Source organism: Ornithorhynchus anatinus, chromosome 1, assembly GCF_004115215.2.
Source record: "Ornithorhynchus anatinus isolate Pmale09 chromosome 1, mOrnAna1.pri.v4, whole genome shotgun sequence".
Lineage (NCBI taxonomy): Eukaryota > Metazoa > Chordata > Mammalia > Monotremata > Ornithorhynchidae > Ornithorhynchus > Ornithorhynchus anatinus.
In genome coordinates this window covers 28,436,860-28,545,507 of record NC_041728.1, presented here as the reverse complement: position 1 = coordinate 28,545,507, position 108,648 = coordinate 28,436,860, and the positions used below count along the sequence as shown (strand labels likewise).

Sequence of the window (108,648 nt, the reverse complement as noted above, 5' to 3'; positions counted from 1 at the left end):
AAGCCAGCAGCGGAGACAGACGCTAAAATAAATTCTAAGTTAGGGGGAAGCAACAGAGTTTAAGGGTGCACACGTAAGTGCCGTGGACACAGAGGAGCACGCGGGGCTTAGTTAATGTAGAAGCGATGAGAATAGAGGGGGGAGTTGAGAAGTGAATGCGGGAAGACCTCCTGGAGGAGTCGTGAGCTCAGCAGGTCGTCAAAGTTAGGGAGAGCAGTGGGCTGCCGGATGGGAGGGAGCCAGAGGTCAAGGGGGAGAGAGAGAAGAACGAGGCCCGGTGAGCAGGTTGGCTGGAGAAGGGAGTGTGCGAGTCGGGGGGGAGAGGGAGGCTAGCGAGTGCCTTAAAGCTGACGGTCGATACAGTGCTCTGCACTTCGGAAGCGTTCGGGACGTACTACTAAACGATCCCGCAGAAGGGGTTTGGAGAAGAGCCCGAGAGTCCACTGTAGGTCACCACTGCTGGAAGGGACTCGTCCGCCAACAACCGTGCCCTTGCCCAGAGACCATGACGCGGGAGCGAACGGGCAGACCGGACGGGGGGCCCGGGTCCCTCGGGGTCACTGGCCTCGCCGGTCCAGCGGACTACGGTTGGCCGCCCGCCGTCTCACCCCTGACACCACGTCCCAGCCCCGATCCGGCTCGCTCTCACCTCCGCAGACTCGTGGCTACCGTCAGCGCTTGGCACAGTGCTTGGCCCACGGTGAGCGCTTAAATACCCCATGACTAGTTAGGACCGGGCAACTGCCCATACGGAAGGGTAACCGTCTCCCCGGCGGAAAGCTCTCCCGTGGAAGTCGTCTAATGGGGGATTCCCGGATCCGTCTCTACTTTCCAAGAAGACACACGGGGGCCGTGTCCAACGGCCGGGTGGCGGAGGGCATTACTTAAAAGGGTGCTGCTCCCTGAAGGGCGAACGAACGAAGAACCCAGGCGGAGCCCTTCGCGTGCCCCCAGCTCCAGGCCCTCGGAGGTCGTCCCGGGGGGGCGGCTCTCTCTGTCTCCCTCCTTAATAAAACACTCTCCGTCGCTGTACAGCCCATTGCTTTCCTGACTTTGGGATGAACGTGTGCCCAAGGTGGGGTGTAGCAACAGAAGCCAGCTGGACTCCGTGCAGAACCAGGGCGGGGGGACATTCTGGCTCTGTGCTGAGCGAGCCTGGTATCCCAGCCCGGCTGCCAGGGAGCAAACTCCAGCGGGAGGGCGGAGGAGTCCCGAGTGGGAGGGTGAGAGGGTCGTGGAGAGCGAGCGGGGTCTTGGTCCTGGGTGGGGACCGTCTCAATCTGTTCCAAGCGCTTAGTACAGTGCTCTGCACATAATAAGCGCTCAATAAATACTATTGAATGAATGAAATGGTCGCCCCAGTTTTGCCCCCTGGCCCAGTATGGGTGGGGCATCACAGAGCTGTGAGAACTAGGGGTTTGTTAAGCGCTTACTAGAGAAGCCCGTGAGCCCCACGTGGGACAACCTGATTAGTTTGTATCACCACCGCCCCTCTCCCCCCGTGCTTACAGCACTGCTTGGCACTTAGTAAGCGTTTAACAAATAGCATTATTATTATTATTATTATTATTATTATTATTAGGTGTCAAGCACTGTTCTACACTGGAGGAGATACAAGCTAATCAGGCTGGGCATAGTCCCCGTCCCACATGGGGCTCACAGTCTTCACTCCCATTTTACAGATGAGGGAACCGAGGCGCAGAGAAGTGAAGTGACTTTTCCAAGGTTACACAGCAGATAAGTAGCGGAGCCGGAATTAGAACTCCGGTCCTTCTGACCCCCAAGCCCGTACTCTACCCACTAGGCCACGCTCCTTGTAAAGCAGAGGGGATGATGCTTCCCAACAAAGGAGGATGAACTTATTTCATTCTATCATTATTTCATGCCAGGAGAGAAGGATGGGGGGAGGATAGAGACAGAGACCGAGAGAAAGAAGGAGGGAGAGAGACAGAGATCAAGAAAGAGAGAAGCCTCGGTTCCCTCATCTGCAAAATGGGGATGAAGACTGAGAGGGACAGGGATTGGGTCCAACCTGATGGAGTCAGGGCTCATGAGTTCGAATCCCAGCTCTGCCACTTGTCGGCTGTGTGACTGTGGGCAAGTCACTTAACTTCTCTGTGCCTCAGTTCCCTCATCTGGAAAATGGGGATTAAGACCGTGAGCCCCACGTGGGACAACCTGACTCCCCTGCGTCTACCCCAGCGCTTAGAACAGTGCTCGGCACATAGTAAGCGCTTAACAAATACCAACATTATTATTATCTGGTATCTTCCCGGCACACGATAAGCACTTAAATACCATTTTTTAAAAAAAGGCAGTGCCCTCATGCCACCCGGTGCCTCTTTTTACGCTCCTGTTCCACTCTCATCTCCTGAACCGCTTCCTCAAACCGCTGCTTCCCGGCCTCCAACGCCCGGTTGGGTCGCTCCGGCTCCTGAGGGGGAACCAAGGAGGAAGGAGGTCCGGGCGGCTTCCCGAACCGAGCGGGTCCACGCCTGGTTCAGAGCGGGCCGCAGCCCCTGTGGCCGGCGCGAGCCCGTGACGAGCTTCCCTGCCTCTGTTCCTTGTCAGCCCACCTCCGGGAAGGGCGAGGGGGTGGTCCCCAGCCCCCTTACTTGACCAGAGAACAGGCCACACAGTCATCCAGAGCAGGCCTGCCGATACCCACGGTCCTCTGGGGCAGTGGGGGGAGGCAGCACCGTACGCTCATTGTGAGCACGGAACGTGTCTATTTGAATAATAATAATAATAATGGTATTTATTAAGCACTTACTACAATACAAAGCACTTTTCTAAGCGCTGAGGTAAATACGAGGTCATCAGATTGGACACAGTCCCTGTCCCGCACGAGGCTCGCAGTCTTAATCCCCGTTTTCCAGATGAGGGAACTGAGGCACAGGGAAGAGAAGCGACTTGCCCAAGGCCACACAGCAGACGAGGGGCGGATCCGGGATTAGGACCCACGACCTCCGACTCCCAAGCCCGGGCTCTTCCCGCTTCGCCACACTGCTTCTCACAAGCCTGATGTGTGACCTTGGGCGAGTCACTTCACTCCTCTGGGCCTTAGTTCCCTCGTCCAGAAAACAGGGCTCACAGGCTTAATCCCCATGTGGGACAGGGACCGCATCCAACCCACTTACCTTGTATCCACCAGTGCCTGGTAGAGAAGCAGCGTGGATCGGTGGAAAGAGCCCGGGCTTGGGAGTCGGAAGTCATGGGTTCGAATCTCCACTCCGCCACCTGTCAGCTGTGTGACTGTGGGCAAGTCACTTCACTTCTCTGGGCCTCAGTGACCTCCTCTGTAAAATGGGGATTAACCGTGAGCCTCCCGTGGGACGACCTGATGACCCCGTATCTCCCCCAGCGCTTAGAACAGTGCTCTGCACATAGTAAGCGCTTAACAAATACCAACATTATTATTATTATTGTTATTCCCTGTGCCTCAGTGACCTCATCTGTGAGCCTCACGGGGGACGACCTGATGACCCTGTATCTACCGCAGCGCTTAGAACAGTGCTCAGCGCATAGTAAGCGCTTAACAAATACCAACATTAATATAGCAAGCGCTTAACAAATACCGTAATTAATATTATTAGACCTAATTCCAGCCAGGCCCCTCCTCTCCCTCCTACCCCCTCCCGTTCTTCTCCTCGGCCTTCCGCCTGGGCCTCCCCCAGGGGCCTGGAGGCCTAAAGGGATGGGGGGCTGTGCCTCGGGTCGGGCTCCCAGCTGCCACTTTGACAGCAGACATTTAAGCTGAACAAAGGGTGTGGAGGCCCCCACAGCCCCCTCCCCACAGCCCCTTCCCCAACAACAAAAGGCCCGGCTGTAGCGCACTTGAGAAAGAAAAAAAAGCAACCTGTGCTCCTACCCTCTAACCAGGGAGGCAGACATAAAAACACTTCCAAATTAGAAAACCAAATGTACTCCGGCATTCTCCCCCTCTATTATTTATTAAGCGTATGTACTGAGCGCTTACTGCATGCAAAGCACTGTACTAAGCGACTGGGGGAGTACAAGAGAACATCAGACACATTTGCTGCCCCCTCGAAGGGAACGTTTCTACCGACTTGGTTATGTTGTAGTCTCTAAAACAGTACAGTGCTCTACAGGCAGTAAGTGCTCACTAAATAGGATTGATTGATCGATTGATTGATCGAGGAACGAATGTATACAAGTGTTAAGGATGGATAGAAACGAAGACATCCGAGTTATGGGTGCTGCTGGGTTGATGAGAGGAAATAGTTTGCCGGTCTCCAACCCAGTCCCTCTCTTACCTAGGTGATTTTTCTTAACTTCTCCTTGTCTCAGTTACCTCATCTGTAAAATGGTGAGCCTCACGTAGGACAACCTGATTCCCCTGTATCTCCCCCAGCGCTTAGAACAGTGCTCTGCACATAGTAAGCGCTTAACAAATACCAACATTATTATTATTTTTCTTCGCAAGCCATCTTATTTTAATTCCTTATAGCTCTGTCACTCCTGAAATGATAACAGTAACAAGAACAGCAAGCAGAATAATGGCACTCGAGAAATACGATCGAATGGATTAAAATCTGGGTGTACTTACCTGTAGAATGAGGTAGAAGTCAGGCACCCCGACCTGTCCAGAAGTATAAAGAGAAGTGTTTTTATTTCAGCCCATTCCTGGTTGACTCAACCCTCCCTTTGATCAATGGTTTTACATCGATTCTGATAGGGGAAGGGATGGATGCAGGAAGTGGGGTTGGGGGAGGGAAGGGTGGGAATAGCAGCTGACTTGATTTGATTTGGAAATCCCAGGCGAGGCCTCCCTTTCCCAGCTGCTCCTCATCTCCTAATAATGAGAAGCAGAAGGGCCTGGTGGATAGAGCATGGCCCTGGGGCTGCAGTGTGACCTTGGGCAAGCCACTTCACTTCTCTGTGCCTCAGTTCCCTCATCTGTAAAATGGGGATTAAGACGGTGAGCCCCACTTGAGACAACCTGATGACCTGGTATCTACCCCAGCTCTTAGAACAGTGCTTGGCACGTAGTAAGCGCTTAACAAATACCATCATTATTACTGTTATTATTACAAGATCATGGGTTCTGCCACTTGTCTGCTGCGTGAACATGGGCAAGCCACTTCACTTCTCTGTGCCTCAGTTCCCTCATCTGTAAAATGGGGATTGAGACTGTGAGCCCCATATGGGACAGCCTCCCCCCTTCTAGACTCTAAGCCCGGGGTGGTTAGGGATTGTCTCTCTTCACTGCCGAATCGTACTTTCCAAGCGCTTAGTACAGTGCTCTGCACACAGTAAGCACTCAATCAATACGAATTATATAAATTGAATGCGTGAATGACAGGGACTGTGTCCACCCTGATTTGCTTGCGCTCACCCCAGCGCATAGCACAGTGCCTGGCACATAGTAAGTGCTTAACGAACACCGTAATTATTATTATTATGAGCTTCCACCTATAACCACCAGCCAAGGACCATCATCCCGATGTTAAGTAAGCGCTTACTTCGTGCTAAGCGTCGGGTGAGGGGCAAAATAATCTGATGGGATTCTAGACTCTCAGCTCAGTGGGGCCAGGGAATATGCCCGTTTATGGTTTTATCGTCCTCTCCCAAGCGCTCAGTACAGTGCTCTGCACACCGTGGGCGCCCAATAAGTACGATCGACTGAATGAATGACTCAATCCCTGCCCCGAGGGTCTCAGAGGGGAGGAGAAGGGGAACAGTAGACTCTTCAGGAAATCCAGATTTACCTCTCTTTCTTCCTGCAGGGGATTTCTAGACTGTGACCCCGGGTTGGGCAGGGATTGTCTCTGTTACCGAATTGTACCTTCCAAGCGCTTCGTACCGTGCTCCGCACACAGTAAGCGCCCAAAAAATACGATGGAATGAATGGATTCCTCCCTCTGGGCTGAAGTTAACCGGGGCGGCTTATGGATCAGTTGATTCCCGGCTGGGCCCGAAATCCCCACACTGCCCCGAAGGCCTAAAAAGCCTCAGGAGTTTGGAGTCCCCAAGCTGGCGCCCCGCAGTTTGCTGAATTATTCATCTCCTAACTAACAAGTAGGCAGCAGAGATTTTCCCTCAGGGCTCTGCCTGTCTCCCAGATCAAAGGCAGGACTGGTTCATTATGCTGATATGGCTGGAACAAAGCCCATCTCCCAACCATTGTACCCAGTCCCACCCCCTCCCCTTCCCCCCAAACCCTTCCTGACTCCGACCCACTACCAAGCAGCAGGAGTATATTGATCTATTTTTTCTACTTTTTCCTTTTCCTGCACTTATTTTCTATCAGTTCTATCTGTGTTTTTTCTCCCTTCGGTTCCCATTTTAAGCATATAATAATAACGGTATTTGTTAAGCGCCTACTTTGTGCCAAGCCCTGTTCTAACCACTGGGATAGATACAAAATAATCAATCTGTCCCATAGACACAGACCTCATCCCCATTTTCCAGATGAGGGAACTGAAGCACTCAGAAGTGAAGTGATTTGCCCAAGGCCACCCAGCAGACAAGTGGCAAGCCGGGATTAGAACCCAGATCCTCTGATTTCCAAGCCCACTAGGCCACGCTGCTTCGAGTGGTCTGAGAGTCAGTAGGTCATGGGTTCTAATCTTGCCTCGGCCACTCGTCTGCTGTGTGATCTTGAGCAAGTCACTTTACTTCTCTGGGCCTCAGTTCCCTCAGCTGTAAAATGAGAAACAGCGTGGCTCAGTGGAAAGAGCACGGGCTTTGGAGTCAGAGGTCATGGGTTCGAATCCCGGCTCGGCCACTTGTCAGCTGTGTGACTTTGGGCAAGTCACTTAACTTCTCGGTGCCTCCGTTACCTCATCTGTAAAATGGGGATTAAGACTGTGAGCCTCACGTGGGACAACCTGACTCCCCTGTGTCTACCCCAGCGCTTAGAACAGTGCTCGGCACGTAGTAAGCGCTTAACAAATACCAACATTATTATTATTATTATTAAAATGGGGATTGAGACCATGAGCCTCACGTGGGACAAGAACCGTGTCCGACCCCATTTGCTTATACCCACCCCAGCGCTTAGTACAGTTCCTGGCACAGAGTAAGTGCTTAACAAATGCCACAATTGTTATAGATATTAATAGAAATAAATACAATTACAGCTATGTACATAAGTGCTGTGGGGCTGGGCGGGGGCGATGAAAGAACAGAGCAAATCAGGGTGAAACAGAAGGGAGTGGAAGAAGAGATGAATGGGCAAGTGCTCAGTACAGTGCTTTATACTCAGTGGCTGTTCACTAAATATCATTGATCAGATGGTTGATTAATTGAAAGAGCGTCAGGAGGAAACTATATGCTGTTTCTCCTTGACCGCCTCCGAGGATGGACAAAATATAGATTTGCACAGAAAAAATCCACACATCGGGTCTAATTAGAAAAGGTTGTCCAACTAAGTGGCTATTTTATTTTTCTCTTTCTATTTACAGTTTCCCAGTTTGGTCCCGACCCGGGCCACGTCTAGCTGGAGCCGTCTGTGCTTTTGTGCCTCTGCCGCCGGCTCCGAAGACCCTCGGTTGGCTTCCGCTCTGTCCGGTATTCATCTTCCCAGGAGCTCTGCTCTCGGCAGAACCCCCCAGCTTCCTTTCCCTGGAATCACTTTCCTCTCTCTCCCGCCTTCCAACCCCTGGCAATTCGGGGAGGTGGACCGCCCCTTCCCCCGCCGACTTTCATTTCGATCCGGCCCCTGCCCGGGCTCGGCTTCCAGCACTGAATTCAAAACGCTATTTTTAACCGATAAACTGATCGAAGGCAACGCACTCCTCCAGCGTGGACGGGGTCTCGCTGCCCGGGACGATGGAAAACATCTTCCATTTTTCCTGAACGATTTCCCCCCTTCTCCTACCAAGGGAAGACAAAGAGTGGGAATCGGAAATGAGGATGGAGGTCCAGGGCAGGAAGCCGGCTTCTGGCCTGGATCGCCGTATCTCCAAATGCTTAGAAAACGAGCAGAAGTGTGGGGAGACGTCTAGACCGTAAGCTCATCGTGGGCAGAGAATGTGTCTGCTTACTGTTCTATCGTAGTCTCCCAAGTGCTTAGTGCACACAGTAAGCGCTCAACAAGTACGACTGAATGAATGGATGAATGAGACGTCAGATCAGAGCCGAGGGCCCAGGCCCAGACCCTTACGCTGGCCTCTCCGCGATGGGTCAAGATGAGTCCGAGACCGACCGACCTGTTGTCGAAGACTGCGACGGCTTTTTCCAAAATGTTGATTGTGCTTTTTACGCTCTTGATCGCAGAGATTTCTTAGCAGCAATGGCTCTGCTGGAAAGATTTGACATCTACAGGATTGTGACTGAACATCATTCGATTGTCCTCTAGACCGTTCCCTCACTGTGGGCAGGAAACGTGTCTACCAAGGATCGTAACATCTGCCGAATGGCATCTGATTGTCTCTACACTGTAAGCACATTATGGGCAGGGAACCTGTCTACCAAAGATTGTAACATCTGCTGAATGGTGTTTGATTGTCCTCTAGACTCTTAAACTCGCTGTGGGCAGAGAACGTGCCTGCCAATTCAGTTATATTGTACTCTCCCAAGAGCTCAGTACAGTGCTCTGCACACAGTGAGTGCTCAAAAAATACCACCGATTGGCAGAACACAGAAAAAGCAAGACACAGACGCTCTAGACTTTGTCCTAGCGGAAAAGAGCTCTTCTTTCTGCCCGCTCCATGGGAATCACCTCCCTTCTGCCACCTTTCCACAGCCGCGAGGAAATGGTGGTGCTAAAAATCATGTCGTGCTAAAATTTACAGTTTAAAGATGTCTTGATTCGAAGTTGCCAGAAGCTGCATGGCTTAGTGGAAGACAGCCCTGGGGGGTCAGAAGGACCTGGGTTCTGATTCCAGCTTTGCCACTTATCTGCAGTGAGACCTTGGGCAAGACACTTCACTTCTCTGGGCCTCAGTGACCTCACCTGTAAAATGGGGATTGAGACTGTGAGCCCCACATGGGACAGGGACTGTGTCCAACCCGATTTGCTTGTATCCACCCCAGTGCTTGGTACAGTGCCTGGTATGTAGTATGTGCTTAACAAATACCACTATTATTATTATTATCACTAATATTATTTGTGCTTGCTGGTGCTGCTGTCTTTCTGCTCACCTTCATTACCTGCCCTGTTGTGACTTGGTTTTTTGCTTTTTTTTAAGGAATTGTCCACTCCTCAGAAGAGAGAGAAACTCATCGTCAGGCTCACAATAAAGAAGCTTAGCTTCTCTTAGGGAGGAGAAGCAGTGTGGCCTGGGGGTTAGAGCAAGGACCTGGGAGTCACAAGGACCTGGGTTCTAATCCCAGCTTTGCCATTTGTCTGCTATGTGACTTTGGGCAAGTTACGTCACATCTCTGTGCTTCAGCTACCTCATCTGTAAAATGGGGATTGAGACCGAGCCCCATATGGGACAGGGACTGTATCTAACCCGATTTGCTTGTATCCATCCCAGTGCTTAGTACAGTATCTGGCACATAGTAAGCGCATAATGAATACCATAATTATTATTATTATTGTGAGCCTCATGGGGGACATAGACTGTGTCCAACCTAATTAGCTTGTGTCCACCCCAGCACTTAGTACAGCGCCTGGCACATAGTGAGTGCTTAAACAAATACCATTTTTTTAAAAAGGGAAAGATTTCCATACCTGAAACTTCTGAAAAGCACATATCAAATCCTGCAATTCGACATGAAGAATATCAAGAACTAGTGCAAGGAAATCTGGGAAGTACCTGGGACCAGGAAGAAAGGGGAAGGATTAAAAAAAAAATTCAGGGACTTAAATTCTTGGAACTAAATTGGAAGTAGGCAGCAGAAGTAAGCCCAGTGGAACTAAAATTTGGCTTCTCTGAATCTCACAGGTCGACTGGCTTCTCACACTTCCGTGTTTAAGATGGCATCGTTGGTCCGGCTGCTGGCTGTGGCCTATTCACTCCTCGAGCCTCAAAGCGTCGCACAGTGTCTGACCCTCCCAGGTGCGGGAAACCGGGGTCCCCCTCCCCCGGACCCACCTCAGAGTCACTAATACATCTCCCTGTGACTGGCGGCTCTGGTCATTTGCTCTGCTCTGAGAGGAATATCTGGCCCCGAGGTGACTGCTCTACTCGCTTCCGGGCTGCAATCAGCGGGCCGGGGGAAACGGAAGCCCAACAACCACTGGGATCATGACACGGGGAGGCAGTGTGGTCTGGTGGATAGCGCACAGGCCTGGGAGTCAGAGAACCCGGATTCTAACCCCGGATCGGCCGCTTGCCTGCTGTGTGACCTTGTGCAAGTCGCTTCACTTCTCGGGGCCTCAGTTTCCTCATCTGTAAAATGGGGATTCAATACCCGTTCTCCCTCAGGGACTGTGTCCGATCTGATTACCCTGTATCTACCCTAGTTTTTAGTACACTGCTTGGCAAATTGTAAGTGTGTTACAAATACCATTATGATTATTATCATTAAAGACCCAAACTGGCTACAATAGCAGTCCAGAATGATCACAGCTCCCGCCATCATCGTCTGAAGGATCCAATCAATTAATGGTATTTATTGAGTGCTTACAGTATGCAGAGCCCTGTACTGAACGGTTGGGAGAGTACAATGCAATAAATCTTTAATCACCCCACCCTCAGCCCCATGGCAGTTATATACATATGTGTAACTTTATTTATATCAATGTCTTTCTCCCCCTCTATGCTTTAAGCTCCTTATCAATAATAGGATGGTATTATATGGTATTAATAGGATGGTAATAATAATAATAATGGTACTTAAGTGCTTTCTATGTGTCAAGCACTGTTCTAAGCACTGGGGATGATCCAAGTTAATCAGTTTGGACACAGTCCCCTGTCCCACATGGGGTTCACTCTCTTATCCCCATTTTACAGATGAGCGAACTGAGACATAGAGAAGTTAAGTGACTTGCCCAGGGTCTCAAGGCAGACAAGTGGCGGAGCCAGGATTAGAACCCAGGTCCTTGTGTACAGGGAACATGTCTACCAACTCTGTTATACTGTACTCTCCCAAGCACAGTGTTCTACACCCCATAAATGGTCAATAAATACGACTCATTGAACGATCCCTGCCCACGTGGAATTAACTGATTCCTTCCCCTTTCTGAAAGCAGATTAAAAAAGCTACAAGAACTGACGCTCCAGGCGGTCATGGTTTCTGTGCCTCTTTTAAGGACGGCACTTCTGCCAAAAAACCTCGGATTAAACCTCACCCGGGCCAGATCGCTGGCTATCAGATTGCCATTCCCGCTGCTGCCAGTTCTGAGTTGGGAAAGAGAAAGAGGTCTCTGAACACCAATCAGTGGTAGTCCCCGGCCACTTACCGTATGAGGGGCACCGTACTACGCGCTTTTTAAAAATTAATAACGCCATTAGCACCGCTCCTTCTAGTCGCTGCTTTTGCCCTTTCCGTATCAAGGGACTTGCCCTCAAACTCTAATGCTCATTACCGCAACAAGACGGCAAACCAATTGGGACAGACGACTCCCGGTGGACCCGGCGGTCCAGAGACAATGACTCGGGTTCTGGGGCAGAGCTACAAATTCAAGGCTTTGCTTCGGCGCAATCCTTAGGTGATAAGCTAATACCGATTTGCCCATTCCAAGCGCTTAGTACAGTGCTCTGCACATAGTAAGCGCTCAATAAATACTATTGAATGAATGAATAAGCTCCCTGATCCCTTCTCAGGATGGCACCTGCAGAGTTTCCAGGACTCTACCAAAGTCTCGACTATGGGAAGGAGAGTCAGGCAGAGGCCTGTCCGTTCCATTCCTGGCTTGGCCAGTGGCTAGCGAGGGGAAGGCCATCAGCTACGAGTCAAAACTCACCCATGCTGGGCGGCAGCGGCACGGGAGCGAGTCGAGGGCGGAGACTCAGGTTTACCGCGTGGAAAGAGGCGATGGTAAACCATTTCCATATTTTTACTCAGAAAACTCTCCGGATCCACTACCGGAACGACTGCACATGAAGGTGGGGCGTTCTGGGGGAGACGTGTCCATGGAGTCGCTACGCGTCGCCGACGACTCGACGGCATAAGACAAGACAAACTCCCTGAGAGCAGGGACTCTGTCCTTCCCTCTTGTTGGACTCACCTAAGTATTTAGTATGGGGTTCTGCCAACTGCAAGCGTTCAGCACTGTAACAGTCTGTCTCACCTAAGTATTTAGTATGGCGTTCTGCAAACTGCAAGCGTTCAGCACCGTAAATGTCCGTCTCCTCCTCTAGACAGTAAGCTCGTTGTGGGCTGGGAACGTGTCTATCAACTCTGGTGTATTGTACTCTCCCAAACGCTTAGTACCGTGTCCCGCACACAGGAAGCGCTCACTAAATACCATCGACGGACTGAGTAGAGTTCTCAACTCAGAAGGCCCTCGATACATACTAACGATCGATGGAGAATGTAGAACCGAGGTGCACATCTACCTGGCTCCTCACCACCCTTATGTCCCTCTCTCTACTTGCCGATTTCATTTTGCTACCTCACAGTAAATAAATACAGTTAATGCTGGTGCACGAGCGTTCTGTCCCGCAGTTTTCATCGACAGTGCCCAGCCCTTTAGTACTCAGGTGATTCGAAGGCCATTTTCCCCATTGGAACATTAAAAACAAGGAGATAGATAAGCGCTCGATAAATACGACTGAACCAACACCTTGATCTGAAACTCCAGTCTCGGGAGAAACTGTACATCTTTGCTGTTCTCCCTACCGATCGGTCAATCACATTGAGTGCTTACCATGTGCAGAACACTGTCCTAAACACTTGGGATTGTACGATATAACGACAGACACATTCCATGCCCACGGCGAGCTTACAGCCTACAATTTCTCTTTACCTCTACCTTAATAGTCAAATTCTATAAAACCAATCAATTGTATTTATCTGAGCGCTTACTGTGTGCAGAGCTTACTAAGTGCTTGGGAAAGTAAGATATAATAGACACATTCCCTACCCACAGTGAGATTACCATCTAGAGGAGGAGGTGGACATTAATATAAATAATTAAATTATGGATATGTACGTAAATGCTCTGGGGCTGAGGGAGGGGTGAAGGAGATTAGAATAAGGGGGGAATAACACTAGTCTACAAACTTGCTGTGGGCTGGGAATGTGTCTGCTTATTGCTATATTATTCACTCCTGAGAGAAGCAGCATGGCCTAGTGGATAGAACCCGGGCCTGGGAGCCAGAAGGTCATGGGTTCTAATCCCGGCTCTGCCACTTGTCTGCTCTGTAACCTCAGGCAAGTCATTTCGCTTCTCTGTGCCTCAGTTACCTCATCGGGAAAATGGGCATTGAGACTGCGAGCCCCACGTGGGACAGAGACCGTGTTCAACCCGATTTGCATGTAACCACCCTAGCACTTAGAACAGTGCCTGGCACGTAAGCGCTTACCAAATACCATTATTATTAGTAGTAGAGTGCTCTGCACGCAACGCTCAATAAATACGATTGAATGAATGAATGACTGAAAGGAAGCAAATCCAAGTGCAGGCCCTTCTTTGTCCACTCCTGCTCATTTCCCTTCAATCAGAGGTATTTATTGAGTGCTTACTGTGTGCAGAGCATTGTACTAAGTGCTTGGGAGAGCACCATATGAAAGAGTTGGTGGATATGTTCACAAGGGGCTTATAGCCTAATAACTGTGGTATTTGTTATGCGCTTACTGTGTGCCAAACACTACTAAGCACCGGGGTGGATACAAGCAAATCGGGTTGGACACTGTCCGTCCCCCGTGGGGCTCACAGTCTCAATCCCCATTTGACAGATGAGGTAACGGAGGCCCAGAGAAGCGAAGTGACTTGCCCAAGGTCACGCAGCAGACACGTGGCAGAGCCGGGATTAGAACCCACGACCTTCCGACTCCCAGGCCCGGGGTCTTTCCGCTAGGCCACGCCGCTCTCAGTCTAGCACCCGTTCCTGTTCTCAGTCGGAATCGCATAACCGTAAATATCTACGCTGTTGGGAAACGAACGTGTGGCTTGTTTATATATTTTCTTCGACCCACTGAAAATTCGCACTTTTCCCTCACTCCGCTGCGGCGCAAACCCCCCGCCCCGGGTCGTCAAGAATCATCCGGTCCCTCGGCCTGCCATGCGTCTAGTCGGTTTCCCGGTAGCTCCTCGCTAAGATAACGTCGTCCTTGTACTCTACCCCAGGGAGCTCAGGATTTTTCCATATATTGGCTCCGAGCTGACAGGCTGGCTTCCCTCCGCTGTGTTGTCATGGAGAAGCTTTAGAAAAGTATTGATGGCAGGGAGGTGTTTTGCAGAAGGGGAACAAGAGAGCTTGGAAGACAGCCACGATGGCGGCGATAGAAAAGGTTATTGAAGTTATTGAGGTTCGCGGCCGTTAATGAGGTCTCCGCAGGGCTATTTGATATTCCCCGCAAGCTTGTTTGGGTTCGCGGGACCCTGCAGGAATCGTGGAGGAGGGGAAGGGGGGAGGAGCCCGGGAGTGCGGGGTGCGTGGCACAGTGATCGCACATCCTCTGCAGAGGAGGTTTGCAGATTGCAGGATGCCTGCGCTCAAGTGGCCGCAAACTCGGCTTCGGTTTGGTCGTGCAGGAATCGCTCCGTTAACGGGGCGTCGGCCATCTACTGCAACCCGGCAGGACTCACTGATAATAAACATAAATAATAATAACTGTGGTATCTGTTAAGCACTTACTATGTGCCAGGCACTGTAGTAAGCCCTGGGGCGAATACAAGCTAATCAGGTTGGACACATTCCCTGTCCCACCGGGGGGGCTCAGTCTTGATCCCCATATTACAGATGAAGGAACTGAAGCATAAAAAAGTTAAGTTCCTCGACTAAGCTCATTGTGGGCAGGGACGGTGTCTGTTTGTTGTTTTATGGTCCTTTCCCCAGCGCTTAGAACAGTGCTCTGCACACAGTAAGCGCTCAGTAAGACTGACTCGCCTAAGGTCACACAGCAGACAAGCGGCAGAGCCGGGATTAGAACTCAGGTCCTTCTGACTCCCAGGCCTGTGCTCTACCCACTATGAATCTAAAGAAACCACAGATTCTGCCCAGCTGTTGTAGAACCAGTTCCTTCCTCCCTCCCATGAAGGGCTCCTGCAGAGAGAAAAGGGGTGATAAGGCCCCTGTGATAATAATAATAATAATAATGGTATTTTTTAAGTGCTTATTATGTGCCAGGCACTGTTCTAAGCGCTGGGCAAGATACAAGATAATTGGGTTGGATACAGTCCCTGGCCCACACTGGGCTCACAGTCTTCATCCCCGTTTTACAGTTGAGGGAACTGAGGCCCAGAGAACTTAAGTGACTTGCCTCAGGTCACACAGCAGGTAGGCGGCGGAGGCGGGATTAGAACCCATGACTTTCTGACTCCCAGGGCCGGGCTCTAACCATTAGGCCATGCGGCTTCTAGACTGTAAGATTGTTGTGGGAAGGGAACACATCTACTATCTCCATTATGCCGTACTCTCCCAAGCGCTAAGTCTCGTCGTGGGTAGGGAATGTGTCTGTTTATTGTTCTTTTGTCCTCTCCCAAGCGCTTAGTACAGTGGTCTGCACACGGTAAGCGCTCGACAAATACCCCTGATTGATTGCTAAGGCCAAGGCCCCAAGGGAATCCAACTGAATATAACCTGAATGTGAAAGTGACTGTGGTAGCAGCGTGGCCTAATGGAAAGAGCACAGGCCTGGGAGACGGAGGGCCTTGGGTTCTAATCCCGGCTCCGCCACTCGTCTGCTGTGTGGCCTTGGGCAAGTCACTTCACTTCTCCGGACTTCCGTTCCTTTGTCTGCAAAACGGGGATTCACTACCTGGTCCCCCTCCTACTCAGATTGGGAGCCCCGTATGGGGCTTGACTATGCGGCATCTCGGATAACAATAATGTTGGTATTTGTTAAGCGCTTACCATGTGCAGAGCACTGTTCTAAGCGCTGGGGTAGACACAGGGGAATCAGGTTGTCCCACGTGGGGCTCACAGTCTTAATCCCCATTTTACAGATGAGGTCACCGAGGCCCAGAGAAGTGAAGTGACTTGCCCACAGTCACACGGCTGACAAGTGGCAGATCCGGGATTTGAACCCATGACCTCTGACTCCAAAGCCCGTGCTGTTTCCACTGAGCCACGCTGGATCTATCCCAGCGTGTAGTACAGTGCTTCGCACGGAGTAAACGCTTAGCTAGTACCACAGTTCTTATTATATGAATTTGCAAGTTTGAGAGGAAGGAAGTGAGGCTTCATGGAAAGAGTACCAGAATTCCTAAATTCTACTCCTGGCTCTTAACACTGGGTGAGCTTGAGCAAGTCACTTCGGTTCTCTGGGCCTCAATTCCCTCATCTGTAAAATGGGGATGTAATGCCCATTCTCCCTCCCTCTTAGACTATACGTCCCATAGGGGACAGGGACCGTGTCTGATCTGATAATCTCTGTATTATTATTATCGCTATCATTATTTTCGTTAGGCACTTACTATGTGTCGAGTACCGTTCTAAAGACTGGGGTAGATACAAGTTAATCAAGTTGGATAAAATCTCTGTCTCCCATGGGACTCACAGCCTAAGTAGGAGGGAGAACAGGTAATAATGTTGGTATTTGGTAAGCGCTTACTATGTGCCGAGCACTGTTCTAAGCGCTGGGGTCGATACAGGGTAATCAGATTGTCCCACATGAGGCTCACAGTCTTCATCCCCATTTGACAGATGAGGTAACTGAGGCACAGAGAAGTTCAGTGACTTGCCCACAGTCATACAGCTGACAAGTGGCAGAGCCAGGATTCGAACCCATGATCTCTGACTCCCAAGCCCGGCCTATTTCCACTGAGCCATGCTGCTTCTCCATACTGAATCCCCATTTTACAGTGGTGAAAACTGAGGTACAGGGAAGCGAAGTGACTTGTCCCCGGTCACGCAGCAATCGATCGGCAGAGCTGGGATTAGAACCCAGGTCCTCTGACTCTCAGCCAGATCTACGCCAACCATCTGAGATGGTGCTTGGCCCGTAATACTTAATAAAAACCATCATTTCATCATCAGCAGCAAAAAAGCCCCATGAGAAGCTTGTGCATTACAATTGTCTTCACATTCTGAAGACTAATAGAAGACTTACGTTCACCTGGCACATTTTGAGAGTATTAAAAATGCAGGCAGCAGAAGCAGCATGGCCTAGTAGAAAGAGCCCGGGCTTTAGAGTCAGAGGACCTGGATTCTAATCCTGGCTCCGCCACTTGTCTGCTGTGTGACCCTGGGCAAGCCACTTCACTTCTCTTTGCCTCCGTTACCTCATCTATAACATGGGATTAAGATTGTGAGCCCCATATGGGACACGGAATGTGTCCAACCTATCTCGTCTCTACCCTCGTGCTAGTATAGTGCTTGGCACATAGTAAGCGCTTAACAAATACCATTAAAAAAGTACTCGGCACACAGTAGGTGTTCAATAAATACCACCGATTGATTAAGCCTCAGTTAGCAACTGTAGTAAGATGACAGGGTCACATCTTCTCTCTCTTTCTTGAGAGATAGTTACGGGGTGATAAGGGATAACCAATCCATCAGTCAATCAGTGGTACTTATTCAACACTTACCTTGTACAGAGCACGGTACCGAGTGCGTAGCAGAGTACGACGGGGTTATTAGACACATTCCCTGCCCACGGCGAGCTTACAGGCTAGAAGGACACATACAAGAACTAAGAAACGGCAGGCAAAATGGCTCAGATTATGGAGGCTCCGAATTGCTAGCTGACCTCGGATTGCTAAATCTTGGCTCGGAGGTTGACACTTTGACAGTTTTGCCCTGGAGACTATTTCATTGTTTTCTGAGCTCTGCTAGAGCATCCTCTCCCACACAAGCACTCAATAAATACCCTTGATCGAACCCTAGTGTCCCTTTAGAGTCATGGCCAATATCTGCCCCAATTTCCTAACCTCGCCATCATCCTACCTCCTTAATAGTTAGGGTATTTGTAAAGCGGTTACTATATGCCAGGCACTGTATTAAGCGCTGGGGTGGATGCAAGCAAATCTGGTTGGAGACAGTCCCTGTCCCATGTGGGGGCTCACGGTCTCAATCCCCATTTAACGGATGAGGTGACTGAGGCACAGAGAAGTGAAGTGACTTGCCCAAGGTCACACGGCAGATAAGTGGAAGAGCCGGGAGTAGAACTCGTGACCTTCCGACTTGGGGGCCCGTGCCCTACCCACTACGCCATGCTGCTTCTCTTTGTGGCCAAGAGTGTGTCTACCAATGGTGTTATATGGCACTCTCCCAAGCGCTTAATACAGTGCTCTTCATATAGCAAGCGCTCAATAAATACCACTGATTGACTGATTGGCATTGATACCTTTTCTGAACTGATGTGTCCTCAACAGGATCCTCCCCTTCCTCCGGTCAATCAGGTATCAGAAAGCGCACGGGGGATTGGGGTTCAAAGCTCATAAAAGTCATACTCCAGGCCCTCAAGACACTCCCGACACTCACAATCTTGTAATAATAATAATAATACTAATAATGGTATTTGTTAAGTGCTTATTATGTGTCAAGCACTGTTCTGAGCACTGGGGTAGATACATGTTAATCGGGATGGACAGAGTCACTGTCCCGCTTGGGGCTCACAGTCTTAAAACCCATTTTACAGATATGGGGAACTGAGGCCCAGAGAAGCAAAGTGACCTGCCCGAGGTCATGCAGCAGACAAGTGGCGGAGTCGAGATTAGAACCCAGGTCCTTCTGACTCTCAGGCCCGGGCTGTAGCCACTAGGCCACGTTGATTCTCATCCCCCTAAACTACGCTACTCTTGTCATCCCCCTAAACTGTGCTAATTAAATTCCCTCAACCACCCCGAAGCAGCTACCCTCTAGTCCAAAACCTCTCCCATCTAAATACGATGGCTGTATTGAAGCGCTTACTATGTGCCCGGCGCTGGGGTAGATACCAGATCATCAGATCGGACCCAATCCCTGTCCCCGTCCCAAAGAATTTAAGCAAGAGGGAGAACGTGGATCGAATTCTCATCTTACAGATGAGGAGACTGAGGCCCAGAGAACTTCAGCGATCCGCCCACGGTCATCCAGCGGGCAAGTGGCGGAGCCAGGATTAGAACCCAGGTCCTCGGGCTCCCAGACCTGGGTTCTTGGCACTAGGCCACCCTGCTTCTGCTGTCTTTGGAGAAAGGAGCCCCATCGTGTAGCTAATCTCCATCCCTGGCTCCAGCCATGTGAGACGGAGGAACGGTAAAACCCTCCCCACCCCAACCACGGCCTTAGAGGAACATTTCTTTCCTCTTTAAATGCCCTCACGGAGCCTCGTCTTCCGCTTCTGGGGCCAAATCAGAGATCTCGGCGCACTCATTTCCGGCTCCGGGAGGCAGCTGCCCTTCTGGAACGGGCGGGATAGAACCGAGTTAATGAACGCGGCTCCCCGGCCCCAGTTCTCATCATCATCGGCGGTATTTACTGAGCGCTCACTGCGTGCGGAGCTCCGTACGAAGCGCTTGGGAGAGTACAACGGAGTCGGTCGATACGTCCCCTGCCCACGACGAGCTTACTGCCGGCGTAATGCTTTTTCTTGTCCCCGGTTTCAGGGGAGCCAAAGATCTATTCTGCCAGCAAATCCTTCCTTGGGAATCTACCCTCATAAAACCGGGGAAATCGAAGAGGGCCAATAAGTGCCCTGGGGCTTCGTGTTTCGCACCGAGGCAAATCCGCGTCTGCAGTCGCAGAGCGATAGAGGTTGACATCTCCAGGGGAGGAACTGCTCCCCAGATGTCCGTGGTCCCAACGGCTGTCCTGGTTGCCGTGTTCTGGCGGGAATCCGGAGGAGGATTAGGGGACGAGGGGAGCCGCGGGAGAGGCGAATGGGTGGCATCGATCGTTAAGGCAAGGTTGCTTGTGGGGCCAAGAAACGTGGTCTGGGGTTCATTTCTGTGCTCTGAGGTCGGGAAGGCCGCCGACTGGCCCTCCACAGTTGCTCCTTCCAGGTCCCGCCTGAAGCCTTGAGCAAGACGGAGCGGGGATGGGGGAGGAGAAGTTCCCGCTCCCGGCCCCGCTCTGTCGAAGCTCGAAGGATTCCGCGGTTTAATGCGGTCTGGGGACTGGGGGAGGCGGGTTCCTGCTGCCGCCCTGCTCCGTTGGGCATCTCTGGCTTCCCTTGCAACCTCCGGGGAGGGACCTCCTCAGGGATGCGGCTCGAGGCGCCGACAAAACCGGGCGGACGAGAGGCTCTCGGGCCGGACTTTTGTGCTGTATCACGAAGGAGGGGGCCGATCTTCCCTGCTGACCCCCACTAGGCCGTAAGCTCCGTCGCGGGCACGGAACGCGCCTACCGACTCTGCTCCATCGGACGCTCCCGAGAGCCCAGAATGGCGCTCCCCACACAGTAAGAGCTCGATAAATACGATCCTTTTTCTTTTCAGTGGCATTGGTGGAGCTCTTACTCTGCGCCAGGCACCGTACGAGCGCCGGGGTAGCTACGGGTCCATCGGATCGGAGGCGTTCCCCGTCCCGCACGGGGCTGCCGGTCTTGATCCCCGTTTTCCAACCGAGGGAGCCGAGGCCCAGAGGAGGGAAGGGACCGGCCCGGGGTCACCCGGCGGACAAACGGCGGAGCCGGGACGAGGACCCGGGTCCCCCCTTCTGCCTCCGGGGCCGGCGGCCTTTCCACTAGGTCGCGCCGCTTCTCGACCGAGCGGGCGGCCACTGTCCTCGTTGGCCTCGCGGGGGGGGAGGCCGCCGTAGAAAGGGTGTGAAGAGAGGAGGCGGGGCGGGACGGCGGAGAGGAAGGCCCCTCCCCGGGGAGGGACGGAGAGAAAGCCCCCCGCCCGCGGCCCGTCCACCCCGTCGGGGAGCTAAGGCACCGGCGGTGGGTCCGGCGGCGGGGCGGCCATCACTTCCGGTCCAGCCCGGCTCGCAGCTGGGCCTCCAAGGCCATCTTGTCGAAGGAGCGCGTGTCGGTCTCCTGGCGCACCCTGTCGCGCACGTGGAAGGAGGCGCGGGCGGCCGAGCGGGCGTTCTCCAGGGCGCTGCGCCGCTCCCGCGACAGCCTCTCGCTGCGCTCCAGCTTGCGCTCGATGGCCAGCGCCAGCTCCTGCCGCCGGCGGTCCTCGTCCCGCTCCACCTTCTCCTTGTTGGCCCGCTGCGCCCGCTCCTTCTCCAGCCGGCTCTGGCCGGCCTGCCGCGCCCGGAGCCGGGCGGCCTCCTCCGCCGCCCGGGCGGCCTCCCGGAGGCGCCGCTCCCCGGCCCGGGCCAGGGCCTCCAGCCGCTCCCGCTGCTCGCGGCCCTGGCGCTCGGCCTCCTCCTTGGCCCGGCGGCCCTGCAGCTCCTCCCGGCGGGCCCGCTCCCGCAGGCCCCGGCTCCGGCGCTCCTGCAGCTGCTCGCGGTTGTCCCGCGCCCGGCCCAGGCTGGCGGCCAGCGAGCCGCTCAGGCCCTCGAGCTCCTCGCGCTCGCGCCGGGCCAGGCCCCGCCGCAGGGCCTCGTGGCGCTCGCGCTCGGCCCGGCCCGCCTCCCGCTGCTCCCGCCGCCGCCGCCCCTCCTGCTGCTGGCGGGCCCGCTCGGCCCGCTCGGCCCGCTCCCGCCGGGCCCGCTCCTCCTTCTCGCGGCCCAGGCGCAGGTCCTCCTCCCGCAGCCGCAGGTTGCGCTCCTGGGCCAGCTTGCGCCGCAGGTCCTCCTGGGCCTCGCGCTCGGCCCGCTCCCGCCGCAGCCGCCCCTGCCGCTCGGCCTGCTCCCGCCGGCGCTCCTCCCCGCGGGCGCACTGGCGCTGCCGGCGCCGGGCCGCCTCCACCTCCTCCCGGCCCAGCCGGCCGCGCCGGGCCTCCACCTGCTCCGCCCAGGCCCGGCGGCCCCGCTGCAGCTCCAGCTGCTTCTCGCGCTCCTCGGCCCGGCGCCGCTCCTCGGCCCGGGCGCGCTGCTCTTCCCACTGGCAGTGGGCGGCCTGGCGCTGGGCCAGCAGCAGCCGCTCCTCCTGATGGCGCGCCAGCATCAGGGCCGCGATCTTGCGGTCCCGCTCGGGCACCTCGCGCGGCAGGCCCCGCTCCGCCCGCACCTGCCGCACGATGCGCTCCACCTGCCGCGCCGTGCGCGGCGACTGGCTCAGGTCGCCCAGGCTGACGCTGCGGGCGGCCGGCCGCGGGGGCGGCGGGCACCGGCGGGGGCGGCCGCGCCCGGGGGACCCCGGGGAGGCGGCCCCGGCCTCGTCGTCGTCGTCGTCGGTGGCGGCGACGCCCCCGGCGGGCCAGCGCTCCCGCGGGCTCTCGCCGCCGAAGGACGACGACGAGGCCCCGGACTCGGAGCTGCTGACGCCTTCCCGCCTCCGAGGCAGGGAGTCCAGCGAGTGGCTCTTGCGGCCGGGCCGGGCGCGGGGGGCCGGGGCCGGGGAGGAGCGGGAGGAGGCCGGGGCGGCGCGGGGCCGGCGGGGCCCGGGCGAGGCCGGGAGGCTGGCGCTGCCCCCGGCGGGCGCCGGGGCGGGCGTGAAGAGGCGCCGCTTCTCGTCGCGCACGATGCGCTCGCGCTCGGCCCGGCAGCGCTGCAGCTTGGCGCGGCGCTCGGCCTCGTAGGCCTCGAAGAGCCCGGCGGCCACCCGCATGGAGCGGCCCGGGGCCTCCCGCACCAGCTCGGCCAGCGGGCGCGGCAGCAGCTCCACGGGCTTGACGGCGCAGCGGGCGCAGGCCTCCAGCGAGCGCGGGCTGGTCAGCACGTAGCGGCTGCCCTCCGCCTCGGGCCGGTCGAAGTTGAACAGGTCCAGGTGCAGCAGCGGCGACTGTTCCCGGCGCCGTCGGTCCTCCTCGGGCCCGGGAGGGGCCTCGGCCTTCGGGGCGGCCGGGCGGCGGGCCGGGCCGGGGGCGGGACCGGCGGCGGCCGAGGCGACGGACGAGGCCGAGGGGCCCGGGGGCGAGCGGGCCCCGCCGGGGGACGGAGGGGCGGCCGCCCCATCCTCCCCGGGGCCTCCGGGGCCGGCCCCTGCCTTTCTCTCCTCGGGCACGGGGTCCACCATGGTCCGGCCCCCAGGCTTCCGTGGAGAGACTGCGGGTGACAGGGAAGGACAAGGCATCAACTCCCGACCACACTGCCCTCCTCCCCGAACAGATTGCCCTCCTCGCCGACCGGATTGCCCTCCTCCTCCATCAGATCGCTCTCCTCCCCATCTAGATTGCCCTCCTCCCCGTCCGGATTCCCTGCTCCCCGACAGGGTTCACCTCTTCCCCGTCCAGTTTTGCCTCCGGCCAACAGAATTCCCTTCTCCCTCACCGGATTTCCCTCCTCCCCGTCCAGATTTCTCTTCGCCCCGACAGGACTCTCCTCTTCCCCGTCCAGATTTCCCTCCTCCCTGACAGTATTTCCCATGCAGATTCCCCTCTTCCCGGAACGGGATTTCCCTCCTCCCTAAGCAGATTTTCCTCCTCCCGTCCTGACTTCCCTCCCCTGGACCAGATTTCCCTTCTCCCCGAAGGGGTTCGCTTCCTTCCCTGTCCAGATTTCCCTCCTGGCCTGGCCCCCATCTAATCTGCCAGTGAGGGGATTAGCCTGAGGCTAGCGGAAAGGATGAAATAACGACGACCACGGACAACGAGAGGCTGCCAAGTAAAGCCCAAGTGGAAGGGGCAGTGTCATCCCTCCCTCCCCGGGCCCTTCCCAACCCCTTGGCAGCCCCCCGGATGCCGCAAACTGTGGGGACCAGGGCTTCACTCGGGGGGGCAGACCTGAGAGGATGGGTCCTTCAGGGGCCCGAGGGCCTCTGAAACCCTGAGCCCGGGTGGCGATCGTCAATCAATCCATCGCATTTACAATAATAATAATGGATGGTATTTGTTAAGCGCTTACTATGTCCCAGGCGCTGTTCCAAGAGCTGGGGTATATTCGAGTTAATCAGGTTGGACACAGTCCCTGTCCCACTTGGGGCTCACAGTCTTCATCCCCATTTTACAGATGAGAGAACTGAGGTCCAGAGAAGTGAAGTGACTTGCCTTAGGTCACAAAACAGACAAGTAGTGGAGATGGGCTAATGATAATAATAACAATAATAATAGTTTGGAGGCAGCACTATCCCAGCTAGTCGTGGGCCAGGTAACACGTCTTCCAACTCTGTTGTATTGTACCCTCCCAAGCACTCAGTACAGTTCTCTGCACACAGCAAGCGCTCAATAAATACCATCGGTTGCTTGACTGATTGACGGGAAATCAGTGCGAACATGTAAATCTGGAGAAAAGCAATCCCTCTCTATCCCCCTGGGAGGATGAACTTCAGGGCTTACTGTGGCAAGGTCGGGGGAACCAAAGGGTGGGGAAACCCCAGAGAAAAGGCCTTCGGCAAAGCCCGACCACCAGTGGCAAACGGTGGCCGGCAGGGTCGGGGGGCTTTATCGAGGGGGCGCCCCCGCGGCCCCAGCGTTCCGATCGGTCACTCTATCGATCGTATTTATTGAGCGCGAACTCTGCAGAGCACCGGACTGAGTCCTGGCGAGAGGACAATAGAACAATCAAGCGACACATTCCCTGCCCACAACGAGTTTACAGTCTAGAGGAAGACAGACATAAATATAAATAGATGTATTAAGGATATGGACAGCTTACAGTCTCAGACTTGGGGGGAGACAGACATGAATAGAGACCAATAAATTACAGATATGGATAGCTTAAAGTCCAGAGGGGGAAACTGACACGAATAGGAACAAATAAATTACCCATCTGGACATCTTACAGTCTAAGGGGGAGATGGATTAATGGAAACAAATAAATTATAGATGTGGATGGTTTACAGTCTAGAGGGGAAGACAGACATGAAGAGAAATAAATCAATTACAGATATGGACAGCTTACAGTCTAGAGGTGGAGACATGAATTGAAATAAATGAAAATACATATACGGACGGCTTACAGTTTTGGGGGGGCCGGATGTGAATAAAAACAAGTAAATAAATTAGAGATATGGACAGCTTACAGTCTAGGGGGAAGACAGGCACAAATGGAAATAAATAAATTAGAGAGACGGACGGCTTCCAGTCTAGGGGGGAGACAGGCGTGAATGGAAATAAATAAATTACAGATACGGACAGCTTACGGACAGGCACGAATGGAAATAAATTACAGATATGGACAGTTTACAGTTTAGAGGGGGAGACATATGAATAGAAATAGATAAATGACAGGTATGGGCAGCTTACAGTCTAGAGGGGAGACACATATGATTAAAAATAATAAATGATAGATATGGATAGCTTACAGTCTAGAGGGGGAGACACATATGAATGGAAATAAATTAATAAATTACAGATATGGACGGTTTACAGTTTAAAGGGGGAGACGCATACGAGTGGAAATAAATACATGACAGGTATGGACAGCTTACATTCTAGAGGGGGAGCCACACTTTAATAGAAATCAATGAAATCACGGATGTGGATGGCTTACAGGCTAGAGGGGAAGAAAGACACGAACAGGAATACATACATTGCAGCTATGGACGGTTCACGGTCTAGATGGGGAGACGGACATGAATTGAAATAAATAAATCGCAGATACGGACGGCTTCCAGTCTAGAGGGGGAAGACACATACGAATAGAAGTAAATAAATGATACGGACAGCTTACGGTCTAGGGGGAAGACGCGTATGAATAAAAGTAAATAAATGACAGATACGGACAGCTTACAGTGGGAGACGCATGCGAACAGAAGTAAAAAAAAAGAAAGGCAGATATGGACATCTTACAGTCTAGGGGGGAGACAGAAATGAACAGAGGTAAGTAAACGACAGAGAGGGTCTGCTTCCATTCTAGGGGGGAGACGCATATGAGTAGAAGAAGTAAATAAATGGCAGATAGGGACAGCTTACAGTTTGGGGGGTGACGCATGTGACCAGAAGTAAAAAAATGACAGATAGGGACATCTTAAAATCTGGGGGGGAGACACAAATGAACAGAGGTAAGTAAACGACAGAGAGGCCCACTTTCCAGTCTAGGGGGGAGACGCATATGAATAGAAGAAGTAAATAAATGGCAGGTAGGGACATATTACAGCCTAGGGGGGAGACGCATGTGAACAGAAGTAAAAAAATGACAGATAGGGACATCTTACAGTCTGGGGGGGGGGGGGAACGGACACAAATGAACAGAGGTAAGTAAACGACCGAGAGGGACAGCTTCCAGTCTAGGGGGGAGACGCATATGAATAGAAGAAGTAAATAAATGGCAGGTAGGGACATATTAAAGTCTGGGGGGAGGCGCATGTGAACAGAAGTAAAAAAAATGACAGCTAGGGACATCTTACAGTCTGGGGGGCGGGGGGGAGACACAAATGAACAGAGGTAAGTAAACGACAGAGGGCCGGCTTCCAGTCTGGGGGGAGACGCATATGAATAGAAGTAAATAAATGACAGGTAGGGACATATTACAGTCTAGGGGGGAGATGCATGTGAACAGAAGTAAAAAAATGATAGATAGGGACATCTTACAGTCTGTGGGGAGGAGACACAAATGAACAGAGGTAAGTAAACGACTGATCGGGCCAGCTTCCAGTCCAGGGGGGAGACGCCTACGACTAGAAGTCAATAGATGGCAGATAGAGCTTCCAACCTAGCGGGGGAGCCGGACATTAGTGTAGAAGGAGAAAGGAGGGGTGGGGGGCGGCGTGGCGTGCGGGGCTGGCAGAGGGGGATGAGAAAAGGGGAGCAAGTGAGGGCCAGGGGAAGAGGAGAGGTGGGGCGGTGGGGGGAGAGGCCTGGGCTGACTTACCAGGCTGGCCAGCTCCCGCGGCCGCTGTCGGGGGGCGATGGGGGCGGGGTGAGAAGCCAGTGGCGACGAGGAGGAGGGAGGAGGAGGAGGAGGAGGAGGAGGGAGGGAGGGAGGGAGGGAGGGAGGGAGGGAGGGAGGAGGAGGATGGAGGGAGGGAGGGAGGAAGATTGGCAGGTGGAGGCCGGTCCTTGGCTCGGCCCGGGCTCGCCCGCGCCCCCTGGCGGCCCTTCGCCCACAAGGCGCCCCCGCCTTGGCCCCCTTTTAGCATCATCATCATCATCATCATCATCAGATGCTGATTAGATGATGATCATTAGATCATCATCATTTTCATCAGAGAAGCAGCGGGGCTCAGAGGAAAGAGCCCGGGCTCGGGAGTCAGAGGTCATGGGTTCGCATCCCGACTCTGCCGCTTGTCAGCTGGGTGACTGGGGGGGGGGCAAGTCACTCACTTCTCTGGGCCTCAGTTCCCTCACCTGTAAAATGGGGATGAAGACTGGGAGCCCCACGTGGGACAACCTGATTCCCCGGCGTCTCCCCCAGCGCTTAGAACAGTGGTCTGCACAGAGTAAGCGTTTAACAAATACCGACATCATTATTATCATCAAGGGTTAAGCACGGCCCAGGTGCCAAGCACTGCTCTAAGCGCTGGGGACCTCTCCCTCAGTGCTAAAACCCCCTCCTCCCTCCCCTCTGCTCCTCCTCCCCTCCCCGTTGCCCCCCTCTCCCGCCCTCTGCTCTCCCCCCTTCCCCTCCCCACAGCAACTGTGCCCAGTTCTATATATTGATTATTCTATTTTGTTCATGATGTGTCTCTAGCTACGATGCTATTGATCTTGACGACAGCGACGCCAGACTACTTGTTTTGTTCTGTTTTGCTTCGCCGTCTGCCTTCCCCTTTTTAACCGTTGACCCCCGCGCTGTTGGGCAGGGTTGGTTTCTCACTGTTGCCCAGTTGTACTTTCTGAGCGCTCAGTACCCATAGTAAGCGCTCGGTAGATAGGATTGAATGAATACGTGAGTGAACGAGAGAGAGGAGGGGGCCGCAGAGGCGCCGACAGAAGTCCGGGACCATCGTCTGCCCGCCCACCCCTCGCGGGGACAGCCCCGGAGGCACGAGGACCTGGGTTCTAATCCTCCCGCCGCCACCTGGCCACTGCTGGGTGACCTCGGGCAAGTCGCTTCACTCCTCTGGGCCTCAGTGCCCTGGTCTGTCCAACGGGGATGGAGACTGGGAGCCCCACGTGGGACAGGGGCTGCGTCCCATCCTATTGGCTCGCATCCACCCCGGCGCTTAGTACAGTGTCTTCCCCTTGATTCTATTTATTGCCATCGTTCCTGTCTGTCCGTCTCCCCCGATTAGTCCGTAAGGCCAGTCAAAGGGCAGGGACTGTCTCTGTTACCGATTTGTCCATTCCAAGTGCTTAGTACAGTGCCCTGCACATAGTAAGCGCTCAATAGATACTACTGAATGAATGGCACAGAGTAAGAGCTTAGCAGACACCATCATCATCATCTCACTGTGGGCAGAGAATGTGTCCTTTTGTTATAGCATACTCTTTCCAGTGTTCAGTACAGTGCTTTGCACGCAGTAAGCGCTCAATAAATACATTTGAAGGAATATCAGTAATTTATTTCTATCAATGTCGGCCTTCCCCTCTAGACTGTAAGCTCACCGTGGGCAGGGAATGTGTCTGTTTATGGTGTTACACTCTCCCAAGCGCTTAGTACAGTGCTCTGCACACAGTGAGTGTTCAATAAATACCACTGAATGAATGACGGTAAACTCACTTTAGGCCAGGAACGTGTCTGCCAAATCTGTTGCGTTGTACTCTCCCAAGCGCTTAGCACAGGGCTCTGCACATAGGAAGCGTTTAATAAATACCACTGGTGGTGATGATGATGAAGTGGCAGAGTTAGGGTTAGAACCCAGGCCCTCCGATTCCCAAGTCCGTGCTCTTTCCACTAGGCGCGGCTTAGTGGAAAGAGCACGGGCTTGGGAGTCGGAGGACCTGGGTTCTAATCCCGGGTCTGCCGCTTGTCGGCTGTGTGGTCTCGGGCAAGTCACTTCACTTCTCTGGGCCTCAGTTCCCTCATCTGTAAAATGGGGATGAAGACTGTGAGCCCCACGTGGGACAACCTGATGACCTTGTATCCCTACCCAGCGCTTAGAACAGTGCTTTACACATAGTAAGCGCTTAACAAATATCAGCATTATTATTCTCCGTGCCTCCGTTACCTCATCTGTAAAATGGGGATTAGGACGGTGAGCTCCACGTCCTAATCAGGGTACAACCTGATTACCTTGTATCTACCCCAGCGCTTAGAACATTCATTCATTCAATAGCATTTACTGAGCGCTTACTATGTGCAGAACACTGTACTAAGCGCTTGGAATGTACAATTCGGCAACAGATAGAGACGATCCCTGCCCAATAACGGGCTCACAGTCTAAACGGGGGAAAACAGTGCTTGGCACATGTAAGTGCTTAACAAATACCATAATTATTATTATTATTAGGCCACACTGCTTAATGAGGACCATCATGATTAGTATAAGGAATTTTGCCAGAAAATTAAATGCAAAATGATGGTTTTTCCATTTAAATGGAAAATTGCAGTATGAGGGAAGGGGTGAGGGTCTTGCCAAATCAGATGGGTGTTTATAGAGAGGCAGGGCTGCCCTGTGGCTACAGCACTAGCGGGAGTCAGGAGGAATCTCTGGTCCTGGTTCAGACACCGACTGACTCTGGATCCTTCGATAAATCACTTCACATCTGTAAACGGGGAATCACAATTTCGCCATTCCTTTCACCTCTGAGACGTGGCTGCTTTATCCACTGGGAAAAGAGGGGGGATCCGCTCCAGGCACGCACACACGCAAACCTTCCTTAGACAGGGGCCCCCAGATAAGGAAACTCGGGGGACACCAGCCCATTTTGGACCCAATCAACCTATCAGTGGCATTTTTTGAGCGCCTCCTGTGTCAGAAGCACTGTAAGATCATGGAAATTCAGGCCCAGAGGAGGAGACCAGAAGAGAGGACACGAGCAGAAAATCAGGGAGTGGGAAAGATAAAAATAATAATGGTACGTGTTAAGCGCTACTAAGTGCCAAGCACTGTATTCAGCCCTGGGTTGGATTTAAAATCATTCATTCATTCAATAGTATTTATTGAGCGCTTACTATGTGCAGAGCACTGTACTAAGGGCTTGGAATGGACAAATCGGCAACAGATAGAGACAGTCCCTGCCCTTTGACGGGCTTACGGTCTAATCAAATAATCAGGTCGGACACAGTCCCCGTCCCCTATGGGGCTCACAGTTCAAGTAGGAGGGAGAGACAGGCTTTGAATCCCATTTTACAGATGAGGAAACAGAGGCACAGAGAAGTAAAGTGGCTTGCCCAGGGTCACACGGCAGGCAAGTGGACGAGCTGGGATTAGAACCGGGGTCCTCTGGCTTCCAGGCTCCTGCTCTTTCCACTCTTATCATGTTTTGTTTTTTTTAACCACAACCCTTTTTTCTTGTAACATCATTTCAAGCCACTGGGACAATGAACTGAATACCTCTAGGAATACTTTTTATGACAAGAAGTCCCTTTTCTCCATCTCACACTCGGAAGCATCCAGGTAAACAGAGGCATCTGGCTGTGCTTTTGGAGATGTTGAGAGAGGCTGGTTTTTTTTTTTTTAATGGTATTTGTTAAGCAATTATTCTGTGTTAGGCACTGTAATGAGCGCTGGGGTAGATACGAGCTAATCAGACTGGACACAGTCCCTGTCCTCCTTGGGGCTCAAAGTCTTAAGTCCCATTTTACAGATGAGGGAACGGAGGCTCGGAGAAGTGAAGTGACTTGCCCAAGGTCACACAGCAGACAAGTGGTGGAGCCAGAATTAGAACTCTATCCACTAGACCACACGGCTAAAATTTCCTCACAGACGTGGATTTCTGCCGAGCTCCTCAGTGTCGGCGCAAGCGTAAAACATCATTATTGATATTTTTCAGATGTTTACGTGTTATCACAGCGCGGGAAGTGTCCAAGTATCTTATAATCATGCTGATTAAAAAAACAATAAAAAGCTTGCAACTAGAATCGTTGCCATCTGAATTTCCAAGGGTTCAAAGGGTGGAACAACCCCCAATCAATGTTATCGAGCAAAACACTGTGTGCGCAAAACACTCTACTAAGCACTTGGGAAAATGCAACAGATTTGGTAGACCTGTCCCCTGTCCATAGGGGCTTACAGTTTGGAGGAATCTTTCCAAAACATCCCATGGCACAAGTCACCCTCTCTTCAGAATCTGCCTGGCTCAGTGGAAAGAGCAGGGGCTTGGGAGTCAGAGGTCATGGGTTCGAATCCTGACTCTGCTACTTGTCCGCTGTGTGACTGTGGGCAAGTCACTTAACTTTTCTGTGCCTCAGTTACCTCATCTGTAAAATGGGGATTAAGACTGTGAGCCTCATGTGGGACAACCTGATTACCCTGTATCTCCTCAGCACTTAGAGCAGTGCTCTGCACATAGCGCTTAACAAATACCAACATTATTATTATTATTATTACCTAAGTCCCTCCACATCAGGCGGAAGCTCGAGCGCTCTTAACTAACCCATATTTACCTGCTCGCATCTTGCTGTCTCCCAAAGTGAACTTTTCTTCCTATTCCTCAACCTATGAAACCCAAGGCAGCAGAATGGCCAAGTGGATAGAGCAGGGGCCTGGCAGTCAGAAGGACCTGGGTTCTAATCCTGGCTCTTCCACCTGTCTGCTGTGTGACCTTGGGCAAGTCACCTGACTTCTCCGAGCCCCAGTTACCTCATCTGTAAAATTCTGGGACTCACTTTCCCAGTCTCTTCCCCTTCAGCCTCCAACCAAAGGGAGTTGACAAAGTCTGGGCGCCACAGTAGAGAAGGGGGAGGAAGGAGGCACAGGTAAGCAACAACAATAAATATCATTGTGATATTTAAGCTCTTACTTTGTGCCAAGCACTGCACTAAGGGCCGGGGTTTCAATCAATCAGTGCTATTTACTGAGCGCTTACTGTGTTCAAAGTACTGAACTAAGTGCTTGGGAGAGTACATCCAAACTGCTAACAAGTTAATACAATCACTCATCCTATTCCTCCTGGATTACTATAACAGCCTCCTTGCTGAGTTCCCTGCCTCCCGTCTCTCCCCACTCCGGTCCATACTTCACTCCGCTGCCCGGATCATCCTTCTACAAAAACGCTCAGGACACGTCACCCCACTCCTCAAAACACTCCAGCAGTTGTCCATCCACCTCCGCATCAAACAAAAACTCCTCACCATTGGCTTTAAAGCAGTCTACCAGTTTGCCCCCTCCTCCCTCACCTCACCACTCTCCTACTACCCCTCAGCCCGCACACTTCACTCCTCTAATCTAATGCCAACCTTCTCACTGAGCCTCCACCTCGCCTGTCTCACCGCCAAACCCTAGCCCATGTCCTGTCTCTGGCCTGGAACACCCTCCCTCGCCAAATCCTACAGAAAATTACCCTCTCCCTCTTCAAAGCCTTATAATAATAATAATAATGGTATTGGTTAAGCGTTTACTATGTGCCAAGCACTGTTTGAAGGCCCATCTCCTCCGGGAGGCCTTCCCAGACTGAGCCCCACTTTTCCTCATCTCCCATCCCCTTCTACGTCACCCTGACTCGCTCCCTTTGCTCTTCCCCCTCCCAGCCCCACATCATTTATATCCATATCTGTCATTTTATTTTTCTGTATTGCTGCCTGTCTCCGCCCCTCTAGACTGTAAACTAGTTGTGGGCAGGGAATGTCACTTTTTTTGTTATATTGTTCTTTCCCAAGTGATTAGATTAGTACGGTGCTCTGCATATAGTAAGTGCTCTATAAATACAACTGAGTTGGTAGATATAATCCCTGCCCATTTGCACACCGTAAGTGCTCAATAAATACAATGAGTGAATGAGAAGCTCAGGGTCTAATGGGGAAGATGCAATCTAAGCAGATTAGTTATGGTCCCTGTCCCGTCTGGGGCTTTCAGTCTACAAGCAGGAATTTCCACAGTTCCATTTTCAGGACAGAAGTGGCGGGGAGGCACAGGGCCGAGCTATTATTTTGGCAAATCCTTTCTTTCTCCAACATGACCCTTGGGATGCTTATTCTCTCAGGAGGAGAGGTTCGGTATTCCATTTGGTAGCCTCAGTTACCCTTTGTCTTTCCTCTGTTCCTGTATCCCGGGCCTGGATTCATCTTTTTCACGGTCATTTCAACAGCCTCAATCAGGAAACCTGCCCTTTTTTGAAAGAATCCCTGCCCTGACTCCTGACTGCCAGACTCCGATGCAGGAGACCGTCGAACCCCATACGGCCCGGAGACTTGGAAGAATTCCCAATCTTCAGGTTGGCACCGTTCCCAGTTCCAGACATGAAACGGCAACTGTGTTGGGGTGGTTTATCCAGGAATAGGGCGCCCAGTTTGGGCAGCTTCAGCCTCCTACCAGATGGATGGTGTGGGCAAGGCGGGGCAGGGGGTTGAGAGTGGTGACAGAATGCTAAAACACCAGCATGCCAAGGTCTAGTCCCAATTCAAACTGGAGGGAAGGAGAGTGGCCTAGTGGATAGAGCCTGGGAGTCAGAAGGACCTGGGTTCATTCACTCATTCAAGAGTATCTGAGCGCTTACTATGTGCAGAGCACTGTACTAAGCGCTTGGAATGTACAATTCAAACCCCGCCTCTGCCACATGTCTACTGTGTGACCTTAAGCAAGTCACTTCACTTCTCTATGTCTCAGTTACCTCATTTGTGAAATGGAGATTAAGATTGTGAGCCCTCTGTGAGACAGGGACTGTACCCGACCTCTTGTGTCTACGCCCAGCGCTTAGTATAGTGTCTGGCACATAGTAAGGGTTTAACAGATACCTTAACAAAAACTCAAATCTTTTCTTGAGGCAACGTGAAATTCTGAAATGGAGACCGATTTTATTGGCATTTACATTGGCAAGTTTAATGCCTGATGTTTTTGTGAGGAAAACTGATATACTGTCCTCTAGGGAAGTTTCAGCGTTGTCCAGTCAGTCATATTTATTGAGAGCTTACTGTGTGCAGAGAACTGTACTAAGCGCTTGGGAGAGTACAATCTAACAATATAACAGACACAATCCCTGTCCACAGCATGCTTACAGTCTAGAGGGGGTTGCTGTCGTCTTGTGCCGTCGAGTCGTCGCTGACCCATAGCGACTCCACGGACACATCTCTCCCGGAACGCCTCCATCTGCAATCGTTCCGGTAGTGGATCCAGAGAGTTTCCTTGGTCAAAATCCAGAAGCGGTTGACCATCGCCTCCTTCCGTGCAGTAAACTCGAGTCTCCGCCCTCGACTCTCTCCCGTGCCGCTGCTGTCCGGCACGGGTGAGTTTTGACTTGTAGCAGACGGCCTTCCCCTCGCCAGCCACTGGCCAAGCTAGGAATGGGACGGACAGGCCTCTGATTGACTCTCCCTCCCGTAGCCGAGGCTGGTAGAGGACTGGAAACTCTCCAGGTGCCATCCTGAGAGGGGACTAGAGAGGGTAGACAGGAATAAATAGAAATAACTAAATTACGGATAAGTATACACGTGCCGTGCTGGGATGGGGGTGAATAAAGGGAGCAAGTCAGGGTGATTTAGAAGGGAGTGGGAGAAGAGGAAAGGAGAATTAGTCAGGGAAGGCCTCTTGGAGGAGATGGGCCTGAAATAAGGCTTTGAAGGAGGGGAGAGCGATGGTCTGTCGGATATGAAGAGGGAGGGCGTTCAGGGCCAGAGGCGGGGCGTGGGTGAAATCTGGAGAATATAGGGGGAGCAGGGCACGCCCCAGATCATACACCAAGCAAGATCCAATCAATCAATCCAGGAGTGGCACATCCACCATGGCTAGGGAGAGATGGAGGGAGTGTGTCAAACCCCCATCATTCGGAATTTATTAATTCATATTAATGTCTGTCTCCCCTTCGAGACCAAAAACTCACCGTGGGGAGGGAACGAGTCTACCAACTCTGTTGTATCGCACTCTCCCACACGCGTAGTACCTAGTAAAGTGCCCAATAAATACAATCCATCGATCCGTTTGGAGAACAAATGACCGGGTTCAGATGGCGCCCATCCGAGAACACTCAAGAAATCGAGCAGGAAAGTGTCAGAACGCCCAGCGAGCCTGTGGAAAGATTTATACATGGTCCACGCCACCAGAAAGCAGGGAGATTGCCAAGGTAACGTTCATCTATAAAAAGGATTCCGGAGATGATCTTGGAAATTATAGGCTGGTGAGGCTCACTTCTAAAGATGGATACTGATGGTGGTATCTGCCAAGCGCTTACTCTATGCCAAGCACTGTACTAAGTGCCGGGATAAACACGAGTTAATCAGGACAGTCTTGCCTCACATGGGGCTCACGGTCTTAGCGGGAGAGAGAACCGGCATTTATTCTCCATTTTACAGATGAGGAAATAGAGGCAAAGAGAAATTAAATGACTTGCCCAAGGTCACCCAGCAGGCAAAAGGCAGAGTCAGGATTAGAACCCAGCCCCTCGGACTCTATATACACAAACTGCAGGATGGAAGGCCACCGAGTGAGACGTCGTTCTATAAGGGGAAATCAGGCCTCGGTAATCTATTGGAGTTCAATCGATCGATCAATCAACCAATTGCATTTATTGAGGCTTACTGGGTGTAGAACACCGTATTACGCGTGTATTGGGAGAAAACAATTTAACAGACGTCTTCTCTGCCAACAAAGAGATCATCAAGAGCGTGGAAAGAGGTCCCTCTCCACCTCAAAGTCCCCCAGCAGTTTCCACTTCTTTTAGGACTCGTTCCCCAGTGCTCCCAAGTGCTCAGTACAGTGCTCTGTACACAGTAAGTGCTCAATAAATACGACTGAATGAACCAACTAGCTCTGACCTTCTCTGGTCATGCCAGCCCCTTAGCCACACTCACCATTTCTAGGCCAAACACCCTTAGATTTTCAAACGGCCTGCGACAAGATTCCACACCGACCGGAGGGCTTGGAAGGGTACATTCTGTCCAATTCTAGTTAACGGCACGTGTCTGCTGATTCTGTTGCTTTGTACACTCCCAAGTGCTTAGGAAGGAAGCACATGGTCTAGCGAATAGAGTCTGGGGCTGGGAGTCAAGAGGTCCTGGGTTCTAATCCCAGCTCTGACACTTGTCTGCTGTGTGACCTTGGGCAAATCATTTTACTTCTCTGTCCCTCAGGTACCTTATCTGTAAAATGGGGATTAAGACTGGGAGCTCCATGTGGGACAGGGACTTCATTCATTCAATAGTATTTATTGAGCGCTTACTATGTGCAGAGCGCTGTACTAAGTGCTTGGAATGTACAGTTCGGCAACAGATAGAGACAATCCCTGCCCATTGACGGGTTTACGGTCTAATCGGGGGAGACAGACGGACCAAAACAACTTAATCATCCCACTTGATTAGCTGGTCTCTACCCCAGAGCTTAGTACAGTGCCTGGGACATAGTAAGCGCTCAAATACCATAAAAATAGCCCCCAAACAAGCCAACCACACTGGGCATATGGCTCCGAGGCCTCTGGGCAGAGGCAAAATGGCTGTAGGTAGCCCCTTTTACCTGTTCCTACCCACCGGTTAGGCCAGGTGGCCCTCGAGGGGTTTACCACACCAGTGCAGACCTACTCCCTCCCACCTTGCCCCAAACGCCGGGGTGGCAGCGAGGCCTAGTGGGAAGAGCACAGGTCCGCGAGTACTTAGTACAATGCTCTGCGCACAGTTAGCACTCAATAAATACGATTGAATGAATATCGAGATGACCGGAGTTCTAATCCCAGCTCCGCTGTGTGACTTTGGGCAAATCATTTCACTGGTCTGAGCCTCAGTTTTCTCACCGGTAAAATGGAGATAAAATACCTGTTCATCCCTCTCCCTTAGATTGTAAACTGCGGGTGGAACAGGGACTCTGAACGGCATATCCCGTATCTACCTCAGCGCTTAGTTCGACGCTAGACACATAGTAAGTGCTTAGTCCCTAAATTATCATTATTATTCCCAACAATCCTCACCTCCTGCTTGCAAACTCGTTCCCCGCCCCAGACCCCACCCCTCTCCACCTCAAAGTCCCCACTGGCCCAACTGCTTCCACCTCCTCTAGGACTTGTTCCCCAACTCTCCCAAGCGCCTAGTACAGTGCTCTGCACACAATAAACGCTCAATAAATGATTGAATGAACTGGGACCGATCTTCTCTGGTCATGCCCTTCTAGGCATTTCCGTGTTTTCAGTCTGCCCGTTGCCCTCTCATGGAGAAACCTCACGAAAGGATTAAAAAAACAACTCCCACAGAGAGCTGGCCCCCTGTGAGAGAACCCCTTCCTTCACCTGGATTCTGTCAGAACAGAGAGAAAAGCAGAGAAAGCCCCAGAGAAAACGCCGCCAAAAAGTCAAAGCACTTTTTACACACCGCTCTCGGAGCAGGGCTTTATTTAGAGTTTATCCAGGTGAGTCCAATGTGAAGTGACCCTGGTCTTTAATTCATTTAAGCGATGAGAAGGGTGCTGGAAGAGCTAGAACTGGAAGGAAGGAGGGTGATGATCCATCAGCGAGAGGTTTGATATCTGGGTCCTTTATTGGATTGCCCCCCCCCCCCGCCCCCTTCCGCTCCCTACAAAGTGGGTGTGGAAAAATAGGAATTCCCCCAACGGGTCGGCGGTTTTGAAAGCAGAAGCACCTTCAATTTCCCCTTCTTGGCAGGAGGAAAAAATAATTTGGCTAAAAGCTAGAGATGCTCTGCGCTAGATTTTCCTCTTGGGACCAGAAATCACAACTCTCTCGTGGCGGATAGTCACGCGGCCCTACAGTAACCTCAGTTCAGCCGCACATCACTGTTCTGACGGTAATCGGGGGCTGCTGCCGACTCAGTTTACCCGCTGCTGTGCAGGCCACGGGAATAATAGGAAACGAAATGACTCCCCTCAAAAAGCTCCTTCTCCCAAACATGCCGGGCAAAATTAGCCACTGAACTGCAAGTGCTCAACTCCTAGATGACACTGGCTTCCCAGTCAGGGTCTGTCTCCCTCAAACTTCTAAATTAAGACCCTCTGAAAAACGATCCTCTACGTTTTTCTTCACGTCCAGAGCCGGCGGGCCGATCTCGATTCGGGCGAGTCCGGGGAGTCTCCGGAACTCCCAATTCTATTTTCGGGAGCGCTTGTTTTCCAGAAGCAACACGACCAGCCTCTTGCGGAGGGACTTGATCTTGTTGCCGTAGGATTGCTGTAAAATCACTTTTAGCTTTTCCCGTAAGGCTCCCAACGAAGGAAGGTGATGGCAGTCTGGTATATTCAGCAGAGTGTGAAAAAAGTCATTCCACATTTCAGAATGAGGGAGCCTGGAAGGGCAGAGATACAAAAACGGTCAGCGACATACGTGCTCACGAGGGTAATATCACTGCCTGGCACCAGCAGGCTAATACGCCGGCCTCTTTACTCATCTCCCTCAGTCAATCGTATTTATTGAGTGCTTACTGTTCGCAGAGCACTATACTAACCGCTTGGGAGAGTACAATACAACAATAAAACTGACACATTCCCTGCCCACCACGAGCTTCTTCCTTCCTCGTTTACCTCACCCTTTGCTGTCCAGGTCATCTTTCTCCAATACCATTTTTGACAAACACTATTTGTTCAGCAATTCCTTTGTGCCAAGGGCTGGGGTAGGTAGAAGCTAAGCAGGTTGGACACGGTGCCTGTCCCACATGGGGCTCACCGTCTTAATCCCCATTTCTACTGATGAGGGAACCGAGGCACAGTGAAGTGACTTGCCCAAGATCACACAGCAGGCAAGCGACACAGCTGAGATTAGAACCCAGGTCCTCCGGCTCGGAAGCTGGAGAGTTGGGGTCAGGCAGGATTTTTAGGCCCTGTTACTTGGGCCAGTGGGAGAGTGGAGGGGCTAATACCCGGCCCGGGCCATTGGTTTACGTAGGCTGAGTCTCGGAGGGCTTCGCAGCAGGGCACCAGGAGAACAAGTGCGGGATTGCAGGGAGGACACGTATTAAAATTCAATGCAGAACACCCTACGATGGGATAATATTTAAAAAGCGATTTGGTGATGCATCTCTGCTCGGGATAGCCCTCTTAGTTTTAAAGCCCGGATGAAAAATTCAATGCCAGACTTACTTGAAACACTTCTTTCCCCGTCCCCAACTTCGGAGGCATTCTGACTTGAATTCTTTAGTCCTTGCGCTATTTTACTCCTTTATCCTCAGCATTCGTGCCAACGCGAGGACATTTAGATACTGAGCGGATGTGCTTTATACTCGCTATACCAAGCATTTGGTACGGTGCTCTGCACAGAGGAAGTGTTCAATAAATATCACTGATGGACCGATACTAAGTTCCACTTAATGAGTATTGAGGAAATGAGGATGGTAAAGCGAAGGGACTTGGCTGATGGAAAATGTAGGCTGTTACGGGGAGCCTCTGGAGAATGTTTCCGTGGTGTAAAGAGACTCCAGTCATTTTTATTGAGCGCTTACTGTGTGCAAAGCACTAAACTAAGCGCTTGGGAGAGTACAGTTCAGCAACGGACATATTCCTGCCCACAATGAGATCACAGTCTAGAGGGAGCTCACAGGGAGCTCACTGATTTTCTTTCCCCAAAAGCACACGGTTCACGCCACTAAGACTCCTCCACTTTACCTGCTGTTTGACCCTGGGCAAATCACTTCACTTGCACCAAACCTCATCTGCAAGATGGGGATCCGATACCTGTTCTTCCTCCTACTTAGACTGGGAGCCCCACATGAGACTTAATTATCTTGTATCTACCCCAGCGCTTAGTACATAACGAGCGCGACACAAACGCTACCATTCTTAATAACGGTAAGACTCACCGTTTGAAAATGCCTTCTGCTTTCCAGACTCCTTGTTCGTTTTTCACCTTCATGTAAGTCCCAAAGAGCATGCAGTAGACCGTTGCAGCGACTCCGAAGTAATCGGTCTACAAACGGAGCACATCGTTCCGGGGACCCGAAGGTAAAGTCGCCTAAATTCCCAATTTTCTGAAGCGACAAGCCGCCCGACACCCAGGAACCACGAAGGCCCGAGCTTCCCCGGTTTTCCCTAAATCGTCCCCCCCTCCGGTCCCTCACTTTTGAGCCGGGCGATTACTTTTGGCACCGTCCAACTGAGGGCAGATTTCTCTCCAAAGGGCCGAGAGACCCGGGATGGGGATTGTCGCGTGCTTCCCTACCTGATAGTTCCACGGCTTTCGACTCAGCATTTCGACACACTGGAAACCGGACGTTTCGCACCTCCCCGTGAATGCCGTCCCTTTGGGGAACAGGGTCATATCTATACTCTGCCCCAGGTCGATCACGGTCAGGCCGTGAGGAGGGCTGTCTACCGTCCAGTCGTCATCCTCCAAGAACCTGCATTTTGTAAGGGTGGAGTTTGTTGCCGGGTCAGTCGGTCGATCGTATTCACTGAGTGCTTACGGGTAATTCATTCGATTGTATTTACTGAGCGCTTACAGTGTGCAAAGCCCCGTACTAAGCACGTAGGAGAGTACAACATAACAGACACATTCCTGCCCACAACGAGCTCACAGTCTAGAGGGAGACAGACATTAATATGAATAAAAAATATATATAAATTAGAGCTACAGATGGATACATACATATGTACTGGGGGGGACGGGAGGGAGGACGAATGAAGGAGCAAGTAAGAGCGGCACAGAAGGGAGTGGGAGAAGAGGAAAGGAGGGCTTAGTCAGGGAAGGCTTCTTGGAGGAGATGGGCCTTCAGTAAGGCTTTGAAGTGGAGGAGAGCAATTATTTGTCGGATAGGAGGAGGGAAGGCGTTCCAGCCCAGAGGTAGGATGTGGACGAGAAGTCAGCGGCTAGACAGACGAGCTCGAGGTACAGTGCACGGCACTGTACTAAGCGGTTGGGAGGGTACACTATAACAATATACCAGACACATTCCCTGCCCACAAAGAGCGAGGAGACAGCCCAGCCCGCACATTCCTCTCCTCTAGTGCCAGTTTACACCCTGTGCCCTTATTTTCATTCATTCATTCAATCGTATTTATTCAGCGCTTACTATGCGCAGAGCACTGTAGTAAGCGCTTGGAATGGACAATTTGGCAAAGATAGAGACAATCCCTGCCCAACAACGGGCTCACAGTCTAAACGGGGGAGGCAGACAGCAAAGCAAAAGAGAACACAACAAAACAAGTAGTCTGGCGTAGATATGAAGATAAATAGAATCATAGATATATCCACAAGAATAATAGAATCATAGATATAAATAGAATAGAATAAATAGAATCATAGATATAGCCACAAGAAGCGTCTCTCGCCGCTGACCCGTCCCACGTTCTCTCCCTAGCTTGGAACTCCCACCCCTCCATCTACGCCAGACCACCCCTCTCTCCACCTTCAAAGCATTACTAAGGTCACACCTCCTCCAAGAGGCCTTCTCCGATTAAGCCCTCTTTTCCCCGGCTCGCTCTTCCTTCTGCATCACCTTTGCACTTCAATCTGTGACTTTTGGACTTTTTTCCCCCCTCGTGGTATTTAAGCACTTAGTCTGTGTCATAAGCGCTAGGGGAGATACAAGTCAATGAGGTTGGACACACTCCACGTCCCATATAGGGCTCACAATCTTAATCCGTGATTTACGGTTGAGGAAACTGAGGCACGGAAAAGTTACGTGACTTGACCGAGGTCACACGACGGACAAGGGGCGGAGCGGGGATTAGAATTCAGGTCCTTCTGACTCCCAGGACCGTCTCTATCCACTAGTTGATATTTTGACATTTGATGTGCCCCACCCCCAACCCCACAGCACTTATGGACGTTTAAATTATAAATCATAAACTCCTTATTTATACTAACGTCTGTCTTCCCCTCTAGACTGTAAGCTCGTTACGGGCAGCCAACGTTTCTGCTAATTCTGTTGCATTGTACCCTCCCAAGTGCTCAGTCTCTGCACATAGTTAGCGCTCAATAAATACAATCGATCGATCGAGACAGACACGAAACAGCAGGTGGAGAAAACAACAACCGAGGAAAGAAGAGTGAAGCCTTGCCTTTCTCCGAGGATGAAGTTGTCGGGTTTAATGTCGCCGTGGATGATTTCACAGTCGTGAAGTCGCTCGATCATGAACATAATCTTTAGAGCAAAATACATGACCAGTGCCTGGGGCATCGTTTTCTCAGGGGTGTTTTTGTAGAGATTGATGGCGTTCTGTACGCGAGGAGAGAAGGGCAATCGAGGTGACCAAGCTCCGCGGAACAGTAAACAGTGAGTTCGAGTGAACTGTCCACGCTTGTCCCCTCAAATCCAGACTCCAGACCAGGATGGCCAGGATGCCGTTTTCACACTGTGCTTTGGATGAAACTATGCGGAACTAAGGAATGCAATTCCGTTGTCTGGCTGTGGCAGACCCAGTGTTGGAAGCCCAAGCGGACGTGGGCTGGGGACTAAGGTAATGATAATTGTGGAATCTGTTGAGCACTTACTATGTACTAAGCACTCGTATTCTCCCAAACACTCAGTACAGTGCTTTGCACACAGTAAGCGCTCGATAAATATGATTGAATGAGTGAAGGAATGAATACTAAGCACTGGGTGGGGTTTAAGATAATCAGGTCCCGCACAGGGCTCACGGTTTAAGTCAGCTCCCTGTGGGCAAGGAAGGTATCTGTTATATTGTAATAATACTAATGGTGGCATTTGTTAAGCACTTAATATGTGCCAAGCACTCTTCTAAGCGCTGGTACAAGGGAGTCAGGTGGTCCCAATCTTAATCCCCATTTTACAGACGAGGTAACTGAGGCCCAGAGAAATTAAGTGACTCGCCCATCTGACTCCCAAGCCCGTGCTCTTGCCACTGAGCCGTGTACTCTCCCAAGCACTCAGCCCGGTGCTCTGCACACAGTAAGCACTCAAAAAATACAACCAGGAGGGAGGCCAGGCACTGAATCCCCATTTTGCCAAACTGAGGCCCAGAGAAGTTAAATGAGCGGCCCGAGGGCACCCGGCCGACAAGTGGCGGAGTCGGGATTAGAACCCAGGTCCTTCTGACTCCCAAGCCTGGGCTCTTTCCCCTAGGCCCCGCTGCTTCTAAAAACACATTTCTTCCTTAATTTTGGGAGCTTACAAAAACGCAACCCCTGCTTTAGCGGGAGGGATGACCGGGAGCAAGCATCACACTGTGGCACAGCGGCCCTACCAGTAGCGTTCCGTAGCTGTAGAGCTCTCCGACCAACACGCTGCCGTTGTGAAACAAATGGGCCGAGTAGAACCGGATAAACAGATGGCGGACGTTCGGATGAAGCCGCTCCAGTAACTGAGTTCCTATGTAGAATTCCCAGGGGTTGGCAGGTTTCTGGACCTGAAATGCAAACAGCACGGTGGCATTTCGTCAGTCAGCCAATCGTATTCAGCACTGTACTAAGCGCTCGGGAGAGTACGTTACAGCAATGAACGGACACATTCCTTGCCCGCGACGAGCCGATTGTCTAGAGGGGGAGACGGACGTTAACAGAAACGTTAAGTAGAGACCTCGGGCCCTCCTGCGCTTAGGGAAGCAACGTGGCTGAGTGGAAAGGGGACATGGGCCCTCATCCCGGCTCTGCCACTTGTCTGCTGTGTGACCTTGGACAAGTCACTTTACTTTTCTGTGCTTCAGTTTCCTCATCTGTAAAATGGGGATTAAATCCCATTCCTTCCTACTTGGACTGTGAACCCTGTTGGGACAGAGACTGTCCAGCTGATTATTCTGTATCTACTCCGACACTTAGTACAGAGCATGGCACACAGTGAATGCCATTATTATTAGTGTTATTCACTCAGTTACTTAGGGACCTGTCTTTTCTACTAAGCTATAAGCTCCTTGAAGGCAAGGACTCTGTCTTCTAACTCTTTGGTACTCTTCCAAACAATATGGGGCTCCGAAAACAGTAGATGCTCAAAAAATGATGCTGATTAATCACTAGAATTATTTGGAGAGGCAGCACGGTGTAGTGGATAGCACAAGGGTCTGGGAGTCAGAAAGTCGTGGGTTCTAACTCTGGCACTGCCACTTGTCTGCTGTCTGACCTTGGACAAGTCACTTTACTTCTCTGTGTCTCAGTTACCTCATCTGTAAAATGGGGATTGAGATCGGGAGCCCCATATGGGACAGGGACTATGTCCGCCCTGATTTGCTTCTATCCACCCCAGTGCTTAGCACGGTGCCTAAGCACCTAAAAAATAGTAAGTGCTTAACAAATATTATTACTATTTTTATTTAAGAATTGGGAACCACCAATCTTGGATGGCTTGATCGTGGTTCTGACTGAAGGCAGGAGCACCTTGAGGTCCCATCCAACCCAAGGATTTAATTCATCGTATTTGTATGAATAAAAATAAAATAGAAACTTTAGGGAGATCAAAATCAATCCCCAAAGGATCTTTTCAAAGAAATGAGTTTCTTCAAATGATTTCTGAAACCAAGGGTTGCCTCCTGTTCTGTAAGAACATCATAGATGGAAGGCCTGGGAGTGTCATCTAAAAGGCTTCTGGTTTTTAATACGCCTCAAATTTGCACTTTCAGGAAGAACGATCGAAAACAAAGATTTCCAAATTCAAACAGCAGTGTCTGACTCGCTGCTTGCAGCCACAGTAAGTCTGCCAGCACGCCTTCTCTGAAATATGACATTTGTTCGATTAAGAAGTCTCAGGTGACTGGCAGCCCAATAATCACCCAAATGCCAAGGTCAGCACTGAACGTCTGGTCAGTCAAATCCCCACCCTCCCCACTATATTAACTCACTAAAACTTACCTTTAATATTACTTTCTGATTATTTTTCGGGTCATCCATGTTCAATACTGTTGCTTGATAAACATGGGCAAAGGCTCCTTCTCCAAGAAGGCAATCGATATAGAACGGCGCAGTACCTTTAGAAGAGTCACAGGGGGTAGAATGAAAAAAGAAACACCAAATTAAAAAAACAAAGACAGCCAAAGAAATTACACTGACATACTTTCCTCAAAAAGTTAAGAGTTGTAACTAATCTCAGAGAATCACAGTCCCGTCGGTGGATAGCCCAATAGTTTCACTTTCCAAACCAGTCGCTGCTTTCCCTCCCCACCCCAAATTAGGTATTTTTCTGGATTTTTCCGAGCTTCGGTTCTCTCTACCGGTAAAATAGAGGTATGGCTACGTATGGAAATGTGTAGCCTTTCTGGCCTAGATCAGGTGCCACCGAGGAGGTGGAATACGTCAACCAACAGCAACGGTACCTGTCATCGACTTATCTCACAAGTGGATGGATCATTAGTCTTGCAAGCCCTCCTTGGAGAAAAGTAAGCGTCTGTCTAACTGAGGAAACCACCCAAAAGGTGGAGAGAGAGTTCCGCCTTCAACAGGGTGTCTCCTTATGAGTTGTCTTAGGTGCTTCCCAAATAGGTCTGCTCAGTTTTTTCAAGCTGGTAATTTCAGAGCGGGGCTGGCGTCTTTTATTTATTTGCTATTGTTTTAATGAGATGTTTTTCCCCTTGACTCTATTTATTGCCATTGTTCTTGTCTGTCCGTCTCCCCCGATTAAACTGTAAGCCCGTCAAAGGGCAGGGACTTTATCTGTTGCCGATTTGTACATTCCAAGCGCTTAGTACAGTGCTCTGCACATAGTAAGCGCTCAATAAATACTACTGAATGAATGAATTTTATCTACCCTCCAGAGAGGGCAATGATTAGCATGCCTACCAAATGAAGTTAGAAGTAGAACGGGAAACGGGGGATTGAAATTTGTTGATTTGTCCTTCCCCCTCATTTCCTGGTCTACCCACTTAGCTACCCTACAAGATCGGGTACAAAGATCCTCAAACCAACTCAGGACATATTTGGTCACCCAGAATGGATGATGTCTAGGCATTCTCCTTTTCTATCGTCGACCGACATATGCTGTGCCAACTCCCTCCCGGGGCGAAGCCGATAGGCACGGCTGCCACTTTGGATCGCCAGTCACTGATTTCGATTATTCTTTGCCACCGATTTTCCTTAACTGTCAAAAGAGATTCTCACCCACATGAACTTGAGTCTTCAACTTGATTGCTGGAACATTGGATGCCCACTCAAAAGTATTTGGATAGGAATTTACAGGCTTAGATAAGTTTGATAAAAATCTGTGAATCAACTGATCGTCCCACGGATTCTCAACGATGAAGTCTAAAACGGAGAAGACAAACATTTTTCATCCCGAGAGATGTTGTCGGTGACCTGACTTATCACTCACCACTACTTTCTGGGACCAGTCTGAAAAACGCTGGCCTGAATTCGGAGATGAAAGAGTTCAGTCGGAAGGCCAGTGACCAAATTACAGGAGCCTGACCGAAGAATATGAAATTCCTTTAGCAAACAGGGAATAATTTCTGACTCTTAATCAATCTGCCTTAAATATAACTAGAGAAAAGTCGGAATAATATTTGGAGTTGCGAAAAAGTAACGTAGCCATTGGAAGCCTTTTGTCTTCATGGAAAACTGTGACTGACTATTTGGGAAACTTTACACGTGCTAGGGAGGTCTAATTTCCACCTGAGTATTCTCTCCCAGTGCTTAGTACAGTGCTGTGCCCAAAGTAAGTGCTTCATATAGACTAGCACTAAGCATCATGAATTACTAGGAAAAAAATGACATCTGAAAATTCTGAGACTCTTCTGTCTAGGGTCCAAAGACTCTTTTGGTTCAGGGATGACAACCAACTCGATTTGCTGGTATCCACCCGTGCTTAGTATGGTGCCTGGTACATAGTAAGAGCTTAACGAATACTACATTTTATTTATTATTATTATTCAAGGCAGTGGTGAAATAAAGGCAGACTGGGGAAGATTTTATTGTTTTTTACCCTCCAATTTAAAATAGATGGAGGAAGGAGGAGTGTTTCTGCAGGCCAGCCTCCTCTCTTTCTATCTTTTCCTACCCCTCTCCTGATCCTTCCCACCTCTCTCAAGCTAGGTCCGATCCCCTGGCTTCTTAAGAGCCGCCAAAGGGAATGACTACCATTAGTTTATACCTGGCGATTTCACACTTTCGGCCGGCGGACTCTGCTCAGGCAGTCCCATTTGCTCAGCACTGGCTTCCTCTGGCTCGTCCTCCATGGCGAGGGTGATTTCAGTCACTTTACAAGCAGCCAAGCCCAGTTCCACTTCCTCAGTCAGTAGGCCACCACAAGGACCCTGGGGTTTTAAGATGAGCGAGGTGTTCGACAGCATCTCTTCCGGCAAATCCTGTAGGTCCGGGCTGTGTTCTTGAATTGGGCTGGAGGCAAAGGGGATGAAGGAAGAAGCAAGCAGGAAACCAGTCACAACATTCGATATCAGAACCTGGGAATTCGACAGCAAATCTGCCCGTACCAATTCAGGTCTTGGCTCATCGCTGGGAGAACATTTCAAGAATGTCTGTTAGAAGAACCAAACCGTCACCCAGATGCAAAATGGAGAAATATTTATCCTCGGAGGGTTTAGAGTTCATTTTAATTTTAAGACAGCACAGGGAATGGCAGGAAGGAAAGATTTCACCATACCGATACCTTAGTTTTTTATTTTCCGAGCTCAGCAATGGCTTTTCTTCGCTAGAGTTCAGATGCGTGTCGGCAGCGCGGTTTGCGATCATATTTTCTGAAATGTAAACATACGGGGTAAGCAACTTCCGTAAAAAAAAAAAATACTTTAGGGACTTGGATAAATGTAATGGCTTTTAATGAGAACTGAGAAGAGAGCAAGCAGTAAGGAGAGAGCTGGGAAAGATGCTGAAATCTAATGGTTAGGGAAATGGGAAGTTTCTGAGCAGACAAATGAGTTCTGGACAGGATTTTAGGAAATGAGCCGAGAACAGGACAGATTATGGGGGAGGTGATCTTTCCTCCTGAGTGAAAAGGAACATGTGGAATCTCCTGATTATTCTGTATCTACCTCATTTTCCCCTTTTCCCTCTGCTCCTCCACCTCTCCCTTCCCATCCCCACAGCACTGTACTCATCCGCTCAACTGTATATATTTTCGTTACCCTATTTATTTTGTTAATGAATTGTACATCGCCTCGATTCTATTTAGTTGCCATTGTTTTTACGAGATGTTCTTCCCCTCGACGCTGTTTAGTGCCATTGTTCTCGTCTGTCCGTCTCCCCCGATTAGACCGTAAGCCCGTCAAACGGCAGGGACTGTCTCTATCTGTTGCCGACTTGTTCATCCCAAGCGCTTAGTACAGTGCTCTGCACATAGTAAGCCTCAATAAATACTATTGATTGAATGAATGAATGAATACCTCAACACTTAGCCAAGTGTTAAAGAGGGCCAAGACTAGTTGGAGGAGTAGGGCCATGATCAGGTAGGGGCAGCAGGGCCAGGAACAGGCAGAAGAGAAGCCCCGGGACCAGGTGTCGGCAGAGGGCCAGGATCCAGCAGAGGAGAAGGACCAGGAAAGGGCTCAGGAAGAGTGTCAGGACCAATCCCGGGAGGAGGGATAGGACAAGGAGGAGGAGGAGGGCCAGATCGGTACCCAGAGACTTATTTTCTTAAATGGTATTTGTTACGTGCTTACTATGTACATATTAAGGCCTGTTCTAAGGGCTGGGGTAGAGACACGTTAATCAAATCGGACACAGTCCCCGTCCCACATGGAGCTCCCAGCTTACGTAGGAGGGAGAATAGGTATCGAATCCCCATTTTACAGTTGAGGCAACTCAGGCCCAGAGAAGTGAAACGACTTGCCCAAGGCCACACAGCAGGTCAAGCCGGGGTGAGAACCTAGATCCTCCGACTCCCAGGCCCGTGCTCTTAATTCCCTAATTAAGAACAGTCCAGTTGTAAGGAATTTAAGGTGTCGGCGGGGCACCTAGAGGCAGGAGGGAATTCAAGACCGTGAAGTCGGAGAGATCGAATTGGGGGCCCACTACCTAGAGGGGAATAGTTGGAGCCTCACGAGTAGAGGCCCTGTCAGAGAACGAGTGCACAGAGTCGCTGGCGATGAAGTTCCTTGCTTCATGTTTAGCACAGGGGTTGTCCACCTTTTTGAACGCCAGGGCCCAACAGAATTATGCCACTCCATGCCCGGTGGAATGTGATGCCATCACAGTTCCCCACTGTGCTCTGAAGCCGCAGCGGCGTCAAAGCAACCGCCGTTACGGCCGCCACGGCTTTGCGCTGTCCTGTTGTTTTGCTCCTCCCCGGCTGAGGGAAGGGGCTACAAATTGGGGGGGGCGGCACATCGGAGGTGAATGCGGGGCGGGGCCGAGGTTTTTGATACCCCAGGAAGAATCTCAAGACACCACGTCCTCCCGCTCCAGCCTGGAGGAATGTAGGAGGGGGGGATACAGGGATCCCTTCAATCCCCTACTCCAGTCAGCCCACCGTAGCTTCTCCTGGAGAGGACAACCGGACTCGAGGGAAAAAGAATTATGGTATCTATTTAGTGCTTATTATGTGCTGGGCCCTGTTTTAAATACTGTTCTAGATTCAAGATAATCAGGTGAATACAGTCCCTGTCCCACCTGGGGCTCACAGTCTTCATCCCATTTTCCCGATGAGGTAACTGAGGCCCAGAAGAGAAGTGACTTGCCCAAGGTCACCAAGCAGGAGACAAGTGGCGGAGCCGGGGTCCGAACCCAGGTCCTTCTGTCTCGCAGGCCCGTGCTCTAGCCACTCGGCCACCCCGCTTCTCTAAGGAGGAGCAGGAAGAGAAGGGGAGGTAATAATAATGTTGGTATTTGTTAAGCGCTTACTGTGTGCAGAGCACTGTTCTAAGCGCTGGGGTAGATACAGGGTCATCAGGTTGTCCCACGTGAGGCTCACAGTCTTAATCCCCATTTTACAGATGAGGGAACTGAGGCACAGAGAAGTGAAGTGACTTGCCCGCAGTCACACAGCTGACAAGTGGCAGAGCTGGGATACGAACCCATGACCTCTGGCTCCCAAGCCCGGGCTCTTTCCACTGAGCCACGCTGCTTCCCAGCACAAATTAGCGGTGATTACTCATTTCCCGGGAATAGGGTGGCTTAGGGGGGCTTCGTAGGCACGGGCCAAGGAGGTAGGGGACCCGGGGGCTGCGGCCGCCCGGCCAGCCCACGGTGGCCGACTTCGCCTTCCAAGCTGCGGCACCGGCCGGGAGACGGAGCAGCCGGAGCCGTCCGCCGGCCTGCCTGCTCGCCGGCCGGGGGGGCTCCTCGGGGGCGGGGTGCTCCGTGGCCTCAGTGGGCGGCTCGTCCTTGGGCCAGAGGCCCCCGAGCCCCATTTGGTCCCAAGAAAAGTCAGACAGTGATAATAACTGTGGTCTTCGTTCGGCGCTTATGTGCCAAGCACCATCTCCTAAGCGCAGAGGAAGGTGAGAGCTAATCGGGTCTCACAGTCTAAGTAAGAACAGGGATTTGGATCTCCATTTTGCCGATGAGGGAGATAAGGGCCAGAGAAGCGACTTGCCCAAGGTCCCCCAGCAGGCAAATGGAAGAGCCAGGATTAGAACCCAGGTCCTCCGACTCCAAGACCCCTCAGATATGGCTCATGAGCCCCGAGTGGACGATCACAGGTTCTTTACTGGACACGGACTGTTGCTCACATCTGGCTTTTTCCAAGTACCGGGGGTTTCAGTCGGTTATGCAAGGATTTATTTTCTGAGAAGACTAGTCAAATATTAAGCTACTGGGAACAGCAAATATTAACTTAAACATCTTGACTCTAGAAGGAGACCTCCATTCGAGATTAAGATTTAAAGAGTTATCTGTAAACGTCTGCTTTCTTTCAGTTCCTATCCCGTATTTAATATTGTGATTTCCTTTGCTTTCTTTTCAAGGGTGATGAGAATTCCAAAATACTTCAGGTCCTAGAGTAGGTTCTTTTATTTCCCGGTTACGAATTCTGAATTTAAGTAACAGGGCCAGGAGATTCTGAATTTAGGGGACTTACTTGGGACTTCAAGATTCTCTCGTTTTCACAAACCACTGCTGCTAAAATGAAGACTTGGAAGGAAAGAGGTAAATCACTAGAATAATAATAATAATGTTGGTATTTGTTAAGTACTTACTATGTGCAGAGCACTGTTCTAAGCGCTGCGGTAGATACAGGGTAATCAGGTTGTCCCATGTGAGGCTCACAGTTAATCCCCATTTTACAGATGAGAGAACTGAGGGGCACAGAGAAGTGAAGTGACATGCCCACAGCCACACAGCTGACAAGTGGCAGAGCCTGGATTCGAACCCATGATCTCTGACTTCCAAGCCCAGGCTCTTTCCACTGAGTCACGCTGCTTCTCTAGAACTATGCGGGCTCCTCTCCTCCCGCTTCTCTTTGGAGTCATCACTGATCTCTTAAGATCAGTGAAGCAGCGTGGCTCTGGAAAGAGCACAGGCTTGGGAGTCGGAGGTCATGGGTTCGAATCCCAGCTCTGCCACTTGGCAGCTGTGTGACTGTGGGCAAGTCACTTAACTTTTCTGTGCCTCAGTTACCTCATCTGTAAAATGGGGATTAACTGTGAGCCTCTCATGGGACGACCTGATTACCCTGTATCTACCCCAGCGCTTAGAACAGTGCTCTGTACATAGTAAGCACTTAAAAACCAACATTATTATTTATTATTATTAAGGTGGGTGCTTCCATAAGCATTCTTCAAAGAAAACAACAGGCGGAAGAAAAGGAGGAAGCAGTTTCGCTTCCAGTTCCCTCAGTCCTTTCTTTACTCCAAGTGGCCAAAAAGCGGTGTGGTCCAGTGGATAGTGCACGGCGGGTCGGGGGAACGCGGTCAGGACACCTGGGTTCTAATTCCAGATCAGTCACTTGTCTGCTGAGTGACCTTGGGCAAGTCACACATCTTCTCTGGACCTCGGTTACCTCATCTGAAAAACGGGGATTAAATCCTCTCCCCTCCAATTTAGACTGTGAGCCCGATGTGGGACGGGGACGGTGTACAACCTGATTATCTTGTATCCGCTCGAGTCCTTGGGATAGGGCTTGACATATAGTAAGCGCTTCCAGATACCATAAAACAAACAAAAAAAGCCTGGCGTGGGACCTCACTCGGACAAGAACTCAACTACAGTTACTTCTTGTGCTTTCATGGCAAATGAGCTTCGGCGACTGCTGAGTTTCGACAGTAAGCCTTAAATAATAATAATGATAATAATTGTGGAATTTGTTAAGCGCTTACTATGTGCCCAGGCACTGTACTAAACAGTGGGGTGGATACAAGCAAATCGGATTGGACACAGTCCCTGTTCCCCATGAAGCTCCCAATCTTAATCCCCATTTTACAGATGAGGGAATCGAGGTATGGAGAAGTTAAGTAACTTGCCCAAGGTCACCCAGCAGACAAAAGGCGGCGCTGGGATTAGAACTCAGGTCCTTCTGACTCCCAGGCCTGTGCTCTATCCACTAGACCACACTGCTTCTCTACCATTTACTCATCTTAATGGGATGACAAACACCAAATGGGAAATTCTTAAGAGGAACAAAGATGTTTCCTAGGGAGAATCGGAACTGTACTGAGTTTCTTACAGGTGATTTAATCAATTTTAATCTGGACTTTCATTCCAACTGCAACTGGATGGATCAAAACCAGCATGGCTCAGTGGAAAGAGCCCGGGCTTGGGAGTCAGAGGTCATGAGTTCGATTTCTGCCTCTGCCACTTGTCAGCTGTGTGACTGTGGGCAAGTCACTTCACTTCTCTGGGCCTCAGTTACCTCATCTGTAAAATGGGGATTAAGACTGTGAGCCTCAGGTGGGACAACCTGATGACCCTGTATCTACCCCAGCGCTTAGAACAGTGCTCTGCACATAGTAAGCGCTTAACAAATACCAACATTATTATTATTAAAACCAGTACCCGTTGCAGTGTGGCTTAGTGGAAAGAACATGGGTTGGGAGTCGGAAGATGCGGGTTCTAATTCCACTCTGCCACTTGTCTGCTGTGTGACCTTGGGCAAGCCACTTCACTTCTCTGGGCCTCAGTGACCTCATCTGTAAAATGGGGATTAGGACTGTGAGCCCCACGTGGGACAACCTAATTAACTTGACTCAGTACTTAGAACAGTGCTTGGCACATAGTAAGCACATAACAAATACCATTATTACAGAGAAGAAGCATGGCTTAGTGGAAAGAGCCCAAGCTTGGGAGTCAGAGGATGTGGGTTCGAATCCCGGCTCCACCGTTTGACAGATGTGTGACCTTGGGCAAGTCACTTAACTTCTCTGTGCCTCAGTTACCTGTAAAATGGGGATGGAGACTGTGAGTCCTACGTGGGACAACCTGATTACCTTGGATCTACCCCAGCACTGAGAACATACTAAGCGCTTAACAAATACCATAATTACTATTATTATTCCCCTCGAGACTGTCAACTCCTTGGGGGCAGGGAATGTGTCTATCACCTCTCTTGTACTGTACTCTCCCAAGTGCTTAGTACAGTGCTCCGCCCAGGGTAAGAGCTCAATAAATACCACCGATCGATTGACATAACTAGACCCTTACCTTTATTCTCCAGAGTCGGCCTTGGATATACCGGAAAGCCGTTAAAAGGTGTAGATGCAAATTGTGCAGCCCGTGCGAAATCTCTTGTGCTATTGGGACTGGGGGCCAGGGTTTTATTACAGCGCACGCCCCAGACAGTACAATCATCCAAAGTTTCTGCTACCTGGGCTTCTTCCTAGAATGAAAAGAATGGCAAAAATCAGGGGCCAATTATATCTTCGGGTCGGGGGGCGTTGGGGGGAGAGAAACATAGGTTTCCATTATATTTTAGTCACCCATCTCCAGGAAAGAAAAACTTAAAGCTCATACTTGCCAGAAGTTTAAACTATTTTGATTTGATGACAAAGAAAACAGAAGACTAAAAATATTTCCCAGGGTGACTGTTTCGGTTGGCAAAAAAAAATCATTTGATGTATTTGGGTGCTTTCCCACGAATAACAAGGAACTGCTTACAAGATGAAATATTACCACCAGCCCAGGGCTCAGGGTCGGTTTCTCTGGGCAAGTGTCACAGTGTTAATAGGTCCAAATCCAAGCAGTGGAGGAGAAGGAAGGGAAGTGAATTGGTGCTAACGCGGTCCAGTGGTGACTTGGCTTTAACCGTCACAAATAGTAACAATTTTGATATTTTGCTAAGCGCTTACTACGTGCCACGCCTTGCGGCAGATACAAGTCCATCGTTGGACACAGTCCCTACCCCCACGTGGGGCTCACAGTCCAAGCAGGAGAACAAATATTGACCTCCAATTTTACAGATGAGGAAACTGAGGCCCAGAGAAGCGAAGTAACTTGCCCAAGGTCACCTAGCAGACGAGTGAGAAGCAGCGTGGCCTAATAGAAAGAACACGGGCCTGGGAGTCAGAGGATCTGGGTTCCTAATCTCGGCTCTGCCAGTCGTCCGCTGCGTGACCTTGGGCAAGTCCCTTAACATTTCTGTACCTCGGTTACGTCATCTGTAAAATGGGGACTAAATCCTCCTCCCTCTTAGGTGGTGAGCCCGGTGTGTTACAGGAACTGTATCTGACCTAATTACCTGGTCTCTACCCCAACACTTAGAGCAGAGCTTGACACATAGTAAGCGCTTAACAAATATCATTAAAAAAAAAAAGAAAGGTTGCGGAGTCAAGACTAGAAGGCAGGTCCTCTGACTCTGCTAGGCCACGCTGCTTCCTCACACTCTGGCCTACGAGCGAGGGGTTTCTCCCACTGGGCCCTTGTGCTGGGCACCCACAGTTACGTGGGGCACAGTGGAGCAGCAGAGCTAGCTGAAAAAGGGCTGGAGCCCCAATGTGGGGTCTAATCCCAGCCCTGCCACTGTCTGAATTTGGGCAAGTCATTTCCCTTCTCTGGGCCTTTTACCTCCTCTGTAAAACAGGGATTAAGACTGTGAGCCCCATGTGGGACAGGAACCGTGTCCAACCGATCACCTTGTATTCATTCAATCGTATTTATTGAGCGCTGGGTGCAGAGCACTATACTGTATCTACCCCAGTGCTCGGCACACAGTAAGCGCTTAAGGAATACCAAATTATGTGGCTCGACTTCTGGTCCTCTAGGGGCAGGTCAGGGTCCCTGGTCCTGTGAGGTTCTGGTCACCCTCAATCGGCTGGTCTTCGCTCCCGATCCCCACCTCCTTTCTTTCCCCGACCCAGCACACCGCTCTGCTGTAAATCGCAACCACTTTCGACAGCCCAGGAGTCCCAAGGTTGGATCCTTACAACAAACAATCTCTTCTAAAAATATGAAGTCACTTACATTTGGTTTTAAAGCAAGTCGGCTGGCAGGACGTTCGCCAAAGGATCTGGTCCCTCCAGGCTTATTTTTGCTCTCCGGGGGCCTAAGAGAAAAAATTATCATCATCAAAAGCAGTCTTGCCTAGGAGAGAAATTCCAAAGAACTTGAAAGTGTAGAGGGCTGACTGAACCTGCTTGAGAAGTCAGTGCACCCAATAAGGTGACAGGATAAGCTAAGCCCAACGTCAGTAAAACTAGACCTTAATCAGTCTCCTGAACCAACTGACAGTCAATATATTTTCAGAGCTAATTAAATGAATATCTTTAATTTTTTCAGGGTTCACAACATATCTCCCCCTCTAGACTGTAAGTCTGTCGCCGGCAGGGACTACGGCTGCCAACTCTGTCATATTGCACTTGGTGCTCAGCACAGTGTTCTGCCCACAGCAAAAGCCGATAAATAAGACTGAATGATCGCAGTTTCTTCCCTAGCCTCTCTTCCACAAATAGGAAACAGAATTCTAGGTGATTCTCTTTGAGAAGGAACCCTCGGAGTCCATGACCTACAGAAGTATTCACCATAGACACCCTCTCTTTACCCGTTATTTTCTTTATTGCCGTCTTCAAAGATGGAAAAAGCAGGTGTCGTCGCAGGGTTGACGCTTTTAATTCCCAAGACTCCAGATGACTCTGTGTTCTCTGCAAGGCGGTCAAGAGTACCATTAATTCACTCAGTTTGAGTGTCACAAAATCATTCATGCTACCTTTGATCGACACTTCAAAACAGTTAACCAAAAAGCGAGCGGCAACAGCATCTCAAAAAGGAGCTGACCGCAGACAATCTTCTCTAGGCAAGATTCTCTGGAAAGAGTTTGTGACCGTCATTTTCTTTTAAATATGAAAAATGACAGTGGGCATATTCAGAAACACTTATTGTTAACAATCCAAACAGTTGCTACTATTCCATTAGCAAAAGTGGAATCAAATCATCTGCCTTCCTTAAAACTGGGGCATTAGTGAATGCTGAAGCATCGTCATCGAGCCACAGGAGTGGGCTTGTTTAGCTACAGATATAGGCAGAGGTGACAGAGGGAAAGGAAAGAAAGGAAAAGCATGGCCTAGTGGATACAGCACAGGCCTGGGAGTCAGAAGGCCCTGGGTTCTAATACCAGCTCCACCACTTGTCTGCTGTGCGACTATGAGCAAGTCATTTCACTTCTCTGGGCCCCGATTATCTCATCTATCAAAGGGGGATTAAGACTGGGACTGTGTCCATCCTGATTAGCTTGAATCTACCTCGGTGTTAAGTACAGTGCCTGGCACATAGTAAGTGCTTAACAAATGCTACTTAAAAAAAAAAAGTCTTCCATGTCAGGAATGAGAATCATTCATTTATTCATTCAATCGTATTTATTGAGCGCTTACTGTGTGCAAAGCACCGTACTAAGCGCTTGGAAAGACAGACAATCCCCGCCCACAATGGGCTTACAGTCAAGAGGCGGGGAGAATCCCCATGTCTTTAAAGTATCCCATGTGCTTTGAAGAGATCTATCAGGGGTGAAACACTAGCCCTGACCTTGGATATAAATAGACATTTTGGTTGAAGCACAGTGGAGACAGGAGCACCTGAGAAGGAAAACGGCCCCAAAAGTCACAGCCAATTTTCTTGGAGTCGATGACCTCTCTCACTCGTTCAATCTTATTTATTAAATGCTTACTGTGTGCAGAGCACTGTACTATGCTCTCGGGAGAGTCCAATAAAACAAAAAACAGACACATTTCCCCCCCCTCAACGAGCAGACCCCAGGACCCCAAAGGTGCAGGAAATCCCCTAAACTCTTGTTCTCACTGGGGGATGCCTCAGGGCTCGCAACTTTTGCTCGGGCCTCGAGGGCCTTTCCTGTCTTGACTGAAAAGAAAAAAAAGATGGTGAAGACAGACCCCAGCACTTCTCTCTTCCTTAGCATATCGCTGCCTTTCGGGGGGTGAGGGGGTAGAGAAAGGTTGGAGACTATAGACTATGGGCCCCTCAGGATGTCCTCTCCACCCAAATGGCTACCACGCTGATCCAAGCACTTCACCCTATCCCAACTTAATTACCGTTTCAGCCTCTTTGCTGACCTCCCGGCCTCCCGCCTCTCCCCACTCCAGTCCATTCTTCACTCTGCTGCCCGGGTCATTTTTCTACAGAAATGTTCAGTCTTGTGTCTCCCTACGAATATCCAACTGCTGCCAATCACACAGAAACTCCTTACCACTGGCTTTAAAGCACTCCATCGGTTCCCCCCATCCTAACTCACCTCGCTGATCTGCTACACTTTGCCCCTCTAGTGCCAGCTTACTCACTGTGCGCCGATCTCATCAATCTCACTGCCGACCCCCTTCCCATGTCCTCCCCCTAACCTGGAGCTCCCTCCCCATCACTAAAGCATTATTAAGATCACATCTCCAAGAAGCCCTCCTTCATTAAGCCCCCTTTCTCCTTTTGTGTCACCGACACTTGAATCTGTGACCTTTGGGCATTTGACATTTGCCCCACTTTCAAACCCAGGGCACTTATGTATATATGTTTAAATGACATATTATAAATTCCTTATTAATATAAATATATTAATGTCTGTCACCCTCTCCAGACTGTAGGCTTGTTAAAGGTAGGGAACGTGGCTACTAACTCTGTTGAATTTCCCAAGCACGCTGTACAGTGCTCTGCACATAGTAAATGCTCAGTAAATACCACGGATTGATCGACTGATCAGTCTTTTCGGCTTGTTCCACCTGGCTGAAAATTTGTTCTCGTCTAGAAGATGCAGGCTAAAAATAGTGTTCAAAGCACCACTAGAAATACATGACTACTTGATACCAAGGTCTATAGGAGAATATGTATGTCATTACTTTTAAAGCAGGCCTCAAATGCTTCCTCATTTTCATCCAGGCAGGGAAAGTTGTCTTCCTCCCCAGACACTTCCGGATGGGTAGGTATTTGAAACATGTTCATTATGAAACCTTCAAAGAAGAAATTGCAAGATCTAAATTCCACTGATTCACTTCACGGTGTTCTACATTTGGAAGGGAAACTTTAATTCATTATACTGGTTCTTTAACTTAAAAAAAGAGTAATACAACTGTGTAAAATGAGTACCCAAAAAAGTTTAGTGTCGCTTTTAAAAATCTCCCAAAGGTGAAAACCACAGGTAGCAAAATAAATGAAATGAGTTTTCTTTTCTGCATGAATTCACTTTGGAAGAGTAGAGAAATGGCTCTAATGTAACACCGAAATTTTCAATGATGACGAATAGTACCTTTAATAATAAAGTAGATAAAACCCCAATCTTTCCAGTGGGATTTCTCCCCTCCGCCCCCAAATCACACACCTCACTGCCTTTATTGCTAAATTAAACTAACGGTGTCAGTCAGTAATCACAACTGTTCAGGAGATTTAAGGTCCAGCTAGGTTTTCCTGGGAAAATAAAAGGGCTTGGGTAGAATTAGGCTGGAGAAGTACACGTCGCCTGGCCTCTCGGCATGGCGCTGAAGAAATCCTTCAGGGCTTAAGGGTCCCTCCCTACTGATCATTGAAGAAATCTAGAAAATGAAGGGCGGCCTCCCTTAGTGGACAGAACAAAGGCTTGGGAATCAGATGACCTGGGTTTTAACACTGGTTCCTCTACTTGCCTGCTGGGTGACTTTGGGCACGTTACTTAATTTCCCCATGCCTCAGTTTCCTCTTCTATAAAATGGAGATTCAATGCCTGTTCGTCCCCTTTCTTAGACTGCGAGACAGGAGCCGTGTCCAACCTATTTTACCCCAGTGCTTAGTACAGTGCTTGTCACAAAGAGAGAGCTTAAATGCCACAATTATTATGATACTTTTGTCACCACACTTTACTTTGCAGCTGACTTTGCCTAAACTGCCTTTTATAATTCTCCCTCGTAGCTCTATCTCTCCGCCCGTCATTGGATGGCACACTACCTAGGTAGCAGAGTTTGCCGACGGTTCTGCCATGAGTTTGTGCGGCCCACGACAACCCCTGGCTTTTCTGGGTGTGGGCTGGGACATACTGTATTGAATCGGCAAAGGGATTCATAATCAATTCCGTGGGTATGTTTTTGTGCCCTCACGGGCCTCGAATTTGCTCATCAAAGTAAAGTTTCTTCCCGGTCTCACAGCGTTCGCACCAAGCCTCTCCTTACCCAGTGCTTCTTTTGTGTGAACTGTGGGTGAAGGCTGAACTTTTGATGGCGTCGCCTGTACCATTCCCAGGGATGTATTTGGTGTGGCATGAGATGCATTTGTCCCAAAATATGAAGAGGCTTCATTTACTATATTAAAAAAAAACAAAACAAACCAAAACCAACACACACACACACAAAAGACTGAATCAGTATCAGAACACAAACCTAGGCAGGATTCCCAAGAAGCACCCAGAGCACTTGGGTTCATATAGACTTACATACCTTACTATTGAATTTTTACTCATTCATCTCCCTGTCAATCAGTGGTCTTTATCGGGTGCTTATTATGTGCAGAGCGCTGCACTAGACGCTTGGGAAACTACCACAGAGTTGGTAAACACGCTCCCTGTCCACAAGAAGGGCGGCCCCTCCTCCTTTCCCGGCACTCTGATCCTCTTCCCCACCCTCAGCCCCGAGAAGCAGCGTGGCCTAGTGGATAGAGGTCCCGCCTGGGAGTCGGAAGGACCTGGGTTCTAATCTCAGCTCTGCCACTTGTCTGTTGTGTGACCTTGGATAAGCCACCTCACTTTTCTGGGCCTCAGTTACCTAGAAAATGGGTATTAAGACCGTAAAGCTCACATGGGTCAACCCAATTAGCCTGTCTCCACCCCAGTGCTTAGAACAGTCCTTGACACATCGTAAGTGCTTAACAAGTAACATCATCGTTGTCACTATTATGACTATGGAGCTTAGAGTTTCCCCTTTTCTTTCCTCTTATTGGTAAATTGTTTAAGATCTGTCTTCCCGGCTAGGACAGAAGTTCCTCAAGGGCGGGGATCATGTCTTTTAATCTGATCATTCTCTCCCAAGAGCTTATCCGGTGCTCTGCTCTCAGTAGCTGCTATCGGACACCTCCGTCATCGCTGAGAGAAGCATCTGTGGTAATGGTCCCGTTCTAGCTCTAAGGGGCAGAGACGCTACGAGTGGCAGAGACACTACAAGTTGGCCAGTTCTGCCCAAAATGTTACGGGGCAAACCCATTAATGCCCTCTCCTCAGTGGCAACCCCCATGGAGTTGGAGCTTCTGTAATCAGTCATACAATAATCTACCCTATGCAATGAAAGACTCAGGGTCATGACTTAAAAGTCAATGTGTCCCAAATCAAAAATGATATACCCAGCTGATTAACAACCTGTCATACACCCTGACTAGACTGTTCACAAGTCAATTCTGGAATATCAGATGTTACCTTCTTTGCCCTCCTTCCCGTTTTGTAGTTTGAGGCCTTGACCAGTTTCATTCTTATACCTAATGAAAACAAAAAAACAATTAGGCAAGTTGAACTGCAAATGTGACTGAAACAATTGAATCCCAACTCATCCTTATAGAAATAAGTCGATGGCAACAGTTGGTTTGTTATAAAAGCAGCAGGATGGATAAGATTGGACTTATTCTAGAAAAGAAATGAGTCAAGAATATTTGTTTCCATTTTAGAGTAAAGAGTTCTCAGTACCAAGGAAATGACATTAAATTACTATTTAACTGAGGATGGCTTTTTATTCTGCCTCTCTTTTCTACTGTATACACATCTGCCCCTTTCTACTGGAAGATCAGCTTTTCCTCCTTTTGCCTGTCTACCTTTTCCCGGCTACTCAAAACCTCTCTATTTGAGTCTTCAGGATGATTCAGTCACCCTTGTCTTTGTATCTGCAAACTTCACGCTGAACTCCGGTTCGAGGCCAACACGTGCAGTTAAGACTCTCTCTCCTACTTCACGTCCTTCTTAGCCGGCTAAAAGTTTTCATTTCTACCTGCACCCAGTGAGGTTTTGTTTTTAATAGCATTTGTTAAGTACTTGCGTGGCAGGTACTGTTCTAAGCTTTGGGGTAGATAGAAGTTAATCGGGTTGGATACAGTCCATGTCTCACATGGGGTTCAGTAACAATCCCATTTTAAAGATGAGGTAACTGAGGGACAGATAAGTTGTGACTTGCCCAAAGTCAGGCAGCAGACATGGGGCAGATCCAGGATTAGAACCCAGGTCCTCTGCTTCCCAGGCACGTGCTCTTTCCACTAGGCCATGCTGCTTTTCTTGAAGATGGAAGACGGGAAGGTGTATTAAAGTTGAAGATGTGAGAGAAACTACTTTTGGAGAGCGCGATAAAACAGAAGAAATCTGGGCTAATAATAGTCCTTTTCATAAAGATGGTCTGCATATAATAGTTTCAAAGTTGAATAACTACCTCTAAGTTTTGAGTTTTGGCACGGGGAGGAAGTTAAAAGAACTGAGTGCTGCACACCTAGTATATTTGGGGTATCGCTTCCAGCAAAGAGTCAAGGCTAAAGTCTAGTTACTTGGCGTTGGACCTAGCCAAACTTTCTCTAACACTGGGAGCGACAAGAAGCAGAGTGGCCTAACGGAAATAGCACGGCCCTAGGAGTCAGAAGACCTGGGTTCTAATCCCTCCTCCACCACGTCTACTGCGTGACCCTGGGCAAGTCGCTTTATTTCTCTGTGCGCCTCCGTGACCTCGTCTGTAAAATGGGGATTAGGAGTGTGAGCCCCACGTGGGACATGGATGGTGTCCAACCTGAGTAGTTTGTATCTACTCTAGTGTTTAGCGCAGTGCCGGGTCCGTAGTAAGCGCTCAACCCAAACCATTCAAAAATGACCAATTAGGTAATTTTGTACTTACGGCTCTCTAAAGCTAAAGCTCTCAGGAGGAGAGGTTGAGGGCTCCTCAAGAGGTCCAGGTTTAGAGATGCTCCTGTGGTGGTCAGATGGGATCAGGTTCTGCTCTCGACCCTCTTCGGGGTCGAACCGAGTCTTGCTAGCGTCCTCTTGGTAGGTTGCGAATGTAGAATCTGCCGCTGGCTGGGTCTCTCTTGACGCAGGATAAGGCTGATTCTCGGTCACCGGTGTTTCTGAAGAAGCGCTTGTCTCTGCTGCCGTGGGTAGAGCTATGGAGTTCTTTAAGTATTCTGCTGCGTTACTTGGTGTCTGACTGGTGGCTGGTCGAAAAGGTGCCGACAGGTCTCGCTGCAAACTGGGTTCCGTGTATATCGGGCGAATCTTCTCAAATAAAAGCGGAGGGGGGATATGAGGGGTGGCAGAGAGAAGAAATTGGAGCGAGAAATGAAATCTGTGATTGCCAAAGTTTCCCGTCCTCCTCTGACAACTTCTGATTCTAGACTGCAATGTCCTTGTGGGGAGGGAACATATCTACCAACGCTGTTATATTATTCTCTTGCAAGCGTTTAGTACGGTGCTCTACATACAATCTCCACAAACACAGCCATGAATCTTTTCTGGAGGGATCCCTGGCTACCTTCTCCATCAAACTCTTGCCACGTTAGATGGCAAGAGAAGCGGTGTGGCCGAGGGGTCAGAGCACAGGCCTGGGAGGACCTGGGTTCTAATCCAGGCTCCGTCACTTGTCTGCTGCGTGACCTTGGGCTCGTCCCTTAGCTTCTCTGTGCCTCAGTTACCTCATCTGTAAAATGGGGATTAAGACAGGGAACCTTAAACCCTAAAACAGCCTTATAACAGGGAACCTGTTATAAGAGCAGCAGGATGGATAAGATTGGACTTATTCTAGAAAAGAAATGAGTCAAGATTATTTGTTTCAATTTTAGAGAGTAAAGAGTTCTCAGCACCAAGGAAAAGACATTAAATTACTATTTAACTGGGGATGGTTTTTAATTCCGCCTCTCTTTTCTATTGTACATGCCCCATATGGACTGGAGCCCCATATGGACTGGAACTGTATCCATCCAGATTAGTTTGTATCTACCCCAGAAGTTAGTACAGTGCCCCACAGATAGTAAGCACTTAAATACCATTAAAAAATAAAATAAAGCTGTGATGGGCCGCTGAGGGAAAAAATTATTTTTAAAGTTCTGAAAAACAAATGAGTGAAATTTCAACGAAAAACCTTCCACATTCAGGTGACAAAGAACCTGAATTCTATTCCCTTAATAGTGAGGAATTGGTTTTGGTTTTTACTCATCTGTCTATGCTTTGCATCAATCAACTGCATTAACTTAACATTAACTTAACACTTAACTGTGTGCAGAGCACCATCCCAAGGGTTTCGGTGAGTACAATATAACAACATAACAGAGTTGGAAGACACATTCCCTATCCCAAATGAGTTTATAGTCTAAAGAGGGAAACAGACATTAATATAAATATTTTGGTTATGTACATAAGTCTCTGTGCGACTGAGGAAGGTGGCGGTGAATAAAAAAGGAGCAAATCAGGCTGACGTAGATGAAACTGGGAGAAGAGGAAATGAGGGCTTAGTCAAGGAAAGTTTCTTAGAGATGTGCTGTCTACAAGTGCCGGTTGTCACCCCTTTTTCGATGATTGTGAACCCTCTGTGGACAAAGAACTGGTTCTGAAACACTATTGTGCCTTTCCCCAGTGTACACGTTAAGTTTGACACAAATACAATAAACAAAATAACTGATGGATACGGCCCTAATGTGGTCGTAGGGCATTTATACCTGAGATCCAGCCTGAAGAGTGGCTAATCCACCCTGCACCGTTGCCACTTGACACAACTGCTTACGGAGTTCATTCATTTTCTGTTTCAGGAGTTGTTCTTCAAAGGAATCTGCTTCTTTCCGTTTCAAGTACTCTCTGTCTTTATTTACTGGAAGAGAAAGATAGTCCTTAAGCAAATGTGTGCATTCCATTCTTTAAGGAAGCCCAAAGCACAGAGATTTTAACTGACCGCGTAAAACCACTTCCTGTAAACTTGGCAGGGCTATAATTATTGGGTTATTATTATATTTGTTAAGCGCTATGTATCAAGAACTCTTTTATGGTATTTATTAAGTGCTTACTATGTGTCAAACACTGTTCTAAGAACTCAGTAGGATACCAGTTAATCAAGTCGATCCTGTCGCTCACGGAGCTCAGTCTAAGTAGGACTGGTGAACAATATGATTGCTATTATAAAATATATTTGGATGTAAAATCTGTAGGCATAAAACTCTGATGGACAGACTCATACAATTTACAGAAAATACCTAAAGTGGCATAAAACACCCTAATACTCTAGGAAATAAATGATTAAAATGAAAGATTAATAATAGCGTTGATGAGAATATCCACACAATATAGTTCACCAAACCCCACAACACCCATTGAAGCTGGAAAGAGGTAGATTCAAAGTATGGAAACCCTCCCCCCCGAACATTTCTACCCAGAAAATTGGGCAGGCAGAAAAACCTAGGTAGGCAATTGAGAAGCAGCGAGGCTTAGTGGCTAGAGCATGGGGCTGGGAGTCAGAAGGACTGGGTTCGAATCCTAGCTAAACCACATGTCTGCTGTGTGACCTTGAGCAAGTCACAACTTCTCTGGGCCCCAGTTACCTCATCTGGAAAAATGGGGATTAAGACTGTGAGCTCCATGTGGGACAGAGACTGTGTCCAACCTGATTAACTTGTACCTACCCCATTGCTTAGAACAGTGCTTGGCATATAGTACGTGCTTAACATGCACCATAATTATCATCATCAAAAAAGTCCTGGTTAAGTTCACAGAGGGACCTGTAAAATATTATTTGGGGTGAAACCTATAGAAATCGCTATTCTCCGAACATTCTTTGGTGCCACTGTTGAAGACAGAATACTGAACTGGAAACATCCATTGGTCTGAGCCGGCATAGGCATGGCTTTTGTCAGTGAATGACTGTGGAGACACCAAAGACACACATAAACCAGTTCCTTGGCTTCAGTTCTCTAGGTTCATAAAGTTTTTTGGCATGCAAATGAGCTTACTCGGTTATTTATAATTCATTTTTGATAAACCACATGATTTTGGTAGCTTAATGAAGCACCAGGAAAGAAAGGAAATACAGATTAGTGGTTGAATATACAATTTCAAAATGGGGTAGGCAGGGAATTCATTCATCCTTTGGCGTAGAGGGGAGGAATCGTCACCATCCTCATATCTGTTAAGTGCTTACTCTGTGCCAGGAACTGTACAATGAACTAGGGTGGATACATGCAAATCGGGTTGGATACAGTCTCTGCCCCACAGTGGGGCTCACAGTTTTAATCCCCATTTTCCAGATGAGGTAACTGAGGACCAGAGAAGTCAAGTGACTTGTTCAAGGTCACTCAGCAGACAAGTGGCAAAGCCAGGATGAGAACCCAGGTCCTTCTGCCCCCCAGGCCCATGTTCTTTTCGCTACTGATGTCAAGAAATACATTAAATAGAACAGGTGTAACTTTCAGAATCTATTCAGTCCTAGGGGAGAAGTGTTACGCTGGGAATTGGGCAAGTACTCTACTTTCTCTATAAGGACAACTGAGGTTCCCTTAGCTAATACTCCAACAGCAGGCAAATACCCACCACTAGCACAACTTTTGAACCAAGAATCTGTTCAAATGAAAAGAGGAGAGTAGGTAAAAGGAAAAGTGAACCGTGAGTACCCCATTCCTTTTGTTTTTTCACTTGTTCGTGTTTCTGGGCTCTCAGTTCTTCAAAAGATAATTCAGAGTCTCCATGAATAAGCTTGTCCTTACAGTACATGCAAATTTGCTCGGTGTTGCTATTGGACGCCGATAAAGATGGTTGCGCAGAATAGCACGATTTAGAAATGACGACGGTCCTCTGTTCTCTATAAAATAAAGATGTCCATCATTTATATTTACCGTGGAATGCTGAGCATGCACTTTGAGAGAGAAATCAAATAATACAACTTACACTGACTGTGCTTGCATTTTTGGTACTTTATCACAAGTGGATGACTGATTTTCAGAAAGCCCCGAACTCTAAAAAAAAAAAAAAAATTAAAAAATTGGGAAAAGAAATTTGAGAGCCACCTTAGATTTAAATGTTTCCATCCAATCTTCTCAACCTCTCAATGGAAAATCCTAGGAAGTGAGCACATCTTTTCACTGCTGGGTATATTTGCAAATACCCAGGGCTACCAATTCCAAGGAGGCAAGAATCCCATTGTCCCCTTCAAAAATTGCTTCATTTCAACCTGCTTTCCCCTTTCCCTTTGAAACTCAAATAGGTTGCATTACATCCTGTTGTCTTCACTTTATCTCCTCCACCTTCCTTCTTGTCCTTTTACAATCTGCTCTCCACGTCTTTCACTCACAGACACCATATTCTCCGTGGAAACCTAAAAACTCCTGACCAAATCTAACGGTTTCTACTCTAGCTGAATCCTTCCTTGACCATTCAGCTGCTTCCGTTTATTGTTCTTGTTTATTGCACACAGTAAAACTGCAGCACCTAGGCCTTTCGCTCTCGATCTGCCCCACGGGCAGTGGTGACACTCCTCCACAGATTTTAGAGCGATGGGAAAGCTTTCCTTCTATCTTGACCCACTCTGCTCCCTTACTATGGCACCTAAGCCCTTTGTTCCTGGTCTGCCCTGTGCCAGTGTGCAACAGTGGCACTTCTTCACAGATTTTAGAGTGCTAGAAAGACTTCTCTTCAACCTGGACCCGCTGCTGCCCCTTCACCGCGGCACCTAGGGCGACGTGGCCTAGTGGATAGGGCATGGGTCTGGGAGTCAGAAGGACCTGGGTTCTACTCCTGACACTGCCAGTTATCCTGCTGTGTGACCTTGGGGATGTCACTTCACTTCTCTGGGCCTCAGTTGCCTCTTCTGTAAAATGGGGATTAGTACTGTGAGCCCCATGTGGGACGTGGACTGTGTCTAACTTGTATCCACATCCCCCTCTCCTTCAAAGCCCTACTGAAAGCTCGTCAGCTCCAGGAGGGATTCCCGGACTGAGCCCCCCTTTTCCTCTGCTCTTCCTCCCCTCCCCATTGCCCCGACTCCCTCCCTCTGCTCTACCTCCTTCCCCGCCCCAAAGCACTTGTGTATATATGTATATATTTATTATTCTATTTCTTTTACTAATGATGTGTATAGCTCTAAAATTCTACTTATTTATATTGATGCTATTGATGCTCGTCTACTTGTTTTGTTTTCTTGTCCCCGCTTCTAGACTGTGAGCCCATTGTTGGGTACGGATTGTCTCTATCTGTTGCCCAATTGTACTTTCCAAGCGCCTAGTACAGTGCTCTGCACACAGTAGGTGCTGAATAAATACCACTGAATATATGCATAGTATAGTGCCCGACATAGTAAGCACTTAAATTATTATTATTTCTGTTATTATTCGCTCCTGATCTGCTCTGGTCGGCGGTCAGGGGTGGCACTTTTCCACAGATTTTGGAACACTGGGAAGGCTTCCCTTCTACCTGGACACTGAACAGCTTGGGTGTCACCCCACGTGGTCCTGGCCGGTTCCCTTTATCTTATCACCAGACCTGTCAACTCTAAGGCTCAAGGAACCTGAAATTCTGCTCTCTACTCAGAGCACTGGCTAACGCTACTGCTCCTCCAGTCTGTAAGCTCCTTGTGGGCAGGGAATGTGTCTGTTTATTGTTCTATTGTCCTCTCCCAAGCGCTTAGTACAGTGCTTTGCACACAGTAAGTGCTCAATAAACATGACTGGCTGAATGAATAGTATCTCACTGTTCTTACTGTATTTATTGTGGACCTTATCTTGGATGTTGTTTCACCTTCCTCTAGGTGCTTCGCCAAGCCCCTCCCCACCTTACTCTTAGACTGTAAGCACCTTGAGGGGCAGGGGACAATGTCTAATTCCCATCTCTTTACTCAGTGTTTCGCATATAGTAGACGCTTAATGACTACTACTATTACTACTGGGAAAAAAAGTGGTATTCATTCAGTAGTATTTATTGAGCACTTATGGCGCTTGGTATGGATGGAAAGATGGCAGGGGGAAGGGAAAAATAAGAGGCACAGGACTTTAGCAGCCCAGGAATATTTCCCATTTCTCACCTATGGTTGTTTAATATTACCTAATAATAATAACAATAATGGTATTTATTAAGTACTTACTATGTGCCAGATACTGTACTAAGCACTGGAGTAGATACAAGTTAATCGGGTTAGATGCAGTCCCCGTACCACACTGGGCTCACAGTCTTAATCCCCATTTTACAGATGAGGGAAGTGAGGCACAGAGAAGTGACTTGCCCAAGATCACATAGCAGATAAGTGGCGGAGTCAGGATTAGAACCCAGGTCCTTCTGACTCCTAGGCCCGTGCTCTATCCTCTAGGCCATATGTCTGTCAGTCAGCCAATCGTACTTATTGAGTGCTTACTGTGTGCACAGCACTGCATTAAACATTTGGGAGAGTACAATACAATAGACCCATTCCCTGCTCAAAATGAGCTTACAGTCCACAGGGGAGACAGACATTAATAAAAGTTACAGATACACATTAATATAAATAAATTACAGATATAATACATAATTTACATATACCTGACTTTGGGGAAGGCACGCAGGGTCTCCATTCCCTGTGAGAGGTGGGACAATCTGGTTTAAAATCTTAGAATTTTGAAGTGGTTCTGAGGCGCCAACTAGAAAAAAAAATTTGTAAAGAATTATAGATGTTGAAAGAAGGAGAAGGATATTTAACAATTAAGCCTACCACCCCCCAAAATAATTGCTCTTTCATCAAATTACACCAGATCCCAATCACCACGAAGCATCCAACTCAATGGATTCTGAGAAAAAGAACTGCCATCTACACCTATATTTTTGATGACATGTCATCTTAGTATATTTACTGGTTTATTCTTCAAGGGAGGAACAAAGCCTTAATTTACTGTATTCTACCAAATGCCTGATATAATGCTCTGCACCCAATAAGTGCTCCAAAATACTATTGAATGAAAAATTGAACAAATTCAGCTACTTCTCTTCCAACGCAGGGTGTTGCAGTTATCAAAGAACACTACCTTAGGAAAAACTGACATCCTGTGATTTTGCATTATGCATTCTGACACCACATTGTGTCCTATCCAGAAAATACCGTCAAGATTCATGTTATGGAAGAACTGACTTGAATGAATTTCAAATAGAGTAGATAGGGGCTAGTAAGAAGACTGCATAAAATCCTTGTGGGCAGGGAGGATGTCTACCAAAACCAATGTGCTGAGCTCTCCCAAGCCCTTAGTACAGTGTTCTGCACACAGTAAGCACTCAATGAACACCACTGATCGATCGATCCATAGTCTAAGTGACTGAAAAACCTTAGGTTTTACCTTGAGCTGCAAAATGAGTTTTGGACAGTCGAGCCTGGAACAACCTATGGAAGAAAGATACTGTTTATTTCAGAGTTGGACAAGGGTACTGTGACAAATTCTAAAATAGGTCAGCATTGACAGAACGAATAAGTAATTCAGTCAACTATTAAATGGTAGGCCACTCGTCAGATCAAAAAGGTGTTAGTCCCCTCATCAGGCCAAAGACAGCAGCTACCTACAGAACCCAAGTTATTCGCAGAGGTGCAGACGAGCCAGACATAATAATAATAATAATGATAATTGTAGCATTTGCTTAGCATCTATGTGCCAGGCATTGTATTAAGCATTCAGGTGCATACAAACAAATCAGGTTGGACACCGTCTCTGTCCTGCATGGGGTTCACATTCTTATTCCCCATTTTACAGATGAAGGAACTGAGGCCTAAAGAAGTGAAGTGACTTGCCCAAGGTCACACAGCAGGCAAGTGGCAGAAACAGGGTTAGAAGCCAGAGATTTCGGAGTTCCAGGCCTAGGCTCTATTCACTAGGCCATGCCGCTTCCCCACATGCTTCCACTTGGCTTTTCTCATAAAGAGGTAATCAGTCAACAACACATCTGGGGAAGGGAGGAGAAAAATCACCAAACCCACCCCTGTGCTCAAGTTCATTCATTCAATAGTATCTATTGAGCGCTTACTATGTGCAGAGCACTGTTCTAAGCGTTTGGAATGGACAAATCGGCAACAGATAGAGACAGTCCCTGCCCTCTGACGGGCTTACAGTCCAATCGGTCCCACAGGTAGACTCGATAACCTTTCAGCAAAATGTCAGTCAGCGCCAACCAGGAGGGGCAGGGAGTCCACAAAACCATGGGCTTCTTGACCCATTTTTTAATTTAGGACCAGTCCAGCACCAGAAAGATCAGGCTGTGGGGCCTAAGTAAATGCCTGCGTCCGCTGCGAACCCATGAGCCTATAACCAGGGGCAAACCAAGATGAGGCTGTTGGTTGTGGCTGACAGCAAGCCATTTTTTTAATGGTATTTAAGTGCTTACTATGTGTCAAGCACTGTTCTAAGTGCTGGGATAGATACAAACTAATTGGGATGGGCACAGTCCACAGGGGCTCACAGTCCTTACCCCCTTTTTATAATAAAGTAACTGAAGCACAGAGAAGTGAAGTGACTTGTCCCAAGTCACAGAGAAGACAGATGGCAGAGCCAGGATTAGAACCCAGGTCCTTCTGACTCCCAGGTCCGTACTCTATCCACTCCGCCAAACTAACTCTCTTCCGCTCTTCAAAGCCCTACTGAGAGCTCACCTCCTCAAGCCTTCCCAGGTTGATCCCTCCCTTTCCCTCTGCTCCTCCTCCCCTCCCCATTCCCCCTATTCCCTCCCTCTGCTCTTTCCCCTTTCCCTCCCCACACCACTTGTGCATATTTGTATATATTATTTATTACTCTATTGATTTTAATGATGTGCCTATATCTATGATTCTATCTCTCTTGATGATATCTACGCCAGATTACTTGTGTTGTTTTGTTGTTTCTCTCCCCCGTTTAGACTGCGAGCCCGTTGTTGGGCAGGGACTGTCTCTATCTGTTGCCAAGTTGTACAGTCCCGGCGCTTAGTACATAGTAAGTGCTCAATAAATACGATTGAATGAACGAATGAATAGGCCATGCTGCTTCTAAGGGTCACTCTGCGCATCATCAGGGTTGCCCTTGGAAACACTGTGCGCACCCCAGAACCCCTGCCTTCCAGAAGGAATGTTGTCTGCGGCTGAGAGTATCCAGAGTGAGTGATCCCGTTGAGTTCCAGGACTTGAGATGGAACCAACCTGGATGACTTAGCTTGAACACTAAATGTGGAGTGGTGCCACGACGCACTCCAGGTCAGCGTGGCAAGAGTGGATAGAGCCCGGGCCTGGGGGGGGTCAGAAGGTCAGGGGTTCTAATCCCGGCTCGGCCACTTGTCTGCTGGGTGACCTGGGGCAAGTCGCTTCACCTCTCTGGGCCTCGGTTACCTCATCTGTAAAATGGGGATTAGGACTGTGAGCCCCACGAGGAGGCACTGAATCCAACTGGATTTGCTTGTCTCCACCCCAGCGCTCAATACGGTATCTGAAACATAGTAAGCGCTTCAATACCATAACTATTATTATTATATTACATGGCCGACATCATGGAGGCAACCTTAATTTAGTCCCCTCTCCAGACAAAGCTGAGGAATCTACATACATTTCTGAGGAGAAAAGGGATGTATAGCCAACTTTACTGGAGCAGTGAGGGGCAAAAATCTCTGAGATACTATCTCAAACTTTCCTTTTGGGATGCCTAAAATAATCCCGCCCCAGTTCCAAGGTGTGTCACAGGTCATCCAATTTCTTGGGGACTAAGAGAAATGAACGACAAAAAAACCCCCACTCTCTGTCCTGAGACCAGAAACTCAACAAATTCAGCATAAGACTCACGCTAAAGATTGGAAAGGAGAAACATTCACTGATTTATCTTCACCTTTCAACTGCAGACTGTCTGCAATCTGAAGATTGAAGGGATCGTGCCTAGCAACTCTTTTGTGTTGTATTATTCCAAGATCTTAGTAAAATCCTCTGCACATAGTAAGCGCTCAATAAATACCACTGATGAAGGTACTTGGGGCAGGGATCATCTCTACCCACTCTGTTGTACTGTATTTTCCCAAACGCTTCGTTCGGTGCTCGGCACACACTAAGCGTTCAGTGATCACCTTCGATCGACTTAAAATTGGAATAGAAAATTAACTGGCACAGTGGAGTATCAGAAGCCAGAAAATTATAGACAATATTAAATTAATCTAAGTAAAATGACCATGAGGGTAAGTCCAAAGGAATATCTAATCACCCAAAGTGCCATACTGGATCTTCAGTAACAGAAACAGTCTTAAGAGCAGAAATGCACCGTGGAAAAAGTACTTTCTGAGGGAGTTTTTCATATGCGCTATCAAAAATAGAGCATGGATAGTAAATGCATAGAAGAATTTTGGCCTGGGAGAAACTTCACGTGGAAATAAATAAAAACGGGTAACACCCACTTTTTCGTCAAGCCTTCCTGCTTTCGGGCTGACGAAGGAATAGATCATCAGGTACATATAGTCATCTTTTTATTTCAAGATCTCTAGTAGCGTGATTTTGGGGCTTTACACTTTTCAAGTCTCACCGAAAGCTAAATCCTGAAGCTATTAGGCATCGAGAAAAAAGGGTCGGTTTTAATGGAGTACACCCGACTGAAGAAAACTGGATTGTGGTTTCAATTGCGGGCGAAGTGGTCTAACCCCAGAGAAAGCAGGCTTTTTAAATGCCCTTCGAAATTTCCAAAGTTAAGAGGTCGGCAGGAGGAGGGCCCGATATCGGTTAGCTTCATCTGTATGTAAATAAATCCGAATTCCGAGCAACCCACAAGCCTGAGTGAGATCTATTCCCAGTGCCAGGAGGAAGTGTCCGTAACCATCGTTGTGAAATCACCCACCTGTACTGTTGTTGAAGCACTTCCGTGGGCTCTGACTGATTCTGAACCCCCTTCTGCAAAACAGCACCGGCCTGCTGCAGGTCACCTCGGCCTTCAAGCTGCTGACTCCAGGCTACGTAAAGGTCGGATGACTTGATGCCAATTCCTTGCTGGTATATAAACTCATAGAACTGATGTGGTTCACTATTGTGCTCAGCCTAGCAAGAGGAAACCAAAACACGAGGTTTAGAGGATTCCTGGACCATGGTTACTCTTAGGGCAAGATCAGTTTGATTATTTGATCTATTTCTTTTATTTGAACGGCCGTAACTTTAGTATTTCTTAAGCCCTGTGTGCCCAGCACTGTGCTAAGTTCAAGATAACCAGGTTGGACACAGTCCCCGTCCCTCATGGGGCTCGCTGTCTAAGGGGGAGGGGGAACAGGCATTTCACCACCATTTTATAGATGAGTAAACTGAAGTCCAGAGAAGTGAAGTGACTTGTCCAAGGTCACACTGCAGACAAGAGGCACAGTCAGAATTAGAAGCCAGGTCCTTCCTCTGACTCCCAGTCCTGTGTTCTTTTCACTAGGCCTTTGCTCGGGACAACCACTGGTCACTGTGTTCTTCTGTTCTCCCAAATACTGCAGCACGGCGCGGTGAGTAGAACACGGGCCTGGAAGTCAGAGGGCTATGGGTTCTAATCCCGGCACGGCCACTTTTCTGCTGTGTCACTTTGGGCAGGTCATTTAACTTCTCTGTGCCTCAGTCACTTCATCTGTTAAGAGTCTATGAGCCCCAAATGGGACAAGGGACTATGTCCAACTTGATTTGCTTGTATCTACCCCAGTGTTTAATACAGTGCCTGGAACATAGTAAACGCTTAATAAATACCATTATATTATTATTATTACTGTATATCTTATTGCCAAGAAAATTTCAATTCACTAGATGGAGAGCTACCTATCATCTCCTCTGTCATTCATCAGCGACTTATGACTACAGACCCTAAGAATACCAGCTGGATTATGCTCACGCTGCCACAGTTCTCCTCCAAACTCTCCACTGAATTTCCAAAATGGACTTTTACTCTATTAGTGAGCGGGACAACCCTGGAGGTTGTGGGCTGGACACTGTGGAAGCGAGGACCCTAGTTGCCCCCCTCGCAGCTTTGTGTGCAGAGTGGGCGGCTGTAGCTGGCCCGCCCTCGGGAGCCGCAAGATGACCTGAGGTGACGCCTCCTGATGCCAGCGGAAGACGATGAGGATGGCGCTGTCGCATTTCTGGTCCTCCCGGGGCTGAGCACAGGTGGGGAACCACTGGTGAATTTGGGTCAGAATTTGGGAGCGCTGTCGGGGGCAGGTGGAGGGGTTGTGTGACCACCGCTGCTGCCAGGCCAGAACCCGCAGCCCTGGCAATGAAGCTGAGAGGGTTCCTGTGGCAGAAATCAACACCACCATGGCTGGCAGACTGTGTCGGGAGAGCGATGATGCTCGTGTGGCCCGGTGGACCACTTTCTCACTCAAGGGGAAAGTGGCTCTGTTCCTCCTCCCTATATTCTTTTCCCTTATTTCTTCTCTTCTCCATCTTTTTCTCCCCATTCCATCAAAGCTCTACACTCAAGTTCACTCCCAGGCACTGTACTAAGCGCTGGGGTGGATACAAGCAAACTGGATTGGTCACAGCCCCTTGTCTCTCAGTCTCGGGCCCCATTTTACTGATGGGATAACTGAGGGACAGACGGTGGAGACCCTTGCGACTGACTGTGAGGTATGTTTGGTGGATGTGAAGATGGGCGTTTTGAGGAGAGATTTAATTTTAATAATAACAACCGTGGCATTTGTTCGGCGTTCACTATGTGCCAGGGACTGTTCTAAGCACTGGGGTAGATACAAGATAATCAGGTGGGACGTAGTCTCTGTCCAGCATGGGGCTCGCGGTCTAACTAGGAGGGCAAACGGGAGAACCGAAGCACAGAGAAGTTAAGTGACTTGTCCAAGGTTAGACAAGTCGCAGGGCCGGGATTAGAACCCAAGTCCTTCTGACTCTCGGGCCCGTGCTCTCTCCATTAGGGGCTTTAGGAAGGTGATCCATGTAGCAGTGGATCATTCAACAAAGGGCTAATGATTGAATGATTATCAGATGTTTGAGAGCATAGAGTAAAAGAAAATCCGACCCCAACCACCATTAATCACAAAGCCAATGACATACTTACAAATTTTACACAGCAGTTGATGAATCTTGGGTCAGTGTAATATCTTTTCTGATTTAAAAATGTCTTCACCAACCGCTCTAACAAAGTTGACAAGTGTTTGTTATTCTGAGGAAAGGTTTCTTCTGTCCATTGCACATATCTAAAACAGAGAGAAGATTTTACTTTGTTCCACCTGCTTAAATTTTATAGCGTATTAAAAGAAACTGCAAATTAAATTTCTAACCTCTCCCAGAGATCGAGTGGGTCATCTCCTTTGTAGCTTTGTATGTGGGTTTCAAACATTCTGGAAGAGAAAAATATTTAATGTGCATAAATGGTACTGAACTACTAAAGCGAGTGTTCCCGTTATGAAATATTACCCATTCTGAAATGTAGTTTCATAATTTAAAGTGCTCTACAAATGAAGATTGGATGGAGTCTCCTGTTGAAAACGACAGATGAGCCTCAAATCACAAGGGCTTTGGGACCGAGAACCTGTGCTAAGGAAATTCTGTACTCTCCCAAATGCTTAATACAGTATTTTGCACACAGTAAGTGCTCAATCAACACTGTTGATTTACTGAATTCATTCATTCATTCATTCAATAGTATTTATTGAGCGCTTACTATGTGCAGAGCACTGTACTAAGCGCTTGGGATGAACAAGTCGGCAACAGATAGAGACAGTCCCTGCCGTTTGACGGGCTTACGGTCTGATCGGGGGAGACGGACAGACGAGAACGATGGCAATAAACAGAGTCAAGGGGAAGAACATCTTGTAAAGACAATGGCAATAGAATCAAGGCGATGTACAATTCATTAACAAAATAAATAGGGTAACGAAAATATATACAGTTGAGCGGACGAGTACAGTGCTGTGGGGATGGGAAGGGAGAGGTGGAGGAGCAGAGGGAAAAGGGGAAAATGAGGCTTTAGCTGCGGAGAGGTAAAGGGGGATGGCAGAGGGAGTAGAGGGGGAAGAGGAGCTCAGTCTGGGAACGCCTCTTGGAGGAGGTGATTTTTAAGTAGGGTTTTGAAGAGGGAAAGAGAATCAGTTTGGCGGAGGTGAGGAGGGAGGGCGTTCCGGGACCGTGGGAGGACGCGACCCGGGGGTCGACGGCGGGACGGGCGAGACCGAGGGACGGCGAGGAGGTGGGCGGCGGAGGAGCGTAGCGTGCGGGGTGGGCGGTAGAAAGAGAGAAGGGAGGAGAGGTAGGAAGGGGCGAGGTGACGGAGAGCCTCGAAGCCTAGAGTGAGGAGTTTTTGTTTGGAGCGGAGGTCGATAGGCAACCACTGGAGTTGTTTAAGAAGGGGAGTGACATGCCCGGATCGTTTCTGCGGGAAGATGAGCCGGGCGGCGGAGTGAAGAATAGACCGGAGCGGGGCGAGAGAGGAGGAAGGGAGGTCAGAGAGAAGGCTGACACGGTAGTCTAGCCGGGATATAACGAGAGCCCGTAACAGTAAGGTAGCCGTCTGGGTGGAGAGGAAAGGGCGGATCTTGGCGATATCGTAGAGGTGAAACCGGCAGGTCTCGGTGACGGATAGGATGCGTGGGGTGAACGAGAGGGACGAGTCAAGGATGACACCGAGATCGCGGGCCCGAGAGACGGGAAGGATGGTCGTGCCATCCACGGTGATAGAGAAGTCTGGGAGAGGACCGGGTTTGGGAGGGAAGATGGGGAGCTCACTCTTGCTCATGTTGAGTTTTAGGTGGCGGGCCGACATCCAGGTGGAGACGTCCCGGAGGCAGGAGGAGATGCGAGCCCGAAGGGAGGGGGAGAGGACAGGGGCGGAGATGTAGATCTGTGTGTCATCTGCGTAGAGATGGCAGTCGAAGCCGTGAGAGCGGATGAGTTCACCGAGGGAGTGAGTGTAAATGGAGAACAGAAGAGGGCCGAGAACTGACCCTTGAGGAACTCCAACAGTTAAAGGATGGGAGGGGGAGGAGGCTCCGGCGAAGGAGACCGAGAATGACCGGCCAGAGAGGTGAGAGGAGAACCGGGAGAGGACGGAGTCCGTGAAGCCAAGGTGAGATAAGGTATGGAGGAGGAGGGGATGGTCGACAGTGTCAAAGGCAGCAGAGAGGTCGAGGAGGATCAGAATGGAGTAGGAGCCATCGGATTTGGCAAGAAGGAGGTCACGGGTGACCTTAGAGAGAGCAGTCTCGGTAGAGTGGAGGGGACGGAAGCCAGATCGGAGGGGGTCTAGGAGAGAATGGGAGTTAAGGAATTCTAAGCATCGATTGTAGACGACTCGTTCTAGGATTGTGGAAAGGAAGGGTAGTAGGGAGATAGGACGATAACTGGACGATACTGAAGGAACTGACTGTAGATCAGAGGTTGAAGCCTTCATTTACAGGAAAAGTAATCAATGAAAACCCATTCCTCACCCTCAGGCTTTAAGTGCAATGATGGTGCTGTGCTCTCAGCCATCTTTCATATTTTGCTATGCCCCAAGTTGGGAAATGCTGCTCTATTCAAACCAGAAAACTGCAAAAACACACTCTAGCTTCACCACAGTTTTGAATGTTAACTTCAAAATGTGGCCGATTAATAATCGTGGTATTTGTTAAGCGCTTACTGTGCGGCCAGCAAGCACTTGTACTAAGATAATCAGGTCCCTCCTGGGGCTCGTAGTCTGTACACGGGAGAGCAGGTATTGAACCCCCATTTTGCAGATGAGGGAACTGAGGCCCGGAGAAGTGAAGTGACTTGCCCACGGCCACAGCAGACAAATGGTCCATGTTCTACCCGGGGCTCACATCCTTAATCCCCATTTTACAGATGAAGTCACTGAGGCCCAGAGAATTAATACTAATTTTTAATAATAATAATTATGGTATTTGTTAAGCGCTTACTATGTGCTGAGCACTGTTCTAAGCGCTGGGGTAGATACAGGGCAATCAGATTGTCCCACGTGGGGCTCACACTTTTTAATCCCCATTTTTACGGATGAGGTAACTGAGGCACAGAGAAGTTAAGTGACTTACCCAAGATCACACAGCAGACAAGGGGCCGGGCCGGGATTAGAACCCACGACCTCTGACTCCCAAGCCCGTGCTCTTTCCACTAAGCCGTTAATTATGGTATTTGTTAAGCATCCACTATATGCCAAGCAGTTTTCTAAGCACTGGGGCAGATACGAGGTAATCAGGTTGGACACAGTCCGTGCCCCACAAGTGACTCCCACTCTTAATCCCTATTTTACAGACGAGGTCACTGAGGCCCAGAGAATTGAAGTGACTTGGCCCAGGTCTCACAGCCAAGTGGTGCAGCCGGGATTAGAACCCTGGTCCATCTGACTGTCAGGCCTGTGCTCTATCCACTAGGCCTTGCTGCTTCTCACTACCAACAAAAGGGATTACTTGTCCCCCATAGCAGCCTCCAAAAGGATTCCACACATCCTGGAGAAGAGAATTCAAACAACCTTGTCACTCCAGTTCTAGAGCTGTGAAGCCCCTCAAATTCCACCCCTTTCTGGTCCACTGCATCATGTAATAACTAGATTACCTTATCAGCCGCCTCCTCCCCGGGCTCCTTGTTTTAAATCTCTCCCATCTTCTAGCTCAGACTTCATTCTGCTGCCCGGACCATCTTTCTAAAGTATTATTCTGCACACATCTCAACCACTCCTTAAAAGCCTTCAATAGTTCCCACCTACTCCTGGCCTAATGAAGTAGCTACTGATCCCGGACTTAAAGGCACCCCATTATCTATCTACTCTCTTCTCCCACTCCCTCCCAGCTTGCACTCTCTGCCTCTCAAATTCACCTGCCTTTTGAGTCTCGTTCTCATCTCCCCCACCTCCAACTCCTTGCTCACACCTTTTCTCCTATTTCTAGCTTTCCCTTCATAGCTGGAAGAACACGGCTCTTCCCACCTTCAAAGTCCTTCTGAAATCCCGCGTCCTCCAGGAGATTTTTTCTTGATAAAATTTCCCTTCCCATCTTGTACTTTTGCCCTCTCTTTGTATTTTAGGCACTCACGACAATATGTGCCAACTTCGTACATATTAAAACACATACCCTATTTAAGCACTTATTCTAGATATTTTATTTTTCCATTCTCCACTTCTTCCTGTCTGTAATTTATTTTGTGTCTTTCTCCCTAATTAGGCTCTAAACTCTTGGGAGGCAGGGATCATATCTTCTAACCCTATTGTACTCTCTCGAGTGCTTAGGAGACTCCTCTGCATATAGTAGGTGCTCAATAATAGAGAGATAGTGTGGCCTAGTGGAAAGAGCATGGGCCTGGGGTTAGAGGCCGTGGGTTCTAATCCTGGCTCTGCCATTTGTCTGCCAAATGCGACCTTGAGCAAGTCACTTCACTTCTAGGAGCTCCGGTTACCTCATCTTTAAAATGGGGATTGAGACCATGAGCCTCATGTGGGAGAGGGACTGTGTCCAACCTGATTACCTTCTATCTACCCCAGGGCTTAGAACAGTGCTTGGCACATAGTAAGCGCCCAACAAATACCAGCGTCATTATTATTTCCACTGGACCTCACTTCCTTGACCTCTCTCTTCCTCCTAAAAATCTCAAAATTCCTCCTGCATTTCCTCCTGCCTTCAAGACAAATCTACATGGATATAATAATAATAATAATGTTGGTATTTGTTAAGCGCTTACTATGTGCAGAGCACTGTTTTAAGCGCTGGGGGTGGATACAGGGTAATCAGGTTGTCCCACGCAAGGCTCACAGTTAATCCCCATTTTACAGACGAGGTAACTGAGGCACAGAGAAGTTCAGTGACTTGCCCACAGTCACACAGCTGACAAGTGGCAGAGCCGGAATTCGAACCCATGTACCTAAGCTCAAAACATCCAAAACACAGCTCATCTTCAACTCCACCTTGAGAAGCAGTGTGGCCTATTGTAAAGAGCACTTTCTAAACCCTTAGGCATTTACACCTTTTTCAGAACACTTAGGTACCTATCTTTATAATCAACTACTTTCCTACCTGTAATTCATTTTGGTGCCTGTCTCCCCCATTAGACTGCAAACTCCTTGAGGACAGGGATCATGTCTACTTACTCCACTCTACTCCCTCGAGCCCTTAGTACAGTGCCTTGCACATAGTAAGTACACAAGAAATGCCAGCGATTGATTGGAAAAGAGAGATCGAGTGGCGCTGCGCAAACCACTAGCGCCATAATCAATTTCTCCACGCGGGTGTTCAGCCCTGGTGTTTCCGGATGGAGATTCATCCATCATTCTTGATATGGGACAATCAATCAACTCTCCGTGGGATTTAATGATCGCTTACTGGATGCAGAGCACTGAATTAGATGCTCGGGAGAATTGGTAATGTGCAGAGCAATATGCTGTGCTCTCGGGAACGTAAAACGCAATAAAGTTGGTAGACCCGATCACTGCCCTCAAGAAGCCTCCAGTCTAGTGGGGAAAGACGGACAGTAAAATAAATTACATTTAAGGCAAGAGGGCAGAGTGTAAGGAAATGTACATAAGTTCTCCATCATAATCACCACCACCCATCATCAAATATTTGCCTTGGCTCAAACACCTCCCTCCTTTCACTCTCTGTCTCCTTCCCTCAACCCCTCAGAGAAATATTTTGATATGAACTGGAAAAATGAAAAGCCTACTGCGACAGCTGTTGATTCTCCAGTTGGCACTAATGATAGATCTTTCATCTCTTCGCACCAGACATAACTCTGAAAGTTAAATATTTGCCTCTGTACACATAAAAGCATCCAAGTTTAAGACGTTTTAAAATCCACTGCCTGAGTCCCAGCTGAAAAGGCGGCGCTAAGAACCACATGCAGGAGGGCAAACACCCCTAAACACAAACAAGTATTAAAGGGGACACCAAGCAGAGGGAGAAAATGGGGGAACCAATCAATGATATTTATCTATTTTATTCATTCAATAGTATTTATTGAGCGCTTACTACGTGCAGAGCACTGGACTAAGCGCTTGGAATGTACAATTTGGCAACAGAGAGAGACAATCCCTGCCCAACGATGGGCTCACCGTCTAATCGGGGGAGACAGACGGACAAAAACAACATCATGATAAATAGAATCAGGGGGATGTACACCTCATTAACAAAATAAATAGGGTAATATTAGGGCCAATAAGCGTATTAAGTGCTTACTATGTGCCAAGCACTGGGATAGATACGAGGTAATCAGGTTCCACCTGGGGCTCACAGGTGAGAAGCAGCGTGGCTCAGTGGAAAGAACACGGGCTTTGGAGTCAGAGGTCATGGGTTCGAATCCCAGCTCTGCCACTTGTCAGCTGTGTGACTTTGGGCAAGTCACTTAACTTCTCGGTGCCTCAGTTCCCTCATCTGTAAAATGGGGATGAAGACTGTGAGCCCCACGTGGGACAACCTGATTCCCCTGTGTCTACCCCAGCGCTTAGTGCTCGGCACATAGTAAGCGCTTAACAAATACCAGCATTATTATTACAGTTTGACTAGGAGGGAGAACTGGGAATGTAGACAGTAAATTCCTTGTGGGCAGGGATCACTTCACCAACTCTGTTGTGCTTTTCCAAGCGCTTAATACGGTGCTCTGCACTCAGGGCTCAATAATAATAATAATAATAATGCTGGTATTTGTTAAGCACTTACTATGTGCCAAACACCATTCTAAGTAATTGTCATCGATTGATTGACTCAGCACTTACTGAATATAGAGTTCTCATTCATTTATTTATTTACTGAGCGCTTGTCGAGTCGTGTCCGACCCATAGCGACTCCACGGACACAGCTGTGTGACTTTGGGCAAGTCACTTAACTTCTCGGTGCCTCAGTTGCCTCATCTGTAAAATGGGGATTAAGACTGTGAGCCCCAAGTGGGACAACCTGATTCCCCTGTGTCTACCCCAGTGCTTAGAACAGTGCTCGGCACATAGTCAGCGCTTAACAAATACCAACATCTCCTCCAGAACGCCCCACCTCCATCTGCAATCGTTCCGGTAGTGGATCCGGGGTGTTTCCTTGGTGCAAATTCGGAAGCGGTTTACCATCGCCGCCTTCCGCGCGGTCAACGCGAATCTCCGCCCTCGACTCTCTCCCGTGCCGCTGCTGCCCGGCCCGGGTGAGTTTTGACTTGTAGAGATCACCTTCCCCTCGCTAGCCGCTGCCCAAGCTGGGAACGGAACGGACAGGCCTCTGCTTGACTCTCCCTCCCGTACCCGAGATTGGTAGAGCTCTGGAAACTCTGAAGGTGCGACCCGAGAGGTGATTGAGCACTTACCGTGTGCCAAACACTGTACTTAGGGCTGGAGAGAGTACAACAGAACGGACACCTTCGAGGTTACACTGTACTACGCACTTGGGAAAGCTACATACGATAGAGTTGGTAGACGGGATCCCTGCCCACAAGAGCAGTCTCCTCCATCGATATTTATTGAGCTTACTGTGGGAAGGACACTGTACTAAGCGCTGGGGAGAGTACAACGCAACAGAGTCGGTAGCCACGTTTCCCAAGTGTCGGATTTGCTCGGATGATCCCGCTTGCCCTCGAACTAGTACGAAGCCCTCATTTCTCCTTCTCCCATTCCCTGCACTTTTGTGCATCTCCATATTTTATTTATTTACATTAATGTCTGCCATCCCCCCCTCTAAGCGCTCACTGTGTGCAGAGCACTGTCCTAAGCGCTTGGGAAAGTACCGTACAACTATAAACAGTGACAAGTCATTCATTCAGTCGTATTTATTAAGCGCTCACCGTGTGCCGAGCAGGGGACGCGTCTAGAGAGTCCGTTATATCGTCAGTCGTACTGAGCGCTCACCGGGGGCAGAGCACTGTACTAAGCGCTTGGGAGAACACAATGCGATGCAGGTTCTTTTAATACAGTGCTCTGCACACAGTAAACGCTCAATAAATACCACTGATTCGATTTGCTTGCATCCACCCCTGCGCTTGCTTAGTACAGTGCCCACCACATAGCATGGCCTACTGGACTGAGCAAGGGCCTGGGAGTCAGAAAGACCTGGGTTCTAATTCCGGCTCCACCGCTTGTCTGCTGTGTGACCTTGGCCAAGTCACAACTTCACTGGGCCTCAATTCCCTCATCTGTAAAATGGGGATTAGGGCTGTGAGCCCTAAGTGGGACAGGGACTGTCTCCAACCTGATGAGTTTGTATTTATCCCAGCGTTTAGAACAGTGCTTAACCCAGTAAGCGCTTAACAAATATCATCATTATTACTATTATTACGGGTTCTATTTGTATCGAACTTTCCCAAGTGCTTAGGACAGTGCTCTGCACAGTTAGCACTTAATAAATACGATTGAATGAATTGTCACTGTTTAGAATTGTACTTTCCCAAGCGTTTAGGACAGTGCTCCGCACACAGTAAGTGCTCAATATGACTGAACGGTCACTGTTTATACTTGTATTGTACTTTCCCAAGCGCTTAGGACAGTGTTCTGCACACAGTAAGCACTTCATAAATCCAAACAAATGAACGCTCACTGTTTAAAGCGGTATTGCACTTTCCCAAGCGCTTAGGACAGCGCTCTGCACACTGTAAGCGCTCAATAAATGCGATGAAACGACTGAACTGTCACAGTTTATAGTTGTATGGTACTTCCCCAAGTGCTTAGTACAGTGCTCTGCACACAGTGAGCGCTCAACAAATACGCCTGAACGAATGACCTGTCACTGTTTATAGTTCTATGGTACTTTCCCAAGCGCTTAGGACAGTGCTCTGCACACAGAGCTTAATACGACTGAATGAACGACGTGTCACTGTTTATAGTTGTATGGTACGTTCCCAAGCGCTTAGTACGGTGCTCTGCACACAGTGAGCGCTCCATAAATACGACAGTGAACGAACGGTCGCCGTTCAGCATGGTATGGTGCTTTCCCAAGCGCTTAGGACAGCGCTCTGCACACTGTAAGCGCTCAATGAATACGATGAAATGAACTGTCACAGTTTAAAGTTGCACGGTACTTTCCCAAGTGCTTAGTACAGTGCTCTGCACACAGTGAGCGCTCAACAAATACGCCTGAACGAATGACTTGTCACTGTTTATAGTACTTTCCCAAGCGCTTAGGACAGTGCTCTGCACACAGTTAGAGCTTAATAAATGCGACTGAATGACTTGTCACTGCTTATAGTTATATGGTACGTTCCCAAGCGCTTAGTACGGTGCTCTGCACACAGTGAGCGCTCCATAAGTACGACAATGAATGGTCGCCGTTCAGCATGGTATGGTACTTTCCCAAGCGCTTAGGACAGCGCTCTGCACACTGTAAGCGCTCAATGAATACGATGAAATGAACTGTCACAGTTTAAAGTTGCATGGTACTTTCCCAAGTGCTTAGTACAGTGCTCTGCAGACAATGAGCGCTCAACAAATACGCCTGAACGAATGACTTGTCACTGTTTATAGTTCTATGGTACGTTCCCAAGCGCTTAGGACAGTGCTCCGCACACAGAGCTTAATAAATACGACTGAATGACTTGTCACTGCTTATAGTTGCATGGTACTTTCCCAAACGCTTAGTACAATGCTCTGCACAGTGAGAGCTCAATAAATAATTGTCCATTCCAAGCGCTTAGTAGAGTGCTCTGCACATAGTAAGCGCTCAATAAATACTATTGAATAAATACGACCGAACGAATGACTGGTCACTATTTAAAGTTGTATAGTACGTTCCCAAACGCTTAGGACAGTGCTCCGCACACAGTGAGCGCTCCATAAATACGACAATGAATGACTTGACACTGTTTAGAGTGGTATGGTACTTTTCCAAGCGCTTAGGACAGTGCCTCGCACACAGTGAGCGCTTAATAAATACGACTGAATGACTTGTCACTGTTTATAGTTGTATGGTACTTTCCCAAGCGCTTAGTACAGTACTCTGCACAGTGAGAGCTCAATAAACACTACTGAATGGAAAAACAGCATGGCTCAGTGGAAAGAGCCTGGGCTTGGGAGCCAGAGGTCATGGGTTCGAATCCCGGCTCTGCCGCTTGTCAGCTGTGTGACTGTGGGCAAGTCACTTCACTTCTCTGGGCCTCAGTTCCCTCAACTGTAAAATGGATTTTAACTGTGAGCCTCACGTGGGACAACTTGTATCTACCCCGGTGCTTAGAACAGTGCTCTGCACATAGTAAGCGCTTAACAAATACCAACTATTTGGTATTATTATTATAATATTATTATATTATTATTATACTAAACATTATTATTATAAATACGACTGAACGAATGACTGGTCACTGTTTATAGTTGTATGGTTCTTTTCCAAGCGCTTAGGACAGTGCTTTGCACACAGTGAGCGCTCAGTAAATACAACGAAAGGTCACGGTTTAGAGTGGCATGGTACTCTCCCAAGCGCTTAGGACAGTGCTCCGCACACAAAGCTTAATAAGGCTGAATGACGTGTCATTATTTATAGTTATATGGTACTTACCCAAGCGCTTAGGACAGTGTTCCGTACACAGTAAACACTTCATGAATACGATCGAATGAATGACTGGTCACTGTTTATAGTTGCAGGGAACTTGCCCAAGCGCTTAGCACAGTGCTCCGCACACAGTGAGCACTTAATCAATACGACTGAATGACTTGTCACTGTTCATAGTTGCAGGGAACTTTCCCAAGCGCTTAGCACAGTGCTCCGCACACAGTGAGCACTTAATCAATACGACTGAATGACTGGTCACTGTTTATAGTTGCAGGGAACTTTCCCAAGCGCTTAGCACAGTGCTCCGCACACAGTGAGCACTTAATCAATACGACTGAATGACTTGTCACTGTTTATAGTTGCAGGGAACTTTCCCAAGCGCTTAGCACAGTGCTCCGCACACAGTGAGCACTTAATCAATACGACTGAATGACTTGTCACTGTTTATAGTTGCAGGGAACTTTCCCAAGCGCTTAGCACAGTGCTCCGCACACAGTGAGCACTTAATCAATACGACTGAATGACTGGTCACTGTTTATAGTTGCAGGGAACTTTCCCAAGCGCTTAGCACAGTGCTCCGCACACAGTGAGCACTTAATCAATACGACTGAATGACTGGTCACTGTTTATAGTTGCAGGGAACTTTCCCAAGCGCTTAGCACAGTGCTCCGCACACAGTGAGCACTTAATCAATACGACTGAATGACTTGTCACTGTTCATAGTTGCAGGGAACTTTCCCAAGCGCTTAGCACAGTGCTCCGCACACAGTGAGCACTTAATCAATACGACTGAATGACTGGTCACTGTTTATAGTTGCAGGGAACTTGCCCAAGCGCTTAGCACAGTGCTCCGCACACAGTGAGCACTTAATCAATACGACTGAATGACTGGTCACTGTTTATAGTTGCAGGGAACTTTCCCAAGCGCTTAGCACAGTGCTCTGCACACAGCGAGCGCTCAATCAATAAGACTGAATGAATGGCCACTGTTTAGAGTGGTATGGTACTCTCCCAAGCGCTTAGGACAGTGCTCTGCACACAGCGAGTGCTTAATAAATATGACTGAATGAATGACTTGTCACTGTTTATAGTTGCAGGGTACTCTCCCAAGCGCTTAGGACAGTGCTTTGCACACAGTGAGCGCTCAATCAATACCACTGAATGAATGACTTGTCACTGTTTTTAGTTGCAGGGTACTTTCCCAAGCGCATAGGCCAGTGCTCCGCAGACAGCTGGAGCTTAATCAATATGAATGAGTGAGTGAATGAGTGAACAAATGAGTGAGTGAATGAATGAGTGAAAGAATGAGTGAGTGAACGAATGAGTGAACGAGTGGGTGAATGAGTGAATAAGTGAGTGAACGAGTCAGTGAATGAATGAGTGAATACGTGAGTGAACGAATGAGTGAGTGAACGAGTGAGTGAATGAATGAGTGAATAAGTGAGTGAACGAGTGAGTGAATGAATGAGTTAATAAGTGAGTGAATAAGTGAGTGAATAAGTGAGTGAATGAGTGAGTGAACGAGTGAGTGAACGAGTGAGTGAACGAGTGAATAAGTGAGTGAATAAGTGAGTGAATAAGTGAGTGAACGAGTGAGTGAATGAGTGAATAAGTGAGTGAATAAGTGAGTGAATAAGTGAGTGAACGAGTGAGTGAACGAGTGAATAAGAGTGAATAAGTGAGTGAATAAGTGAGTGAACGAGTGAGTGAATGAGTGAATAAGTGAGTGAATAAGTGAGTGAATAAGTGAGTGAATGAGTGAGTGAACGAGTGAGTGAGTGAATGAGTGAATAAGTGAGTGAATGAGTGAGTGAACGAATGAGTGAGTGAGTGAGTGAACGAATGAATGAGTGAAAGAATGAGCGAACGAGTGAGTGAACGAGTGAGTGAATGAGTGAGTGAATGAGTGAATAAGTGAGTGAATAAGTGAGTGAACGAGTGAGTGAATGAACGAATGCGTGAGTGAATGAGTGAATGAATGAGTGAAAGAATGAGCGAACGAGTGAGTGAACGAATGAATGAGCGAGTGAACGAGTGAGTGAGTGAGTGAGTTGGCCCAACCCGGTCCCCCGCGCCTCCGCCGGGGCGGCCTCCCGGATCTCCCCCGCCTCGGGAGCGGAGGCGGAGGAGGGAGAGGCGTCCGGAGGCAGGCCCGGGGTCGGCGCCCCCCGCTCCCGCGTCCACGAGGGAGGGCGGACACTCACTGCACGGCCAGGGCGGGGTCGTCCATGACGGCGGGCGACGGCGGCGGCGATGATGATGGCGGCGGCGGCGGCCGCCTCAGGAGCCTCGGCCGCGGCATTCAAACCTCCCGCGCAGGCGCGCCCGCAGCCTATCACCGCTCGCCATCCAGCCGGGGCCACGACGGGCAGCCAATCGGCGTCGCCGTTACGGACGAGCCGACCCTCCCTCCACCCCCCCCCCCCCCGCCTGAGGCGGGGGAAATGGCGGGACCTTCTGCCCTTCTCCCTGCATAATCACAATAATAATGACATTCGTTAAGCCCTTACTCTGTGCAGAACGCTGTTCTAAGCGCTGGGGGAGATACAGGGTCATCAGGTGGTCCCCCTTGGGGCTCCCAGTCTTCATCCCCATTTGACAGAGGAGGGAACTGAGGCCCAGAGCAGTCAAGTGACCGGTCCAAAGTCACACAGCCTAGCGATTTACTCATTAAATTGTTGATATTTTAATAACGATGATGGTGGTATTTGTTCAGCCCTTACTATGTGCAAAGCACTGTTTTAAGCGCTGGGTTCGATACAGGGTCATCAGGCGGTCCCCCTTGGGGCTCCCAGTCTTCATCCCCATTTGACAGAGGAGGGAACTGAGGCCCAGAGAAGTCAAGTGACTGGTCCCAAGTCACACAGCCTGGCAATTTACTTATATTAAATTACTGATATTTTAATAATGATGATGGTGGTATTTGTTAAGCCCTTACTATGTGCAAAGCACTATTCTAAGCGCTGGGTTAAATACAAGGTCATCGGGTTGTCCCACTTGGGGCTCCCAGTCTTCATCCCCATTTGACAGATGAGGGAACTGAGGCCCAGAGAAGTCAAGTGACTGGTCCAAAGTCACACAGCCTGGCAATTTACTCATATTAAATTACTGATATTTTAATAATGATGATGGTGGTGTTTGTTAAGCCCTTCTATGTGCAAAACACTGTTCTAAACGCTGGGGTAGATACAGGATCATCAGGTGGTCCCACTTGGGGCTCCCAGTCTTCATCCCCATTTGACAGATGAGGTCACTGAGGCCCAGAGAAGTCAAGTGACTGGTCCAAACTCACACAGCCTAGCGATTTACTCAAATTAATATTTTAATAATAATGATGGTGGTATTTGTTAAGCCCTTACTATGTGCAAAGCACTATTCTAAGCGCTAGGTTAAATACAAGGTCATCGGGTTATCCCACTTGGGGCTCCCAGTCTTCATCCCCATTTGACAGATGAGGGAACTGAAGCCCAGAGAAGTGAAGTGACTGGTCCAAAGTCACACATCCTAGCGATTTGATGATGGTATTTGGCCAGCTGTGTGACTTTGGGCAAGTCACGTAACTTCTCTGTGCCTCAGTTACCTCATCTGTAAAATGGGTACTAAAACCGTGGGCCCCATGTGGGACAACCTGATGACCTTGTATCCCCCAGTGCTTAGAACAGTGCTCAGCACATAGTAAGCGCTTAACAAATACCAACATCATCATTATTATTATTATTAAGCTCTTACTATGTGCCGAGCACTGTTCTAAGTGCTGGTTTAGATACAAGGTCATCAGGTTGTCCCACTTGGAGCTCATAGTTTAAATCCCCATTTTACAGATGAGGAAACTGAGACCCAGAGAAGTGAAGTGACCTGCCCAAAGTCACACAGCTGATAAGTGGCGGGGCTGGGATTAGAACCCTCGTCCTCTAACTCTCAAACCTGGGCTCTTGCCACTAATAATAATAATAATAATGTTGGTATTTGTTAAGCGCTTACTATGTGCCGAGCACTGTTCTAAGCGCTGGGGTAGACATAGGGGAATCAGGTTGTCCCACGTGGGGCTCACAGTCTTAATCCCCATTTTACAGATGAGGGAACTAAGCCATGCTGTGTTTCCACAGTAATTAATGATGACATTTGTCAAGCGCTAACTATGTGCAAAGCACTGTTCTAAGCGCTGGGAGGCATACAAGGTGATCAGTTTGTCCCACGTGGGGCTCATAGTCTTAATCCTCATTTTTTTTTTAATGAGAAGCAGCGTGGCTCAGTGGAAAGAGCCTGGGCTTGGGAGTCAGAGGTCATGGGTTCGAATCCCAGCCCTGCCACTTGCTAGCTGTGTGACTTTGGGCAAGTCACTTAACTTCTCTGTGCCTCAGATACCTCATCTGTAAAATGGGGATTAAAACTGTGAGCCCCACATGGGACAATCTGATCACCCTGTATCACCCCAGCGCTTAGAACAGTGCTTGGCACATAGTAAGCCCTTAACAAATACCACTATAATAATAATATTGATGGTATTTGTTAAGGGCCTACTATGTGCCAAGCACTGGGAACTGTTAGTACAGTGCGCTGCACACAGTAAGCACTAATAAATAAATACGATTGGATGAATGAATGTGTATACATGGAGAAGCAGCGTGGCTCAGTGGAAAGAGCATGGGCTTTGGAGTCAGGGCTCATGAGTTCGAATCCCAGCTCTGCCACTTGTCGGCTGTGTGACTGTGGGCAAGTCACTTAACTTCTCTGTGCCTCAGTCCCCTCATCTGTAAAATGGGGATTAAGACTGTGAGCCCCACGTGGGACAACCTGATTCCCCTGTGTCTACCCCAGCGCTTAGAACAGTGCTCGGCACATAGTAAGCGCTTAACAAATACCAACATTATTATTATTATTAAATCTATTTATATTGATCCCTGTTTCCTTCTTTTGATGTCTGCCTCCCCCGCCTCTAGACTGTGAGCTCGTTGTGGGCAGGGACTGTCACTACTGCTCTATTGTTCCTTCCAAGCACTTGGCACAGTGCTCTGCACACAGGAAGCGCTCAATAAATATGATTGAATGAATGCATGTGTATATATATATATAAATCTATTTATTTATATTGATGCCTGTTTCCTTGTTTTGATGCCTTATCTCCTCCCTTCTAGACTGTAAACCCGTTGTGGGCAGGGATTATCTCTCTTTATTGCTGTATTGTACTTTCCAACCACTTAGTATAGTGTTCTGCACACAGGAAACGCTCAATAAATACGATTGGATGACTGAATATGTATATCTATAAATCTATTTATTTATATTAATGCCTGCTTACTTGTTTTGATGTCTGCCTCCCCCCATCCCGCCCCGACTGTGAGCCCACTGTGGGCAGGGATGGTCTCTCTTTGTTGCTGAATTCATAGTAATAATAATAATGTTGGTATTTGTTAAGAGCTTACTAAGTGCCAAGCACTGTTCTAAGCGCTGGGGTAGGTACAGGTAATCAGGTTGTCCCACGTGGGGCTCACAGTCTCCATTTCCATTTTACAGATGAGGTAACTGAGGCACAGAGAAGTTAAGTGACTTGCCCAAGGTCACACAGCTGACAAGCGGTGGAGTCGGGATTCGAACCCACGTCCTCTGACTCCCAAGCCCGGGCCCTTTCCACTGAGTCACGCTGCTTTTCTATAAAAATGGTATTTGTTTAAGCGCTTACTACGTGCCAAGCACTGTTCTAAACGCTGGGGTAGATACAAAGTCATCAGGTGGTCCCACGTGGGGCTCACATTCGTCACCCCCATTTTCCAGATGAGGTCACTGAGGCCCAGAGAAGTTAATTAATTAATTGATTCATTGATTCATTCATTCATTCAATAGTATTTATTGAGCACTTACAATGTGCAGAGCACTGGACTAAGCGCTTGGAATGTAAAATACGGCAACTGAGACAATCCCTGCCCAATGACAGGCTCCCAATCTAATCTGGGGAGACAGACGGAAGAGCAAAACAGAACAAAACCAAAACAAGACAACATTGTCAAGATAAATAGAATCAAGGGGATGGACACCTCATTAACAAAATAAATAGGGTAATAAAAAATATATAGACTTGCCCCCAATGACAGAGCTGATAAATGGCGGGGCAGGGATTAATAATAATAATATTAATGTCGGTATTTGTTAAGTGCTTACTATGTGCAGAGCGCTGTTCTAATCGCTGGCGTAGATACAGGGTGATCAGATCGTCCCACACGAAGCTCTCAGTCTTAATCCCCATTTTCCAGATGAGGTAACTGAGCCACAGAGAAGTAAAGTGACTTGCCCTCAGTCACAAGTTGACAAGTGGCAGAGCGGGGATTCGAACCCACGACCTCTGCCTCCCAAGCCCCGCCTCTTTCCACTGAGCCACGCTGCTTTATTCTCAATTAACACGATTGGATCTCTATCTGTTGCCGATTTGTACATTCCAAGCGCTTAGTACAGTGCTCTGCACATAGTAAGCGCTAAGTAAATACTATTGAATGAATGAATGAGTGAGTGAATGAATGAATGAATGAGAGTGAGTGAGTGAATGAATGAATGAAAGAGTGAGTGAGTTACTGAATGAATGAATGAAAGAGTGAATGAGTGAGTGAGTGAATGAATGATGAATGAATGAAAGAGTGAGTGAGTGAGTGAGTGAGTGAGTGAATGAATGAATGAATGAATGAATGAATGAACAAGCCAGTGAGTGGGCGGGTCCGGGTCCAGGACCGGTCCTGTCCGTCCCGTGACCGTCAGGGAGGGGGTTTTCTACCAGGGGCCAGTTTGGCCACCGCTGGCCCGATGGAGCTGCCCCTGCCCCCTGCTCTGCCCCGTGCCCTGCCCACCACCCTGCCCCGCTACCTGGACGGGCACTGCTGGAGGTTGAAGGAGGAGCTGCGCTGCCAACTAGCCCTCTGCCCTCTCTTCGCCCACAGGTAGGACGCTCCGGCCACCCCTCTCTACCCACGCCCGGGGCCCGGGCAACTGGGGGGGACCTGCTCCCGACCCTCACTGCCGCTGCCCCTCCTGCTCCGCTACCCTCTTCTTCCCCTGCTGCCCCCGCTGCCCCTGCTTCTGTTGCCCTGCCCTTACTGCCCCTTCTGTCCTGCTACCCTCTACTTCCCCTGCTGCCCTTCCTGCCCCGCTACTATCCTTGCTGCCCTGCCCCTACTGCCCTGCTACCCTCAGCTTCCCCCGCTGCCCCTCTTGCCCCTGCTGCCTTGCTACCCTCTACTTCCCCTGCCGCCCCGATATTATCCTTGCTGCCCCTGCTGCCCTTCCTGCCCCCCTGCTACTATCCCTGCTGCCCTGCTCCTACTGCCCCGCTACCCTCTACTTCCCCTGCTACCGTCCCTGCTGCCCTGCTACCCTCTACTTCCTCTGCTGCCCCACTGCCCCTCCTTCCCCTGCTACTGCCCCTGCTGCATCTGCTGCCCTGCCCCTACTGCCCCTCCAGCCCTGTTACCCTCTACTTCCCCTGCTGCCCCCACTGCCCTCCTCCTGCCCCTGCTACTATCCCTGCTACCCTCTATTTCCCCTGCTGCCCCATTGCCCCTCTAGCTGCCCCTGCTGCCCTGCCTACCTGCCCCTATTGCCCCTCCTATGGTTTCTGCTGCCCCTGCTACTGCCCCTGCTACTGCCCCTATAATAGTAATGATAGTGTTTGTTAAGCACTTGATATGTGCCAAGCACTGTTCTAAGCGCTGGGGGAGATATTAGGTAATCAGGTTGTCCCGCCTGGGGCTCACAGAGTTAATCCCCATTTTACAAATGAGATAACTGAGTCACAGAGAAGTGAAGTGATTTACCCAAAGTCACACAGCTGATAAGTGACAGAGCTGGGTTTAGAACCCTTCACCTCTGACTCCCAAGCCCGGGCTCTTTCCACTAAGCCATGCTGCTTTTCTGTAGCCACCACTCCAACACCACACCTGTCTCTTTTTTATTGTAATGGTATGTATTAAGCGCTTATTATGTGCCAGGTACTGTACTAAGTGCTGGGGAGGATCCAAGCTAATCCGGTTGGACACAGTCCCTGTCCCATTAGAGAAGCAGTGTAGCTCAGTGGAAAGAGCATGGGCTTGTTAGTCAGAGGTCATGGGTTCGAATTCCAGCTCTGCCCCTTGTCAGCTGTGTGACTGTGGGCAAGTCACTTAATTTCTCTGTGCCTCAGTTACCTCATCTGTAAAATGGGGATAAAGACTGTGAGCCTCATGTGGGACAATCTGATTACTCTGTATCTACCCCAGCACTTAGAACAGTGCTCTGCACATAGTAAGCGCTTAACAAATACCAACATTATTATTATTATGTGAGGATCACAGTCTCAATTGCCATTTTACAGATGAGGGAATGGAGGCCCAGAGAAGTGGAGTGACTTTCCCACGGTCACACAGCAGACAAGTGGCGGAGTCAGGGTTTGTCATCCTCTCCAGCTTTTTCTTCCACCATAGTAGCCGCCATCCTATGTCCATGCAGGTGGAGCCGTAATCCCTTTCTCAAACTCTGAGTTGGGAGCACAGCTGGAAGGAAGGAATGAAAGAGGAAGGAAGGGAGGGATGGAATAATGATAATTATGGTATTTGGTAAGCACTTACTATGTGCCAGGCACTCTACTAAGCGCTGGGGTGGGTACAAGCAAATTGGGTTGGGCACAGTCCCTGTCCCACGTGGGGCTCACAGTCTCGATCCCCATTTTACAGCGGAGATAACTGGAGCCGAGAGAAGGGAAGTGACTTCAAGCCCGTCAAAGGGCAGGGACTTGTCTCTGTCACCGATTTGTAGATTCCAAGCACTTAGTACAGTGTTCTGCACATAGTAAGCGCTCAATAAATACTATTGAATGAATGAATGAATGACTTACCCACTGTCACACAGCAGACAAGTGGCAGAGCTGGGATTAGGACCTGTGACCTTCTGACTTCCAGGCCTGGGCTCTCGCTACTATGTGGGAGAGAGAGGGAGAGAAAGAGAGAGAAAGGAAGAAAGGGAGAAAGAAAGGAAGAAAGAGAGAGAAAGGGAGAGAAAGAAAGGAAGAAAAGAGAAAGGAAGAAAGAGAAAAAGAGATATGTGGCAAGTACTGTTCTTGGCTCTCTGCTTTTTCTCTCGTCTTCCTTTCAAAATTCAGAGTCAAAGGGATTGCTTAAGTTTGCACTTCCCTCTTAGATTCTGGTTTGATGGTAATTTTGGCTTGGAGAGAGAGAGAAGCACGTGGATGGGTTCAGGAAGTCTGAAGAACCCATTAGTTTGATGCAAGTGCTGGGGACATAAAGTCTGACTGGCCAAGCGGTCAGCGAACAGCTCTGCATCTGTTAAAGGAGAGAGAGAAGCAGTTCCTTTTGGGACGGAGGCAGAAATGTGGGGAATGGGGGACTTTTGCTAAGGTTTTACCGGCAGGAGGATCCCATTGTTCTGATTCTTCATTCATTCAATTGAATTAATAATAATAATAATAATAATGGTGGCATTTGTCAAGTGCTTACTATATGCACAGCACTGCTCTAAGCGCTGGAGGTGCGGATACGAGGTGATCAGATTGTCCCACATGGGGTTCACAGTCTTCATTCCCTATTTTACAGATGAGGGAACTGAGGCCCAGAGAAGTTAAGTGACTTGCCCAAAGTCACACAGCTGACAAGTGACAGAGCCAGAATTAAAACCCATGACCTCTGACTCCCAAGGCCAGGCTCTTTCCACTTAGCCACGCTGCTTCCCATTTGATTGAATGCTTACTGTGTGCAGAGCACTGTTCCTAGCACTTGGGAGAGTACGATAGAACAATAAACAGGCAGTCTGGATTTCATTTCTCCTGGATTTGGGAAGATAAGGGCGTAGGAGGGAAGGGTAGCTGCTTTTCTATGGTATTTGTTAAGCGCTTACTATGTGTCAGGCACTGTGCTAAATGCTGGGGTAGTTACAAGGTAATCAGGTTGGACACAGTCCCTGACCCACACAGAGGTCATAGTTTTAATCTCCATTTTACAGATGGGGGAACCGAGGCCCAAGGAAGTGAAGTAATTTGCCCAGGGTCACAGAGCAGGCACATGGTGGAGTCAGGATTGGAACCCAGGTCCTTCTGACTCCCAGGCCTGTGCTCTATCCACTAGGCCATGCTGCTTGTCATTTTGCAGCTCTCCTCCTCTCTACTTTCAGAATTCCTCTTCTCTCCTTCAAACCTTTCCTCTCCCCACAGACCACCACCTGGGTCCAAGCTTTTGTCCTATCCCGACCGGACTGTTGAATCAGCCTCTTCACTGGTCTCCCTGCCTCCAGCCTCTTTCTCCTCTAAGCCATATTTTATTTTTTAATGGCATTTACTAATGAATGAATGTTGGTATTTGTTAAGCGCTTACTATGTGCCGAGCACTGGTCTAAGCGCTGGGGTAGACATAGGGGAATCAGGTTGTCCCACGTGGGGCTCACAGTCTTAATCCCCATTTTACAGATGAGGGAACTGAGGCACAGAGAAGTTAAGTGACTTGCCCACAGTCACACAGCTGACAAGTGGCAGAGTGGGATTCGAACTCATGAGCCCTGACTCCAAAGCCCGTGCTCTTTTCACTGAGCCACGCTGCTTTACTATATGTCAGACACTGTTTTAAGCACGGAGCTAGATACGAAATAATCAGGTTGGATACAGTCCATGTCCCACATGGGCCTCACGGTCATAATCCCTATTTTCCCCATGGTCACTGAGGCAAAGAAAAGTGTACTGACCTGCCCACGGTCACACAGCAGACGGGTGTTAGAACCCAGGTCCTTCTGACTCCCAGGTCCATGCTCCAACCATTAGGCCATTCTACTTCACTATTATTCTTCACTGCTACTATCTTCATCTTCTTAAAGCCTCGCTCATCTCACATTTCTCTTTTCCTCAGTTTCCTTCAGCGGTTTCCCATTTCCCTCCACATCAAGCAAAGACTCCTGACTGATTTCAAGGCTCTCCTCCAACGTTCCCCAGCTTACACATCAGCCTTCTGCACCTACTACTCTCTCGCTTGCTCTCTTCATTCTTCCCCAGTCAGTCTTTCAGTTGTACCTCTCTCATTTCTCTCACCTCCTTCCCCTCCCTCACCAACCTGGAAGCCTCACCCCCACCTCAACTGCACCCCAATCTGTCAGACCCCCAGATCTTCCCATTTTCAAAGCCCTCCTAAAATTCCTCCTCTTCCAAGTCTTAGCTCTCCAAACCCAAGTTCGTCTGCCCATTATTCCTCTTTAGTATGTACATATTTATTCATTTATTTCTACCCCCCATCACTCAGGTATATGATAATAATGATAATTACAGTACTTATTAAGCATTGTTTTGAGTGCTGAGGTAGATACTAGTTAATCGGGTTCGACATAATCCCTGTTCCATATGTGGCTCACAGTTTATGTAGAGAGAAGGGAAGCAGCACATTAGTATGTAATATATATTATATATATTATTACATAGTATGCATTGTTATAGTATGGGGAGCAATTTGGCCTACTGGAAAGAGCATGTTTTAATCCCACCTCTGCCACTTATCTTCTGGTGATCTTGGGCAAGTCACTTAATTCTCTGTACCTCAGTTTCCGCAACTGTTAGATGAGGTTTTGATAGCTGTTCTCCCTCCTACTTGACTGTGAACCCCAAGTGGGGCAGGGGCTGTGTCCCACCTGATTAACTTCTATCTTCCCCAGTGCTTAGAACAATGCTTGACACATAGGAAGCACTTAATTAATTAATACCATATAAATAAACAAGTGGGGGGAGAATAGGCATTGAATTCCCCTTTTACAGATGAGAAGCTGCACAGAGAAAACTAAACGACTTGCCCGAAGTCACACAGCAGACAGCTGGAAGAGCAGGATTAGAACCCACAGCACTTATGTATATATCTATTTATTTATACTAATGACAGTTTTCCTGTTCTGATGTGTATATAGCTATAATTCTATTCATTTATAGTGATGCCTGTTTACTTGTTTTGATGTCTATCCCCTCCTTTCTAGACTGTAAATTCGGAGTGGGTAGGGATTGTCTCTATTGCTGAGTTGTACTTTCCAAGCGCTTAGTACAGTTCTCTGCACACAGTAAGCGCCCAATAAAAACAACTAAATGAATGAATGAATGAACCCAGGTTTTCTGACTCCCAGGCCCGTGCTTTTTCCAGGAGGCCAAGCTGCACCTTAACTACCACCACCACCACTATTACGGCTACTATGACTATTGTTACTATTATTATTATTGTTACTATGGATTGTGAGAATTAAGAGAGGAGGAGTCAAGGTTAATAACAAGATCTGAGGCTTCTGGGAAAGGGAGGATGGTGATGCTGTCATCATCTGCCGGGGAAAGATAGGAGGAGAAGTAGGTTTGGGAAGGAAGATAAAGAGTTCAGCTGCAGACATATTGAGGTGCAAGCAGCAGGCAGGTTATTAAAACAGAAATGTCTCAAAGGCAAGAGGAAGTGCAAGATTTCAGAGCAGGTGCGGCGTTGGGACGAGGTGGATAGAGAAGCAGTGTAGCCTAATGGATAGAGGCAGGCCTGGCAATCAGAAGGACCTGGGTTCTAATCCTGGCTCTGCCTCTTATCTGCTGTGTGACCGTGCAAGTGACTTCACTTCTCTGGGTCTCAGTTACCTCAGTTGTAAAATGGAGATTAAGAACGTGAGCCCTCTGTGGAACAGGGACTGTGTCCAACCTGACAACCTTGTATCCACACCAGGGCTTGGAACAGTGCCTGGCACATAGTAAACACGTAGCAAATACCATAAAAAAAGGATTTCAGAGCTTTGCTGTTTTTAATGGAGACAAAACGTGTCAGGTCGATTTACATCATTTTTAATTCATTATTTTCAGCAAGAAAAGTCAAGCTGCTTGTACTACTTGGGGAGAAGCCAGAGGCCAGGAAGTGAAAACCAGGCTTGGATTGTGTCTCCAGGAGAAGGGAAGCAGCCTGGCCTAGTGGATGGAGCACAGGCGTGGGAGTCAGAAGGGCCTGGGTTCTAATTCCGGCTCTGCCACTCCTCTGCTCTATGACCTTGGGCCAGTCACGTCACTTCTCTGGGCCTCAGTTACCTCACCTGTAAAATGAGGATTAAGACTGTGAGCCCCATGTGGGATTGTGGACTGTGCCCAACCTGATTAGCTCAAATCCCTTCTTCTTCTTAGATGCCGTTGAGTTGTTTCCGATTCACAGTGACTCTATGGATCTTTGAGATAGATCACTGGGAGTATCTCTCAGTGGCATTGTTCTAAGCTTCATTAGCATACACAAACTCTCCTGCCATCATAAGGCATTGATTTATAGATGAGAGCTTGTATCTACCACATTGCTTAGTATAGTGCCTGACACATAGTGGTCGCTTAAAAAATGCCATAAAATATAAAAAGGAGTAGTCCATAGTGTGGAAGGCAGCCAAGAGGGGAAAGAGGATTTACACATATGTCTATATAAACTTGTATATGGAAATATATGTCTATATTCTATAAATATAAATATTTATATATGTTATATATATAAAAAGTACATATTATGTATATATATACACACACACATATATATATACATATATATACAGGAAGCAGCATGGAATAGTGGATAGAACATGGGCCTGGGAGTCAGAAGGTCATGGGTTCTAAAACCAGCTATACCACTTACCTGCTTTATGACCTTGGGCAAGTCACTTCACTTCTCTGGGCCTTAGTTACCTCATCTGTAAAATGGGGATTGAGACTGTGAGCCCCCCAGGGGATGGGGGCTGTGTCCAACCCGATTTGCTTGTAATAATAATAATAATAATTATGGTATTTAAGAGTTTACAATGTGCCATTAGGGTGGATACAGGCTAATCAGGTTGGACACAGTTCCTGTCCCACTTGGACTCACAGTCTCAATCCTCATTTTATAGATGAGGAAACAGAGGCACAGAGAAGTGAAGTGACTTGCCTAAGGTCACACAGGCAGAAAAGTAGCGGGGCTGGGATTAGACTTTCAGGCCTGTGCTCTATCCACTGCACCATACTGCTGCTTGTATCCACCCCAGCGCTTACTTCAGTGCCTGGCACATACTAAGTGATTGACACATACCATTATTATTATTATTTTATGATTGATTGGTAGAGGGACGTTTATTTCTGCCCTTCCTCCAGGGTCTTGTACACCTCCTTTCAGAGCTCTGTAGAGTATTTGCTTGGTTATTTTGCTGCCATCCATTCTCCTCAAGAAGAATTGCCGTGAGCGTTGTTTCAACGTTGGTGAGCCAACTGTTCTTTGGGAATTTTCGGTGGGCAGTCTTATCCTGCCATTTGATGTTGAGTGGGGTATGGAGAGGAACTAGAGTAGGGTCCTTAGATGGTTCAAGAAGGAAGTCATTCACGACCTCAGAGAGTGCAGGCTTAGCAGAGCGAAGGGGGCAGAAGTCAGATCAAGGAAGTTCAAGAGGGAGGCGGAAGAATGGAAGTGGTCAGTCCAGGGTTTATCAAAGCTGTTCAATGAGTTTGGACAGGAGTGGAAAAAGAGAGATGAGGTAATAGCTGGAAGGGTGCAATGGGATCCAAAAGAGGCTTTTTGAATATGAGCGAGGCTTGAGCGTGTTTGAAGGCAAAGTTGAAGAAACCAGAGAAAAACGAGGGCAGAGTGGATGTGGAAGCAAGGTGAAGGACCCATTGAAAAGCAAGCTGTTGAGCATAGTGATGTGTGGGAGCAAGGTGAAGGAGCCAGGGAAAGCGAGACATTGAGAAGCAGCCTGATATAGTGGATAGAGCACGGGCCTGGGAGTCAGGAGGTCACAGGTTCCAAACCTGGCTTCACCACATGTCTACTGTGTGAACTTGGGCAAGTCACATCACTTCTCTGGGCCTCAGTTACCTCCTCTGTCAAATGGGGATTGAGACTCCGAGCCCCAGATGGGACATGGACTGTGTCCACCTCTATTTGCTTGTATCCACCCTAGTGCTCAGCATAGTGCCAGACACATTCATTCACTGTCGTATTTATTAAGCATTTACTGTGTGCAGAGCACATAGTAAGCGCTTAACAAATATTACTATTATTATTATTAGCATAGTGGTTTGTGGGAGTAAAGTGAAAGAGCCAGAGAAAAAAAAGATGTTGAGCATAGTGGTTTGTGGGAGCAAGGTGAAGGAGTCCAAGAAAGCAAAGCGTTGAGCACAGTGGTTTGTGGGAGCAAGGCGAAGGAGCCAGAGAAAAGGAAGATGTTGAGCATATTGGTTTGTGGGAGCTTAGGTGAAGGAGCCAGAGACATGAAAGATTGTGCATAGTGGTTTGTGGGAGCAAAGCGAAGGAACCAGAGAAAGCGAGATGTTGAGCATCGTATTTCCCTTTGGGCATCCTGATCCTCTCAAAGATTCTACTCAAAAAGAGTCATTCTTTGTGTCTGCTGTGATTGTCTCCCAGTGGTCAGGGGAGATACGGCATTGTCCAAGGCTGCACTTCACTGGACACAGAGGTTGTTTATTGTTATATTATGCTCTCCCAAGCGCTTAGTAAAGGGCTCCGCACACAGTAGCCACTCAATAAATGCGATTGAATGAATGGGTGCATTTCCTCCTGTCAGCTCTTCTCGTATGACCGTACCTCACCTTGCTACTGTCCCACTACAACCCAGCCCGCACACTTGGCTCCTCTAATGCTAACCTTCTCACTCTACCTCCATCTTGCCTATCTCACTGCCGACCCCTGGCCCACGTCCTGTCTCTGGCCTGAATTGCCCACCCTCCTCAAATCCCACACACAATTACTCTGCCCCACTTCAAACCCTTATTGAAGACAACTCTCCTCCAAGAGGCCTTCCCTGACTAAACCCTCTTTTCCTCTTCTCTTGCTCCCTTCTATGTCACCCGACTTGCTCCCTTTGTCCCTATCCACTCCCAGCCCCACAGCACTTACGTACCTATCTGTAATTTATTTATTTATATTCATATTTACCTATCTGTAATTTATTTATTTATATTCTCCCCCCTTCTAGATTGTAAACTCGTTGTGGGCAGGGAAAGTGTCAGTTTATTGTTGTATTGTACTCTCCCAAGCGCTTAGTACAATGCTCTGCACACAGTAAGCGCTCAATAAATACAACTGAACGAATGAATGACCCACCGGAGAAGTTGTGTTGAGGTGAGAGAGCCTCAGTGCTAGGAGACTGATCTTGTGGTGTTTCCACTAGAGTTCGAGTTCAGCCTGTAAGGGACACCAAAAGAATCTCTCAAGTAGTCTAAAAACAATACTTAATAATGGCATTTAAGTGCTTACTATGGGTCAAACACTGTACCAAGCATTGGGGTATACATGGGTATCTTCCTCCCAGTCTAAGTAGGAGGAAGCATGGGTATTGAATGCTCATTTTGCAGGTGAGGAAACTGAGGCACAGAGAAGTGAAGTGACTTGTCTAAGGTCAGCCATTCATTCATTCAATCATACTTATTGAGCACTTACTGTTTACAGAACACTGTACTTAAGCCCTCGGGAGAGTACAATATAACGATAGACACATTCCCTGCCCACAACAAGCTTACACTCTAGAGGATGAAGTTACGGTCTAGCTATCATACAGCAAGCGTGTGGCAGAACTGGAATTAGAACCCAGGTCCTCAGGTGCCCCCAGACCCATGCTCTTTCCACTAGACCATACTGCTTCTACAAATCAGGGAATGTGTCTGCCGACCCTGCTGTATTGCCCTTTCTCCTAAGCGCTTAGTACAGTGCTCTGCACAGAGTAAGCACTCTAGAAATACCATCGATTGAGTGCTTACTGTGTGCAGAGCTCTGTACTAAGCGCTTGAGAGGCTGAAATAGTTTCAGTAGACCAGATCCCTGTCTGCAGGTCACTTGCGATCTAGTGAGTCAGACTGTGGTGTGTGGGCAGAGTCTAGGCTTCACAGCTGAAAAATAATAATAATAATAATGATGATATTTGTTAAGCACTTACTCTGTGCTAAGCACTGTTCTAAGTGCTAGGGTAGATACAGGGTAATCAGGTTGTCCCACATGGGGCTCACACTTTTAATCCCCATTTTACAGATGAGGTAACTGAGGCCCAGATAAGTTAAGTGACTTACCCAAGGTCACAGAGCAGAGAAGTGGTGGAGCTGGGATTAGAACCCACGCTCTCTGACTCCCAAGCCCGTGCTCTTTCCATTAAGCCACGGATCTTCTCTGAAGAGAAACTTGAGCAGGGCAACAGCTCTACTGACCTCCAGATTGGTTGGGAATCTGGTGGCCACCAGGTAGTCCTCCAAAAATATGCTGGCCTCCCCCACCCCCACAGAACTGAGGGATTTATGGAGCACTTCCTGTGTGCAGAGCACTGTACTGAGTGCTTGGGCGAGTACCGTATCACAGACACCCCCCCCACCCCCACCCCACAACCCTGTCCTATAAGAGCTTTCCGCTTCTCCATCCTGCCTGTGTCCTCCTGCAACTTGCCCTTGCTTTTCATAGCTTGACACCTCCCTGCCTTCAATTTGCTTTTTTTTAAAATGGTATTTTTACCAAGAAAACTCTATGGATCCACTACCAGAGCGATTGCTGATGGAGGTGGGGTGTTCTGGGAGAAAAGTGTCCAGGGCGTTGCTACGGTTCGGAGATGACTCGATGGCATGAGATAAGACAATTTAAGTGCTTACTAGGTGTCAGCCACTGTACTAAGCGCTGTACTAAGTTGGATACAGTCCATGTCCCATGTGGCTCACAATCTGAATCCACATTTTACAGTTGAGGTAACTGAAGCACAGAGAAGCAAAATGACTTGCCCAAGATCACACAGCAGAGAAGTGGCAGAGGCGGGATTAGAATCCAGGTCCTTCTGACTACCAGGCCTGTGCTCTGTGACATCAAAGGGATGCAACATCTAGATAATGCTCCATGCTCACAAATTGGGCTGGAGACCCTAAAGCCTGGCTCTGCCTGTCACTGGGGGCAATGTAGAGAAGTAGCGTGGCCTTGTGGATGGTGCCCAGGCCCGGAAGTCAAAAGGACCTGAGTTCTAATCCTTCCTCCACCACTTGTCTGCTCTGGGCAAGTCAGTTCTCTGGGCCTCAGTTACCTCATTTGTAAAATGGGGCTGAAGACTATGAGCCCCATGTGGGGCAAGGTCTCTGTCCAACTTGACTAATTTTTATCTACCCCAGTGCTTAGTACATTGCCTGGCTCAATGTAAACCTTAACAAATACCAGTTAAAAAAAGAAAAATGAAACTCCAGGTCAGCCTTGGAGGGTGTGAGAGAACCTTTGCCCCATCAAGTCCCTCCTTCCCAACGTTACCCTGTTGCCTAGGCTGGTAGTCAAGCAGTGCCAGAAAAGTGGCCATTGCAGGGTTGTGGCAATAATAACTGCTTTCTTCACCGCCACTCAAGAGTCCAGAAATATCAGCCTTTCATTCATTCATTTAATCGTATTTGTGGAGCACTTACTGTGTGCAGAGCACTGTACTAAGCCCTTGGGAGAGTACACTATAACAATAACAGACACATTCCCTGCTTACATGGATCTTACAGTCCATGAGATTACAGATCATTCGTTGGCTAAGACGGTTTCCTTCCATTTTTCTCTTTCTTTCTTCCTTTTTTTTAAATCATTTTAGCAACGTGTGTGAGCTGAAGAGCACTTCCGCCCGTTAAGCGTACTCTACCGTGGGGTTAACAATCTAAAAATAAAGCTCTCAGAGAACTCTTCCCTCGCTGTTTTCAGCATGCTTCGGGTTCAGGCTCTCTAGATTTCGACAGTTACTGCGGGATGATTAAACAGTTTCTGTTTCCATTGATGGTTTGAGCTCGGTGTAGCAGAAAGTTTCAGAATCATCCAAGAGAGGCCGAAATGAGTCTTTTACCAGGGTGGGGGGGGAAGAATGGAGAGTGTGCAGATAGGAAGAGCTTTTAATGACACGTCTGGAGGTTGAGTTATGAATTGTAACTGCGGTTTTTACTAGAAGGCGTATTTCTTTTTTACGCAGCGCCTTCAGGGGTTTATTCTTCATTTGTTAACCCACCGTCGGTGAGTGGGTATTGGAAATTCTTAGAGTAAAGTGTGTTCTTAGAAGAAGCAGCTTGGTCTGAAGGATAGGGAACGAGCCTCGGAGTCAGACTTGTGCTCTAACCCCGGTTCTGCCACTTGCCTGCTGTGAGACCATGGGCAAGTTACTTCACTTCTCTGTGCCTCAGTTCCTTCATCTGTAAAATGGGGATTAAGACTGTGAGGCCCACGTGGGACGTGGACCGTGTCCAACCTATCTTTAACTACCCAGCGCTTAGTATGGTGCCCGGCACATAGTAGCACTGAACAGATACCATAAAAAGCGGTTTCGGAGCTCTACCGGTTTTAATGGAGACAAAATGAGGTAGGTTGCTTTAAATCATTTTTGATTTGGTGTTTGAACTAAGGAAAGTCAAGCTGTTTGTACTATGTGGGCAGAAACGTGGAAGGCAAGTGTACCTTTGAGACCTGAAAAAGAGTAATAAGTCTTTGAAGCTGCACTACTTTCTAACTCTCGAGTTAATTGTTTGATGGATAACATAATGCGAAGCTCTGAAGGATAAGAATTGGAGGTGAAATGCATCCCAGAGCAGGAATCTAAATCCAAATAGCATATAGAGTATCTCCACACTCCTGCTCAACTGTAGACTGCACAGAACTAAATACATTCAAAGTATAAAGCCCTTGCCTTCTAGAATTTCAAATCTGAAGAATCAATCGGTGGTATTTATTGAGCACTTACTGTGTGCAGAGCACTGTACTTGGGAGAGTACAATACAAAAGAAGGAAGGAGGGAAAGGAGAAGGGAAAAGAGAGAGGGATGGGAGAGGTGAATCCCTCAGGAAATTGGTTGGGTTTTAGTGTGTCGAGTCAAAAAAAAACCGTCGCAGCCACATATCACAAGGGTTTTTTTGGTGCAATATTTAATACAATCCGTATGGGTGAGGATGGACAGAGTCTGTTGCTCATCACCGAAAGGTGGGAGAGGTAGCTATTTATATTCTGTGGAGAGCTGGTGGTACTTACTGAGCACTTACTGTGTGCAGAACACTGTACTAAGGGCTTGGGAGAGTACAATACAAAAGAAGGAAGGAAGGAAAGGAGAAAGGGAAAGGGAGAGGGATGGGAGAGGTGAATCCCTCAGGAAATTGGTGTGTGTCGAGCAAAAAAAAAAAATCGAGTCACAGCAACATATCACAGGGGTTTCTTATTGCAATGTTTAATACAAATCTCTATGGGTGAGAATGGACAGAGTCTGTTGCTCATCACCGAAAGGTGGGAGAGGTAGCTATTTATATTCCGGGGGGAGCGTGGTGTTCCTTCACACCAACAGAATCCAGTTAAGTATGGCTCCAGTTTTCTTAACTGATGACGGGGTGTGGCTGAAATCGATGATAGGGGAAGGATATGGCTGAAGCATGATTTAGGAAAACAAGGTAGATTAATGCAAAATGGAGACTGAAGACAAAATGGAGTTAGGCTGGTTAAGTGTTGGTTTCCACAAACGCCGACCTCAACATTTGGCTCTTCCATCCCTAAAATGGCCGACTTGGCCCTGGCCAGACAGGATTCCTCAGGATTCTCCAGAATCCTCCAGTCTTGGTGTGATATATGGATAATCCTTTCATATCTGACAGACTTTCACTCTCCCCACCTTCAAAGCCTTATTGAAGGGACTTCCCCTCCAAGAGGTCTTTCCCAAATGAGACTAACAATATAATAGAGTTGGTAGATGCGTTCCCTGCCCACAATGAGTTTAGAGTCTAGAAGAGGTTGAGTAAGATCGAAGTGTAGTATTTACCCCTTCCCTTCTCCCCTCCCTGATCGCCCTCTTCAACTGTTCATTCATTTGTTTAATTGTATATATTGAGTGCTTACTGTGTGCAGAGCACTGTACCAAGCGCTTGGAAAGTACAATTCAGCAATAAAGAGAGAAAATCCCTGCCCACAACGGGCTTACTGTCTAGAAGGGGTGGAGACAGACATCAAGACAAGTAAACAGGCATCGATAGCATCAATATAAAAAAACAGAATTATAAATATATACACAGCAAAACAAGTAAACAGGCATTAATATAAATAAATAGAATTATAGATATGTACATATATACACAAGTGCTGTGAGTTGAGGGGCTAGAGCAAAGGGAGTGAGTCGGGGCGATGGGGAGGGGAGGTGGAGCTGAGGGGAAGGGAGCTTAGTCTGGGAAGGCCTCTTGGAGGAGGTGAGCCTTCAGCAGGGGGGAAGTGTGAAGGGGAGAAGTGTGATTGTATGGCAGATTTGAGGAGGGAGGCCGTTCCAGGCCAGAGGTAGGATGTGAGTCAGGGTTCACTCTCCAGTGGTTTCTTCCCCACTGTTTTCAGCATGCCCATGTCTCCTCTATCCTAAAAAAACCCTCATCTGTCTTATTCCATCACATATTCAGTCTGTCACCAAATCTTGTCAGTAAAACCTTCATGGCATCACTAAAGTCTGTTCTTTCCTCTCCATTCAAGCTGCTACTACGTTAATCCATGCACTTTTCCTATCCTGCCTTGATTACTGCATCAGCCTCCTTGCTGACCTCCCAGCCTCCTATCTCTCCCCACTCCAGTTCATACTTTACTTTGCTGCCGGATCATTTTTCTGCAGAACCATGAAATTCATGTTTTCCCCAATCTCCAAGAACCTCCAGTGGTTGCCAACTATCTCCTTATCAAACAGAAACTCTGTACTATACGCTCTGAAGCATTTGATCACCCCTTCCTACCTTATCTTTCTGATTTCCTACTAAAACCCAGCCTGCACAATTTGCTCCTCTAAAGTCAACCTACTTCCTCTACCTCATTTTGTCTATCTCACCTCCGACCCCTTGCCCACGTCCTGCTTCTGGCTGAAACTCCCTCCCCATTTATATCTGAAAGACAGTCACTCTCCCCACCTTCAATGCCTTATTAATAAGCACATCTCTTCTATAAGGCCTTTCCCAACTAAGCCCTCATTTCTTCCCCCTCCCTTATGCTCCCTTGTACTTAGATTTGCAATCTTTATTCATCAGTCTCACATTTATGTATATATATGTCATTTGTTCATTTATATTCATGTCTGTCTCTCCCGCTAGACTGTAAGCTCCTTGAGGGGAGGGAAAATATCATCATCATTATTAAAGGTATTTATTGAGCGCTTACTGTACTAAGCGCTTGGGAGAGTACAGTGCAACAGTGGTAGCCACATTTCCTGCCTAGAAGGAGCTTATAGTCTAGTGGGAAGTTAGAAATTGGAGGAATAGCGCAATGATTACCCTTCTTCATGATAATAACTGGGGAATTTGTTAAGCAGTATGTGCCAGGCACTGTAATGATGATGATAGTGATGCTGGTTTTTGTTAAGCGCTTACTATGTGCCAAGCACTGTTCTAAGCGCTGGAGTAGATTCAAGGAAATTAGGTTGTCCACATGGGGCTCACAGTCTTCATCCCCATTTTACAGATGAGGTAACTGAGGCACAGAGAAGTGAAGTGACTTGCCCAAAGTCACGCAGCTGACAAGCGGCGGAGCCGGCATTAGAACCCTTGACCTTCTGACTCCCGGGCCCATGCTCTAGCCACTACACCGTGCTGCTCCTTGGTATTCATCTGCATGACAAAGGGATAGTCCAACCAGTAGAAGACACTGCATCCAATGGAGAAGCAGTATGGCCTAGTGGAAAGTCAATGAAGGATATTTATTGAGTACTTTCTGCGTGCAGAGCACTGTACTGAGTGCTTGGGGAAGTAGAATATAGTAGAGTTGGTAGACACCCTCCCTGTCCACAATGAGTTTACTCTCTAGAGGGAAGAGCACAGGCTTGGGAGGCAGAGGACCTGGGTTCTTTTCCCGGTTCTGCTCTGCCTGGTTCTCTCCTATCTCACAGCCAACCCCCAGCCCACGTCCTGCCTCCGGCCTGGAATGCCCTCCCTCTTCGTATCCGACAGATAATGACTCTCCCCTACTTGATAGCCTTATTGAAGGCCCATCTCCTCCAAGGGGCCTTCCCTGAATAAGCGTTTCCTCTTCTCCCACTTCCTTTTGTGTTACCCTGACTTGCTCCTTTTATAGTCTCCCCCCGCCCCGGCAGCCCCATAGCACTCATGTCCAGATTTGTAATTTTATTTATTTATACAAATGTCTTTCTCTTCCTCTAGCCTGTAAAACTCATTGTGGGCAGGGAATGGGTCTGTTTTGCATCACCCTGACTTGCTCCTCTTATTCTCCCCTCCTCTCCGCAGCCTCACATCACTCATGTCCGGATCTGTAATTTTATTTATTTATACAAATGTCCGTCTCTTCCTCTAGCCTGTAAAACTCACTGTGGGCAGGGAATGGGTCTGTTATATTGCTGTATTGTTCTCTCTCAAGTGTTTAGTGCAGTGCTTTGCACACAGTAAGCACTGACATTCAGGCAC

The 108,648-nt window shown here is 48.7% G+C and overlaps 2 protein-coding genes across 2 annotated transcripts; both read right to left on the bottom strand.

The window, feature by feature from the left end:
- Window positions 1-20,618: 20,618 nt before the first annotated feature.
- CCDC177 (coiled-coil domain containing 177) lies at window positions 20,619-22,982 on the bottom strand. The gene has a single exon (XM_029064627.2). It carries the CDS (start codon window positions 22,957-22,959, stop codon window positions 20,857-20,859), a length of 2,103 nt encoding a protein of 700 aa, XP_028920460.1. The 5' UTR covers window positions 22,960-22,982; the 3' UTR covers window positions 20,619-20,856.
- Window positions 22,983-37,137: 14,155 nt separating this feature from the next.
- Window positions 37,138-87,559, bottom strand: BUB1 (BUB1 mitotic checkpoint serine/threonine kinase). Its single transcript, XM_029074830.1, has 25 exons — window positions 87,482-87,559; window positions 75,129-75,188; window positions 74,906-75,044; window positions 72,713-72,909; window positions 69,227-69,270; window positions 68,442-68,539; window positions 65,823-65,890; window positions 65,549-65,736; window positions 63,611-63,759; window positions 61,798-62,174; window positions 60,351-60,409; window positions 59,119-59,247; window positions 57,820-57,930; window positions 55,527-55,626; window positions 54,950-55,031; window positions 53,195-53,369; window positions 47,271-47,358; window positions 46,755-46,999; window positions 45,767-45,910; window positions 44,525-44,640; window positions 42,931-43,092; window positions 41,785-41,942; window positions 39,944-40,121; window positions 39,585-39,691; window positions 37,138-38,078 (listed from the first exon to the last, which is right to left on the bottom strand). The coding sequence occupies exons 1-25, from the start codon at window positions 87,505-87,507 to the stop codon at window positions 37,883-37,885; spliced, it is 3,396 nt and encodes a 1,131-aa protein (XP_028930663.1). The 5' UTR covers window positions 87,508-87,559; the 3' UTR covers window positions 37,138-37,882.
- Between the last annotated feature and the right edge of the window lie 21,089 nt (window positions 87,560-108,648).

Excerpts from the sequence above, each read along its gene's own strand:
- CCDC177 (XM_029064627.2), bottom strand. The coding sequence starts at position 22,959 with ATGGTGGACCCCGTGCCCGAGGAGAGAAAGGCAGGGGCCGGCCCCGGA.
- BUB1 (XM_029074830.1), bottom strand. The coding sequence starts at position 87,507 with ATGGACGACCCCGCCCTGGCCGTGCA. Across the intron at positions 65,737-65,822 it reads AAAATGCAAGCACAGTCAGT|AGAACAGAGGACCGTCGTCA; the intron begins GTAAGTTGTATT and ends TTTATTTTATAG. Across the intron at positions 47,359-53,194 it reads GCCGACTCTGGAGAATAAAG|AAAATATGATCGCAAACCGC; the intron begins GTAAGGGTCTAG and ends TTTACATTTCAG.